The sequence below is a fragment of the Lontra canadensis genome, unplaced genomic scaffold (assembly GCF_010015895.1).
Source record: "Lontra canadensis isolate GAN:19392208 unplaced genomic scaffold, GSC_riverotter_1.0 scaffold94, whole genome shotgun sequence".
In the NCBI taxonomy this organism is placed as follows: domain Eukaryota; kingdom Metazoa; phylum Chordata; class Mammalia; order Carnivora; family Mustelidae; genus Lontra; species Lontra canadensis.
The window spans coordinates 7,697,846-7,819,741 of NW_022631088.1; the positions used below are offsets into that span (position 1 = coordinate 7,697,846).

The following is a 121,896-nucleotide window of genomic DNA, read 5'->3' on the forward strand; positions in this document are numbered from 1 at the left end:
TGTAGAGATTCAGAGACCTGGGCTTCCAGCCAAAACAGGGGGTTCCTGGCTGTGAGCACACGTGTGTGAGTGTGCCACAGGCACATGGGGTGCTCTGGGAACGCTCTGGAGCCCACAGCCACGGCATGGACACATGCAGCTCTGATCAGCTGGGAAGTCACCTCCGCCCCCCGGCGGAGCCTGGCCGTGAGGGCCTGGGCTGGGCACCCCCTGCCGCCCACGCAGGGCACTGCCAGACCCTGTGAAAGCCGAATTCCATTTGGCTCCCCAAGCCCCTGCTTCGGCCTCCCGCCTCGCACCAGAACCCCACTCTAAGGCCAGAAGTGCCCCCAAATCCGAACGCTGTGGCCCACGTTCCCCCACAGCTTCGCCCTGTGCCAGACTGTCTCTCTGCCCTGAGGGCCCCGACCTCGGCCAACTGGCTTCCTCATCTGGGGGGCCTTCCGGAATGCTGTCTCCGGTTGTTGCCCTGGATTGCACAGTCTGCTCCGTCCGTCCGTCTGTCCCTCTGAACCTCAGAACTGCCATATCCAAGGCGGAGCTCAGCACCCTTCCCTGAAACGGCCGGCCGCCGTCTGGGTGAGTGGCCTCAGCCTCCGTGCTGCCTCTTGCGAGAACCCCAGCAGCAGAGCCCCCTTCTCCTCCAGCCCCCACCCCCTGACCCCAGCCCGCGGCCCCTCTGCCTCAGTCTCCCTCCTCTTCCTCAACTCCCCTGCGTGACTTCATCTCTGCCTGCTTCCCTGCTGCCCAGAACACGCACTCTCCCATCTCACGGGGTGCAGGCCTCAAGCCCCACAACCCGTCCTGGCTGTCCCGCTGGCAGCTGTCCTCCGTGTCCCCCTGTAGGGTTCACACGTCCGCCATCGTGTCCTCCCACCCCCACACTGCGTGCTGGGGTCCCCGAGCTATGGGCGGACACCACGCTCCCCCTCCGAGCTGGGGTGCTCTGGGCCCCGGGCAGCCCCACTCACCACTCCTGTTCCCAGAAGGGACCCGCCGCCCCTCCTTGGCCTCTGTGGAGGCCCATCCCCTGGTGGCCAGGAAAGGACCCGACTCAGACAGGAGCCCTGAGCTTCTGGCTCCCCTGTCCGCCCCCCCGCCCCGCCCCGCTTGGGGCCTGAGTTCTGGGTCCCGGCCTCTCCCCTCTGCCAGCTGCACCCATTTTCCACTTCTGCACCTGCCTTCAGAGGCAGTAAACACCGAATCTCTTTCCTCCAAATGCCAGCTCGTCCTTCAGATGCTGAGTCCCCTCCTAACTTCCTCTCTCTCTCCCCTCCCCTGCACCACCAGGCTTTTTGAAAGAAGAATCCACTTTCTCTGCTGCCTGTTCCACCCTTTCCATTCTGCGCTGGACCCGCGGTAGCCCGCCGCCAGACCCCGCCATCTGCAGAATCAGCTCCGGCCGCATGCCCAGGACTGTCTTGTTGCTCTCTCTAGGGGACGTCAGGTGGCCCTTGCCTCCAGGAGCCTCTGGCCGCAGTCAGTTGTCGGCCGTCCCTCCGTTTGTGAAACGCAGGGCCCCCAGCGGCTAGGAGGGCGTCATGCCCTACCTTCTCTCCTGCTTCCTTTGGCTCTCCCTGCTCCGTCTGCCCCTCAACGCCGACATTCTCCCCCGTGGCCTTCTGCTTTTCTCGGGCGGTGTCCTGTGCCCAGGCATCCTGTGCGCACCCGTGTCTTCACCTGCCCCTGCACACGATGACCCCCGCACCCATCTCCACTCACACCTCTCTCCAGACTCCGGGATCGCACGGCCCACTGGGTCCTGGGTGCCCCAGACACCACAGACACAGCACATCCCAAATGGACCTTGCTTCCTGCCCTCGTGCTTCCCGTAGCAGTGAAGGAGACTCAGTGCACAGCCCAGACAGCGGGAATCACCCCGGGCTCTCACCCCCACCACCCTCCCTGCCTGGGGCAGCACCCATGTGAGGCTGTCGGGCCAACCTGGCTGTCCCTGGACAGTCACCTGGGAAGCTCGCCAAACACAGCTTCCTGGGCCCTCCCCTCACTACGGAATCCAAATCTCCAGTGCGAGGGCCTGGGAATCTGAGTTTCTAGAAGGCTCTCCCCACCCCCACGTTGCTGCGATGGCTGGCGTTCTGCAGCTCCGGTTCTTCCCGCAGTGCCTGCCCACATGGGGCGTCAGCTTCCTCCTGCACCTCTGGCCTCATCCCCGTCAGACTGCCCCCAGCCACACGGAGAGACATGTGGGCCCTGCGTACACGCACATCTTGACAGCTCCCGTCTTTCCACACGGGCTCTTCCTGATCCCAAGCCCCCAGATGGGCTCCCAGTGTCAACGCGGGCCAGCCTGACAGACTGCATCTTGGGCACGGTCAGCCCACGCAGTGACCACGGATGCGGTGGGGACCCCCGGTCAAACGTAGGCCCTCGAGACAGGACCCGGATCTTCAGCGGTCACTACCCCTGTGCTGAGCGCGGCTCTGCTCAGAGAGGTGGTGGGCAGGAGACCAAAACAGGAGAAGGAAGGAGGGATGGCAGGGGGCGCAGAGGTTGACGGTGACTCCACCAGCCTGTTTGGAGGCCTGGGCCACGAGCTGTCTCTGCGCAGCAGGGCCCTTGCTGTACGTCCTGAGTCTAGGTCCACAGAAGTGCCTCAGTGGTGTTCCCACTGTCTTTCCGTCAGGGCAGCCCCAGCTGGAGGGCGGACCCCTCCACCTGCCCCTCTTGCCCCATCCCTCTGGTTCTTTTACCACCATCCCCCCCCATCTTCCCCTCTTTGCCCACCGACCGTCCCTGCGGCAAGATCTGTGAGTTACGTGGACGGAGGCCTTATCCACGGCCCTGTGATTATTCTCACGGGCTGTCCCCGTGGTCCTGACTCCCCCCAATGCTGACCGCCAGCCCCTCCCTAGCCCCGGCCTTAAGATGGCAGAAGCCTCGCTGGGGGAGTGGTGTTGGCTGGGGTGGGGGGAGGCTCGCATTAGCTAGGTGGCACCCCTGTTTTGCCCCCCCACTGGAGAGATGCCAGACCCTCAGGGAAGTGAGTTTGATTCTGTAGCAGGCCTCCCCTCTGCCTCCCACACTCAGGGTCAACTACGTAATCTGTGGGTCCTGCTGCAAACTGAAAATGCAGGACATATTGTTGGAAAATGACTAAGGATTGCAAGAGGGAAGAGCAGAGCACAGAAACAACCCCCAGGCCCCTCTGCGCACAGGGGCCTGTGGGACTGCTCGAGGCTCACACCGATAAGGCCAGCCCTGCCCACATCTCCTTCCAGCTGGAGATGGTCTCTCCCCACTCTCTTATCCTCAGCTGCTTTCTAAGACAGATCCTCAGGGCCCCAGGGCAAGAGCCCAGCCCTGGCCCCCTGCAGATGCCCAGAGCAAGGAGCAGCATGAACTCCGGCAGCCCTGTGGGGGTCTCCCCCCCACATGTCCTCTGGCCGCAGAACGCTCGTGTCCATCTCGAATCAGGGCTTATTTACCGAGCCCCCAGGCTGCGTGAGCAGGAGAGGACACGCTGACGAATACCCAGTCTTCGCCCTGTAGGAGCTCACTTTATAGCAGGATGAACACTTGAGCCAGAGCAAAACCAAACACAGACCCAGTGGGTTCAGAGGAAAAGAATCACATTTGATTAGGAAACTGAATATCACAAAAGACAGTGTAAGGATGGACTGTGATGAACGGGCAAGATCTCAGGAACCCCAAGAGGAAAGGGGCATTCCAGGGAGCAGGCACAGCATGGGCAGAGGCTGTGGGGGGCCGGGGCAGGGAAGATGCGTGGCTGATTCTAGAATCCTGAGCTGTGCACTTTGGCTAAGGCAGGGGGATGACGGCACAGTGACAGGGACCGGAAGGAAAACTTGGGGTCAGCCATGGAGGCTCACAGGGCCGCGGTGAAGTGTGTGTGCCCTCTCGCTGAAGAACGGGGCTTTAAGCATGGTGCATACTTAGGAGCAGTGGGAGAAGGAAGGAGAGCCTTGCAGACTGCAGAGCCAGGCTTCTCCTTAGAACAGGCTGCTCCTACCCCGGGTTCCAGCCATCCTCATCACAGTTCCGAGGGGCTGAGGCCTGAGGCCTGAGGCCTGAGCGGTCTCCAGCCTGGTGCACGCCACGGGCCCCCATCCCGCGCCCCCCTGGGTTTGCGGCAGGGCCCAGGCGGGGGTGGGGGGGGGGCGCTGGAGCTTTCCCATCACTCGCTCGCATTGGCCCTGAGCCAGTGTGTGTGTTGGGGTGGGGGTGGGTGCGGAATAGGATCCCGCACTGGGCTGGGGATAAACCGTTGGCTGTGCGCGCCCAGAACACACCACCCAGAGTCGGGACAGGGCGGCTCCCAACGTTGACGGCCCCACCACCCACCGTATTTTAACTTTCTATTATATTTCTTCCCAAACACGCCCCAAAGTAAAGAGAATAGCGCAGTGCTTCCCCATGTCCCCACCGCCCCGCTGTCACCTTTGTCCCCTCCGGGCCAGGGCCCTATCGCCCGACCCTCCCCCAGTGCCCACGCCCAGTTGTGGTAGAGCGAGCAAGGCGCGCGCAGCACGGAGGCCGGGGTGCGGACCGCGGCGGGGGGCAAACGGGCGGGGAGCGGGGCTCGCGGGTAGGGCCTCGGGGGGCGGGGCGGGGGCGGGGCGGGGCGCGGGGCGGGGCGGGGGGCGCCCGCCCAGGGACTCCGGGCGCGCCGGCTGGGCGCCGCGCTCAGTCTCCGCCCCGCAGCCCGGAGCTAGCCCGCCGCGCCGCCGCTGTCAGCGCCCATCCGTCCGCCCGCAGCCCGCAACAGCCCGCAGCCTCGCCATGCCCAACTTCGCCGGCACCTGGAAGATGAGGAGCAGCGAGAATTTCGACGAGCTCCTCAAAGCGCTGGGTGAGCTGGCGCGGTCGGTGGGCGCCTGTGAGGAGGAGCGGCCCCGAGGAGCTCCCCGGGCCCGCGGGGTGGGCTCCGGGACCGGCCCAGGCGGGAGGGCGTCCCCGGGGCGAGGGCGAGGGGAGCGATCCAAGGCCAGCCCCGCAGGAGCGGCGAGTGGAGCCCGGGAGCCGCGCGCCCCGCGGACGTTTGCTGGAGACTTGGCGCCTTCCCCGACGGTTCGGCCTCGTCTCGTGCTGGACCAGCGCGAGGGGAGATCTCTCTGGAGTCCGAGGAGAATCGGGGACTTTAAATTTGGAGAGTCGGTGTGAGGCCAGGCCCCGCCGCGAATCCATCGTGCTGCGGCAGGGAAAGCCGCTTACTGGGCTCAGTTTCTCCTCTGGAAACTCTGGGCGAGGGTTGGGGGGTGAGCGGGTCTGTTTTGAGGTCTCCATCTCTAGGCAGAGGGTTTGGGCAGTGCCGGGCGGACGCCGCGACCGAGCCCGTGGCGCAGCCCTCCTTCCCCGCGCAGGTGTGAACGCCATGCTGCGCAAAGTGGCGGTGGCGGCTGCGTCCAAGCCGCACGTGGAAATCCGCCAGGACGGGGATCAGTTCTACATCAAGACGTCCACTACCGTGCGCACCACCGAGATCAACTTCAAGGTCGGAGAGGGCTTCGAGGAGGAGACCGTGGACGGACGCAAGTGCAGGGTGAGGACCCGGAGGCGGGCGGCGTCCCGGGATCCCCTCTCCGAGCCCTGGACCGCCGCGGCCGGACGCGCCCCTGTGGGCCTTGGCAGCCGGCGGTGCGCTTTCCCTGCAAGGCCGTGCACTGGCGGTTTGCAGAGACAATTCGCGCGAGCGGGGTTCCCCGGCCTCGGGAGAAGGTCCTCCCCAGTCCGCCCCCACCGCACCCAGGCCGCCGCCTCCGCGCTCACAGCTGCGCCTGGAGCGGCGGGGGACCCCGGGCGGCGGCGTCCCGCGCGGGTGCGGGTGCGGGTGCCCGAGGCGGCTGCCGAGCCCCCGGAGGCGGCTGCGGGGCTCGGCAGCCGCCACGTCTCCTGTGGCAGGTGGAGCGGCAGCGCTCGCCTCCCCCGCCGCCCGAGGGCCCCAGGGGATGCCCCGATCCAGTTTCAGCAGTCCTGTGGGCCCGCACCTCTCCCTCCGGCCCTCAGCCTGGTGTCTTGAAGGAAAGGCGGAGTCTTCCCAAAGCGAGGCCGATTCCGGCTGGGGAAATGGACGAAGGGCTGTCTTGGTCTTCAAGGGCAGGAGTTTCCTCTTTGTACCGATATTGGTCCCTGGGATGAACCAGTGGACTGAAGCCAGCCGCTGTACAAGCCCGTTTTCCCTGGGCAAAAATCGCATTCTGTTGAGTAGAAAGAAGGGTCGGGTAATGTGTATTTTGAATGCAGATGGAAAAATCGTGGCTGCTGCTGTCACTTACTTAAAAGGGGACAAAATGTCTCCCTCCTTTTCCCCAGCGTTCAAAACAAAGAAATACTCATAATGTTCTGGAAAGTGAGAAATTGAGTCTCCCCTTTCCTGAGGGGTGACTGTCTGCTCTGTAGGGTGGGGTGCCCTGGGCACAGAGACTCGGCCCCAGGGGTCAACCCACATGGCAATGTTTGGCCCACAGAACTGACACAGCCAGAAAATGATGTCCCAGCTTGGAGCTGGCAGGGTCTGAGCCCGTTGTCACTGCACTGCTTGTAAAAACAAGAGTGGATAGGTGTAGTGAGAGTGACTGGGAGTCTTGGGGAGCAGGCCTGGCCATCGGCAGGGCTCAGGTGGGGACATCCAGCGGCGGCCACTGCCAGAGACCGTGGCTCTGATTAAAAAAAATCAAAGGTTCATGCGACAGCCTGGCAAGTGTCAGCGAGTCTGTGGGCTGGGCACCTGCCCCAGCCCAACGCTGAGCACTGTGCTCTGTGCTCTGTGCCACCTTCCACAGCTTGAAACCGGGGAGGGGGCAGTGTTTTTGTCCCCAGAGCCAGCTGACTCAGGTTTATAAGAGTAGTCTGTGCGCATAGCAAGGAAGGGGTTATCCCCAAATCCGGGAGGAGGAGAGGGCTCCTGTCACCGGCCAGTGTGGTTATAAATATGGCATCTTAGCGGCTCTAGTGTTGTCTTGTTCTGATGGGAAGGTTCTTAATGTCCCAGTTGCTTGAAGGGATAGTTCATTTCGGCATAAATGAATCACCGCGTGCTCTGAATTTTATTCCCGGAAATGTGAAGTATGCCCAGAGCTCTGCTGGTTTGGAGAGAGAGAGAGTGAGTGTGTGTGTGTGTGTGTGTGCACGCGCGTGCGCGTTTGGGAGAGGGTCGGGGGGACACGAGGTCTATTTATTCCCCATAAACCCATGACCAGCCCTCTGAATCTGGACTCCACAGGGCTTCTCAGAGGCTTCTGTGCCCTGCTGACAGGGACCATGTGTTGCTTCTCTCCGCCGCCGTGACTCTCCTGGGCGCACTGTTGTCTCTGCTCCTGCCACCAAGGCTGTAATTAATGTCACTAACGGTTTTCCTGCCTGCAGAGTTTGGCCACTTGGGAGAATGAGAACAAGATCCACTGTGCACAGACTCTGCTCGAAGGGGACGGCCCCAAAACCTACTGGACCCGCGAGCTGGCCAACGACGAGCTCATTCTGGTGAGGTCTGGGCCCCTGAATCAAGCCCACGGTCCCCCGATGATGCCGCCCTCCGTTGGGCGGAGGGCGGGACCCTGCGGGCCCTGCAGTAAAAAGGGAGTGGAGAGCCTGAAGGTGACAGCTGAGGTGGCAGGCAGGCCTTGTTTAATGGTCAGGGGCAGAGCAGGGCTGAGATGGGTGGCAGCGGCCCCACTGTGCGTCCCCATGGTGACCCCGTGACTCTCTCTGAGTCGCCTCCCTTCCCACTGTGCCAGAGCGTGCGGGCTCTGCGAGGCCCCAGGTGTGTTCACTCTGCAGAGGGATTTTCTCCCCCTTCCCTTTCCCCATTTTGCCGCCAGGGCAAGATTTCAGCTTTAGCCTGTCAGCCCAGGAGCCCCAGAGAGCAAACGTTTGCACCCCAGCCTTACCAGCTGCAGTGGCCTTCAGGAGCCAGGCGAGGCCTGCAGCTGCCGAAAAGGCCTGTGTGTCCACGTGTGGGGCTGGGTCCTCCGGGACAGGGAAGGGTGGGCTCTCCCTGCAAGGTACTCAGATTAAAGCATTTTAAACGATCCTGGCCACACAGACTAGACCTGGTGAGGCCAATTTAGAGACCCCCACAGTTTAATCACACCCGGCCTTGTCCTTTAGTTCAGATGTTGGGGGCAGAGAAAGTTGGGGAGGACGGGGAGGGCTCAGTCACTCTTCCTTTGTGTTTCGGAATAGACCAGGCTTTCCCTGCCACAACCCCGCCCTCCTCCCACCCCCCACCCACCAGACACACACAGGCACACATGCACACACGCATATGCATACACACACACACACACGCACACGCACACACACACGCGCGTACGCGCAAGGGGAAAAGCTGTGTGGGTAACCTGGAAATGATGTCCTTTGTTCTCCACGAGGCATATTGTTACCGTCTTCTCTCTAAGACCACCTGCCGGCCCCATCTTAGCTCACGTCCTCCTCCAGCGCTGGGGAAGGAGCCCGCAGGATGGGACGTGGGCCAGCCACACTGCGCGATCTGGGCATGGCCCTTCCCTTCCCAGGCTGTAGGATGAGGGCAGCCACTGGAGTTGGATCCCCCGGTGCGGTGCGGTGCTCTCAGCCCTAAAATTTCACGCTGATCCTGTGGGCAGACCCTGAACGGGGCGGTCTCTCTTACTCCTGCTGAGGCTGCTTGATCCCTCTCTCTCCTCTTGTCCTTCCCGGGCCTGATTCTGAGTCCTGTCTGCTTTCATAGAGAAGGGGCCAGCTTCCTTTGCAACCCGGTGAATGCCAATTCCAGGGAAGGAGTACCTGATGGGGTTGGAGGGGTACTTTGAAGCTGAGACGTGGAATTTAAGAGAAGGAGGAAGAAAAGGCTCCCTGGTACCAGAGTCAGCAAAGCTCTCAGTTCTGGAGCATGGCTGAGAGCTGAGCAGGCTTGGCTTGCTCCGTGAGAAAGTGTGATTTTATTAACCTTGCAATCCCCGAAAGGCCAGAGCACTTTCTGCTGCAAGAACTCCAAGACTTCCGACCCCCTCCCCCCACCTAGCTCCACCCACCAGACAAGCCTCAAAGGGAGTGTTAATTCTTGGCATTTGAGACCTGATATATGGGCTTTTGTTTCGAAGGTCGTTATCATTAATAAATCCCAAACACAGGGGGATGCGTCTCCTCATAACAAGAGGTAGATTATCCTAGTTGAGTTGCAATAAGCTCTCCCAGTGCCCACAGTAAATTGTCTCCTGGGGGCTGTAAGTTCCCTTCTGTGAAAACGGAGTATCTTCCCTCAAACCACTCTGGAACACTCCAGAGTAGCTTTCAAGAATGTTTTGGCACGGGTGCCTGCAGGGAAGGACGTTTCAGATGTGGTTGGAAATGTGATTTCTTCCCGCGCGTCAGGAAGCTACTGGTCATCCTGGGGGTTTGGGGGAGGCCTCAGATACGAGGGTGGTCACAGTGCATGGCAGGGACCCCAACCACACATCCTCTGTGTCCATAGAGCTGAGAGGTCGGCACCCCTAGAGGGGGATCTCCGTGGGAACCCCTGCCCCCCTGCCCTCCTTCTCTAGGCACAGTATCCCCTATAGACAGAAGTGTCCGCAGCAGCTATAACTGTGCCCGTGTCACCACGAGCCCCACTTGGAAGAGAAGCTGTTGATGGGTGCTTCCTTCTTGGTGTCACTCAGGGCTAGTGTTTCCCCCGAGACACACGTTGGAATCAGGTCTTGCCGTGTGCCTCCTGAGAGGCTCTTGGCCAGCCGACAGGTGGGGGCGAGAAGCTGAAGGTCCAGGTCTAGCCGGGCTTTCGGCCTCCCCCAGGGCCTCCAGGCCCGTGGAGAACCTGAGAGCGAGGGGCCCTCCTGTGGAAAAGTGAGCGTTGGCAGACGTGCGCACATCGGGTCTGCAGCCTGGAGGATGTCCGAATGTTGGCTTCGTGTAAGAAACAAACGTACTGCTTTCCCTGTCCCTGCTGCCTGGGAGAGCGGCAGCCACTGCCAGAGACCGTGGCTCTGATAAAAAAGTCAAAGGTTCATGTGACAGCGTGGCAAGTGTCTTTGTCTGTCTGTCTGTCTGTCTGCTATATGGTGGGCCCAAACCATTCCCCGGATGGAGGCTTTTCTTCTGACCCTGATGTGGGAGCACCTCTAAGTAAATGATCTTAACTCTCCCCCAAACTAGCAATCATGAATAACTCATGATTGCTAGTTTGGGGGAGAGTTAAGATCATATAGCAGACAGACAGACAGACAAAGAGCCATAGAACTTTAGCTCGAGCGACCCTTTGAGATCGTCCTGCTGCATTCCAGCCCTGTGTGAAACCGCCTCCCTCCCGCTTGGGGCCACCAAGCAGCCTCCCCCACTGGGGGCCACCAAGTGGGGTCTGGAGGCCGGGCCGCACACTGTCCAGCCTGCCGGTGACTTAAGGATGAGCAGCCGCTCTCTCCCATGCCATCCCCTCTGGCTGGTCAGCGCGTGACCCCAGAGCTCTGGCTGCCCAGGCCCTTTGCTCTGCTGAAGTCATTTGAAGAGACAGAGCCACCTCAGAAACGTCCAGTGGGACATCTCCCCCTTGCAGTTTCATTTTTCAAACCAAGCATTTCTGACGTTGGCATTCATGGGCTCCAGAAACAAAGGAAAATTGCATATAATTCTATACCCCAGTTGCCTCTCTGCCTGTGCGGAGCTTAAAGGAGAAGAGAAGAAAAAGAAAGAAAAAAAAAAAAAAGACCTCAGCAGTTAGCGCGAGCATGTAGCCCAGGGACTTGAAAGTCGGTTAACAAAGGGTCTTTAGCAGGGCAGTAAGTGGCCCTATGAGTGACGTGCTCTAAACACGTTTGCACAGGCGTCTGCTCTGATTGTCTTTCCTTCTCCACAGACGTTCGGCGCCGATGACGTGGTCTGCACCAGAATTTACGTTCGGGAATGAAGGCAGCCGGCGTGCCCCGACTTCGGGGTGGGATGCATGTTCCCCTGAGAAACGGCTAGGTCTGAGCTGCCAGTGCACCCCCCCTTTGCCTCGTACCAACTTTAGGTGACCCTGTTTCCCCTGTGACGGTCTTGTAGTGTCCCCCCAAGGCCTCTGTACCCCCGAGTCCCTGCTGCTCCGTAGTGTGGCATCTGCATGCTTTTGCCCGCCATTAAACTGGTCAGCCACACCGCAAGGCTGTTCCTGTCTTCACGCCGTGTCTTCAGCTGCAGCCTGGGGTTCTGGTGCACATCCCTGGGCTGTGAAGTGGCTTCAGCTTCAGCTGCTGCCTCGGGCCGTGCTTGGAGCATATAGCAGTGGTGCAAGCCGGGCTCCCTCCAGCTGGAAAAGGACCGCAGATCTGGGTGTGTGTGGCCTTCACTGTGCTGTTTTCTAACGGAACTAGTCTGTGTGGTGGTGGCTCCTAACAGGAAAAGAAGGGACGTTCAGAGGTTTCACTGAGGGGAGCCCAGAGTAAAGGGACTACTTACACAGGCACTTATAGGGACAGGATGGAGCGAATCAGTGAAGGCTCAGGTGGCCGTCAGACTAGCAACAGGAGAGCCATTGCTTCCCACACCTGCACACAGAAGGGGCAGAGGGGTCACCAGAGGAGAAGAGCTATGGCCTGGGAGAGAGGCCACCATGCCCAAGCTGGGCAGTACGTGGAGGAAGGTAGCTGCTGTCCACACCATGGCCCCAGGGTACGTGTGGGGGTGGGGGTGGGCGTGGAGGTGGAGTTTGGTTTGGAACTATGGGGTTAAGTATCGTGACCTCCCAGCTTTCGATCTCTGATCGACCTGTGCTGCCCACTGGCCAAGCCCAAGTGGAATGTAGGGGACAGTGAGTCACCATCCCCAGACACAGCCAGGTGCAGAATGGGTCTGAATATATAAGCCGACAATACTCCACCGTTGCCAACTCTCATGTTTTCAAATCAGGAGATTTCACATGAAAATCTGGATTTCTGTTTCCTTAGGAGAAAAACTGGGAAAATCTGGCATATCTGCACCAACATTCCCACAGGGTTAACTGCTGACACTTCTCCCCTCCTTGAAGTGGACCCTGCCACAGCTCTTGCCCCCACTGCTTCCTGGCTTCCTGGGCCCCTCTCCTTGCTCTCCGAGCGGCAGGGGCTCTCCGTAAAGCCGGGCTAGCGTTAGCTGAGCAGCGGTGCGCAGGCACGGCTGAGGCCAGGAGAAGGTGTGAAAGGCAGGTCATGGCACAGGGACAAGGGCAGACTCCATCCACGGGTGCTGGGGACGCCTCACCGTGGGTGGACTGGGCAGGGCCCCAGACATCTTGGCGGACAGGCTTCCGGGCTGCTGCTGCTGCTGCGGGGTCTTCTCCAGATCCCCACACGGGGCACGTGCAGGCTCCTGGTTGGAGGGAGGATGTGAGAGGACCGTCCCCTTTCCTGGCTCCGGGAATTCAGCCATCTCCATCATGTTCGTTAGCACACGTCACACGGGGGCACATGTGTTGCCTTTTTGGGGCAGGGTGGGGCAGGGAGACTCCCCAGCGGACTCGGGCTGGACCCGGGCTGAGCGCAGAGCCAGAGGCGGGCCTCCATCTCCCTGCCCCGGCATCATGGCCTGAGCATAAATCAGAGGGTGGAGGCTTAGGGACTGAGGCACCTGGTCCTCCCTCCTGATCAGCCTTTTCCGGAGACTGCCCGCTCTCACGCCCACGTGGGGCACAGGCCAGCGCAGCTGCATTTGGATGACAGGATGTGCAAGCAGCAGCAGCAGCGGTTCACCTAGAACATCGCCGAGCCCGGTCCTCATTTCCCAGAACAGCAAGGCACCGAGTTTCACGATTGTCTTGAACGAAGGGACACGAGGGCTCCCCGGATGCGGGTCTGGGGTCGGCGGCCACAACGGGCGGCGCAAGCTTTGCGCAGCACACGTAACTGGCACACGTGCAGGGGCGCCCGGCCGCAGGCCCGCGAGCCAGAGCACGAGCTCAGGAGGGCACACTCCGCCCCGCACTCAAAGCCTCCCCGACTCGGCCCCGCAGGCTCCACGGAACACAGAGGGCCGCGTCCGGGGCACACCCTCAGGGGCTAGAAGCCCAAAGGCCGCCGGCCTCAGCGGCGGGGCAGCACGGGGCGAGCCTCGACGACGCCCGGCAGGTGCGGCCCTCCGTTCCGGTGTCCCGCGGGCGGTCCGGGTCACACGACCACCCGGACCCCATCACCGCTGGGGGCGGGGCGCGTCGCTCGGCCAGGGTGCCACGTGACCACGGGGCGGGGTGCGACCTGCCGGCGGAGCCCTGCAGGGGACGGCCAGGGGGGCCCCCGGATGGCAGGGCCTTGGGCGGCTTCCACGCTGAGGGAGGGCAGTAAAACCCGCATGGCTCGGGTGAAGGTTCAGTGCGCGGGGGTCCAGCGACGCCGGTGAGCCCGGCTCTGCCGCCGCCGCGTCGGAACCCGCTCCCGCGTCGGAGCCTGGAAGTGTTCGGCCCTCCCTGGGCCGCCCGGCCCCGGCCCCACCCCCGGCCCCACCCCCGGCCCCACCCCGCCCCAGCCACGCCCCACTCTGGCCACGCCCCGGCCCGGCACCCCCTCGCCTTGGCTCCGTCTCCCCCTGGCCCCGCCTCGCCCTGGCCCCCGCCTCGTCCCGCCCCTCCTCTGGCCTGGACCCGCGCCCCAGGCCCGCCAGCCAGCGCCCCTACCCGGTGCCCGCGCGGCCTCTGCGGTGGGCCTGCGTCGTCGCTCGACACTGGCCAGCTCCTGCCGCTGCCGGCCACCTCGTCTGTGTGGTCCCTGAGGCCAGGCGTGGCCCCCGGGGCGCACGGCCAGTGGGGCGCTCTGTAACACGTGCTGCCCTGCCCGCCTGACCGCTGGAAAGCCGAGCCCAGCCTCCCCGCCGCTGTCCTCCAGGCCAGGCGGACGTGGGAGCGCACACCGACCCCACCAGCCCCTGGGCACGGAGCACGCATGCGCTAGTCCATCTCGAGGCAGGCGGCTGGGCCTTCCTAGCCCCCTCTCCTTGCCCGCCTCCCACAGTAGAGGCCCCAAAAGTCAATGCTGGGCTATAACTAGGGCTGACCATGCCGCCCCGTCTGGCCAGAGACTTACGGGAAAGTCTGCTGTGGGGCTTCTGGGAAACACGTTTTCTTCCCGATGGGAGAGGAGAGCCGAGCAGCTAACTTCTGCTTCCTGCCTCGGAGTGTGGAGTGAGATGGCAATGCCCGGAGCTGCTGCAGCCACCTTATGCCTGTGAGGAAAAGGCCAAGGGAATCTTGGAGGTACCAGTCGCAAGTCCCTGAGATAATACAGTCCCTACCCATCGCTGGGGGTATTGCCTCGTGATTAAAGAAAAAAGCCCTTCTTTGTCGAAGCCAGTTATGCAGTGGCTTCCATACCTGCAAGTAAAAGCACTTGCTGCTAATACACGGAGGTAACAGGAAGGACAGGGGTTCATCTAGCTTGCAGATTTCTGCGAAGTCTTGTCTTCAGGACGACTACCAGCGCAATGTAAACTAGACAATGTGCCGTCTTGCTCCAAGGAGAAAGTAATGTTGAAATATTTAATGCAAGACCCCATTCATATTGTAACATCTTTCTCGACCCCCTGTTGCTTGAACCCCCCTCTCGCCACCATGGCAGCCAGCTTGTAGGACTACACAGCAAGGATGCGATCAGAGACAAGGTGGGGCAACGAGCTTGCAAAGGCAGCGGCACCCCACCCAGCTGACCCCACCCATGGCTTCCCGAGATGTCAGCCCTGGGGAGTGCACTCCGGGCATCTTCCTGCCTTCCTGAAACCTTTACTGTAACTGTTGCCCATTAGTACGGGCAAAGTCCTCAATCCAGGCGGGAATATCCTTGCGTCATTGAGTGAAAACTAGTCTTCACAAAGTCTCCACAGAGTTCCTTACCTGCAGCTCAGGGTGTAACGGACAGCCTTTGGCTATGCACTCTTAAACTGGAGAGACCGCTGTGCTTACCCCAACCCATCAGGGCTCCTCCGCTTTCTTTCTTTCTTTTTTTTTTTTAAAGATTTTATTTATTTATTTGACAGAGACACAGTGAGAGAGGGAACACAAGCAGGGGGAGTAGGAGAGGGAGAAGCAGGCTTTCCGCTGAGCAGGGAGCCCGATGTGTGGCTTGATCCCAGGACCCCAGATCATGACCTGAGCTGAAGGCAGACAATGACTGAGCCACCCAGGTGCCCCAGCCCCTCCACTTTTAAGCAACCCCAGTGTGGGTCCCTCAGGGTCATTGTTTTAGGTGCTTGTTGAGATTGGGGAGTCTCTCTACAGTGCCTGTCTTTTTTTTTTTTTAATTCAGAAAATTTCAAGCGTTCCCCACAGTAGAGAATAGTGTAATCATTCCCTGTACACTCACCTCCCCGCTTCAAAAGCCTTTGACAACTTTGACTTGTTTCATGTACTCTCCCTCTCTCGGATTACTTTGAAGCAAATCCTAGACATTTCAGATTTCACCTATAAATATTTCAGCGTATGTTTCTAAAAGCTGACAGTTACCTTAAAAGCGACTATGATTATCATACCTTAAAGATTAAAAGTAATTCCTAGTACCATCAAGTATCCTGTCAATATTCAAATTCTCCTGATTGTCTCGTAACTTTCTTGGCCTGGCTGCTCAAATCAGGTTCGAAAATGACCATACTTTGCGATTGGCTCATTTTTCTTTTAAGTCTCCCTAGATCTGTAAGTTCCCTTCTACCTCATTTTATTTTTTAGTTATGTTTGTTGGCGAGATTGATTGTTTGTCCTGTAAGGCATCTCACAGTCTGGATTTGGTGATCACATTTCCACACTACTGTTCACTGTGTTTCTTGTAAACTGCTAGTTATGTCTAGAAGCTTGGTCAGAAGCAGGTTTGATTTTTCTGGGAACAACACAGCAGAGGTGGTCTGCTGTGTTCCCTAGAGGATTCGTGAAGTCTGGTTCCTCTCTTTCTATGATGCTAGCAGCCGCTGGTGATTGCTGCCTAGATCCATGGTTTCACTAGAAGTTAAAATGTGGGGATATTCTAATGCTCTCATTTCTTCATCTCTGAGCTGGAATACTTCCAGAAATTGTTACTCCCCCTTGTCTACTGTGCAGTGATCCTGAGACACATTTAAATAAGAAAAGCAGAATAAATATTTGATTCTTTCTTCTATTTACTAGTTTTCAACGTAAGAAGTTGGTTCCCCTGGCATTCTTCAAAGGTAACCAATGCATTCCGGGGTTTTCTTTAAATCTTTTTCTTTTTACAGTGTCACTCTGAATTTGTAGATTGAAACGTATTTGCATTTCCCTTCATTGCAGCTGCTGTCCTTACAGGCAGTAGAGGTGGTCCACCTTTGGCTGGTGAGAGCCCCTTGGGACTCACTCTGAAGACTTTTGCAGGACCCTACTTGTTTTTTAGAACTTCGTTGCCCTTTGTGGGACAAGATGCCCCAAGTTCTGTTGGTATACTTCCGGCTTCAGCCCTGGAACCAGCCACTTGTCCAAGGAGCCCTGCTTCTAGGAGGCAGAATCTAGGGGCCAGGAGAGGGGTCTTTTGACTCCCAGAAACCAGAGTTTAGGACCCAAGAAGCAGGTCACACACAAAAGAGCTACTCTGGGGGCACCTGGGTGGCTCAGGTCATGATCCTGGGGTCCTGGGATCAAGTCCCACACTGGGATCTCTGGTCACGGAGGAGTTTGCTTCTCCCTCTGCCTCTGCCCGCTTGTGCTCTCTCTCTCGCTCTCTCTCTCTCTCTCTCTCTCAAATAAAACCTTTAAAAAACGCACACACACTAAAGAGCTACTCTGTCCTTTGTTCCCTTTGTCTTCTGCCCAAGACAACGTTAACAACATTCAGATGTTACCAACACTGTGGGCGGCTGGCTCTTTTCCCTTTTACTCAGAAATCTGAGCAGTTTCTGACCAGCCCCTCGGTGGCAGGGGACCGGGTGGAGGCAGCAGGCTTGGAAGCCTTTGGGAGCTGCTCAGCACCAAGCTCTGAGGGCAGCTGCTCAAAGAGGCTGTGACTTGATGGACAGGGATCACTTCCAATCAAACTCTGTCCTCATGGGAGGCAGGCTTAGCCTTCCACTGCTTAGTAGGAATGGTGAGCACAACTTCTGGGCAATGAGCAAATTCTCACAAGGGTTCTGCAAACATGGCCTATCGCCCCTCTGACAGCTGGGTGATTTCTCTTTCTGGGAAAGCCACCTACAGGACTTGGAGAAATTTACTTAATGAAAAAAATAGATGACAGCCACGGTTTTATAATCCCTGTGGTTCCACAAGAGAGGGCCACTCATCAATTATGGTGACTGCAGGGGAGGGGGTGAGGGTGCCCTGAAAGTGGGATTGACTGGGTCCTCAGAGCAGTTGCACTCCAGGGAGGTGGGATTTCGGGATACCAGCATAAGACAGCATTCGCTTGAGAAACAATGCGTAGGAAATATTTATGGAGTCGTGAACTCTTGCAAAGAATATAGTGAAAAGCGAAAACTCTGAGAAAGTTTGAGAAAAAAATCCAGTTCTCAGAAACATGTGGAATAGTTAACATTGGGTTTTCCTCTCTTCTCTACTGTTGGGAATAGGGGCGCCTGGGTGGCTCAGTGAGTTAAGCCGCTGCCTTCGGCTCGGGTCATGATCTCAGGGTCCTGGGATCGAGCCCCGCATCGGGCTCTCTGCTCAGCGGGGAGCCTGCTTCCTCCTCTCTCTGCCTGCCTCTCTGCCTACTTGTGATCTGTCTGTCAAATAAATAAATAAAATCTTAAAAAAAAAAAAAGAAAAATATTATCTTTCTCTGACCATCTTTTAAAAAAAATAGACGTGTTGGGGCACCTGAGTGGCTCAGTTGGTTGGACAACTGCGTTCGGCTCAGGTCATGATCCTGGAGTGCCGGGACTCAGTCCTGCATCGGGCTCCCTGCTTAGTGGGAGTCTGCTTCTCCCTCTGACCTTCCCTCTCTTGCGCTCCCTCCCTCTCATTCTCTCCCTCTCAAATAAATAAATAAAATCTTAAAAAAAAATAGACATGTAGCATGACTCAATGCCAAGAGCACATCTGGGAACAGAGTCAGGGAACAGAGTTGTAGACCCTTGACCTGCCCTGAGATCCTGCCTTGTCTGCACCCCTGGGTCCATCTGTGCAATGTAGAGGACAGAGGTTGGACTGGCTGCATGGTCCTCACCAAGGAAAGCACACGGCATCCACCCTCACCGGCAAGGGCGGGGGTGGGGGCGGGTGGTTCCTGCTGACCACGACGAGCACGGAATTTTCTCCAGCCGTTTAACAGAATGAGGTCAGAATGTGCTGGTGCGGAGAGATGCTCAAGCCATGAGACATTTAACAAAAAATGAGTGATGATGATCTTGTTTCGTGGGAAAAAATAAAAAATACACGGTCCACTCTTTCCAGGAAAAACACAAAACCCCAAATGACACACAGCAAACTGTTAACGGCAGTTACCTCTGAGGACGGGCTGTGTTGACTCATTGTTTCTGTATTGTTGGGAGTCGTTTAGAATGGGCATGGATTACTTTCAAAATTTAAAACACATTTTCATTTAAAAAGGGAGAGAGTCAGATCCTCTAGGTTTCGGTTGGAGCCTGTGAATCTGAATTTTGGTGAATGTTTTTGTTCCCCAAGTGATTTTAGACCGACCACCAGAGCCAACGGTCACAAAGTTCTCTTGAGGCTCCAAGGCGATCATTCCACCACGCCCCACCCCGCGTGTATCTGCCTCATTACTCTGGGAACAGGAGGAGAAGGACAAACAGAAGAAAAGGGGCTGGCAAGAGGCAAGTGCAGTGGAAGCAGGAACACCGCTGTGGCATGCATAGCAATCCCGGGGCAGGACGGGCGTTAGTTACCAGGGTCCCTGTCGTGTATGAGGACGCTGAGGTTCAGAGCCCTTAAGTCCCTTGAGTGAATCGCCGGGCTGGTAAATGGCAGAGCCAGGGTCACAGCCCCAGGTGGTCACAGCCCCGAGCCAGTGCACTTTCTGCCTTGTCAGCCATCAGGGACATGAAATAGTTTCCTTATGAGGATCATCAAGGACTGCATTTGTGGTTTAACGGCATTAAGGAGGCTGTCATGGAAAAGGAGGCGGGGAGAAGGCGCACCAGTGAGTTAACAGGCTCACTGTGCTCTAGGTCCCATGCTATGCTCTGTTCACAGCATGACTTTTAATCCCACAGGAAGCCGGCCAGGAAGGTACTGTTTTCACACCCATTCTACAGATGATCAAACTGAGGCTCGGAGAGAAGAAATACTGTGGCCCTGAATGAATCGGAGTTGGTGTTGGCATGGAACCCAGGTTTTCCATCTGAAAAGAAGCAAAGCGCAGGGAAGGGGGAGAAAGGGACAGAGAAGTGGGTGTGTTCCCCAAGTCTCCATGGGGTTCCCGTTTCTCGGGGCTGTCATCACCCTGCATCGCGGGTCCTGGGGGCCCATCCCAGCACAGCCGGGCCGCCAGCCAGCCTCCCTCCTTCCCATAGTGCATTTCCTTTGCCTCCATAGATAGGTATCCAGTTTCACCCAAGGCCCCCAACTCCTGGATCTGGTTTTAATCAGGAGCCCCAGCTGCGCCCAGGAGCAATGGCCTCCGTGAGGCCCGGATGGAGCCCCACCACCTTCTCTTCCCTGGAGAAAGCCGCTTGACTTCTAGCGCTCTTGCCGGGGGTGGTGGGCCTCTGGAGGCACCATTCAAGGCACCTTCCTTTGGGCAAGGTCTCCAGAGGCTGGGCGAGGTGAGACAGAAGACAGCCGCCTCTCTTTAGCGGAGTGGAGGGCACACAGTCCTCTGTGACTGTCCCACTCTTGTACAGTTACAGATCTCCCCCACGTCTCCCTTGCCCCGCCTGGAAGGGCGGCTCAGCCACACCTGTGGTTCTCATGGAGCCTGTCTTGGGCCAGACGAGCTAGACAAGGAGTCACAACTGAAAGCCGTTTGTGACCGTGTCTGAGGCAGAAGCCATCATTCTTGGACACACTTGGAACTTGTGATTTATCCCAGGTGGTTCGTGGAAGAGTAGGGCCTTTGGACTAGGATATGAAGGGTGAGGAGGGGCTCTCCAGGCAGTACAGAAGCAGCGGGCAAAGGAGAGTGTGGCAGACTTTGCAAAGGCCAGCAGTAATCCTGGGGCCATGGCAGCTAAATTTTGTCTGTCTTCTAACTTTTCCTCTCCCCTTCCCACCCACCCTTTTTACTGAACCGATGCTATGTGATTACAGTGAGGCAAACTCCTAGCCCCAACCTGGGGTCAACATCTGATTCAGTCAAAGCCATTCAGAATATCCCATCTTCATGGCCGTGGTGGTTCATTCTGGGAAGGGCATGTGATCCCTGCCGGACAAATCAGACCCCTCTTTGGACTACAGTCCCCGCGTTCAGGGAATAGATGCCCTCTCTTGGCTGCGTTTGCTGGGTCTGAGTGTTAGTTACGCTGAGTATTGTTACTTTGGGGGGATTCAGCCTGAGAATGAAGCCACCATGGAAACACAGTGGAGAAATGAAGAGAGGGAGGTTGCTGGTACTGTTTGATATTCTTAACTCTCTCCTAGAACATTCCGGTTACAAGAATCCGTAGTTTCCCTTTTTGTTTAACCTAGTTTGAGTTTTTATGCCTACGATTAAAAGAACTAACCATTATGGAAAGAATTGCTGGGATTCAAGCCAGTGGACACAGAACCTTCCGTGCTTTGAAAAGCCAAACCAAGAGAGCTCTGGCTGGGGGCCTTGACGGTTTCTAAATCAAGAGCTGGGATGGGGACCAGATGAACTCCACTCACAGCCTTTCCCAGGTGGTGAATCCCTGTGTGCTCGGTACCACCCGGGAGCCACGTGGGGCCAGGCAGCTGGGGCGTGGGCCTCCCCTCCACCCACAGTGGGGCAGAGCCTTCACAGAGGGGCTGGTGTCTGAGCTCGGGGAGGCAGCAGGGCCCCGGCAGTCTGGGGAGGACCCGCAGGGGTCGGCAACCTAGTGAGTTGGCAGGAAGAACGTCTTTGGTGAGCTCCTGGGAAATCTGACGGGATTCATTTCGTGTAATGCAATCCACTCTCACGCCCCCGGGCCTTTGTATGTGCTGATCCCTCAGCCCGGGACACCCTCCCTACGTTGTCCATCTGGCAAACTTCTAGTCTGCCTTTGAAATCCGGCTCCAGGGCTACCCCTTCGGTAACCCTTCTGGGGCGGTTGTAACCCGTGGCGGCAGACTTCCTGCCTCTTCACCTGGGACAAGGTGTACTGATGTCCCCACACCTTGAGTCTGGTTGGTCTTAGGACTCTGACTCTGACTGGTGTGTCTTCTAAGGCTCAGTCATAAAAGGCCATGTGGCACCCGTCTCTGTCCCTCGGGGCACTCATTCTTGAGTCCCTGAGTTGTCGTGTGACACATCTGAGACAGCCACATGGGAGAGCCCCACGGAGCCCATTCCTCAGCCAAACCGGCACGTCCCCAGGCATCACAGAGCAGGGGGGCCCCGCCAAGTCTGGTCCAGGCTGCTGACCCCAGCATCCCCGAGCACACGTGGCTTGTTCTGGAGTGGGAGGTAACTGGAAATCTGTCCTTGACGCCTCTGGCAAACCTCCCAGCTTTTCCTCTGGTTTTCTGCCTTCCCTGGAGTCCCTTGCGTGTGACTGTGGCAGAGCCCTGGCCACGTGGACTGGCCTTATCTTATCGACTAGACGAGGAAGTCCTGGAGAGAGGGGCCCAGGGGCACGTGTCTTCCTCTCCATATTTCCATGCCCGGGTATGGCCCCTATGAGGCATCTGCAGAGGGAGACGGACAGACGTTGGCCAGGGGAAGCCCTCTGGGCACAGGTGACCCTTCAGGCTGGAGGTCACTGTGTGGTCTGACGCAAGGATGATGGAAAATGAAGCCATGGAGGTGAATGCCAGCCTCGAGCTCCTCCTGTCAGCACCAGCCGTGGGCAGCCTCAGCCCCCAGGGCTGGAGAGGGCTGAGCCCCAGTGCAGGCTGAGTGGCCTCTGCCGTGTGGTAGGGACAGACGTGGGCTGGGAGCCCTGCCTGCCACGTTTCCTGAGAGACTCCTCTTAGAGGCAGAGGCACGGGGAGCGCCACTGCGCTGTGGATCTGGTCACCGTGATCCGTGGGGCAGTTCCTGAGTGACAGAACAGAGCCCTGGTGTGGGGGAGCCTGTTGGCCTCTCCCCTGGGGAAACCCCCTCAGAATTCGACTGGGAAAGCCATCCCTGAGCGTGAAGAGCAGGGACCGTTGTCCCAGCTGCACGGGCTGCCCCGAGTTAGGCAGGGAGCTGGTCGGCACCCCTGGGTCTCAGGACAGAAGGGCGCTCAGGCTTTCCTTGGGAGGTGGGTGCTCTTATTTGAGCCCCAAGCAGCCTGTGGGGTTTCAGGAAGATGAGGAAGACGGGGGTCACACCGGAGGCCCACCACCTGCCAGAAGCTTTGTGGCTGCTGACACACTGATTCGGTAGCTCTGAGTGCCTTGTGGCCCATGAATCCCGGGTGCGGACGGTTTCAGCAAGAGACGGGGCGGTCTGATGCGGAGCCCCTAAGGGGAGCAGGGCAGCGAGGGCGGCAGACACCCAGGTCCCTGGGACCCCTCGGACTGACTTACACTTTCTTTGGACCGTCCAGGAGCCCCCAGGGGCAACAAGGCTTTGTTTTCCAAGAGGCGGGGGTCCTTGACCTCCACCACCCGCCGAGCACAGTGTGGAGTGCAGAGTGTGTCTGTGGGGTCGTGGGCACCCGGGCTCTGGGGCTGTGCCCCCCTGCAGGGCAGCAGGCGGCTAGGGCTGAGCTGAACCTCCCCCCTCCACAGTCTCTTAAGTGGCTGCAGATGTGGTGTGAGATCATCCAGCAGGCCAGCTGCTGATGACAGGAAATGTCCCTCCCAGCTCGCTCCCCCCCGCCCCCCCCCAGCCCTCTCAGGATGGGCAGGGGAAGGGGCGCTTTGAAGAGGACACTCATGAAAAATGCATATGGAAAGGCTGCTCTGTCCCCCGGGGGCATCACAGCAGGACTGGGGGGAGATTTTCTGGCAGGATGTTTTCCAGTGGGAGGGTAGAGCAGCCGTGGCCTTTCCAGTGTATCGAGTGTGAACGCCAGGCTAGCATCTTGCTTCCGAGAGCTGGCGTGTGCTCGTGGTGCAGACTGTAAGGCAAACGCCAGGCTAGCATCTTGCTTCCGAGAGCTGGCGTGTGCTCGTGGTGCAGACTGTAAGGCTCCAGGGGCCACCTAACAGGAACCTGGCCTCCCCCCGGCTCTGCAGCTCCTGGAGGCAAACGCTGGACTGCGTCTCTGTGGTCCCCGGGTGACTCTCGGTGCTCGATGAAGACATACTTAACCATGCACGACACCAGCATGGGGGCCCACAGACCTGCCCACCCTGCTCTTCTTTGCACCCCAAGAGACTAACCCCTCCAGCTCCTGTTTCCCAAGCCCTTCCTCATGCAGGCTTCTCCAGCAGGGCGTATGGGGAATGGGTCTGCCAGGGTTCCAGACCCACCGGGACTGCACCCCCCAGCTCTACTAACAGCCTCCGGCATGTGCCCTGACCCGGGGTCCAGCAGCTTCCTGGGCTCGCTCGCGCCCCCGCTGCCTTACCCTCCCTGCTCTTGGCTCCTTGACTCTGCTATCACTTTGTCTAACCCACATCCCGAATTAAATTCCCTTGATCCGAAAAACCTTGAATGGAATCTGCTTTTCTAATCAGACTGATTCCCTCATTCCTAAAGCTCCTGGTAGCTGAAAACTTCCACGGATTCACACACAGAATCTGTTTTTTCACCCAGATTACAGCATGTTGAACATGGTTCCTCATCTCCTCTGTTTACTATGTGCCTCCTAGGGTTGTTATTTCTTGTAGCAGCACGTAGAGAGTCCCCTCTTTCTATAAATAGCTATGTAGGGTTCCTTTTGTTGGACCAGTGCTCTCCAATGGATGTGAGGCTTTGCCCAGCTTCTGCCATTCAGCCTGACCTTGGGGTGGGTGCCGTCGCTCACACTGTCATCCGTGCGGAGGTCTGTCTGCAGGGTGGACATCCAGACATGGAGAGGCTGAAACCCACACCTGTGGCCTGCCCCGCGGAGAAGCCCCCCCGATTTGCGACCCCCCCTCCTGAGAGTCCTGTCCCCTCCCTGGGGTGAATACACCCAGGAGCTGGTCCACATGAGGGTGTCAAGGCCTGGCCCCCTGATCCCAACTCCGGACAACCGGAAAGGGTCCTTTGGCTTCAGGATGGCACGTGGGGACGAGAGGGACCTCTTCCGGGCTGTGTGTCCTCCCTCAGCCCGACCCCGCTGCCCTCCTCTCTCTCCCACTGCATTGATCCCAAAGGCACTGCCCGCTGAGCCCCATCTCAGAGTTGACTTTCCCAAGAGCCCAGCCTGCGAAAGGGCTCCCCGCAGTCTGTGTTTCAACCCCCCACCCCCAGGGGATGTGACCTGTAACTTCTGCCCGTGGGGGAGGTTACTTCAGACGCATGACGGCTTCACGTTTTTATTTCTGAGAATGATGGTCGTAAAAACACACAATAAGATACACCAGATTACAAAAGACATCGATTACATTGAAATATGGTTATCAGCATGGTTTCAGACTGTAACAAGTTTGTCAGCCCATCAGCGGGATCCCGCACGGCGGCTGACAAGCCCCGCAAGCCTGAGTCAGTAGGAGCCGGAGCCCCATCTCAGGCCGTGCTGTGATAGGGAAGCACCGGAGGCTTCTGGTGGGACAGGGACCCACCGGAGTGTGCTGCTGGCGTTCCTAGTGGAAGGAAATGCTCAGTTCATCTACGCGTTCTGGGAAATAAACACGTCCTTGTTTGATATGATCCAAGTGCACAGACCCTGTGAATTCTATCTGCAAATCCCTCTTCAGGGGGCGACCTGCCTTAGTAATTTCGTGGGTGCCCTGGCCTTGTGGGTCCCCTGGCCTCATGGGTCCCTTGGGCTCATGGATCCCCTTGTCCTTGTGGGTTCCCTGGCCTCGTGGGTCCCCTGGCCCCATGTGTCTCCTGGCATCATGGATCCCCTGGCCTCATGGACCCCTTGATCTCATGGGTCCCTTAGTCTCGTGGGTCCCTTGGCTTCATGGGTCCCCTGGCCTTGTGGGTCCCCTGGCCTCGTGGGTGTTCTTGCTGTGAATTTCCAGGTGGGCTCTCCCGCCAGCTGAGGGCAGATTTTAAGCCAAGAGTAAGGTGACATGACCATCAGCCTCTCTGATTTCTGCACCTGACAGGGGGGCGGGGAGTGGGCAGAGCGGACAGACCCTTGGCTACCACTGAGCAGCACAACGGACCCCATGCTTCCTGCTTCAAGCTGGTTTCCAGTTACGCCATAACATGGCACCAAATTGTTTTCCAGATCATTCGCTGGGACTGTCTCTTCCTCCTGCCTCATCTGCTTTTGGCTCTGATGCTTCCTGAAAGGCGGCCGCTTCCCACCCTGGAAGGACAGTCCTGAGTCCAGGCTCAGAGCTAACCCTCCTGCTCAGGTAAAGACAGAGTCCGTTCAGGGCATGTGACCCTTTCCCTCCTCTGAGTGAGAGCTGTGGCTCCTCTGCTCTGAACCTGTAGGGGGGAGGCAGGCATAATTATGCCGGGGGAGGGGAGAGGGGTATGTGCGGAGGGTCTCAGACGTTCGTACTGCCGGAAGAGACAGAACCTTGAGGGCAGGGAGAGGTGGGGAAAGGGTCTGGGCCTCTGGCTCCAGGTGACAGTGGAAACCTCTGCCCTAAAATGGGTGCCCCTCCTGCCCAGGGCCACCTTGCACTGAGAGTAGTCGTGAACAGGACACTCTTCCCTCCAGCCCCATCACCTACTAGCCAGTGACACTAGCTGATCGTTCACGTCTTTTGGCTTCCATTGCGTCGCTTCTAAAACAAGATGATAATACCAGCGTGGCAGTCTCACTGGGTTGTTGTGGGGACTGAATGAGAGCAGGTCCACTGAGCTCGAGTGAGATGAATGCCTAGATGGTGGGGAGGAGATTCAAGGAAGCAGGGCTGCTGTGTACAGATGTCCATGTTGCTCACTGTTCAAAGGAGTCTGGCCTCCCCACATTGCTGTCAGGTGTCCAGCATCTACTCTTAGACTGGGGAGGGCATGCCTTTTGATAGCACGGGAGGTGTCCCTGCCCTCCCTTGCCAACAGGCGGCATTCAGCTGGAGGGAGGGAGATGGACCTCCTGCCTGCTCTCTAGTGGGCTTTTGTAGAGCTCTTGGACTGTAATTATTTAATGGAGAATAAGGAAGTTAGTGCAGGAATCTTAACTTGTTCCTTTGTTATCCGCAGAATGACTTTTTTAAAGACAGTGATGGGTTTGTTTGTTTTTTTTTTTCCCCTTTTTAACAGCGTCCTCCTGGGTAAATGCAGCAGCAGTGCTGGGGCAGAATGTGGGCTGTGGAGAGACATGGCTATGGGGCAGAGAGGGCCCCACACCTGCTCTGGGGGATGCCCACAAGCCTCAAGTCTTTCTCCTGAGCCCTTACTGCAAATAGCACGCTGCTTTCAGACCCCCTGGTGCTGGGGGTCTGCAGGAGTCGTGCAGGCACAGAGAGCAGTCAGCCTTCCCCAGTTATGGGGACGTGCTGGGTGGGGGGCACCGCGAGCTCTCAGCCAGGCGATGCCTTGGAGTCTATGCTTTCTGCACCCAGAAGGGTGTCCTTCAGACTCAGACCCCTGGAGATCTCACCCCCGGCTTCAAGAGAAGCAGAGGCTGGACACAGCCTGCATTACAGGGCAGCTGGGCCATCTCTCGGCTTGGCCTCCAGAGCCAGGAACCCCAGAGCCAGGGGCCAGGCGGGGCCTTCTCCGTCATAGGGGACATGTTGTGGGACAACCCTGTGCCTCGGGCCCTCCCTTCCAAGCAGTCCTGGCTCAGGGCACCGTGTTTGAGGGTACAAGTCCCAAGGCCAAGATAGGTCAGGGTTCACTGTCTTCCCCGTCACTTCAGCAGCCAGCATTTCAACCCCTCAGCTGGATGGCAGGGCCTCCACTAGGCCCCCGTCCCATGGCAGGCATGGGACTGCACGGTCCATGCATGAAACACGCAGCCCCGAGCCCACACATGGCACGTGCACAGGCCTGGGGCTGGCGTGAGTCATAAGCTCCAACTGCTCCTGGATTTGGAGACCTCGCAGGGACACCTGGTCACCTCTCTGTTGGGGAAGGGGCCACTGTCTTTCCTCGGGCCAGGCCTGTCCTCAGCCTCTTGCTCTGGGGCCTGTGAGGGTGGCCTGGGTTGGGCTAAGCCATCCCTGGGCCTCATGCACCACCGGGTTCATTCGGTCCATGCCTGCACATCTCTGTCCCCTCGGTGAGTGTCTGTTGAGCCCCTACTGTCGCCAGGCCCTGTGCTGGGCCAGGCGATGCAGCACAGAAGGAGGAGGGTGTGGTCTGTACTCCAAGGACCCACCGTCCTCTCCTCACTTAGCCACTGAGCTGGCCTTGCTCTGGAAAGCAGGAATTCCACTCTGTGCCAGGCCTGGTCCTGGGGCCGAGACTACCTGCACCCCCGGGAGAGGGCACCCCCCGGGGTGGGGCCGCAGATGCCAGGATGAGGGCCCCTGGAGGACAAAATCACTCCCCACCTGGATGGGCTGGAGGGCTTCTCGGAGCTGAGCCCTGATGGCCGTGGTGTTCCTGTGAGGGCCGTTGCAGGCAAGGAACGGCAGACACATGGTGCTGGAGGCCATCGGTGTGGGGGGGCGGGGGATGTCAGGAGGGTAGACAGAAGAAGGCCGAGGGCCTGAGCAGCCTGTGCACTGGAACAGGGACTTTCCCCTGCAGACTGGGAGGAGCAGAGAGATTGAAGGGGCGCCTGGTCACCATGTCTTCATTCGGGCTGGCCACTCTGCTGATGTGTGGAGGAGGGGGCTGCGGGGGCTGCCGAGGCCCACCCAGGGGACGGGATGACGGGTGCCACAGACCAGGGGAGGCAGGCGGACAGGAGGAGGAGGGAACAGGGTGGGTGGATGTGGTGCCGGAGGCTGGGAGGCCGGCTGGACCATGGGAGGGGCTGCTGGGCAGATGACAGGTATGTCTGAGACATGCGTCTGGGGGCAGGGGTCTCAGGCTGCACCTGGGGAGGGGGCAGGGGTGCTGCTGGCGGACAGGCAGGTGGGACCCCGTGGGTGTCGGTGGACGGTTTGGACGATAGTACAGAAGACGGAGGAATAAAAGGGATCCATTTCAAGAACACAATTCAGTGAGTTTTAGTGAACGTATCAAGTCATGTCGCTGTCGCTGTCGCTGTCTTCCAGTCGGAGAACATTGCACGGGGGCTGCCGACCCCCTGCACGCACCTGTGGCCCCCTCAGAGCCTGCACCCCGAATCCCAGCCCTGCCCGCTGTCCCTCACACCCAACTCCTCCGGGGCCGCATCAGGACTTCCTGCCCAGGGCTCCTCCCTGTGCAAGCCGGGTGTCCTGCGGGGTCCCAGCCCTGCGTCTCCACGAAGCCCTGACAGCCTTTTGCTGCCGCTCTGTGGGGTCGAATGAGTGCGGCTCCGGCGTTCTCTCTGCTGAACGAGGACCCAGGCAGACCTCCACATGTAGGGCCTGATGGAGAGGGACGCGACCTCATTTCTCCCAGAGCAACCTTCTCCCCCAACGATCACGCTGCGGTTTTGAGAGTCCAAATGCCAAGCAGGCTCGCCTTCCTCCAGACCGACGTCTCCCTTCTGCCCTGGGAAATCGGCCTCGCCATCCCGGGATGGCCGGTCCTTCCTTCCGTCTCCCCCGCTCCCCAGCATCTTCTCCCTCATGCAGCAGCCAAAGCGGTGACTTCGTCGTCCCATCACCCTTCCCCCCTCCACCTGCTCCCCTAGATGAACCACTGTGTTCCCTCCAGCCCACAGTCAGGCCGCCTCCCAACTTCCCTGCTCCCGCTCATCCCGACCGTCCCCCCGATCCCGCATTACCTGTTTCACTGACGGGTCAGCGCCCTCCCCTGACCACACCTCAACCAGTTTCTCTCATCTTCTCGCAGCAGAATGTCCCCAGACCTTGTCTACACTGAAGTCCCATTCTGCCCCAGACCCACAGCTGCACGTCGACCAGGTGCTATGACCAGGACCGCAACCACGGAGCTTCGGCAAGAAGGGAGGTCGTGCCCTCACCCTGTTCCAGGCCAAGCTGCCGCTGAAAGGCCCCCAGGCCCCCTCCCCCGCCAGCCACGCTTTGTCCCTGCCCGGACTCTGAAGGGCCGCAGGACCTGCCAGAGGCAGGGACCACATGCCCCCGGTCTGGCCTGGTTTCCTGCACCTGCCCTCCCCCCCGCCCACCGCCCCGAGTCTCCCATCCGTGCTGGGCCCAGGCCATCTCCAGTCTTACGTCGGCGGCTCCAGCATGTTCTGCACACGGATGACCACTCGTCCCAGCTCCAGCCGGCGCTGGTCCTCGTTGGTACCGAAGCAACCTCTCCGACTCGCAGAAATTCCAGCCATGGAGGGAAACGCTGGCATCCTCCGGCCTTCCCAGAGGCAGGAGACAATGTCCCAGCCATGTGTTGGCTTGGAGGGCGGAGCTCCATGTCTGCATGAGTGTCTGACCCGCTCCCTGTGGGGCCACATCGGGCCCTGACCTCCTCCGTATGTCCCGTGGCCCCTGGGCCTGCCGCTGTCCTCTGTCCCCTGGGCGCACACAGCTGCAGTCTTCTCTCCGCGTGGCAGCCAGTGCGCATGGAAACGTGATGCTCCGTGAGACCCGAGCCTTGCAGTGGACTCCTGGTTGCTTAGAACAAAACCCCACCACCTCGCCATGCCCCCCGGCCCCAGCTTCTCCTCAGAATTCCCCTCCCGGGGGTCTTCAGGACCTGCCTCCTGTGGGGACTTGGCTCGTGCCCTCCAGGAAGCCCTCTGGGACCGCCACACCTCTCTGCTCACTTCCTGAAAGCCCTAGTGTGCATGTTTATGCCCCACTGGGACGCGGCCCCTTGAGGACAAGCTCTGCATTCACATCCTGCTTTTTAATTCCCCAGCAACTAGAACTGAGCCTGGCACACAGATGTTTGCTGATTGACTCCCGAAAAGAAAGAAGAAAGAGCAGGTGTATCAGAGAAGGGCAGGGGTTTGGGAGGGCCGGGAGCACTTCCCAGCACAGGCAGAACCGGCCGTGGGCTCTAAGTTAAGAAGAAAGTTCTCAGATGCAGTCCTCCCCATCCATCCACCTCCTGACGGCAGATCTGACCGCTGGGCCCTGGTCCTGTCTGTCGCTCCCCTGCTGTCTGCTGTCCCACCTCGGGCCAGAAACACTGGCCTCCCCTCCCCCGCCCTGTGCCTCCCTCTGTCCCCATGTGTCCCCCCATGTGTCTCTCATCAGACCTTTAGCTTTCGTGCTAACTTCCTTCCCTTCGATGTAAAATCTGCTGTAAATAAAACATTTTATTGTTTAGCTTGGACATTCAATTTCATCGGTCGATAGCACGTGTTTCATTATGCCCAACACCAATGTGTACTTAAAAGTGGAATTCTGGATCACGACCCTGGCTTGCCAGAGTGCTGGAAACTCGGCTGCAGTCCTGGAGGGTCGCTCTGGGTTTTACCTTCCAAGGCGGGGCTGGCACCTGAGGGTTTCCCTCACTCTGTGCCCATCAAACAGGGGACGTCGGAGGCTCTAATCTTCCTCCAGCGGCTTCTCCCTGCATCCAATGCACCGCAGGCAGAAAAACCAAGTCCCGCAGAGGAAGCACCACTCTGCCCCGAGTGTGTGCCCTGGGTGGGGTCCGCAGGCTGCGGAGCTGCCCTGCCCACTGGCTGCCTGCTCCTTCCTTCCCTCCCTGCTCCTGCCTGTACTCTGGACCAATGCTCCTTAAAGGTGAAAGTCTGCACGGGAATCACCTGGGACCTTGTTAAAATGCAAGTTTAATTCAGTAGTTCTGGGGTGGGGCTTTGTTCTTTTTTTCTCCCCCAAAGATTTTATTTATTTTGACAGAGAGAGCACGCATGAGCAGAGGGGCGGGCAGAGGGAGAGGGACAAGCAGACTGGGTCCCAGGGCCCTGGGATCATGACTGGAGCTGGAGGCAGACTGAGCTCCCTCCAGGCACCCCTCTCCGTGGGGCTTTGTTCTAATAGGGCCTCAGGTGATGCTGATTGGCTGGTCCCTAGAACTGCCGCTTCCAGTAGGGGAACCACCAGCAACTTGTGGGCCGTGAAACTAAAATCAATTACAATGAAATGAAATAAAAGAATTTGGTCCTGAGTCACACCAGCCACGTTTCAAGGGCTCCACACCACGTGCGGCCAGGGTCCGGTGCCCCTGGGGACGCGGGCGGGACACAGAACATCTCCATCACAGGGAAGGTGTTGGAAGTCTGAGCCCAGCGCGTGGTGTTACCACCCTCTGCTCGCAGCATGGGTCTCAGGCAGCTAATGCAGAAGCAGGGGTGTGTTCTGTTGGGATGGAGCACTGGCCCTTGCCCCGGAGGCCTGGCCCCCGCTGGAGGAGCCGCTCAGTTAGGACGGTTCGAACAGATGGGGGCGACAAGGGATGGGGGGAGGTGTGTGCAGGGTCGAGGGTGACCCGGCCCCCAGGCCCTTCCTCTCACACATTTCATTGGCTGGTGGGTCTGGAGACTGGACAGCTGACAACCCCTTTGTCTGCTGCTTCCCCTTCTCTGAGGAGGCGCGAGAAGGGAAGTTTCCAGGGAACAGATTCTGCACACATTGGAGCAATAAGGGGGTGAGACCCGGCTCCCACCCCTCCGAGGTTCCTGGCAGCACAAGTGCTCCAGCAGGGAGGAAGGAGGGTGGAGAGATTTTCCAAGAATGCCTTCCATATGCACCCAGAGCTGTCTTTTTTCAGGCAATTCCATGAACCAGGCCCCGGAGCAGTTTCCCAAAGTGCAGTTGGGGAACACATGGCCCGCTGTCTTCATGGGGGAGATGCCCAGAGCCCGGGGCCCAGGATGCGATTGCCTCACCCCCTCAGAGCTCAGGGCCCCACAGGCAGGATGGGGGTTGGGGGGCCCTCAGAGTCCGGCGGGGGCACAGTGCCTCCAGTAGGGCAGTGAGAGCCTGACGGGGCCTGAGAACACGCATCTCCTTCCTTGGACAAGGGCCCTGCTGATGCCTCAGCGACGATTCCTTATGTGTCAGTCCACAGCGAGGCCCAGACGGGAGGGCTGGCCTTTCCGCCCGCCGGCGGGTATGCAGCTGGCGATGTGAGCAGAGCGGGAGCTAGCCGGGGTGGCCCGATTCAGAACCGCCTCTGGCCTCATTGCCAGTGACTCTGAGCAAGTCTCTCCTCTCTGGACCTTGGACGACTCCGCCATCCAAGGAGGGCGACAACCTGACTTTCAGGGTTGTTCAGCAGCTGGTGCCCAGGGAGCATCAGTGCCCCCGTCCAGACTTGTGGGGGGTTGACCGTGCGAGAGGGAGACAGACACTGATGGGAGATGCATGAAAAAGCGTGACATGTCCACGGTGACCGAGGGAATGAGGCTCACTTCAGAGTACGAGAGCCATACAGTGGGCCGACTCCCCGAGGATGTGGGGACCACGCAGAGAGGCTGAGCAGGCGTACGCAGGAGGAGGGAATACCAGGGAGGCTGTGGGAATGAGGCTGCAGAATGGTGTGTGCAAGGGCCCTGGGGCAGCAGAGTACTTGTGTCCATCCGCATGATGTGGGCAGGGCTGGTGAGGCCAAGGCTGGCGAGGCAGAATGGCCAAGTCAGGGGCCCAGGGACGGAGGGGAGAGGAGGGCAGACGCTGCAGGCCACATGACGCCTCTGCCTCCAGGCTCGAGTCCATGGACATGGGACGGTGACTATGGAAATTCCCCTCCGTGTTCCTGGGCGGGTCAGCTGTGCTGTCACGTCTGGGGCTGTGCCCAGAATAAAAGAAGATGGCCTCAAACCCTCCACTTAGAATCCCTCCCGCACGCAGAGCCCATCTACGGGGAATGGAATGTGGACCAGACCCGGCACCCAGGGGTGACCAGGGATGCTGATGGGGGGACGAATCCAGCCTGACCAGAAATGCCGCTTCTCCACAGATGTCCACGAACGTCAGGTCCTTTCTCCTGAGCACACAGTTAGCCTTGGGCAACCGTCGTGGCTTGCTGCCCACTCCTTCCCAACGAGGGTATGCTGCAGGTGGGACTGGGCCGTGAGCAGGGTCTGCATGCCCCAGCTGCTCCCAGGATGCCCTGACCTCACCCACCGTGGCCCAACCCGGGAAGGGAGCCCTCGACTATAGTCCAAGGGGTAGGCCTGTCTTGATCCCTCCCCCAGGGTGGTGATGGGCCTCCCCGGCGTGGCCTGAAGTGGCAGTGGCCGGAGGACGTCGCACCTCAGTGCTGGACGGCTGTTGTCACAGGAATGACCTCAGCCCACGGTCTCATCCTTCATCTCTAACCCAACCACGTGTCGCCGACGAGCCCCCACCAGCAGGGGACTCAGAGACCAGGATTCCCCTGCATCTGGGCCTGGGCTCCCGGGGGGCACATGGAGAATGGCCGGGCTGCGATGAGCGCCCTCCTTGTGCTCAGGGGTCTGTGTGGGCCTCACCAGTGAGGCTCCGGGGCTGGCCGTGACACGGAGAGCAGAGTTCTGATCCAGGCCATTCTGTTCCTCTCCTGGGACCTTGAGCAACATCACTCACCGTGCATAGCTGCAGACTCCTGGTCTGTAAGACGAGCAGCCGCCCTGCCTGCCTCAGGGGTCGTTGAGGGGACTCGAGGAGGGAACGCCCGAGAGGGGCTCCATGGGACACACCCTCAGCCCTCCGCCTGGAGGCAGGGATGGTGGCATCCCCACCCCTTCCCGGGATGCCAGGTCCTGCCCAGGTCGTCCGCCAACAGGATCTGCACACGCTAGACCCAGAGAGCAAGGGGAAGGCTCGCTCGGACCTCATCAGCCCGGACACACCGCAGAGCGACCCCGTCAGCGCCCACGCCACCCTGATGGAGAAGGGGCTGAGCTCAGACCCCTCTCAAAGGGCCCCCAGCTCCCAGAGTCTTCATGCCCTCCCCCCAAATGCCCCCTGCCACCCTCTGCTTCTCCTCTGGGAAGCTGAGAGCCACACCCTCGCTCATCCCCAGGGACTTGGCCGTTGGAGCTCCAAAGCCAAACAAAACCCTCTTTGTTCTCAAGGCTCTGCTGTGTCATCTCTCCCATCAAGTCACTCGGACAGATCTGTTCCCTGGTGGGAAGGAGGGAGGGTCAGGGCACAGAAGCAAACGTCCGGGATGGGGAAACAGTTGAGCCATCACATGTTTCCTCCACACACTGTGTTGTCAGCTTGCGCAGGGTTCAGCCTGGGGCTGGTGCCCGGTCCGGGGAAGAGGGCTGCTCCCCGGTGCCCTGAAGACAGCTGCAGAACCCGCCAGGCCAAAAACAGGAGCGTCGAGAATCCCCACAGGCGTGTGTCAGGGAGCATGTTCTTGGTTTCACCAGTGGGTCCTGCCAACCACTGCCCCCAGGTGCAGCCAGAACCCCGGCCCCCCGCCAAGGGCTGATGCCGGTGCTGAGCGTGCTTCCTGACAGCCAGCCTAATCGAGCTGCTTCTGATCACACAACGGACTTGCCCCCGGCAGAAAGGAAACCAGCTTCCCATGTCCTTCCGGAGCCAGTTTCCATGGCGACCTCCTGCTCCCCCTTGCATTCCAGCCGCGCTGTCCTCCCTACTGGGCCTTGAACAGGCCATGCCTGCAACCACCCCAGGGCCTTTGCACTCACTGTTCCTTCTCTTCACAGAGCCTGTCCCCCTGGACATCCACATCCGCAGGGCTGGCCTCTCCGCCTCCTCTCGGTCTCCGATCATCTCTGCCATACCAGCAGTGAGCTCTTCCCTGGTCCTCCAGTTCTAACGGCTATCCCAGCCCTCCCCACTCTCCTCTCCCTTCCCTGGGTCGTATTTCTCTCAGGCACTTAGCATTGCATGTCCTACTTCTTCTCTTTCCCACTCCACGTGAGCAAGGACTTTTGGTGGCTCACTGCTTTGCAAAGGAAGGATAGCATGAAGAGGCCCTCACAGGGCTCCTGCCTTCTGCCCGTTGTGTGTCCAAAGCAATAAAGCCCCGAGACTGTAAGCGATTTGCCCAAGGCCCCACAGCTAGGAAGAGGAGGGGAGTCTGTTCTGGCTAACTGGTGGCGAACTTGTTCCCTGGGCCATGCTGCTGCTCACACCTTCCCACCGCCTTCCTCACCCGCAGGCTATACCCACATTTCCCTCCTTTCCGGCAGGGGCTTTCTCTGGGAGGACCCCAGCCCCAGGCACCCTCGCTGGGAGTGAGGACCCCCTACCTGCTTGGCTGCCTCTGTCTCATGGGGGCGCTGGGCAAGGTTAGCCTGCACTTGGTCTCTGTGTGCGAGTGAGTCCCCTGTACCCCAGGGCGGGAGCAGCCCCTCCCGTGTGTGCACTCCAGCCCCTGGGAAGGGAGTGGAAGTGGGACCGCTCTCAGCCCTCCCGCCTGCCCCCCAAATGCCCATGTCTACCTGAGAGCTTGGGGGAGGGAGGAGGGGCTTGCTGGCAGAGCTGGCCCAGGTCATAAAGGACTAAAGGACAGAAGAACTGAGTCATGATGGGCGCCGAGCCCTCTGGATTATATTTCTTTAGGGGCAGGATTTGTAGGTGGTAAATCTTTGAAGCCCCCCAGAGACGGCCCCTGCACCTCTTGACAGAGGGAATTTCAAGTTCATTTCTGGTATTGTGAGCAAGCTGGGGACGTGTCCTTCCCGGATCGCCCCCGCCTCGCTGCACAGCCCCCTCCCCGTGGGGGGCTCGGGCCCAAGTCAAATGCTGCACCTCAGAGCCCGGAGGCCGGCAGGTGTTGCAGAGGCTCACCCCTCCCACCCCAGAACTACCCGAGCACCCGCTGGGAGCGCAGAGAGCAGATCGAGAGGGAACCCGCTGGGCCTCCCAGCTTGGATTTCACATAATGAGCCTTTGGAATCTGGGAAGTGATTACAAACCCACTGGAGAGGGACCACCTACAGGTTCTGGAAGCTTTCGCTGCTCTGACTACCTCACCAGGAAGCTGCATGTAAAAAAAAAAAAACAAAAAAAAAACAGCCCAGTTTGTAGTGGAGGGCTTGGGACTCCTGGGGGGGCGGGGGGCGCTAAAGGCAGCCCTGGGGTGAGGGGCTCAGGGACTAGGGGGCCCCAGAATGGCCCTAGCGCAGCCACACGCTCCCCTAGCCCTGAAGCGTGTACTGGGCTGATTCAGGACCTGCTTTAAAATCAGAGGCTGCAGAGACTGGGTTTCATAGGCAAGCTGTCTCTTGCAGAAGGGGCCACGGAGGCAGAGGGAGGGGGATGGGCTACTTGGTGTCACTCAAGCTGGGCGACCAAGAGTTCATCCAGGCCTTGGTCTCAGGCTCCTGTGCTGCTGCTGTCTCTTAGCCCGCCCTGCCATTCCCGCTCAGATTAGAACTGAGTGGGAAATAGACCAGCCTAGAATCCTACCACTTGTTCCTTGTCTGAAGACCCATTGGAAGCCCTGCCCCTGGATGGGTGCTGGGGTCCAGCTGGGGAGACCAGTAAACCCCAAATGCCTCTCACGGTCCTGGGGACTTTACCACCTCCTCTCTCACTCCCTCTCACTCCACTGTGTTCCTTATTTCCCTGTGTCTCAGAGAGGTTAAGTCACTTGCCCGAGGTAACACAGCCAGGGAGCTGTGGGGCTCTGACTTGTACCGAGGCCAGTCTGGCCCCAAGCCCTGGTTCTTCCGGCGTGCTGGGCTCAGCTAAGGCAGGATCGGCCATACAAGCTTAGGGACAAGAGTATTGTGTCTTTAAGGCCAAAGGTTCTTAGTCACAGAAGTGTGGCTCCAAGGCCTCGAGGCCATCCCTCATTGCTGAAACACCTGCTCGCTTCTGCTTGGGCTACAAACACAAGCTTCTCTGGGCAGAAAGGCCCAGCTCGTAAAACAGAAAGCTCCTTGAGTTGGGGCTCTGGTAAGGTCTGAGGGCATGTCCCCTGGTTTGTCAAGGGAGGCAAAGGGGTCAGGGTGGCTGGTGATGAGATGCGGGGCCCAGGCATGTAGAGGGCACTGGCCAGTGGGAGGCTCAAGGGAGTGGGCAGGGATGGCCTCGGAAACCTGCCAGGGTCCAACTGAGCCCTGGGCCAGGGCCAGAAGCCAGTCCTGCTCAAGAAAGCATTACACAACCCCCTCATTAATGGCATCAGTCGATAGGGTCAAACTAATTCATTCCAGCTCTGCGAAGCTCTGGTGGGAGGGGGTGGGAGAGGGCAGGCCCCTGAGTTCCAGGCCCCTGTGTCCATGTTGGCTTAATTAGCTCCGTGGTTCCTGCCTCCTTCGGGGACAGCCTCACATGCCAGGTCCGTGGCAGCTGTCCACTGCCCGAGTGAACCCAAAAGAGGAGGATACTCTGGGTCGTGGGCCTGGCATAGGCCGGTGTGGACTGATGGCTGGGGAACGACAGGGACAGGAATCCGGGGGTGTGAGCAGGGACACGGATACAAAGAACAGTGTTGGGGAGTACCTGGGGGGGCTCAGTGGGTTAAAGCCTCTGCCTTCGGCTCAGGTCATGATCTCAGGGTCCTGGGATTGAGCCCCGCATCAGGCTCTCTGCTCGGCGGGGATCCTGCTTCCCTTCCTCTCTCTCTGCCTGCCTCTCTGCCTGCTTGTGATCTCTGTGTGTCAAATAAATAAATAAAATCTTAAAAGAAAGAAAGAAAGAAAGAAAGAAAGAAAGAAAGAAAGAAAGAGAAAGAAAGAAAGAAAGAAAGAAAGAAAGAAAGAAAGAAAGAAAGAAAGGAAGGAAGGAAGGAACCAGGGCTGGGGGTTCTGTGGCAGGCTCGGGTCAAAGCACCGGGAGCATCCGTCCGTGGGGTAAGGAGGCCAGCGGGTCTGTGGATGTGAAGCCCTTTAAGGTCACCCGTTCAAGACATAGCATAGAGAGCGCGAGGATGTTGTCCGCCGAGCATGGGGAAGACCTGAGGCGCCCTGCGGGCCTGGGATGTGGCAAGAGGGTGGGACTGGAGGCCTCCAGGAGAAGTCACAGAGCTCCAGAGCTCCAACCCAGGTCACGAGAGGACACTGGTTGGCAGCATGAGAACGTCTTAGAAATGCAGATCACCAGGCCCCTTCCTAGGCTGGCAGAAGGAGAAACGCTAGGGCTGAGCGGCTGCCGTCCGTAGCCGCGCACACACCAGCAGTGACCGTGGCGTGCGAGAAAGTCTGAGAGCCGCCGGGCTATCCACGTGTGGTCCAGAAGCCAGCAACCGCAGATCCCTCTGCTGGAAATGCCAGGCCCCAGGCTCCAGGCCACAGACCCGACCACAGGTTAATGAGACCTTGGGGGACGGAGTGTGCCGTCGGGTTTGACAAGGCCCACACCGGAGTTTCAGCCCAGCAGCTCTCCCATCGGTGTGAATGGGTGTGTGGGAGGGACGGAATCAGATGGTGAGGGGGATGCGGCCAGTACCATTCCCGACACAGGCGAGAGTCGTCCTCCCGTCTTCGTGGGCCCCGTCTGCTCCCCAAAAACGTCGTACGCGCACACACGGAATAGTGGCTCTGAAGCTGCGAAGGCACACACTGCCAACACCGTCCAGAAGGCAGAGCGCCAAGGCCACAAGCCAAACGGCCCGGCAGGCGCCATTCACGTTCTGCGGGAGACAGCTGGGCCCCGCGAGCAGGCAGGCTCCGCGAGGTGGGCGCGATTTAAGGAGAAGCGGTGGAGGGCCGCTGCCAGCAAGGGCACGCGGATGGCCCTGAGGGGACAGAGCTGCAGAGGCGGGAGGCCGCACCTGTGGCCGGGCGTCGCAGCTGCCCACGGTGATCCGGGCACGCGTCCCACCCCGGGGAACCAGCAGAGCTGCTGATGAACCGCAGGAGAGGGGCCGCCTCGCACGGCTCTGAATGGCTTTCGGCAGCGACGCCAGCGGGCTGCCCTCCCTGCCCCACGTCCCTGCTGGCTTCTCCGTGCCTGGGATTCTACCAGACCAGCCCTTCCGTCCCCTCTAATGAGAGCTGCTCCTTCGTATTTACGAGGAGGGTTGGTGTGTGCCGGGCTCGGTGCTCCGTACGCGCAGGCACTTTCTCACTGGATCCTCTCCACCGTCCCAGGAGGCAGGCGGCACCGTACTCCAACCCTGCCAGGGTATCCTCCTTACTGACCGCGAAGAGATTTCCTATTCTACAGAAGGGAAAATCAAGACTGGAGGAAGTCAGGTGGCGTTCCAAGGGTAAGGGTGGTGGGGAGAAGAGCTGGGCGTCCCGGCCCCCCGCCCCCAGCCCCACTCCCGCCCTCGGTCCTCGGAGTGCAGCTCTCAGGGACCGTTCAGCTCAGGGACAGCCTGTCATGCAGAACCCCCAGCCACTCCGGAAGAACCATCGGACTCTGCAGGTGAGCAAGACGCCCAGGATTGGTTGTCAGTCCCCTTGCACGGGGTCCACTGCCGGCCTCACGCGGGGACCCCTCCACAGGCAGGAGCTCCCGGTCCTCTGTGGGGGCCACCGTTCTAGAGGGGCACAAGGGAAGAGGGAGAAAGGCAGAGCGGGGCATGCCTCTGTTGTGACTGCAGTCAGCGCAACCACTCTGGCCTGACAATGGCGACTCCCCGCCCTGCCCCCAGGCAAAGCCCTGTCTGCGTTTTCTCTGCAGACTCTGGAGAATGGGGGTCCCACAGACGCCCAAGGACAGGAGCAGCAAGAAGTTACTTCTGCGTCTCTCTCTCCCTGGCCTCGGCAGCCCCTCCCGGGTGAGGGTGCTCGCGGCTCCCCCTTCCTCGTAGCTATGCACTTGGGACCTTTGCAAGCTCTCTGGTCACTCCAAGCAGGACGCGAGCCTTGCATTCGATCACCAGAAGCTGATCCTGCTGTCCCGTGCTGGGAGGTCCAATCGGGGTCCCTCCCTGTGCCCCCGCACCCTCTGCTTCTCACACCACGCTAGGGGCTTCGTGGGCCCACGGTCCTGCCTGCCGATCCTGGCGTTAGCACGGAGCTCGCCCCATGGATGACTCCTCTCCAATGGGACGTGGCTTCCCCGGCCTCTGATGACTGCGCCTACAATCCCTCGTCACGGAGCTACAGCCTGGGACCTGAGGCTCATAAGGTCGAGGGCTGGCTCCACGATTTATGAGCCACGTGGTCCTAGGTGCGTCTCTCTGCCGCTCTGTGGCTGTTTCCCCGTTTGCAGAGTGGGAATAACAGCCATCCGAGCACACAAGGTCACAGCGAGCAGTGAGTAAAACACACGTTCAGTACTCGGGGCCAGCGTCCAGCGGACACCGATGTGGGCCGGCTGTTATCAAACACGTTTCAAAGACTCCAAGACACTTCCTTTGTGAGACACAGCCCTGATCCAGGGATGTTACGATGGCGTTCCACATTCGACTGGGAAAGGGTTCCACAGACAACGATGTTTGGGAAACACCATCCTTTTCCCCGCGGGATGGCTCACAGCGTTGTGCCACCTTCCGAAGCAGCCTCCAGGCCGGTTGCTGCACTCGGCATTTTCTGGGCTTGGGCTTGGAGCCCCCCAGTCGTGGAGTGTATGGACACGGTCTGGGGAATGCCCGTTGGTCCAGCTCTCTCATGCACAGATGGGGAAATCGAGGCCCAGGGAGAGGAGGAGTCTTCCTGGAGTTACCAGCTGGTTAAGTGGCGGAGCCTCCCCCACAAGACCATACCCGTGGCACCGACACCAGGTTCAGGAGGAACCACGGGAGCGCCCCTTCCCCACGGGGTCATCAGCCCCTGGCAGATCCTGGGCCAGGAGTGGAACCAAACCCAGCTCTGTGGTTCCTTGCTGTGTTTTCCTGGCACCTACCTGAAGACTGTGACTCAGGGGCAGGAGGTGAGCAAGGAAGGTCTGAAAGGCCCAGGGCCGGAGGCCGTCCCAAAACAGGCAGATGTTACCTCCTAAGGCTGCCCTGTGAGCAGACCCTGGCTTCTCCCTGGTGGGCTGGCAGCAGACCATCCCCCACCGGCCCCTGCCGCTGGTCAAGCAGTGGGGGGAGGGGGGAGGCCAGAGCTGCCGCCCGGGGCCACCCATGTCCCACCTGCCTTCAGGCAGAGCCTTGTGGGACGGAGGAGGGCCGACCTCCGGTTCACGGTGACTCCAACCCCGAGGCACCCCCACGGGGATGCACGGGCCAGAGTTCAGACCGCACTGATGGCGTCCTCTGGGAAGTTCTGTCATCGCTGCAGTCACTGTGACGAGCGCTTTGTTCTGAGAGCAGTTAGTGCTTCGCGGGCCGAGATGAATTTCTCTGGGGGTCATGAAGCAAGTGGTCAAATTGTAAACCTCAGCGTGATGTCAGCGGTCACTCGTGGCTGTTCTCAGGGACCCAGTGACTCTCAGCCTTTCCCCCGTGAGGCACACGTGACACACGATGCTGGTCTGCGTGCTGGGTCCACCCGCGGTGGGGACAGGCTCTGTCGGGTCGGCGAACGCTGTGGAGACGGGCGGCATCGCGAGCTGGTGCGGACGGGGAAGGCGCTCCCTCGGACAGAGTGCTAGTGGGGTGTGAGTGGGCACAGCCTAGCAGGGCCCAACCTAGCAGCGTCCAGGGAACGGGGACACGGCACTTCCACTGTCCTGCCTGCAGGCCTGCAGTTCCGGCGTTCAGTATGTGCCCGAGAGGTGTTGGGCTCACATGCAGGACACCTCTCCGGGGATGGTCACCAGCGGATGTCGGCCACGCACGACTGGAGACGCAGCTGAGCAGGGGAAAGCCATAGAGTGTGATGGGTCAGAGCGGTGAGGAGTGAACAAAGCTACATGCGCCACTGTGGGGAGATCTCAAAATTGCTGTATGACACAAAGTTACAATCGTCTTTCAGTCAATTTTCAAATAGAGAAACCAGTACCACACACTTACCGTAGAAGCACTTACATTTGTAATGGAAGAATGCAAAGAGCAGAGGTAAAGGATTAGCTTCCCTCTGCACAGCTGTCCCCGAGAAGGGGCACTTGGGGGTGTAGATGGGTCTATAAGGACGAAGGGTGGAGGGAACCCACGTTCTCTGGAAGCCCGCTGTGTCAGCTGCCTCCCTCTCGGCCTCAGCTTCTCCTGAACCCTGACCACCTGCTCTGCCTTGGGCACCTGCCACGGCCACTGACCTCTGCAGGCCGATGTGGCCCCCGGAGACAGACCAGACGCGTGCCCAGAATCGTGGGGTCTCCCATTCTTTCCGGACTCAGTGGAAACACTCTGCCCGGGTCCTGGTGTCTGGCTTCCTCGGTGGCCAGCTGTAACTCAGCGTTTCTCAGCGGGGCTGGTTTTGCCCCCGGGAGGCGTCTGGCAACGTGGAAGACATGGTTGTTGTACACGTGCTGTACGTGGGTGTCACTGGCTTCGAGAGGCTGGAGACCAGGGACCCTGCTCCACAGGCTGGGGCGCCCGGGACAGCACCCTACAATACAGACTCGTGTGGCCTGGTGTCAGCAGGCTCCAAGAGGAGAAAACCAGGCGCAGCTGTGTGACCTCAGGCACATTACTCCACCTCTCTGAGCTCCGGCTCCCTCCTCCGTGAACTGAGCGCAGCCATCGCATGGACTTGGTCGGGTGGTTGTGGGGAATGAATGTGCCGGTTTCGGCCAGCGAATGGTTCGTGGAGAGTGTTGTGTGTCACGGTCGTAGCAGCATCTCTGAGGAAGAGTAACATTGAAAGCCCAGAGTTCAGAGAAGCTGTTCTCAGGCTCCAACGCTTGAATCCTTGCCGGTCCCAAGTGCCTCATGGTACGGGTCACCGTGGACGGCGGGTGGGAAGGGCAGCCTTCCCCGCACTCGGAGCCCTGGGCCCGGGGTGGACTGGACTCACAGTCAGGGTTGGCAGGTGGCCGCCCCACGCAGCTGTGGCTCTCCGCCCCCTGGGGGTGGGGTGGGCTCACGGCAAGGAAGCCTGGATGCCAAGGGAAGAGCCCTGGCGGGGCGGGGGACGGGGTGGCATGTCGGGCGACTGGCCGCTTGGTCAGAGCAGTGTGCTGCCCCTCGCCGGGAGTGAAGGTTATTTAAAGGTCTGATCACAAGAGTTGTCGGCTGGGGTCGTGACCTTGGGGTCACGGGATCGAGCCCGGCCTGGGGCTCCGGGCTGGGTGCTCTGTGCAGAGTCTGCCTGGGTTTCTCCCTCTGCACCCCGCGGTCGTGCCGAATGAATGAAGGACTCGGCTGGGTTGGGCCCTGCTGAAGCATCCCGCACACTCACATTTTCCTTGTCACGCGTGTATGAAAGGGCGTCCACGTCCATCTGACAACTCGTCACAGGGACACAGTGGACGTTCCATGTGACATGAGGGCCTGGAGCCGCGGTTGGTCGGCAGAGTTTCTTCCTTTTTTTTTTTTTTTAAAGATTTTGTTCATTTATTTGACACACGGAGAGAGAGAGATCACAAGTAGGCAGAGAGGCAGGCAGAGAGAGAGGGGGAAGCAGGCTCCCCGCTGAGCAGAGAGCTCGATGCAGGACTCGATCCCAGGACCCTGAGATCATGACCTGAGCTGAAGGCAGCGGCTTAACCCACCGAGCCACCCAGGCGCCCGACAGTGTTTCTTCCTTTCGCATTCGGACGGGAGGTAATGATGCGTCTGGCAACCATCACGTCACCGATGTGGTGAACGTGGGCGATGGTCACACACCATCCACGGAAGAACGTGACCTGCTGGGCAGACTCTGTGGTTCTTGGTCGATATTCTCAGCGGCTCTGGAAGTACACGTGCACGGTTCGAGTTCTGCTAATGCGCAAACTGGCTGAGACTCCAAGGGGATCTGCCTGAGGACAGCAGCTGGTGCGCGGAGCCGGGCCCAGCCCCCGCTTACTCTTTGTGGACTCGAAGCTGTAGGATGCAGCCTCTGTGTCCTGGTTCGGTGGCAGCCTACACCCTCTTCCCCAGGTTAGCAAAGGCACGACGTGGCTGAGCCGGCGGGCCGCCGCCCTGTGCCTTGGAGTCCCCTGCCTGGCCCACTGGCCACGGGGTGAGCACGGCAGATCTGTGAGCAGCATGGAGTGCTGGAGCTGAGCGCCTGCGGGTCTCCCCCGTTCCCTGAGCAGGCAGAACGCATGGGCTGCCGTAGCTCCGGGGGCTCAAGAGGACGGTGGTGTCCTCGAGCTTTGGGCAAGACCCACGCGTTCCCGAGGAGAGCCTCATCTTTGGAATTTTCCGTGTATCCTCTTTATAGTGAAGCTCTGTGCCTGCAGATTCCAGCAAATTGTGGAGCAAAACAGTCGTAATGTTTGCACCAGCGTCTTCGCTGTGCAAGGACGGAAACAAAGCCCAGCCAGAGCCGGGCCGAGGCGGCAGCAAGACCGAGATCCACACGAGGCGTTCCCAGGGCTCCCTGCCCTGCCTGCTGGCCGGAAAGCAGGCTGGCTGGCTGCAGGGGTGACACCTCCTTCTCCCAGCTTTAAAACGCACTCCTCCCCCACCCTGCCTCCTCGGTGGCTGGCAGCCCTGCAGGGTCTGGTTTTCATTCTTGTCCTCCTTCAGGGCCTCTGGCGATGTCCGGCGCCCCGTTTCTCTGAACAAGGATAACCACTTCCACCTGCTCGAGTGACTCGCTCCTGGGACAAGGGGAGCCTCTTGACAGGGCTGGGCTGCCTTGCATGTGTTGAATGGCTGCTTGAAATATGGGCCTCCTCCCCTCCCCCACCTTCCCTCCCTTGCCTCCCCTACCCCCCAGCCAACTGGGGGGGGAGGGGTTGTCTCAGAGCTGTGGGGAGGGAGGGTGGCGGGGTGGTGCTCAGAGCTGGGGGGAGGGTGCTCAGAGCCACGGGGTCGGGGGCTCGGGGCTGGGGGTGTGTGTCTTGGGGTTGGGGCTGGGGTGTGTCTTGGGGTTGGGGGCTGGGGTGTGTTTTGCTTTACCCAAGCGTTGCTTCCCACTCACTCCGATGGGCGATGAAAAGGCTGGGATCTGGGCCTGTCTGTTGTCTCCTGCCCCGTCTCCCCACCCAGGCCATGGAGGGGAGCAACTCCAACCCTCCACGCACAGAGGCCCAGAGAGGGCAAGGGATGTTCTCGGAGTCTTGCAGTGACTGATGGCAGCTGGGGTGCCCCCATGTCTGGAAAGCCCGGGGTGGGGAGTCAGGAGATGAGGGGCTGTGTATGGGCTCCAACGGCCAGGATTTAAACCCAGAGCTGCCCCAGCTCGCTGTCTTCTGCTTCCTTACCCACGGCAACGGGGATCATTACAACCATGTCAGGGGCCATGGGCGCCAGACACAATGATGACGTGAAGCTTGTGCTGTCTCGGGCTTCCACCCAGCACAGACCCGGGGATGAGTGTTGGGGCTTCAGTGGGGAGAGTGTCAGGCCCCCACAAACGCAGAATGCAACTCCTTCTGTCTGAGAGACCTTAAGATTGTCCCATCATTTAAACATCTTAAGTAGAGGCTCCCTGGTCAAAGGTGGACGTTTGAGTCAAACCACCCTGAGTATCCTGTGTAAATTACATTCAAGAAAGCTGCTTTTCTAAAGACGGCCCCGAGATGGGTGAGGTTGGAAACTCCTGTTGACCGATGGGCCTCACTCTGTGTGGGGAAGCTGGAGCGGCAGCACGCTGTGCGGAGGGCAGTTCGGGTGAGAGTCATGAAACTTAGTGATGCAGCTGCCCCTGGGTCGGGCCATTGCCGCAGCAGTGGCCGGAGGTGCACTGGGGCCTCTAAGCGTGGCAGCCACCCTGGGCCGGGAGGGCGGGTCCTGCGCTACAAAACCTGCCATGTGCCCCCGAGGGTGGGGTGTGGGTGAGGTGACCTCATAACCACTTCTGTACCTTGAGGGGAGACTCCCCCAGGCCTGTGGGGGCCGGGGCTCGCAGCCAGTGTGCTCCAGGCTCGGGCTCCGGGTCCGGCTGACCCACATGTCCGTCCCAGCTGTGCCACCGACTAGCTGCGTGGACACAAGTCATGTTGCTTCTTTGAGCTGCCGTTCTCTGGAGTTCACTGCAGAGGAGGCCTTCCACCCTGACGCATTGGTGAGAGGGGCCGTGAGGTCCCAGGAGGCACCCGGCTCCATGTCTGGTGCCTGGCCAGAGAGCATGGCCTGTGAGCAGCAAAGGTTTCCTCTTCTCCCATTTATCTGTGTATCACTCTTCCTGTCTTTGTCCCTTCAGCCCTCACCACTTGTCATAGTGGGTGCCGCACACTGGATGTCACGCCCCCGTGCTGGTAAGAGCAAACCTCAGACCCAGGGGACCGGAGGCATTGCTCCCATCTCCATCGGAAGCTCCTGCCTGCTCGGCCCCCAGCCCTGCCTCCCTCCCTCCCTGCCTCCCAGGGCCTGCGGGGCTGCCTTGATTCTTGCCTTTGGCTCCTGGATTTCCCCCACTTCCCTCCATGGCCCCCAGCCAACCCCCCAGTATGGCTTGGGTTTAACTCACAGCCCTGGTGTTGGCTTCTTTTCCCCAGCTGGGGATGCCCCCCCACCCGCCCTCCCCTGTCGCCTCTGGAGAGGACAGGGTAAATCACTCGCTACCTCCTCTAGGAGTATCAACGGCAATGAGCTTCTAACAAACAAAATGACAAAAGCCCCAAACAAACCCCAACAAAAAACTCTGTTTCCAGAGAATTACAGATGCGCAGAAGGTTGGGAAAACAACACAGAGAGACTGTGTCCCCACCACCCAGCTTCTTCCTAGGGGCTGCTGGGCACCATGGCAGGATACTCCTCCAGTGTGTGACCCTCAGGGCGAGGACCTGGTAGGAAAGGGACGTTTAGAGATTCACACTTGTCCTTGCAAATCTGCTCAATCTGCCCGAAAGGCCTGGTCTTCTCTTCTCCTGGCTCAGTCACGGTCCAGAAAGTGCCCTTCACCGGCCGCGACCCAGGCGAGCTCCAGTCAAGGCAGACTTTACCAGGAAGATCCTGGCTGCGCCCGCGTCCACAGGAAGGCTGGAGAGAAGAGCCAGGCCGAGGACCAGGGCGCCCAGACTCCCGGCCGGCCACTCAGGAGGTTCCCACGGTAAGGACGGGATGCTTGTGCCTTCTCTTCCTGTCTCTCCCCTCGTCTTGCAAGTGTTAGCCCGTTGCCCCGGCAGGACCAGCTCCTCACCCTCTGGCCAGCACACGCGGCCATGCCCCACTGGACGGTCTGTTTCTCGGGGTCAAGCTCTCGGGGTCTGTATAGTTCATAATATTTACTCAGTGTAGGAGACCAAGAAGTATTATGGATAAACAAATTCTGGGGCCAAAGGCAGTTAATTTATTTCACCAAACTCTCTGACAGTCACACAAAACCAGAATGAGGGGGACCTGCCTCTTCTTTTCTGTTTGACTCCTCTTCTTAATGGCAGCGTGAAAGTGGTTGGTGAGTGAATTGAGCTTTTAAAATCACGGACAGAGCTTTTAAGGAGCCCATGAACTTGCAAATAACAGCTACAGAAGGTTTTAATTAGCATGATGTGAAAAAAGTCACTTGACCTCCAGGTGCCCTTCTCTGAAAGGTTGGGTAATGAGCCGCCACCTGCTAGCTCCCTGAGCTGCTGGCTCCTTAACGAGGCGGCAGTGGGTGGTGGCCAAGTGCCGGGAGAACGGGAGGAGGAAGCTGTCCAGATGCAGCTGGTCCTCACCGAGACCGAGACCCGCTTACCTTGACGCCCTCTGGCGACCAGATTCGAGCACTGTTTACGGTGGGTTCCAAGGGACTGGGCCTATGCTAAGACCCCGTGGCTATACCCTTCTCCTGTGGGAGGTGACAGGTGGTCCCTGCCACTCCCTCTGCCCCGGCTTCTGCGGCTGGACTTTGGGGCCAGGCGGTCCTCGGTGGTGACCGTCTGAAAGCCGAGCCCAGTTCTGGGACGTCGGTCACCATCCTAAGATCTCTGACGTACGCACGTAGGAGTTGGCTCATTGTGTTTGCCTCTAGAAAGCAGAGCATGGAGGGGCGAGAGCCAGATGAGCACAGGTTTCAGCTCAACGGACAAGTGGACGTGCCCGTCCATGGTCGGATGGCCACGTGCTGGACAGGTAGACAGGCCCGTGGTTGGGTGGATGTGCCGTGGTCGGGCGGCCATGTGCTGGGCAGGCGTCTTCCCAAGGCAGAGCGCCCTGCCAGCAGAGACAGCAGGTGTTGGTCTGGGTTCTTGGCTTACAGACCCCAGAATCTATCCCATTTAGTCTTCACAGAAAAGAGCTGGTGGTGGCAGACAGGGCTTCGCCTCGGTTCCCCCTCTTCCTCAACGGTCGAGGCTGGGGCGCTGGAGCCCGCTTAGCAGGGCTCAGATGGGCATCCCCCCCGTCGGAGGTGAGGAGGAGCCCGGTCTGCTGATCTTGCAGAAACGCCGGCGTCCAGCCACTACCTTCGTGCGTGTTAGGAAGCAGAGAGCATGGCAGTTGCTGGGGTGGACGGCAGCAGGCCCAGCACGGCTCTGGGCGTAGCTGCGGCTGCATCTTCTGACTATGGTGGCATCCTGATTGTGACACTTGTACCATCATAGAAGCTTCTGGATGGTAGCAGCCTCCGTGTGGTGCTGGAGCTGTGGCAGCTCCCTTGGGTCTTGGGCAGTCATTCCTGCTTCAGCTGGAACCTCCCTGGCTGGTCGGGAGGGGCGCGGAGAGCCTCTCGAATCAGCTCACAGAACCGGGCCACCAGGGGAGCTGAAGGCACGTGACCCCCAGGAGGCTATCCTCGCCGCGTAGCCCCCACTCCATTCCGTTCCAGCAAAACACACGCCCGTTTCTCCACAGAATCCAGTTCTGAGTCAGAGCTTCAGAGCTCAAATCACAGCCAAATCCCGACCTGCCAGGGCATCGTGCGAATGTGGTCATCGTGGGGCAGCTTCTGTGGTCCAGGAAGGTACCACGGGAGCCAGGCCACGGGGTTTACCACAGAATCGCTGACTTTCAGGTCGGGGAGATATGAGAGTGTGGACTAGTTCAGCCTTCAAAGACGGATGAACTTGGCTTGTTCAAGTCAGAGCCCAGATCACAGCTGGTTAGAGGCAAAACCCAGGCGTACTGACTTGTGGGCCTCGACGCCCTGTGGGCCTGACAGACTCCGCCGAAGGAATTCCTGCACTTGCCAGGAGCTCAGACCACACAGCCTGGTGTCCGGAGGTCCCTGATGCTTCCCTGAAAGGAAGTTGTCCTGGGATTTGGAAAACCTCCTTCCTTTGAGTTCAGCTAACCAGGGTTCAAGTCCTAAGTGCGCCACCACGATCTGTGTGGCTTTGGGCGAGTCGTTCACCCTCTCTGAGCTGCAATTTCCTCCTGAGCGAACGTGGGACTCATAATGCCTGCCCAAGGGGTTTTCGTGGGGAGCGTGTCCGCAGGGCTTCGCGCGGAGTGGGCATTCCGCAGGTCATGCCCTGTGTTCCCCCACCCTTCGGCAGACGGCAGGCGGCGATATTTCTGTGCCACACCAAGGTCGTGTTTCCTAAAAGAGCAAGAGGATGTGAGGCTCATGCACGTTTGCTCGGATACCACCCAGAGCTGCGCAGAAGCCCACACACGTCCCAGGGCCCTTCTCGCCGCAGCCGCCTTCCAGCCAGATGCCCCGGATCAGCTAAGTCTGAGCGAGTCCCTCCAGCACGTGGGCTCTATCCGTGAAGAAGCAGGAGGAGGTCCGTTGGGACCTGTTGCAGGAGGCACACAGTGGCCGAGACCGTCCCTGCGGGGTGTGGTCTCCAGCCCACCTGAAGCAGCCCACCGTTCTGAGGCTTCTGGGGGGCAGGAGCTCTGCGTGCTGTGTTCCCCCTTATTCTCTCAAGGGCGACAGGTGGTGGGGCTCCTAGGAAAGCGTTCGGCCACAGGAATCCCTGGGAAGGTGGGGCTTGCCTATGCCCTTCCCTCTCTCTGGGCCTCAGCTGCTTTATCCGACAGGAAGGGCAGAAGCCAGCCCCCCCCCCGCCCAGACTGGGATCCTGAAGCTTCGGGTGGGCTCGCCGCCTACTGAGGAAGACATCCGGTTCTCAGGAGGTGGCCTGCAAAGTTCTCTATGCAGCGGAGCTCCCGTCCTGTCCAAACAAGTCCTAATCCCTGAGGATCTCTGGAACCATACCCAGCAGTGGCTGCCTACATGCGGTGAGGTTCTAAAGTCAGCTGGTCCAGAGCTGGGACCTCGGCTTCTCCGCCATCGTTGCTGGAGGGCCATAGCCCATGGCTGCCCCTGAAGCCATGTGGTCTGTCTCGCCCGAGCTGTCCCTCCAAACCGCCCCCCCCGGGGGTTTCTGGGCACCAAGCACGGCGGGGCGGGCAGAGCCCCCAGCAGGAGCCCACAGGGACCCACGGACGAAGCCCCATGGCTGGCCAGCACCCCGCATCGGGCTGGACCGCACGCCGCGGAGGGTGACCCAGCCTTCGGAGAAACCCTGAGACGGGCCAGCTTCACCTGCCTCTGACCCCTGAGAGCTCGTGAAGACCACAGCCAGCACAGTGTGGTTTCCTGGCAGCCCACCCCCTGTGCTGCTGTCCCCCGCGGGGCCCGCCGGTCCCCACACCCGAATCTGCCCACCTTTGTGTCTTCTTCGCTGGAGGAAACCTCTCTAGTCCTGCCAGCGCACGAGGGGCCGTAGTACCACATCTCTGGACCTCCGGTTCCCAGTCTGTGAAATGGAACTAAGGTTGCTTACCTTCCGTTATTTATCTGTGGTTCAGTTTGAATTGCGTGAAGATCACTAATGGTCACAGCGAAGTGCCTGGCCCCATGCCCGAGCTATCAGGTCAACGCCAGACGTCACGGTGGGCTCAGCATAGATGTCATTTTCCCCTAGAGACTTTCTTGTTCCCCCAGCTGGGCCTCAGTGTTCCTCTGTGCATCAGCGAGCACGGCAGGGGTGTCCACCCCAGTCTGGACCCCGTGAGGCAGAATAAGTCCCATGGGCTTCGCCCGCATAGATGTCCTCTCCTAATCCCAGGACCCTGTGCGAACGGTACAGCAAGGGGGGATTAAGGCTGCAGAAGGAATGAAGGCTGCTAATCGTCCAGCCTTGGGAAAAGGAGATTATCCCGGATTATCCAGCTGGACGGGTAATCACAAATCCCCTTATAAGTGAAAGAGGGGGGTAGGAGAACCAGAGGTTTCAGGGACACCGCCGCCGCCAGGGGTAGGAGAACCAGAGGTTTCAGGGACACCGCCGCCACCATTGTGAGCACTGCAGATGCCCGCAGCACAAGCCGAGGAGTTAGAGCAGCCTGTGCAAACTGGAAAGTCAAGGAAATGATTCTCCCATCTTGCCCCCAGAGAGGAACGCAGCCCCGTGGACACCTCAATTCTAGCCCTGAACCTCACGTCAGAATTCTGACCTCACAGCGATGAGATGATACAACCGTGTTGTCTTTAAGCCACTGGGTTTGTTCCAGTCACTATTGAAAACCAATCCAAGCCTCACGTACATTTGATGGGCACAATAATCTGTCATCGTTCTCACTGTTATTGTCCTAACTTTACGACTGAGGAAACCACAGGTCAGAGAAGTTAGGTAATTTGCCCAAAATTGCACAGCTAGTAAGTGCTATCAGGTCTTTTGATGCAAATTATCAAAAATGAACAAAAGCACAAATTGACTGGAGCTACAAAGGGGTTTATTGGCTCACAGAACTGAAAAAATTTTTTAGTTCTTGTGGAGAACAGGAAAGGTTTGATCCGCAAGCTACAAGGATGACACCAAGGACCCCGTTTTACTCCGTGTCTCCTCTTTGTTTTCCACACTCTTTATTTTCTTCTCAGTTTCCCCACAGTGGACGCCACAGCTCCGGGCCCACCATGGTGGTGGTGAAGTGGCTGCAGTAGCACCAGACATCACCACTTCATTCCCCACAGCTTCTGGAGGAGAAAGGAAAGCTTCTTTTTCTCAGCAAAAGTGTTGCTTCTAATGATGCTCATTTCCAATTCCTGAGCCAAATTCTGAGTCCATTGGTGGACCTGTGCGTGGGGAATGGGGAAGGGTCGAATTGACCAAAGGAGAGTCTTAGTCGTTTGGGCAGAAGAAGCAGAAAATTGTATGAAATGTCCACAGTGCCGGCTGAGAAAGATCCCAACCACAAAGTTTCTGAGTTCAAACGCTACTGCCTCCTGGTAACATTGTTTTCTGGCTCTGTGGACACATCGTCCGAGAGCCTGTGTCCTGCCTGGGCTCAGAGATAAGCCGGGAGCCGTCCTAACTTCCCGTGCATCCCCAGCCCCAGAGCGGGGCCAGGCTGAGGTCGGCCATCAGAGAAACGGGAGCTGTGCTGGGGCTGTTCTTGCCAGGAGACTAGCCGCTCGGCTGCCCTTGCCTCAGGCTTGGTGAGGGAGCTCCCCGACCCCATGCTTCTGAGAAAACAGAAGGACTTCAGCCGGGATAAGAAGTGGCTTGAATTTGAAGGGTGCTTCCTGCAGCCAGAAATTCCTGAACTTGAGCTTCATGGGGCGGCTGCGAGGGTTTCCATGAGAAAAGGTGTCTCGCAAGGAAGAGGTTTGGAGAGCTGTTAGTGGTTACGAATTTCCTTAACACCTAGAGTGAAGTGCACTTTCCTCTTCAGTATTCTGGAAGGCGATAGGTCATAGCTCAACAGTTGTGGAACCAAATTAAAGTGTCCAAGTACCAAGAGTCCAAGAGTCAAGCGTCTATCATGGGATTTTTAAATCCGAGTCGTGTTTTCAGATTCACTGGAGCAGCTTCCCATTTACTGAATTCCTGCAGAAAATTATCTTTTAAAGGATGAACTGTTTCATAATTCGAATCATTTATGTCTAATGTGCCTGTTGTACAAATTTGGGGGTTCTTAGAGGCACGGTCCAGTTTCTCGCACTCCCTCACTCACCCATGCGCACATTCGATGAGACGTTTTGGAGCCGCCGCCACGTGCCGGGCCCTGCGCTGGGAGAGAGGGACGGAGGGTACACACCTGCCCCTCGCATTCAGGGAATGGACAAGACACCAAGAGTGAAAGCCCAGGGAGCCACGTGCTAGGAGGGGGGAGCCCAGGCAGCCAGGAGGGCAAGAAAGACAGAGCCTGAGGCCGGGGAGCAGGAGACCAGAGAGAGCCATGAGTACTTTGCAGAGAGGACCCTCCACCACTCCAAGGCTGGCCAGGTATCAGCTGCTGAGTGTGCCCGGGACCCAGGTTATGGCTAGCTTGTGTCTGGGGAGAACCAGGCAGCCTCTGTTCCACATAGGAACAGTGTTGGGAAGGATGGGGCTTGTGTCAGGAGGTAGGACCGGACAGTAGGGGAGGATCAGGTCCGAAACGGCCTCGGCTGCTGGGCGGGGAAATTCAGATTTTCACCTTGAAGGAAATGGGGTGACTCTGAAGGATTTTAAGCAGACGGGAAGAAGAATATCCTGGGGCCGTAACGGGGGGTCGGGACCGTGGTGAGGGGTGGGCAGGGAGACCCACTAGGAAATGACTACAAAGTTAAACCACATAAAAGTCGGGGGTCTCCCCAGCAGATACTCACTGTCTCATAGTTCTAGAGGCTGGACGGCTGACACCCAGGTGTGGACAGTGCTGCTTTCTTCAGGGGCCAGGAGGGACAACCTGCTCCTGCTCCCGCCTCCACTCCCCTAACTCGTAGCTGTATTACCCCTATCTCGAGTGCTCCCTGTGTGAGGCTCTGTTTCTTCATGTGGCTTCCTTTCCTTTGTGCGTCCACGTTCCTGTTCTCTCTTCTAAGAACTCTGGTCCCGGGATTGGGACCCACCATACTCTGGTATGATCTCCTCTTAGCTAATTATACCCGCAATGACCCTATTTCCACACAAGGTCACATTCTGAGGTACCGGGGGTTAGGACCTCAACACTCGAAATTTGGAGGGATGCAATTTAGCCCATAATTGCCTTTTTTGAAATTTATGTTCTTCTGTCATTTTATTGATGGTAATTCTGAGTTTTCCCCTAGAAAAAAGATCTAACGATTTGAGGAATAGTAGCCTTTCCTATTTCTTTCCTATCTTATCACAGTTCCAAGGACACTGTTCTGTAAGCCTTCACTGACTTTGTAACCACTTGCTGGCAATAGGTAGGGATTTTAGTGAGTTTCTAAAAAAAGTTTAACATGTGCTCTAATCCTAGCAGCTAAACGAAAAGAGTTACCTGCTTCAGGATACAATAGTCCCCTTTGATTTCATACTCCAGGTGGAGGCCAGCGGCGCCTACCTTACCTGTGATCAGACTCAGCCATCTTCCAAGGTGTTCTTGATTTTTTGAAGATACTGCATTTATTGTGAAACTATCAGTAACCAAATAGTGCGCCCCCCCCCCCACCGGGCCAACCGTAGATTGGATGAACAGGGCAGGACTCAGGGCTTAGCGACTAAGAGCCCATCCGGAGAAGATTCAGAAAGGCGTGGGGGCCTCCGTCCCACCCCTCGTACTAAATGAGCCTAGGGCAACCCACAAAGCTATGGATGGGGTAGCAGTTGGACCCCAGAGTCCCACGGACTTGAACTTAACCCCCTATCTGATTTTCGGGAAGACGTGGCTTGGTTACCAAAAGGGAACTAAATGAAGTCAGGTGCCTCCTGGTATGACGCCGTGAAGGGGACACACCATCACTTGTGCGGCATTCCTGCAAAAGCCGCATCATCTAAATTTCATCCCAAGAAACAGTCAGGCAAACCGAAACTTAAGCATACGGTGCAAACAGTGCGCCCGCATTCTTCAAGGCAGTAGGCGCCATAAAGGAAAATGAAAAGCTGAAGGACAGTTCCAGATTACAGGAGACGAAAGACGCCGACGTCTAAGTGCAATGCCTGATTCTGGATTGGATTCTGGATTGTTGAAAGAAGTTTCTAGAAAGGACAATATTGGGACAGTTGGCAAAATTTGAATATATGTTTTAAGTTAGGTAATAGTGCTGTAGCCATGTTAAATTTCCTGAATTTGATCACGACGCTCTGGTTGTGTAAGAGATTTTTCTTGTTCTCGGGAGATACGTGGTGCAATGTTTGGGGCTGAGGCGTTGTAACCTCTGTAATTTACTCTCGAATGTTTCAGGAAGAGCTAGAATAAGAAATAATGAGGATGGGTGACTGCACTCAGCGGTGGTGTACTGTCACTTGAAAGTTGCTGAGACACTAGATCTTAAAACTTCTCATACAAAAAACATAACTATGTGAAGTGACAGACATCTTAATGAACTTTATTGTAGTAATCATTTCCAAATACGCATGTTTTCCCATCATCATGTTGTCCACTTTCAACTTCCACAGTGTTATGGCCAATTACACCTCAAGCCGGAAAACAAACTAATAAATGTCCCCAAATATCGAGGGTCTCATTATGCCGTGTGTAAACAGAGAGAAAGATAAAGCAAATGTGGCAAAATGTCAACACTAAATAAATCAAGGTGGCAGGTATGAGAAAGTGTATTGTAATTTTCTCACAATTTCTGTATCCTTGAATTTTTTCCCGAAATAAAAAGTTTAATTGAAGAAAAAGAGACGGGCCTGCATAGGGCACCCGTCTAAGGGCACTGGAGTATCACAAGGGTGAAAAATCCCAGCAGGAAGGGGACCTGAGACAAATGTATTGTGAGATCATCTCTTGGAAGAATGCGGATGTGGTTGGGGAAAAATGCTGGGACCTAGGCAGAGAGATGGCGTTCACTCCTGTGTGTGGCCTTTGGGGGAAGGTCCTCCTCTGCTCTTCTCATTGAACTTCCTCATCTCTCTTCTAAATAAAAACCAAATGCACATTTTCTAAGTGTTGAAAGGAGAACCAAACGATTAGCCTTTGTTTTTACTCTGGTGTGGCCGGATGGACAACCTTGAACAGGTCATTTCGTTCAGTGGGCAGGCTTTAAATTGGTATCTACTCTGTGCCTGGCGCTGTATTTGATGCTGGGGACAGCATGGGTCCTCCCAGAGCGTGTAGTCTGCTGGTATGTGGCAGACACTGGGGGTTGCCAAACTCACCGATGTTCCCTCGTCTTCCTTGCTAATAAAAACTCCAATTTGGGGGGCACCTGGTGGCTCAGTGGATTAAGCATCTGCCTTTGGCTCAGGTGGTGATCCTGGGGTCCTGGGATGGAGCCCTGCATCGGGCTCTCTGCTCTGCGGGGAGACTTCTCCCTCTGCCTGCTGCTCATGCTTTCTCTCTCTGACAAATAAAATAAATGAAATCTTTAAAAAAATAAACAAGTTCATGGAGCTCTAATTCACCCGTTTTAAAACCTTTTTATTTTGTGATCTTTGTAGATGTAAATGCTGTTGTAAGAAGTAATAGAGAGGCTGAGTACTCTTCACCCAGTCTTCTCCCATGTAACAAAGCACAGTAGCAAAGTAAGGATATGGACATTGATACAATCTTTTCACCTTTCAGACTGCTGCTCTTTTGCCAGGCCCGTGTGTGTGTGTGTGTGTGTGTGTGTGTGTGTGTGTGTGTGTAGTTCTATGTGATTTTACCACTCATGTCACCACGACCACAGTGAAGATACAGACCATTTCCAAAGGTCCGTCGTGCTGCCCTTTTATGATCTCACCCACTTCCCTTCCAGGCTGCGCTCCTCCGCCCTCCCTGAGCCCCTGGCCAGCAGCTCACCTGTTCTCCGTTTCTGTAATTTCCACATTTTCAAGAATGTTGTGTTAATAGAACCGTACTCTATAGAACTTTTTAGGATTGACTTTTTTCCTTCAACTTCCTTCCTGGAGGTCCATCCGGTTGTTGTACTATTAGTTTCTTCCTTTTTATCGCTGAGTCTCCTCCACCCTGAGGTTGGGCCACAGTTTGTTTAACCACATGCTTTTACCACGTTTGCCACTTCACCCACTGAGCCACCCAAGTGGCTAAAGTTCTTCGCTTTTTTTTTTTTTTTAAAGGCAATAATGAGTCCAGCCCCAGGACACATGGTGATTGATCTAAGTTAGTGCTTCTCAGTGGAATCAAGACATTCAGAAAACAGGAGGGTGTTTTTGGTTGTTGCTGTAGTGGGGGAGCACTTTCGGCGGAGTTAACAAACGTCAGGCTGCCTGCACCCCACAGCGCACAGCTACACAGGAAAGAAGCAGACGAGCGCCTGCCGAACAGGCTGCCAGGTATTTGGGTACATAACACACAAATAGAAAAGCAAGAACAGCAGATTTGTTTACAAGTATATGAGCCTAAAACTTAACGCCATTTACAAATAAAAGTAATCTGGGTATGGTTTTAATGTACACTGAATTTCCCAGGTATGCAAATATCGCGTAGAAAGAGGAAAGCTTGTAATTTACTTTGTTTGGCACTTTACCAAGAATTGTTCACTATTTCAGAAAATCAACAGCGACAACGCTTCTACATTGGAGTCATCGATACATTTATTACTCTCCCCCCATGGCCTGTATGATATCACGTATGTGCGCTTATCATATACATGCCTTCATGATATATATTTATGCACTATATACTTCATCCTTATTTTGAAATGTCAAATGTAAATGAAAAAGCATTTAATATTGTGTTCTGTAAAGCCACTGTAAGTAGATGCTAGCATCTGAGACACCAATACATCATGTAGTACAGACATGCCTGTGTCCTATATATTGTAACAGTATTTTCTAATCAGTTACTTTTGTCTTTCCTTTATATTACAGTTAGGGCATCATGTAGATTATTTTATTGTTCTGTGCAAGTTATCGGTGAATTTCATGCCAGGGTAGTAAAGGAGACACTCCAAAATCATACGCCTTGAATGGGAGTTGGGTTTGATGGCGTGGAGAAGGACTGATTTGATTTCTGGTCAAAGAGAGGTCTGGAGAGGATCTTCGGAAGTCATGTTGGTAAAAGGAGAGAGATGCTCTGGGGCGCCCAGCTGGCTCAGGGGTGCGTGGGACTCTTCATCTTGAGGTTGTGAGTTCAAGCCCCAAGTTGGGCATGGAGACTACACTAAGAAACAGTACTAAGAAGAGAGAGGTGGTCTGCACCAGCTCCCCCCTGCTTTGGGAAGTTGTAGGACAACATTATGTTTCTGTATAACGGGGTCATCCTACAACCACGAGGTGACAGGATCCTTGATGGTGTGACCGAACTGCGGCAGCGGCCTGGGGACAGCTCTTGTGGGTTTTGTCACGGGAGATAATTACAGGTCTGTATTGGTTAAGCCACTGCTCCTAGGGTACTCTCCCACACAACTCTCCCATACATCTAACCGGGATGTGCGAAATACCGTAAATCTGCAATTGCAATCAAGTGTAATGAAGTGCATTATTTACAATATAGGATAGGAAAGCATTTTTTTAAAATTAAGATTTTATTTATTTGAGAGAGAGTACGAGCAGGGTAAGAGACAGACGGAGGAGGAGGCTTCTTGCCAAGGAAGGAGCCTGATGGGGGGTGGGAGTGCTCAGTCCCAGGACCTTGAGATCAAGACCTGAGCCAAAGGCAGACACTTAACCTACTGAGCCACCCAGGGGCGCGAGAGGGAAGCGTGTCTTCACTTTCCCAAAGACTCGGGGCTGGGAAAAGTCAGCAAATATTTCCCGTGGGAAACGCTATCCGGACTAGGGCCTGAGGAGGAGCCGGGGTTGGCCGAGAGGGCAGAGGTTATCACAGTGAGCGCGGTGATTCTGCCCAGAGAGGTTCTCCGGGGCACCCAGAGGTGTGAGGCAGCCGACCCCGAAGGACTCGGGGAACCTGTGGGCTTGCTCGTGCAGGGGAACCGAGGGCAAAGCCCGAGTCGCTGGGTGCCGCTGGCTGAGTCTGTTCACCTTGGGGAAGTGAAGGCTGCAGTCCGCGGTGCCCGGCGCCCTCGGCGAGCTCTTCTCACCCCTGCAGCGCCGCGGGAGCAGGCGGTCGGGCTGGACGGGGCGGAGCGCAGACCGGGTCCGCACGGATCCCAGGACGACGCGTGGGTTTCGGGCTCGGACCGCGGGTGCACGGTGCTGCCGCCCGCCGATGCAGGCATCTGGGAAGGACTCGTGGGCCTGCGGGGACTCGGGAGTGTCCTGGGGAGACGCTGCGTCCGGGGTGTCTGTGGACGTGGCGCCGGAGGACACGCACGTCTCCGGGCTCCGGCGCCGCAGGCTGGGGAGCGGCACGAGCGCGGCCGGAGACCCAGGCGGAGCGGGCCGGGGACAGGGCTCGGGGCTCGGGGCGCAGCGCGGAGCCCTGGTGTCTCCGGACACCCCGACGCCGAGCGGCCGGCACAGCAAGCGCAGCCTCCGGGGCGGGAAGGGAAGAACCCGGCCATCGGCCGAGGCCGCGGAAGCTGCCGGGAGGCAAGGCCTGGGAACCGGCTCGGCCCGCGCCCCGGACCCTCGGCGGCTGGGCGGTGGGGGCTCGCGGGGGCCGGGGCTGGGGCGGAGCGACGCGGGGAAGCCGAGCCGAGCGTCCGGGGGTGACTGCCCGGCTCCTCCGGAACTCGCCGCGGGAACACCACCCCCAGCCCGAGCACCGCCCCGACTCCCGAGCGCCCCGCCCACCCCCGAGCACCGCCCCCCTCCCCCGAGCACCGCCCCGCGTCTTTCTTTGTTTCCTCGTCCGGAAATCTCGCGACAGCCGCGCGGCAAATCTCGCGAGCGCAGCCGGCCGGGCGCCGCGGCTCTCGCGGTGTTTGCGCGAGACGGCCCCTTCCTGCTCCCCCGCCGGTCCGCCCGCCTTCCTCCCCTCTCCCCGCCCGGCCTCCCCCGCCTTCCCCCACGGGCCCCCTCCGCGCAGGGATACTATGATCTCCGGCGATGGACGCCCCCGGTGCAGGTCAGTGCCCGCTCGGCGCCGCGCGGCTCGCTCCCCTCCCCGGGGGTCGCTCGGCCGGGGCTGGCGAGCTCGGGCCGCGCTCCCTGGGGGCCCCCCGCTGCCTTCGCCCGGGCCTGGGGCCTGCGCGGGGCCCGCCGCTGCTCGGCAGTCCTGGCGGGGGTCCCGCGGGCTCCTGCTGGGCCCCGCCGCCCGGCCCGAGCCCCTCCCTCTGCTGCTGCCGCGGGCCGGGGTGGGGGCGGTCAAGGCCGGGCTCCGGTCAGCCGGCTCCCGGCGGTGCGTGCGGCGGTGGGTCTCCCCACCCTCCTGACCTCCCTGCCCCTCCTGCTCCCTCTGCCCCTGCTCCCGGTCCTCTGCTCTTCCTGCCCCCTGCCTCCCCTGCTCCCGGTCCCCTGCTTTTCCTGTCCCCCTGTCCCCCCTGCCCCCCTGCTCCCCTGCCCCCTTGCTCCTCCTGCCCCCTGCTCCCGGTCCTTTGCCTCCCGGCCCCCGGCCCCCCCCCCCCGCCCCCTGACTCTCCTGCCGCTCCTGCCCTTCCTACCGCCTGCCTCTCTTGCTCCTCCTGTCCCTCCTGCCCGCCCCCTGCCCCGTGCTCCCCTGCCCCCCCACCCCTGCTTCCCTCCCCCATGCGCTTCCTGCCCCTTGCTCCTCTGTCCCTCTGCTCCCCCTTCCCCCCACCCCCAGCATGAGAGGGAACACTCGTGCTGTCTGAGGGGGCTGTGCTCCTGCCTTCTCCCCCAGGCTCAGGGCGCTGCCCTCACGGAGGGTCTTGCCCACCCACAGCCATGAGTCTGCACAAAAGACCTGATCTGAACGTTCTTCTCCACTCGCCCCCCCCCCCCCCAGGACGTTGGGAGCTGGGGAGCCCTCCAGTGAGACCCCCAGGTTCATGTGACGCAAAACCAGAAAGAGTGTTGCCTTGGCGAGAATCTTGATTTACCCAGATATTTTCTCGTTCATTTCTACCTTCAGTCTAAGACTAGTGGTCTTCCCTGCTAAGTTTTGTGTTTTGGTGTCCTTTTGATTTTGTCCACGTTGTTGAATGCTGTGTAAAAATCTGTCTTTCGGTTATTTTTTAAAAAAATCAATCCTTCTGACAGTTGTCAGGTTTTTGCATTGTTCTGTCTGTACTTAGCATTTTTCAGGACTTGTCTTCCTAAAAGGCCTGTACATCATTTAAATCATTCTTGTTTTTCCTTCCCTGGTATTCTTTGTTACCACATTTCAGGAGTTAATTATCTTACCTGTCTCTGTTTGACAGGAGTCATAATTTGAGCTGTGTTGTCCAATACCATGGTTTCTGGCCATGTGTGATTCAATTTAAATTAATAAAAATTAAATTTTAAAGTTCACTTCCCCCGTGGCTATAGCCACATTTCAAGTGTTCAGTAACCATGTGCGGCCTGTGGCTGTCCTACTGGACAGCGCAGGTAGAGAGCATGTGCAGCACTGCAAAAAATTCTTTTGGACAAAGCGGGTTTCCAGTTATTTTCATTTTAAATTAAAGCACTTTGTAGCTGTTTTTAATGAAAGTGTAATTTTTTTTTTCAGGATATGCTTTTGAATACCTTATTGAAACATTGCATGACAGTTCACGTAAGAAGTTCTTCAATGTACCTAGACTTGGAGGCACCAAGTATGGTAATGTTGCTTAATTTGGGGGGGTTTGTTTAGTTTGTAATAATAAAAATGCATTTGTTAAGCTGAACTGAAGAAATGTTAAATTACTCTCACCATGTTGTAACAGGCAAACCTACAGTAACCTCTTACAATTTAAAAACTCCCCTCAGAACAACTTTTGTTTGAGGGTGCACGTCCATCCCTTTACTTCTCATTTAAAAATGTAAGTTAATTTAGCCATGACTTTTTTCCATGGAGAAACTAGTGCAATTTAAAAACAACAACAAAAAACCCTGCTGATGCTATTCTACACCTCTTACGTGCATGCTTTACCTTTTCAAGAGAACAGAGCCCAGGATTCTTTACCTGTCCTACGTGGGTAGGACTCGTCAGTGGGCCCCCGATCGGAGTGGTGCTCTGGGGCTGGGCATGTTGTGTCCTGGCCTGTGCACCACCTTTGGGCAGCCCTTTCACTGAGATCTCAGGAGAGTGAACTTGGCTCACCTAGGGAACTGGGTGGAAGTCTTGACTTTATTGACAGTTGAGCACCTGAACCAGCCAATGAAGGCAACACCTGTTGGAAGAGTGGTTTTTGTGTGTTTGGATTTTCCGGGAAAACTACTAGGAAAATAAATGCAGAGTCTCTTGCAGTGCGTTTTGGAGGGAGCATTTCTTTTAATCCTTTTCCTTGTACTATTTAATTGAGGTTACTTCTGTGATTTTTCTGTAGATTTTGATGTATTTAAATATTCTAGACTGCCACTAGCAGTTTTTCTTGTACATTGTGAGAAAATTTCAATATTTCGTAGAAGAAAGCTGTCTTAGAAATAGGTTGCTTTTATAAATAAGAGGTTCAGCAGAATGAGAGCAGCCATTTCTACCATGTTTAGGTGCCAGCATTCGTATCAAGAGAGGTTGGTTGTCTCTGTAAGTGCCGCATGTCTTTAATTCACAGGGATTTCATCCTTTTCGCCAACGACGTGTTCCTGTTAGTTTTGAAAAGGGAACACCTCAATTGCTTATACATCAGAAAGATTTTTTATTTCGCTTTACTTCCTTGTAATACCTAGTGATTCTGTCCTGGAAGATTCTTAATACATATTTTATAGCTTAATAAATACTAGAAGAACATATGTGCAGATAGTTTAGAAACTGGGTGTAAGTTCTTTCTGTGGATCATTTGTGGAGATGTGCCCACATGAGGATGGTCTATATTTCTGAAATGCAGAAAATCAGCAGGAAACTTTGAAAAATAATTAAAATGCACTAAGAATGGTTTATGATGTAAAAGCTAAATTTTCTCTGGAAAATAAGTTTTCATAGGCATCTAGAGATAACAGTTTCAGAGTATCCAGGGTTTTTATAACCACGAAAAATACAGTAAAAACACAGCTGTAAATAGAAATGCTTTCAAAGCAGAGATTTGGCTTTTATTTCCCTGGGATTAAAGCCCTGTTTTATTCATGGAGTGGTTATTATGAAAGGCTTATTAATAATTACAAGAGCAATTTCTTAGTAGTTACTTGAGGGAATAAAGTTTGAAAGCAGAACTGACTTGCAGAGAGGAGTAACTGGAGCAGCAGGTTGTTTTGCTTGTTTATCATCAGAGCAGAGCGTGTGTGTCACCTTCTGGAGAGACCACATTGAGTGTCCTCACCGACCTGCGCTCGGGGGGGTGTCCTGCACTCGGGGTGTCGCTTGGGGCTAGGCTTTGGGCCCCTGTACCGGTGCCGGCCGGGTGGGGAGCCCGCCATGGTGTGCTCCCTGCTAGCGGGGGGTGGTGGGGGGAGTGTGCTCCGTCCTCTCCGGCCCCGGGGAGGACAGACAGACGGGATGAGCTCCTGGCAGCCCCCTGCTCGCGTGTCAGGAACGCTTGCAGCACCGGGACCTGAAACCCTTCCGAACGATGACTTTAACAAATGGAGCAGAAATCCAGAGTTGGCAGACTGGGGCTGTGGCGCAACAGGGTCGGCAAGACCAGGAGCCAGGCTTCTTGTTTTCTGTTTTGGTCTCCTGCTTTTGGTGGCAGATCCTGGTCACCTCCAGGCCCTGCCCAAGTTCTAGGCCGCTGGAAGGGGAACAGGGGGGAAGAGCTCCTGAGGGGCCCTGCATCTCCGCGGCCAGAGTGTCTGGAAGACACGGGGTAGCCTTCTGGCATTTCGGGGGGATGGCGCAGAGAGAAGCGCTTGCACAGTTGGGGAACAAACCGGCCTGGACTCCTTCCCTGGGTGCCTCCTCTTCCTCTGTCTGTCTTTCCGTGGGGCACAACACAAATCATTTGATTGCTGCTTTTTTACTGCTGTTTTATCTTTTTGCTTCCCAGGCTTTGCCTCATGGGATGTTTACGGAAGTGGACACGTTGCGCACGTCGATTCCATTTTGGCCTTATATAACTTCACTTACAGCAAACCGCCTTGTTAGGGATCCAGAGCTGCCTGTGTGGCCTTGGAGCGCACTGACTGCGGCCTTGGAGATGTTGAGTAGCTGTTCCTGTGAAAATAGCCCTGTTTCCGAGGGGGGGCAATCATTGTCCCGGAGGGTCAGAGGCTGCTTTCTGTAGGAGTGAGGCCTTGAGCTGCTGGGGACCAGAGGGCTCATAGAGGACAGTCCACACTTGGGGAGTTAGGTGCAGGGCAGGCCTCAAACGGGTGGAAGGGAAGGTGAGGAGGGCGGGGGAGGCCGTGGAGGGCTGCCATCCGGAGGCCTGTTGCGGAGACTAGCTGTCTCTGAGCAGCGGGGCCCCTGTCGTCTGTCCTTCAGCTCCGCCCAGCCACCCCGTCTTCTCCCTCCCTGACCAGGAGAGCCAAGGCTGGGTTTTCCAAATCCTAACTTGCAGCCTCTGAAAAAAAAGTCTTACATTTTTAGAGGTGTTTTTATTGTTTATAAGGAATTAGAGTGGGGTTGAGAATTGCAAAAAGACCCCATTACAGGCAGTGCAGAAATAGTCTCATCGTGTAGGTACAACTATATGTAAATGTGCTACTTTGAACAGAAACGCACGTGATGTGTGTTGGTTCATAACCTTTGCTCGTTTGTGCACTTGCTATCTTGTGACCATCTTTCCGTGTCCTGGAATGCTGGTGTCCCGTGCTGTCTGGAGTCTGCTTGGTTCCTGAGTCAGGGAGCGTGAATTCAGGTAGTGGGATAACTCGACTTCGCGGCAGCCTCTGACGGCCACATGGCCCATGTGGGTGCACCATGGCCTCGTCCGTGTTGACACACTGCTGTTCTGTATGTGTGACCTTGCAATTTCGATGCGGGCTTGTCATTCTGTAGGGGTAGTGGGTTGGCGGTGTGCCCTTCTCCCTGCCCTCATCAACGTTTGTCTTTTCTACTTTTACTGTATACTGTGTGTTCAGTCTTCACCCTTGACATAAGGAACAGAAACTTGGAGAAAAATGTTGCAATTTCCAGACATCCAAAGACGCAGGCAGAAAGCACAGTCAGCGCTCGTGGGGACCAGGGTTTCTAAGCCAGAGGCTGTTCCTTTTGTCACTTGAAGGCTGCCTGGTGTCTGTCCCTTTGCCCTGCAGTCATCTGTCTCTGCAGCCTGCTTACTCATTTTGTGTAAGGCCCAGAGTAGCCACTCTTGGGTATGCTCTTACCATTGTCTTAACCAGCCACTTAAGACTGGTTGTGGCCAGAACTGACTTTTTGCCTATTTCTTTAGCCTAGTTTGGCTGGGCTTGTAATGTGGTCTGTTGCCGGAGCAGTTACCTTGCTAGGAGGGACAGAAGTCTGTGTTTTCTAATCGTGTCTCTGCCCTGGACTCTGGAGGTGGGCTATGAGGTGGGTTAGCAATGAAATAGTTTGCTTGGTGTGTTGACACACAGTGCATACCTTTCCAAGGATTACTTTTACCTAATATGATTCTACTATTCCAGGTATGACCATAGACTCACTGACCCTTCACATTTTGTTCCAAGGTTCTGTTGATTTTATCTCTGCTTTTGTTGATGTTTTCCGTTCTAGATTCGGCCCTTTGGGTGGCCAAGAAGAGACACCCGCTACCTCAAATGAAGTAAGATTGTCATGATGCTGAGCTCCCAGGCTGGTGAAATGTGGCTATATCTCCAGAAAAAGGGCCAGAATTGAGGAAGCTCTGTATTTTCTCTCTCGAGGCTTCAGATTTTCTGTGCCCTCCACTGCACTGTAACCCAGCCTCCTGCCTGCTGACTATACGGGGGCCCTTAATGGCAGCCTCAGCCCCTAGCTTAGCTCTGAACACCTTGCTGGTTAAGTCTGCGTACTTAATGATTGAAAATTCCTGGGAGAGGAATGTGATTGTCCTCGTGTATTTTCCCTCGTGAGGCTGTTGGTCACCAACCTGCCCAGGATTGGCTCTGGCTTCCGTGCTGTAGCCAGGGAGGTAATGGGACACAGAGGACTGTCCGTTCCATGGGTGGCTGTTTGCACAGGCTTCACAGAGGTGCGTCTCCTGGTTAGCAGCTGCTGCCATATGACATGCCCACCAGGAGAGAATGGGGAGAGTGGGTGTTTCTGCACTCTCATCAGTAACGGTGCGATTCTTCTTATCTTCTCTGCCTTTGTCAGTGGGGAAAAAAATCTGAAAGAAGCAGGAATTGGATTTCTGTTTTTCTGCCTTTTTAGATTCTATTTGTGGCAGTATTTTTTTTTTTTTTTTTTTAAACAGGTCAGTTCTTTATTGGAAATCTATCCTATCTGGCTTGGTACTAGTTAGAGACAAATGAAACCTGGACTCTGATCTGATGTGGGCGTGAGTTAATCCTGTGGCCAGATCTGAGGGGGTTACGAGACCTTCTGGAACACTTTGTTAATCTTTTCTCCAGGCTCCTGGCCTTGACCAGGGTTTCTAGGTTCACTCTGTAGCTCCTCCGGCGAGTGTTTGCCCACGGTCCTGGCCCTATCTCTCAGTCTGGACTCCAGAGCTACCCTCCTTGGGGCTTTAGGCAAGTCTCGAGTGTTCATGACTTTTCCCCCTTCCTTCGCTGGTGTGTCTTCCATCCCACTTAGTGTCTCCGGGCCCGGCTGTCAGCCAGTTCACGTTGCTGTCTCCTTTGGGTGATTTCTGCACCTGTTTAAACTTGGAATTTTCACATGTGCAAAATGAACAAAACCCTTTTACATGGTCTGCACATCTTCATAATATTGCTTTATGGTGGGCAGAAAAGATGGTTTTATCTGCCCTTTTTACACATGGGGAAAATGAGTCTAACAATTAAGTAACTAGCCCAGCATCACATTCTCTTGTAAATGAAATTTGGTCTTAGACCCCCCTGTCTTCTGCTTGCAGACCAGGGCTGGATTTCCCTACTCCGCACCATTGTTTCCCAGCTTGAGAGCGGGAGTCAGGTGCTGGCGTGGAGTACTGACCGTGTCCGTGCTGTAACGAGTTCTGTCACTGTCTGCTTGAACAAGGTCCCGCTACCCGTACCTTAACCGTCTCTGTGGTGGAGGAGAATCTCGAACGTCCCACTGATCATGAAGGGGGTGCTTGTGGGCTGTTGGTGGAGGCTGCGTGCCTGTGCTTGCGGGGACCACGGACAGTGCCACCGGGACAAGCCGGCCATCCTGGTGGGGATGGTGGCATGTATGAAGGGTCAGAAGTGGGAGGCTGGTGTTGTAAAATTTTTTCAAACTTATTTTAAGAAGCCAGAAATTTGGGTTTTCATATGAAAAAGTTACGGTTTTTCAATGTTGGAAATTAAACTTAAAATGTTAAAATGCTACAGGACAAGCACGGTCCGTCCGCAGACCAGCAGTGTGATCCCCACACTAGGAGGTGAGCTGTACCGCCTGATCGCAGCGGCAGCCGGTTATCCTTGAATGGGCTGCTCTGCAGTCCCTGAGGCCTGTTGTGCTGTGTCACATAGTAGACCTCAGCGTCTTTTCTCAGAGTCTGAGCCACCTGTGGGATCTTCCGCTAATCAATCACAAGGGTATCATTTGTTACCAGCTCATTTCAGAAGTGTGATAACACAAATTACCTACTTTTGCTAGTCTAAGTTACCCATTTGTCGTGGTTCCCGTGTGTTGTTCGTTACCTGTCCATCTCGTCGTGACACAGAAAATTAAGGTTTGATCTCAGTAGTTGAGACTTAATTAAAATGAACACCTTTTCTGCTTCATCACGGACGGTCTTAAGTGAAGCAGGTATTTTGTGCGAAAACAAGCAGGCGATGAGAACGAGGACAGGTTGGTCCCACTGCCTTGAGCTCTGCTGGGACGCCAGCTGTGCGCCCACTGTTGTTCTGGTGCCATTAGTGCGTGTGTCAAAGTGGTGACAGAGCACATAATGTCTGAGTTGACTTTGCAGGTTCCGGAAAGAATTTTAGGGGCCTTCTGGAGTCCGGGGACCACTGGCATGGGGTAAGCATGGAGGCAGAAGGCAAGCAAGAGGATCTGGGTGAGAAATGCTGTGGTGGATGGGCAAGATTTGGGGGTAGCGCTAGAAGTGGACAGATTCAAAAGATGTGTGAGTGATGTCAAGGACGCTGCCTAGTTGTGATGGCGTGCGCCTCGGGTGGGCGCTGGTGCTGTTTACTGAGCTGGGGGACACCAGAGGAGGCGGTATGTGGGGTGGGCGGGGGATGTCCCAGGGATCCGTTTAGGTACTGGTGAGTACAGCTGTATTCAGAGACTGTGGTTCTGGAGCCCAGAAGACCCAGACTGTAGAGGAGGGTTTTGAGATCATTGGTGCAGAGTCTTTTGAGGCCACAGGAATGATGAAGACTCTTGAGGGGGGCAGTATGGTGAGAAAAGAAGTGAGCTAGCTGTGAAGTCTCAGGAACTCTGATGATTGAGGAGCAGGCAGAGTACTGCAGGGAGGAGGCCCGGCTGGCTCAGTCGGTAGAGCATGTGACTCTTGTTCTCAGGGTTGTGAGTTCAAGGTCCACGTTGGGCATAGAGCTTACTTAAAATATCACAAAAATCAAGATAGGCAAAGGAGTAGAGGCTGGCTAGGAAGCCAAAACAGGGCTGCCAGAAAGTATGAAGGACTGTAAAGTATTAAGGACTCCAGCAAACTGGAGGCAGACGGGCGTAAAGGATCTTGAATTTTCCTCTCCTTGCAAGTTAACAAAGTAGCCTGACTTAGTTTCATAAGTGTGGGCAGTAGCCACGAGACTCTTGGATCAGAGACAGTGGATGGTTTATTACCCACAGCAAAGCAGTACCAGCATTTCTCTTGGTTTCCCAGGCCCACGTTTCTCCTGGTGAGTTTGAAGAGGGCCAGATAATGCGTGTAACATGCACAGTGGTTGTGTTGCAGGAAAGGAGCTCAGATTAAGGGGACTCAGATCTTTCATAATGGACAGTAGGTATGCTTGCCTTTTCTTGAGAAGGAGATGTTATCCGTATCTTCAAGGCCATTCATTGTATTAACTTTGAAGAATATTCTGGAACAAAGGCAGTTCCTGTGCTTGCAAGTCATGCTGAACTATGAGGTGGGAGATGGGGAACATGGTCTTCCCACAGCCCATTTGAAGTGGGGGGCGGTGTGGGAGCTGGGAGGAAGGAGTGTGACAAGGGCCGGAATGGCTGGCTCTCGAACTGTGCTGAGGGGGGTGTCACTGGTGTTTTAAGGCTAGAGATCAGGTTAGTGTGGACAGAAAGGTTACTGTGGAAGTCTGGAGAAATGGACTTCGAGAATAGGGTGATTCTCAGAAAACCTTGTCCAGAGCTTCAGAAAGAAGTCACGGGTGCTGCCTGTCTCACTGGGGCTGGAGGCCACCGCCTGTGGGGAGCCTGGTGGAGGGCTGTGTTGCTGGCCAGAGAGAGGCTGGTGGGCGACTCTGCGTCCTGCCAGGTGCCTGCCAGGTGCCAGCAGCGGGGGGACGCGGAGCCTCTCCCGAGAGGTGGGCATTCGGTAGGGCCACCGCTGCCTTCTCAGATGGGGAAGGAGAGGCTCCCCGGCGGCTGGGCTCGTGGGCGCCGGGGAGGAGCAGGAGGTCAGGCGGTCTGGCGGGAGAGAGGAGCCGCGGTGTGAGGAGCGCAGGGGAAGCAGAGAGAGGCCCCGCTGAGGTCGCTCGGTGCTCACGCTGACCCCGTTGTCTCCGGGCTCGCGGGGTCCTGTTCCTCCCTCCTCCTCCACAGGTCAGCGCCGCAGAAACCACAGTGACTGTCACAGCCGCGGGCCGGCAGCCGACTGAGAGCCTCCCACGCCGCTGTGGGGAGGCGGGTGGGGCAGCCACTCGGGAAGGTGGGTGCGCGCTTGGCTAAGACGCTGCCGGTGACTTTCCGTGTGACCCGGCCAAGGGCAGCGACAGCGCTGACCCGCACGCAGACTCCGGAGGAGTGATGCCAGCGGCGCGGCCCAGGCCTCCACGGGGCGGGGTGGGCAGGATGGGCAGGATGGCGGTGTGCGCTGCGCCGCTCTCCCGCAGAAACAGGGCCTGAGTGCGCGCGGGCCCTCGTCGCGGCGTGGACGCGCTCAGCGCGCTGGGGGAGGGTAGCCCGACGCCCCCGGCCCCCCAGCCGGAGACCGCAGGGCTGGCTTCCCGCGGTGGGGGTGGACGGGAAGCGGCTGCGAGCCCGCGCTCTGGACGCCCCCGGGGGGACGGGCCGCGGTGCGGGGAGAGCGCCCGGAACGCTGCCCCCTCGCAAGTCCCTTGCTGTCCTTAGCGGCCTGGAGGCGGACGGCCGCTGGGTTGGCTCCTCCGTGAAGCGTCTGCCTCCGCCTCGGGTCGTGAGCCCAGGGCCTGGCGTCCAGACCCGCCAGCGAGCGAGCCAGCGAGAGAGAGAGAATGGGCGCGTGCGTGAAGCGGGGGTGGGGGGGCGGTGTGAGGGGCAGGCGGACGCGTGGTGTGAGGCGCGGAGGGACGGTGTGGAGGCCGGCACGTCGCCCTCGCTCCTCGCATTTGGCCGCGGGAGGTTACAGCTGAGTGAGCCACACGTGCGGCCTCGTGCATCTCGGTGACAGACCGGCGGGTTCCCGCCGACGCTCTCGTAGCGTGCGCGTTTGCTCGGGCTTTTGCGTGCGAAACTGAACTTCCAAGTGATAGAGTTAAAGCCCGCGAGACCACTAAGGTGATGACGGAAACAGCAGCCCCGGCCCCCGAAGAAGGCCGCAACTCCCGGCAGAATCGGGTGGTGCGGCCGTTCCTCTGTCCCGCTTCTGCTGACCGCGTGCCGCCTGGACGTCCTTGCCTGCCCCGGGCGGGGACCGCGCTGCGCCTGCTGCACCGGGGACCCCGCGGCCCACAGGCGTGTCTCCTCCCCGCCGGCCTCCCGTCGCGCCCACGCTGGGAGCGCGGTGTCGGAGGCCTTGCCTGAGCGACTGGGGTTGCCCGTGGCCAGCGCTCTCTAGGCTGGGGATGGTTTTCCCTTGGAGTTCGGAAGGCTTCGCTCCGTGGCCGCTTAGCTCCGGGCCAGCCCTCGAGACAGCCGGGCTGTCCTGCGTCCCCGTCTGCGCCTCCGTGTCCCCCCCCCCCCCCCGGGGGCGTGGTCGTCCCTGCGCTGTTGGCCGGAGTCTCTCGAGTCGTGTTTGCCTCTCTCTGTTCTTGTGGGTTTATGGCTTTATTTCTTTACTCTTCTCTCGGTGGATTTCAGGCGCAAGTGGACATAATTGCCAAGTTTGCTGTATTTTGCTAGAAATTTGAATAAATTTTTGTGAAGATCTTTAAACAACAAATATTCCCGTTGTCGTTTTTCCAGAACGGTTAACTACGTAGAAAACCGGTGTGTGTGTTCGCTTCTGTGACAGTGTTTCCTTCCTCAGTATTTCCGAGCGTTTCGTCAAAACATCTCCGCCCCGCGGTTCCCCGCGTCTGGAGGCGGCGGTCGTGGTTCTGACGGAGGGAGGCCGAGAGCTCGCGCGTGCGGGCGGCGCTTCCGGTGCGGGAGACTCACGGCTCGGCTCGGCGCCGGGGGCTCCTGTTGCGGGCGAGAGCACGACTGGGCTGGAGGCCGCTGTCGGGTCGCGCCTGCCGTGCGTGGCGGGTACAGGCATTCAGTGCGGTGTGCCTGGCTGCGTGCTCTTTTGTCTCCTCACCTAGAACTTCGTTCATCTTTAACTTCTGTGAGGTCAACGTCAGTCCCATCCGTAGGGACGGAGTCACGACCCACTTTGTGTTCGTCAGCCGGTTGTCAGCGTCGCTGACCTTCGCTGGCAGCACTTTCACCGGTTCCGGAACCTGCGGATGCGCTTCAGCACACGTGGCTGATGTGTGACGGGACTTTAAAAAGTGTCGCTGCACCTTTATGGTCGCTGCGACAGTTAAAGGCGATTCCCTCCCGTGATGCGGAACGCGGTCCGTGTTCAGACTTCCCTGGCCAGTGGCGACTCCAGCTCCGCGTCCTTGGCGGCCGGCGCGTGCCCCTCACCGCTATCTCGGTGCCGCTCCGGTGTCCACGCAGCCACGCGCGTCGCTCCGGTCGCTCCTTGGCGGGGTCCTCTTCCTGCCGCGCTGGCCCCGTTGGCGGTGGGGGGGGGCGGCTGGCCGCCTCAGCGTCCGGAGGTGCGTGTCTGCGAGGACCCTGCTGGAGGGCTTGGCTCTTCGCGTTCCTCAGAGCAGATGGCGTCTCCCCCTCCCGCGTCTGACGGAGCCGGCCGTTGTGGCGGGCGTCCGCGGGCTCCGTGCGTCGAGTCGGCGTGATCGCGGCTCACTGAACGTTCCAGCGCCGTCCGAGGCCCTTTTCGGCATGTCCCGCATGTGGGAGATGCGAGTGACACCCCCCCTCTTCTGTGTTACCGGCTTCCGCTCCTCTGTGAGGAGGAACTTGCTCTTCGCTCTTTGGGTCCTTGAAATGAGGAAGGACGAGATTAAGGATTGATGTGTTTCCCGCTTTGTGAGTTGTCAGGGTCCTGACTTGCTCGAGGAACTTGCATGGCCGCCACAAGGGTTTTTTCCAGGGTCCTCACGAACTAAGGGCTGTTGCTGTGTTTGATGCGTCAGTGGCTCCGATGCTCACGCGGACCCATCAGCGTTCCCGGCGGGTTCTGACATGGGATGTCCCAGATGAGGGAGGAACTGCGGGAAGAGCTCCGGTGTTTTCCTCCTGGTGGGAAAACAGCAGCTGGAGAGGCGCAGGTGGGGGGTGGGGGGCCTCACTGGTGGATCGTCATCTTCGGGGCCTTTTCACTGAACAGAGCTGGAAACATGTTTTTTTAAAAGGAGAAAATAAATCATGAGTTTGTACCTATGATTCCAATTGAAATGGAGGGTTTTTTTGGTTTGTTTTTAAGTTAGCTACTCTGATTTTACACTTCTATTTCATTACTCTTAAAAGTCCTGGTTTCCGGGGTGCCTGGGTGGCTCAGTGGGTTAAGCCTCTGCCTTTGGCTCAGGTCATGGTCTCAGGGTCCTGAGATGGAGCCCCACATCGGGCTCTCTGCTCCGCAGGGATCCTGCTTCCTCCTCTCTCTCTGCCTGCCTCTCTGCCTATTTGTGATCTCTGTCTGTCAAATAAATAAAATCTTAAAAAAAAAAAAAAATCCTGGTTTCTAGCCACAGTAACACAAGTGCTTTTTGCCTTCCTTCCCTCATGTAGGGCAACTTCAGGCTGCACTCTCTGTGCTAATACCGGAACGTAGTTTTCTTTGTGATACTTTTTATCCTTTTTACGTGTCTTGCTAGGGAGATAACAGCCAAAATGTTATGGGAGTAGATACTGACTTTTCAGTTTGTCCTTTCATTGTTCTTTCTGGAGACAAAGCATATGTTATTCTTTATTTAATATATTTGTAATATATTTAAAAGCTTTTGGTAGTATTTTCAAGTAATATTTTAAAGATAGTAAAATTAAAATATGCATTTAATATATAATTTAAAACTTTATAATTGTTATACCATATGTGTGTTTTTACACTTTTTAAAATGCCTTTTCTTACTGAAATGGTAGGGTGCTGTGAACATTGTTTTGCACTGCGTTTTCTCAGAATGGTACATTCTGGAGATCATTCCTTACTGACATGCAGACATCTTCGTCCCTTTAGACAGCAGCGCCAGGGTCGGCTCTATGGGCCGCCGGGGCTCATGCAGCCGGGCCCACACTGACTCAGTCTCAAATCTGGTGTGGGACTTGGGTGTGATTGAAAACTTGAGGGTCTTGGAGTCTGTGTCTCTGATATACTTAAACGAGGACTCCAGGGTGATTGACAATTAGCATGAAGTGATTTTCACTCCAATAAGCACCCTGATTTAAACTAACCACTTTCGATGGCAATCTTTAAAATTTATTACAGACTTCTATACAGTTTAGGGATGTTTTCATTATTATATTTAATTCGGATTTTCTGTGTCTTCCCTGAATGTTGAGTATTGGTCAGTCTCACGTGCCCATTTCAGAAATGTGCAGTTCTTTCACGAATGTTTAATCTGCTTTTTTAGCACCTTGACTGATATACGGGAAATTGAGATTTAAAGTGAGCCTGGTATTAACATAAACGGTGTTTTCCTCTGTGTTTATTGCAACTGAGTAAACAGAGCATCCCTGTCTTTATCTGAGTTTTTACTGTTGCGATTTTTATAGTATGCAGTTAAGACTATTCCCCTATTAATAGTAATACTGTCTCTGACTCAGATGTTCTGCCTTACTCAATACGGGTCCTGTTGGAAGCTGCTGTGCGGAACTGTGATGGTTTTTTAATGAAAAAGGAAGATGTCATGAACATTTTAGACTGGAAAACCAAACAAAGTAATGTCGAAGTGCCCTTTTTTCCTGCCCGTGTTCTTCTTCAAGATTTTACGTGAGTGGTAGAGTGTTTCCTTCATAAAATTCAGACTCCCTGGTGGTTGGCTCCATTTGTAATTCTGAAGATTAGTCTATAAATTTAAAGAATTGTCCTGAGAAACAAACTGAGGGTTTTAGAGGGGAGGGGGTGGGGGCCGGGTGGGCCGGGTGGTGGGTATTAAGGAGGGCACGGATCGCTTGGAGCATTGGGTGTAATATGCGGACAGTGAATCTTGGAACACTGCATCAGAAACCAGTGACGCGCTGTACGCTTACTAATAGAACGTAACAACAACAGCCCTTTCTAAACTAAAGCAATTCAGTACAAGTGAGGTGCTTGTTTCTTGCACTTTATTGAAAACCTGTTTTTGCCGAACTCTGCCTGCTTGTTGTCTCCAGTGAGTGAGTGGGTTTCTCAGAGTTAGGCAGACCCTTACTGCGCAGCTGCTGTACTGTCCCTCTCCATGTCTCCCCCATCACAGGAGATGCCCGACTCCTCTCTTTCCCTCCTTCCTAATCCAGTCTGTCAGCAGGTGCTGTGGACTCTACCTCTGCGACGTGTCCTGAGCTCACAGACCTCTTAGAGTTTTCCGCCCCCGTCCCGGTGCTGGCCCCGGGCGCCCTCCCGGGACTACCGCTCAGCTGTTAGCGTCTCCAGCCAGTACCCTGCTTGCACTCTTATGGTCTGTGGTTGTCTTCATGGTAGATCATGTGACTTAATTAAAAATGTTAACCAGGGTCCTGTCATTTCCCTGTACGCCGGTGGACGTCCATCACGCTTAGAATAAAACCCAGAGTTAGCTAGATAAATAAGCCTCCCCCTCAGCCCCCCCAAATCTGGTTTGTACGCCACTGCGCTTTCTGGCTGCGCTGCTGTGAGAGCGCTTAAGATAGCATTCAGGGCCTCAGCTTGCCTGCACACTCCTGTGTGTCCGGCGGGGCTGCAGGTGCCTGGAGGCGGGTACATCCAGTCGTGAGCTCGGGGTCCTGAGAAGGCTGTGGGAGGGAGGAGGGATCTCATGAAGTTTAAGACAGGGAAAGAATTCCATAGACAGGTCTCTGGAAGTTTTCTTTTGCCTCTAAAAATCCTCTCTTGTGTTATTTGTGGTACTCAAGTTCTCAGTAGCATTGATGCTGATTCTCATGAAACCAGGATACACAAACTTTGGATAACAAGTGCGTGATCCAACACAAGTGCGAACTAGAAAGGGATACATTTAGATATAAAAGTGAATCAGTGTATATTAATTATTTGAGCAGATGAAAGTACCATTCAGTCCATAATTTTCATTATTTTTTATTTGTCAGTGGAATACCAGCAATGGTGGATTTTGCTGCTATGAGGGAGGCAGTAAAAATTCTTGGAGGTGACCCGAGAAAAGTTCACCCTGCCCGTCCGACGGATCTCACAGTTGACCATTCTTTACAGATCGACTTCAGTAAATGGTGAGTGAGCACAGATCTTTGTGGAGTCAGCTGTACGGGGCAGCCGGCAGCCAGCCCCCTGGTTAGGGGAAAGGGGTTAGAGCCAGTTTGCGCCTGAGTGAAGGCTGTTGCGGTCAGTGCACACTGATCTAGAAAAAGAGCCGGTGAAGTTTATGTAATGATGAGTTTGTTTAATAGAGCCTGAATTTAGAATGGTATTCATGTTTGTAGATTTCTGTTGCATTTTTGGTAAAAATGAGTGAGCCTAGAACCTGCTTTGTGGAGTGAATTCTTGTTCATTATGTTTTGTTTTTTAACCTACGTGTCTTCAAGAGAGAATCTGAAGATAGGAGGGAGCCATGAATGTCTTTTATCGGTGGTAAAAATCACAGTGCTTACTAAAACTCTGTTTTTCCACGTCTTCTATTTAAAAGGTCCCTGTGACCAAGCTCAGACTAGAGAAGACCTAATTCTCCTGTGATCTTTCGCACAGACCAAGACGATTGTCCCAGCCTGCGAGTGCTTTTGCCCTCCAGATTAGTTAGCCCTGTGGCTCTGTGCTGCTTTTAAGTTGTTACATGGGAAAAAACCCACTTGGGTGCTTGCTAAGCGTCATTTAAATTGTCATGGAAGTACATGAAAATTATTTTCTTAGGCATGTAGAATTGTGTTTTCATCTCCGTAAATTTAAGTCACCTATTTCTGGGTTTTTTTTTGTAATCTGAGACTTGCTTTTGAAACCTGAGTTAAATGCTACATTAACGTTTGAACAACATTTTCTTAGTTCCAGATAACATTGCCATGTGTGTGTTTTTTGAGAAGCTAACTTTGTGTCACTTTTAAATGGTCATATTCTGTTTCCTTTTCTGGAATGCTAGTGCAATACAGAATGCTCCGAATCCTGGAGGTGGCGACCTACAGAAAGCAGGAAAGCTCTCTCCGCTCCGAGCGCAGCCCAAGAAGCTTCCCTGTAGAGGCCAGACCACCTGCCGGGGACCGTGCGAGTCCGGAGAGCCGGGCCGAAACTCAGGAAGATTTTCTTCGCAGATTGAGAACACACCCATTCTCTGTCCTTTTCATTTGCAACCAGTGCCTGAGTATGGGATTTTTAAAAAATAACTGACTAGTGCTGGGTTATTTTTCAGTTACAGAGGTCCCACCTTTTCCCGTCCCCTCCTGGTTCCTCTGACGTAGGCTCCTCCCGTCCCCAACCAGGCTGGCCGAGATGCTAGTGTCTGAATCCCACACCGATTTCTGTTCCGTAGGAAGAAATTTCTTCAGATTTTTCTATGATATATTTCATTTTTATGACTAACGTAGGCAGAAAAATGGGATCTTATCTTAAACTCTGAATTTTTTGTTTTAGTGAATCTGTACCATTCACATGTTCTTTATTCATTCACATTGCTATTATGAATTCCCTATTCATAGTTTTAGCTTTTTTCTCCTACTAGAATTCTTGTTTTTTCCAGTTGCATGGAGAGCTTGATGTTAAGAATATTATAACGGTAAAAAGCCTTTTACCATTGCCTGTATGGTGCTATGGGAAGCAGTGAACCTGCCCAGGAAAGAATTCTCTTCTTGGGAGTTGGTAAAATTTGCCAATAGGTAGTTTAAAAAAAAAAAAAATCTATACTTGAATTTTTGTATGCTATAAAGTTTCCAGACTCTGTTATTTTTAAGAATTACGTTGTTTACCCCGCTGTCCGTAGACTGGCAGAATTTTTTTTAAATTTAGTAAGAAAATGACCTACTTCTTCAAATTAAAAAAATGTAACACATGTGAGATTTAGGATAGCTAAGAATAATACCCATGCACATCTTATCCTGAGAGCCCGTGATATATTAATTCATGTGTCTGTAAACTGGTTCTTTCAGATTCTCTGGGGTTGTACAGCTGGGGGCTTGGTATTTCTGGGAGGCCTCCGGTCGTAGTGACCTCATACGCTCTTCTTTTCTGGGAACTCAGTGTAATGTGTGGGTTCCTCAGCATCAGATGAGGACAGTTTTATGTAAGCAGCCCTTGTTCTTGTGCCTAGCTGTCCCGTTGTTAGGTGCGTGTGGACGTTTGAGATGAGCATCCCTTCTTACACAGAAACTAACTTCCTGAAAAGGTCTTACCGATTCAAACACCCTTGAGGTGTTTTTTGGTTGCCTTCTCATGACCGGCAGGGTGTGAAGTGCGAAGATGGTGTATTTTTTTTTTTTTTTTTTTAGATTTTATTTATTTATTTGAAACAGAGAGAGAGAGATCACAAGTATGCAGAGAGGCAGGCATAGAGAAAGAGGAGAAAGCAGGCTCCCCGCTGAGCAGAAAGCCCGATGCGGGCCTCGATCCCAGGACCCTGAGATCATGACCTGAGCCGAAGGCAGAGGCTCAACCCACTGAGCCACCCAGGCACCCAAGATGGTGTATTTTTAATTAAAAATACAATCTGGTATAACATTTCCCCTCAGTTTTGACTCCAGATTCCAAAGAATTTGGATGGGTTGACCTGTGGTCTCTGGCTGTAGGGAGACATTGGGTTTCTGTGGTGCCACAGGGCCTTGGTGCAGCATTGGGTATAGACCCAGACGAGGAATGGATGGGGAGGAAGTGGGCACCAGAGATCATTGCTGAGTTTAAAGTCGGGTTCTGAGCTTGTGAATGAGGGACACTTCGTTGTGGTACAGGCTGCGGGATGTACAGTAATCGGACCAGCTCCCAGAGTCCTTGGGAAAATCTCAGTCGAGATGTGATGGGGCCTCAGGGGATCACTGAGCTGTGAATCAGTCATGTAATCTTTGCGTTTTTAAAAAAAGTTGACGAGTGAACATCTGTAATGGTCTGGACCCTGGAGGACAGGTGCAATTTAAGTTGTATTGATATCCTATCAACACTTGACCACCAGCTGGAAGGAAACAGCTTAAAACTGCTAGAAATAATTCTTTATTTTCATTTTTATTTATTTTTAAAGATTTTATTTCTTTGAGATAGGGAACAACAGGGGGAGGGGCAGAGGGAGAAGCAGCCTCCCTGCTGAGCAGAGCCCCATGTGGGGCTCAGTCCCAGGACCCTGAGATCATGACCTGAGCCGAGGGCAGAAGCTTAACCCATTGAGCCTTGCAGGTGTCCCTAGAGATCATTTTTTAAATGTCCGTTAGATAAGAGTAGCTTCCTAAAAGTGGCATAGTTTACTGCTTGCTAGTGGGTTGTTTTTACCTCTTAGTTTAAATAATGCATGTAAAATGTTTACGACCCATGCAAAGTAAACTGCCACTTACACAACAAATAGAACTTTCCCTCTCAGGTGAGATGAACGGAGTTTTGCTCAGAGCTTTCTGCACGTGCGCAGTGAGGCCGTAACACCGCACACCAGGTGTGCAGGCGCTGACGCACTCACTGCTGCCCTCCTCCTCCTCCTCGCAGAGGGGCCCCGAGGACGGCTGCTGTGTTACTGAGGGTTGCAGTCGGCTCGCACAGCAACGCAGGGCAGTACGGTTTGGGGGCCGGGGAAGGCAGAGCCCTGGAAGTAGCTGCCATGTGTGCTGCTAAGAGCAGAGCTTCCTTGTTGGAAGGAAACCACCGATGCTGAGAAGTCTAGTAAACTGCTGTTCTGAGAATTTTTAAGACGCGTTTGTGTGCCTAAGAACAAATACTTAGAAACAAGACAAGCCTTTTCTGTGATCCATATGTTTAATGCCGGATCTTCTTCCTTTTAGACCTGAAACAGTGTTAAAAAACCAAGAAGTAGAATTTGGCAGAAATCGGGAGAGACTTCAATTTTTCAAGGTACACGTGATTTGGGGGGAATTTTTATATTTTTATATTTTTTGTATTTTATATTGAAATTCACAGAATATTGATGTGTGATATTTATGTCCTTTAAGTTAATGGGTTTTTTTTTTTAAGATTTTATTTGATTTATTTGACAGAGCGAGCAAAAGCAGGGAGAGAGAGAGAGAAGGAGAAGCAGACTCCCCACTGAGTAGTGAACCTGATGTGGGGCTCGATCCCAGGAGCTTGGGATCGTGACCAGAGCTGAAGGCAGACGCTTAACGACTGAGCCACCCAGGCGCCCCTAAATGAGTAGTTTTTAAATGCTTTGTGGGAGTAGGACCTTTTCTTCCTTCAGATAAAATCTCGGAAACCCCAGTATATAAAACAGAATGAAAGCAGGTGGCTATAGTTTGAGGTGTGGGGAGGCTTTGTGCTTGTCCCCCACTCCGTCTGAGAGTCCTTGGGGCACGGTTGAAAACCACCGTTTATCTGGACTAGTCGAACATTTCCCTTTGACTTAATTTAGCTTTAATCTGCACGATGAGTGTATGTAGGGTCAGCGTCTGCGTTTGTCTTCATGTGTCTACTGTAAACTTGGACCATATTGAACGTTGGTAAAATGTTTTTAGTGTCAGTATTTACTCATATATTGACTGTGAGCACAAATTGAGACACTAACACTTGTATTTTTTAAATTTAAACACGATATAGTGGAGTTCAAGAGTTTTTAAGAACGTGGCTGTGATCCCTCCTGGAACTGGAATGGCCCATCAGGTCAACTTAGAGTATTTGTCGAGAGTGGTGTTTGAGGAAGACGACCTCCTCTTCCCAGACAGCGTGGTCGGCACAGATTCTCATATAACCATGGTGAACGGCTTGGGGATTCTGGGCTGGGGTAAGTAATCCACTCAGTACGTTTAATTCGCGGGGGAGATGGTGTCAGGAACAGTGTGCAGGAGCGTAGGTAGCCGGTCTTTACAGGCTCTTTGAGGCCGTTTCCTCACCTGCAATAGCGGTGACAGAACGACTCTGGACCCGAGGATGTGTGGACAGTGTGCCCTGCGCAGCACTGCCGTCGCGGAGTGGCCGCGGTGGACGATGTGGTAACTCCCTGGTCCGAGTCCCGCGGGGCTTCTCCTGGCCTTCCTGAGGACTCCAGATCCTTACAGCTACTGCCTCTGGCCGCTCCCACGCACGCCTAGTGGGATGTGCGTTCCTGCCTCCTGGCCCGGCCCGGGCTGTTCCCTCGGGCAGAATGTGCTGGGTCTCTTACACAGCGTCCAGAATGCTGACTTCTTTGGTCTCCGTCGTCAGACGGAGCTTCCTGAGGTTCGCAGATGCTGGGTTCTGTTCTGTGTGTGGAGCAGAGGCCAGACGCCAGATGCTGGTCCGGAGACCAGCATCACAGATGCCACATGTTCCCTGCCTTTAATAGAACGTTGACACCAGTTTGCTTCAGCCCTGTGAGTGGAGTCTTTCTTTTGGGGAGACTGGGTACACGACCACAGTCCAGAGTCCCAGAGGCTCTGAAGGGCTGCGTGAGGCAGGCAGGCACCCAGGGCGTCCGAGAGCAGACGTTACAGCGAGAACACCCGCACTCTTCCGCATGCTGCGCTCACCGTCTTCTGTATCACTGCAGGGGTCGGAGGCATTGAGACCGAAGCGGTCATGCTGGGTCTGCCCGTTTCTCTTACTCTGCCGGAGGTGGTTGGGTGCGAGTTGATCGGCTCATCAAACCCTTTCGTCACGTCCATAGATGTCGTGCTTGGCATCACAAAGGTAATTGCGCCAACCGTGTGACGTGGCGGACATTACGTGTGGGGCCCTGCGAGGGCAGGGTTGGGCTCTGTGCTGCCTCCTCCATGCTCTGGCCGTTGTGGCCCTGGCCTCATAGTGATCGTCATAGGAGCAGCCGCAAACACAGAACCCTTCCTTGGCGCTACTAAGAACAGAAATGCCGGCTGTGCCTCTTTCATTCCTCGCTACAAGCCTGGAAGGGTGCTACTGTGGCCGTCCCCATTTCAGTTCTGAGAAAACAGAGACACCCTCAGGTTGAATGACTTGGCAGAGGGTCACCGGGCTGAGCCATGAGTGCTGGAACAGGACGCATCCGGGCTCCCAGCCATCAGGCTTGTTGGCCGCGTGGGTTAGAGAATCCTGTTGAGGAGAAGTAATTGCATCTCTCTAATACCTAACCGAATCATTTGCCCTTTAGAAACTATTTCTCTCCTGGAGAACACGGACTGTAGAAGTGTGCCACTGTCGAGACTGCCCGTTGACTGTTTTAACACTTCTAAAGGATAATAGAAAAACTTAACCTGAACTTTTAAAATATTGGTACATGCTGTTTAACACATGTACTTGGAGTTTCCTAGTGAACAGTAATTCGTAAGTCTCCATTCTAAATTTCTGGTTTTCAGTTACTTTAATGATTAAGTCAATTTTATTAAATAAACGAGTGTGGGAGCTGTCCCACATACAGCGCCAGCTTGGATCCTGGAGTCTGCACTTTTCTGGTTAGGTTATTGGTCTGAAGGCTTTCAGGATTCTCCGCAGGGAAAGAAAGGGTCCAGCTGCCCTGCAGACATTTCGCACAGAGCCTTCTGCCCTGAGAACGTGGTGGCACCGTGCAGAAGTCATGGGTGCAGTGTATGGGACTGAAAGATAAGTTAAGTTGACAATTGCAGGATTATTCCTAAAGGAAAATGAGTATCTCAGAATGCTTTTGGAGAAATCTGTACCTTCCTTTGGGTAACTTGAGAAGTAATGCCACTTTTTAGACTTCTCTGGCTATGTTTTTTTGTAACAAGATTACATGTCAAGTTTTTTTTTTTTTTTTTTAAGATTTTATTTATTTATTTGACAGGGATCACAAGTAGGCAGAGAGGCAGGCAGAGGGAGAGGAGGGAAGCAGGCTCCCCGCGGAGCAGAGAGCCCGATGTGGGGCTCGATCCCAGGACCCTGGGATCATGACCTGAGCCCAAGGCAGAGGCTTAACCCACTGAGCCACCCAGGCACCCCTACAAGTCTATTTTTAAATTTTGGTGTGTTGATATAGAACTTAAGTCTATCACGTATGTTCACATTTATTGTTTTCTTTCCTGAGATTCTGTTCTATTCACGATCCTTACAGGATTAATCCCATATTATTTTTCTGAATGCGTATTGTGGCACCTCCTGAATTTGTTGAAACAGTCTTTCGCTGAGTGTGTCTCATGTGCCCTGCTCTGGTCCTCAGAGCGACAACCATGAACATAGAGAAACCTCTTAGCCTTTTATACAAGCGCGGCTTAAATGGCCCCTCACCCCTCTGCACTGTCAGGGCTGAATGGGACTCTTGGGTTGAACGTGGCTTCGCTCCAGGTTACCTCGCTAGGTATCTCCTGCCCCAGGCTGAGCCGTGTGTCATTAGGCGAGCCGCTGTTGGGGTTACTCGGTAATGACTCAGAAACGTGACTTTACGAGGACGTGTGAGAGCCTGTCAACATGAAGTTTACCCAGAACGAATGATGCTGTAAACACTTGGAGCAGGGTTGGAATTCGAAGAATTTTTGTAGCCAGTATGTATTTTATTTAAATGCAGTTTCATCAGCCTGTTAGTGTTCTTTATATCTAAGGGGCCATCAGCGGTTAGTGCTGTTCCACGCCCAGAAAGAGGAAGGGCTGCCCGCTGACACACACATTGTTGTGTCTGACGTCTCCTCGATTTCAGAGACATTCGCGTGTGGATCTAGCCATTTCCAGCCCTTAGGCGCTTTGTCCCCTGCCCAGCGGTGACAGTGGGTCAGTCTTCTGTGGATCGTTTATCTTAAAATACCTGCAAACCCAGAGGGAGTTGACGTTTGATAAGAACAAGAGACGCTCTTTTATGCAGTGTCACTGGTAGGGGTTAAAAACTAGGTCTTGTGCTTTTCCGAGAATCCACGCCAGTCTTACTAACTTTGTGTGCGTTTCTGTGTTTCCCTTTATTTAGCACCTCAGGCAAGTAGGAGTGGCTGGAAAGTTTGTTGAGTTTTTTGGAAGTGGAGTTTCGCAGTTATCTATAGTGGATCGGACCACAATAGCAAACATGTGTCCAGAATATGGTGCTATCCTCAGCTTTTTCCCTGTTGACAATGTGACATTAAGACATTTAGAACACACAGGTAAGAAGATGAAAGATCAGTAGAGTAAATGTGTTTGCACGTGCAGTGTGTCTGTTTGAAATTTTTCCTAATAAACAACTACCCATGCGTGGTATTTAATATTCAGGAAATTACCTTATCTTGAAATAGTGGCTTTCAAATAAACTGCCTCAGATTTCTTTAAAGAGTGTTGTGCCCTCAAAACCCTGCCCCTCCCGTGTGACCCATCAAGAGGGAGGAGTCCCGCCCCCAGTCAGGGCCTCCCTTCTTGCAGGGAGGACGGCTGTCGCAGCCTTTGCAGCAGAGGGAGCTGCGGGTTGGCCGGAGGCGGGCGAGTGCATCCTCACGTGCTCACGGCGTCCCTGTAACGGGAGCAGAGGAGCCATCAGACAGAAGTGTCTGGGGACCGTGCTCTGTCTGAAGAGTAACACAGTTTTGCGAAAAGTGGCGTAGGGTTCCAGGGTCCATATCTTTTTTGTAGCCTGGTGGGCAGGAGGTTGGACCTTCCTGTAATGACGGCTCAGTGTAGAAAGTAGCCGCAAGCCCCAGACGCGCTCCTGTACCCCTCGCACTGCCCGCTTCCCTTTGGCGAGCGACTAGTCTCAGAGCCGAGCTGGGCCGAGCTGCTAGTCTCTGATTGTAAGTGCATTTGGGGGATGGAGTCCAGTAGTCTTCATTTGGGGGCAGGTTTTATTAGTTAAAGGGTCATATGGCAAAATGGACCGTTGGTCACTGGGAATGTTGGTAGGAACAGTTCTCAAGTGCGGAGCTTCCTTTCAAGGGGATTTGGTTGGTTGAACATTGAGGGAGAGATGGCAGAGGTGCCTCCCCCCTTGCATGTCACTCTGGCTTGTGTATTAGTGACCTCTCCCTGTGACAGACTTCCCTGAAACTTCATGGCTTACAACAGCAGTGACCACCTGTGGCTGCATGGTGTCCGCGGCCTCAACCGTGAGACCTGGCGCTAGGCCACAGCGTCCTGTAGGTCGCTCACCCGTCGGTGGATGCTTAGCTGGGACTGGCCGCCACGTCTGCATGTGTCCTTTCTTACTCAGTGGCTTCTCCAGGGCGGGGTGACCTGGGAGAGCCAGCGCCAGCCCGACGGCCAGGGGTCCGATAGCTGAGGTCCACGGGGCCGCTTCTGCCCCTTGACAGAGGGATGTCATTGTCACACTGTAAGCACATACAGCTCGGGTGTATACCGTTAGGTCATTTGCTGGAGAATACCATCTCCCACCTCTGTGTATTCCCGTGAGGCTTGCAGAGAGCAGCTGCCCGTTGCTAACATCTAGGTTCTTTACCCTCCTGGAAGGTCTCGTTAGGCCTCTGATTTTCTGCTCATGAGACTTCTTAAGCTTCATTCATGTTCTCGTTTTGACTTTTATATTCACATTGGAAAGTAATGAGTGTCCTTCGTGGTGGGTGATAATTATATTCAACGTTAGTGATTTATGTTCTGCGAACTATAGGTTTCTTGAATTTTATGGAACTGACTCAGTATTTCTCAACTTGACTCTGATTAACTTTTAAAGGGGGGCTACAAGTTTTCATGACGGGCAGAATTTTTACTGCTCTGGAGAGTAATATCAGCGATTTGTAAAGAACATATTCTGAATACTTAGTGCGCAGTGTCTGTTTCTTACTCATTGGAATTCGGCACCCTTACCCTCACAGAGTTCAAAATTTCTTACAGTATTTTTGTCCTTGTTAATTCTTTCTAGGTTTTGACAAGGCCAAACTCGAGTCGATGGAAACATACCTTAAAGCTGTGAAACTGTTTCGACATGACCAGGATAGTTCAGGAGAACCCGCGTACTCCCAGGTGTGTGTGAAAGAGCTCCCTCGTGGCCCGGCCACCTGGGCGTGGACGCCAGCTCGGGCCTGCATCTCCGCCGACGCCCCGCCGCGACCTCCTCCCCCGTTTGCTCAGCTCTGAAGTGGGAGGCTGTTCTGAAGGGCGGACATACGTTAGATGCAAGGCATTAGAGTGGTTTTGGGCACGCAGAAAGTGCTCAGTGAATGTCATTATCATCTAACCAGTTAGTGTTACGTGTGACTCTGCTGAGGTTTTATTAATTCAGTTCTCGTAGATTTCTGTTAGTGAATTTTACAACATTTTATTGTCTCAGTTTTTAATATTCAAAACACAAAGTTGACTCTTACTCTCTCCCTGATCTTTTTCTGCTTTGTGATAAGAGCACCGGGATGTGCCTGTCTGTTCTGGGGGCACCTGCATCTGGTTAGCGTCTGCGTGTCGCAGAGATGTGTCGTAAAAGGAAATTACGGTTATGTAAGATACTCTGTGATCTAGGCCAGTATTTACCTGTTGTAAATTTGTATTGGAGTAAGTAAAGTTCACTTTCAGGGAAGTTTGAATTTTCGTGATCTTCCTTTTCTAGGAGTGTGTCAAGTATCTCCAGCCACTGGGTATTGTCAAAGGTCTGGTTAACTGTTAGCTGTTTTCTTGGGGGGAGTCATTCTCTGCCCCAGCTGTCTGTCCTCACAGTGTGCGTCCCTGCCTGAACTGTATTTCTGGGCTCACTTGCCTCTCCTCCCTCCAGGAAGGCAAGGAGGATCCCGGGGGAGGAGCTGGTTGTGGTCTGTAGCTTCTGCCCCTGGAGCCGTGCCCGGCCCGCAGCACACAGGACGGGCAGACAAGCGAGGCCGCACGGGTATAGTGCAGACCAGTGTAGCGCCCGCAGGACCGGAGTCCGTGTAGCCTTCGGGCACATCTCTAACTTGACTCATCGTTTTCTGGTCCCTCCCAGCTCTTTATTTTAGTGCTTTGTCCACTTTGTAAAGATGGGGAAAGAAGAAAAATGAAAACTCTCACATTGTATAATAAGAAGGAATAAATCTGCTTATTAAAGGCCTGACCAGATTAAAGAAGTAAAACTGGAACCTACCAGGACGTTGATTCCAAGACACACTTGTTAAGATGCAAAGACAGGGCTTGACGGATCCGTAAAGTGAAGCGGCAGCCTGGGGGGCATCGCAGCCAGGGCCGGAGTCGACAGGACTGAACCATGGGGAAGCCTGTGGTGGGGAGAAACTTCATCTGAACTGTTTATACCCACATAAAACGGACCGAGGAAAATGGTGGAAATGCCCGAAGAAATGCACAGAAACCTAGCTGGGAGGTTGGATTTTAAGATGGTTTTTTTAAAACCAAGGAATAAAAAGCCCAGGCCTTGCTGGACACTGGCCAGCTAGACACATTGGAACCAGGAAGAGAAGGGTCCTTCTGCTGTGTCCCTCCAGCACCCTGTGTAGCCAGACTTAGAGCCACACACGCGGAAGAAGGAGCAGGGTTTCCTGAACCCACCTTAGTTGTCACAGACGAGGGAGGGGTGACTTTGGAGCACAGGGGCAGTAGACGGACAGCTGTCACAGGCATCTGCTTTATCAGCAGGCATCTGTGACAACAGAGAGAAGAAATCAGGGGAACAAAATGCTCTGTAGACTGTATGGCTGGTGTTCGGGCAGTTTGCATGCTGATCTGCTCCTCTCAAATTGGCGAATGTTTGTATGTTTTGTTTCACAGATTAATTGAGATTGTTTCAAAGTCTGTTTCCGGGGGTGTAGATCACCGTTACAACAAGTGTGGGTGTATTTATTCTGCTTCAGGACGTAGTGCCAGATTACAGTCTGTACCTAACAAATTCTCATTGTCTTCTCTGCCTTCTCATTTCCTAGGTGATCCGGATTTGTCTGAATTCAGTAGTTGCATCTGTCAGTGGTCCGAAGAGACCTCAGGATAGAGTTGCTGTGACGGACATGAAACGTGATTTCCAAGCTTGCTTGAATGAAAAGGCAGGTTACTGCACCACCACCTTTGTCAGTAATTACTGTGTGGAGTGATAGAAGACCAAGTACTTCTTGTGCTGGGGGGCAGATGGCGAGTACTTTTTGTGCCGAGGGACAGAGGGCGAGTACTTCTTGTGCTGAGTGATAAGGGGCAAGTAATTCTTGTGCCAGGTGGCAGAGGGGCAGTACTTCTTGTGCTGAGTGGCGGAGGCCAGCACGGGCCTAGACTCAGGCTGCTGCTGTGTTCTCGCATGTGGGGCGCACCCCATCAGCCCCCGCACCCCTTCCTGTCTGAAGCCGGGCAGTCGTTTGGCGCTGTCCCCAGGCCGCTGGGAGGGTCAGATGTGCGTCATGCCTGGAGTCACAGTCGCCCAGTTTCAGGCGCTTGGTCGCTGCACATGGTCGCAGCTCTCTGGCGTGGTTGCGGAGGGGTCTGCTAGGCTGCCCTGTGGTCAACGTCTGACCGCCCTCCCCCCCACCCCGATGAAGAGCGAGCTCTGCCCTCACGCCCATACGGCTGCTGAATGTACCTGAACAACGCGCGGCCTCTTTGACTTTCAGGGTCTGTGCTTTCCGAGAATCAGGGCTAAGATTGGAACACTTGCTCTCTTGAAAACTGGGATCTGCGCTCTTTCCAGAGCCTGTCTCTGGAGTTTGTTTGCTGTTGCTGCTGCCGTCCTGTTGTGCAGGAGTGAAGCAGCGTGATGAGCGCAGCGCTCCCGGCTCGCTCCCTGCCCCCTGCCTTCCGCACCCAGTCCCCTCCCCGCCCCCAGAGCAGGGCCAGGATTGTGCCCTCTGTTGAGTCTCGATCCATAGGATCGAACAGACAGCCGCAGAGTCCGTAAGATCTGGGTCCTGGGGAGTTCGGAACACCAGCAGGCTTGTGTCGCGACCTGGGGGGGAGGGCGGTTCCTGCGCCAGCCGACTTACAGTGACCGTGTGTCACGACCTTCAGCACCGCTCACGCGTAGGCAGAACTCCCGAGTCTGTTTCTCTGCACGTACCCAGAATGTCCGTATTTGTGTGCGTGTTTGTGTAGGTGGGATTTAAAGGCTTCCAGATTGCAGCGGAGAAGCAGAAGGATAACGTCTCTATTCGTTACGAAGGAAGTGAGTACACCCTGTCTCACGGCTCTGTGGTCATGGCCGCGGTCACCAGCTGCACCAACAACTGTAACCCGTCCGTCATGCTCGCCGCAGGTAGGCTGTCCCTTGCGGCCGTTCCTTCCCCGTCCTGAGTGACTTTGTATGCGCCTGCCACACTCCCCTTATTTCTTGGCTCGTGCGTGGAGAGTGGGGTCTGTGCTTGATATTGAGAGACATGCTGAGAGTTTAATTGGGTCTCAAGGAGCCGAGTTTGATTGACGTTACTTGTTTTCATTCCACAGAAGGTAAATATTTCAGTTTACGCATCCGTCCGTTTTAGGTTATCTGCTTCCGTAAATCGAGAAGTAGTTACTTAGCAGCCCTCTTGATGGCTGAGCCCAGCAGTGCACTAGAGCCCACCGAGAACACAAGGACAGAAGGGTTGAGACAGGGCTGTGTTGTGCGGACGTGACACCGTCCATCGTATAAGGTCCCGTGTGCCGTGTGGAATTGCCGTTAGGATGGTGCTGGAAGGGTAGTGACACGCACTGTGCGTGTGCGGACTAGCAACACGGCCCCGTTCGCTATGGCGCGAGGCCGTGACGGCAGGCTGCGCCGACTTCTCAATGTAAAGGCTAGTGTGTCAGTGTAATCCTGTGTGTGTTTTAAATGAAACACATCCGCAGAGTAAAATGGACAAAATAGTGAGTGTGAAGTGACGCGTTTGGGCTTCATCCCTTGCACGCGTTGGAGACTGAGCTCCCAGCGCCACCCTAACACATCCCTGTTGACCACGCAGGTCTCCTGGCTAAGAAAGCCGTGGACGCCGGCCTGCAGGTTAAACCGTATATAAGGACGAGTCTGTCTCCAGGCAGCGGGATGGTCACACATTACCTCAGCTCCAGTGGCGTGTTACCGTACCTCAGTAAGCTCGGGTAAGTGGGGGTGCTGCTGTGGTGCGCGCTGGGACTCAGCGGTGATGGAAGCTCCCGTCGGAGGCTTTCCCGCACAAGGAGAAGGCAGGAAAAGTTGGCTTTGTTGTACTCGTCGCCTCTCCATGGCCACGCGGCCTGAGGCCTCAGCCCTCCCCAGCTGCAGCCGTTGGCTGGGCGGATCCGAGGAGCAGGGCAGCGTGTTGGTCCTGGGAGGTCGAGGGGTGGCCTCCCGTGTACGGATGCACAGACAGATGTGACGACAGATGCACAGAGGAGAGGCTCCGGGCAGTGGTGATTCCGGAGTTGTGGAGGCCAGTCGCCAGCAGGATCAAAATGTGACAGGCTGTGCCATTAACGGATTAGAGTGTCTTAATCGACACTGTGAGGTTACCGGGTTTGTCAAACATGGGTTCAGTTGACCCCAAACTTTGTAGAAACGGACTTTCCCATTTTTCACGGACTCAGAAGAAATAGCAGATGCGGGCTGCGCATCCTGGAACCTGTTCACCTTGGCTCCGTTGCAAGCCTGATGACTTACAGAACCTGTTCTTGCCTTTAGCAGAGTGGCTGCAAGTAATTTTGAGAGTCATGCCTGTAATTTCTTAGTTCTGCTGTCTGGGGACTCCTGTCCGGGGCTTCCTCTGGGGTTTTGCTGGTCGGGAACGGAGAGGTCTGCTCGCATTGGCAGCCCCAGCCGCAGGCCCCCTCTGAGGCCTTGGTGCCACTGTCACTGTCGCGTTAAACCCTGGGGGAAGCACCGTGTCCATAAAGGTCGTCTTGGCTGTGTTTGGGGAGCTGTCCTGTGCCGCCTGCAGGTTTTGTGTGTCGGGTTTAGGCGACCACGCCCCCCTCAGCGATGCCCTGTCAGAGTTCTTGTGCTGAGTCCCGACGACACCCCTGATGCCCAGCCAGGCAGACCGATGGGGGTTAACCCGCGCGTCCCGTGCGCGCTCAGGCAGCTCGTCCCAGGGATGGCAGCGAAAGACCAGGCCGGCCCTTCCCTGACAAGCATTACGACGTTCTGCTCGATCACACGTGTTTTTCCAAATGCAGATTCGAAATTGTTGGCTACGGATGCTCAACGTGTGTGGGGAACACAGCGCCCTTGTCGGAAGCAGTTCTCAGTGCAGTCAAGCAGGTAAAGACGTGCGCGTCTGCAGGATGTCTAAACGGATTTTCTTAACCGTGTATTCTGTTGCTAAATGTGGGCACATTCATATTTCTGTAGTCCTTGCTCCTCTTGGGAAGAGTAGATCTTAAAACGATTGGAAGAATCATTTTTAGATCCTTGAAATAATCCCTGAATAAGATAGTGAACTAATTTGTTCACGGGGTTTGGTGGTTCTGTGTCTAATAACCGGTGGTCTGCTTTTCCGCTATCTTGCCCTCAGGTGTGGGATATCTGAGGCTGCGTGTATATGATTATCCAAATTCGTACCGTTTCTTGAATGTATATTTGTGTTTTGTTTTTTTTTTTTTTTCAGGGTGATTTGGTTACTTGTGGAGTTTTATCCGGAAACAAGAATTTTGAAGGTCGTCTCTGTGATTGTGTTCGTGCCAATTACCTTGCCTCCCCACCCTTGGTGGTGGCTTACGCCATAGCGGGCACGGTGGACATAGACTTCCAGACGGAGCCTTTAGGTATCTTTCTGTCCTTACACAGGCAAACCTACATATGCTCTGCACTCCAGAACTTGTTGTATTTCTGAAATGCTTCTTAGACCGTCTATTCTTTGAATTATTTCAGGAAACCTTATCCTTTAGTTATTCATCTCTGGATTCATATGAAGAATATAGATGTACAAGGGCTTTGTTTTTTTAGCTGCTTATGCCTGCCGCAGTCTGGTGTTGGTTTACTTGGTTTCTGGGACAGGTTTTTGAAAAGATGTGAATACCTTCAGGGAATTTTTTTTTTTTTTTTTTTTTTAAGATTTTATTTATCTGGGGGAGAGAGCACCAGTAGGGCCAGAGGCAGGGGGACAAGCAGACTCCCCATTGAGCGGGGAGCCCAATGCAGGGCTCCATCCCAGGACTGCACGATCATGATCTGAGCCGAAGGCAGAGGCTTAATGCACTGAGCCACCCAGGGGCCCCTGGAAGGAATTACTTTTTATACTAACTTTGATGTCACAATGTTCTCTCCAGGCACTGACGCTACTGGCAAGAGTGTTTACCTGCAGGACATCTGGCCCACCAGAGAGGAGGTCCAGCAGACGGAGGAAGAGCGCGTTACACCGTCCATGTTTAAAGCACTGAAAGAGAAAATGGAGGTAAGTGGCTCACTTGTTTCTGAGGTACTTTAATAAAGGGCACTGTTGATCTCTTGTGTCTTTCTGAACTTAATAAAAATTAAAATCACATTATTTTGATACAGTGTATAATAAATGATAATCATGTTGTATTTGGGATCTGTAATAATCTAGGAGACTAGCTTAGAGTATTTAAAACCAATCTTAGGAGCACCTGGGTGGTTCAGCTGGTAAAACGTCTGCCTTCAGCTCAGGTCATGATCCTCGGGGTCCTGGGATCGAGTCCCGCATCAGGCTCTCTGCTTGGTGGGAATCTGCTTCTCCCGCTGCCCCTCCCCCTGCTTGTGCTCTCTCGCTCACTCCTTCGCTCAGATACAATCTTTAGGGGGAAAAAATGACCTTGATGACTTACTAGAAATATGTAGCAAGTATCCTGAATGCGGGCAGAATTCATAGAAATAGCCCTTGTTTGTTATTCCCATTGAGATGGTTGAAAGTCCAGAAGTAAGAGCGAGCATGGTGTGACCCTCCTGCCCCTGTCTCCCTGCCTTACCTCCCCAGAGGCCATCAGGCACGTCCCTTGCTCACGAATCTTTCCAGAGAGGTTTCTGTGCACCTATGAGCAAATACATTTATTCGCAGTTTCTGAAACAAAACTGAGAACATAGTATGAGGGTAGCAGAGGTGTTCACTGAGCAAGTGTTTGTTGAGCGCCTGCTACGTGTGGGGCGCTCTGCTCCATGTTTTGGGATATCTCCGTGAACAAAAACCAAACCCTGATGGGGAGAGGCGGGCAGTGAGCTGTAGACAGAATTGTGATGTAAATTACACAACACGCTGAGATGTGGTAGGTGCTGTGGAGAAGACAGAGCAGGTCGAGAGAGCCGATGACCACAGTCTGAGGAGGGAGATTTACGGAGGCTGTCGGAAGCAGGATGTGCATTGAGCCCGGTTTTGCAGGAGGTAAAGAAGTTTCCGTACATCTGGACCAGAGCAGGGCTTTCCGGGCAGAGCGAACGTATGAGGGCCTCACGCAGGGACCCTTGATGAGGGCACCGGGGTGGCTGGCGCACGGGGAGTGGGGGCCGTGCCGGGAGCCAGTGTTGGGGAGACGTGGGGATTGACGTCCCAGAGGTGGTTTAGGCCGTGAGTACATGGAGTCCTGAAGGCAGGGACAGGGAGCCTCCTCGAGGCCGCACACCGAGGCGTGCTAGGCTCCGTCTCCACGTGGAGGGGGTGTTGGGGGAAGCCTGGGCAGGAAGGACGGGAGCAGGGGTGCCCAACCCGTGTGGTCGGTCGTGTGTGGGAGTCTTCGTCTCAGGGTCGTGAGTTTCAGCCCCATGCTGAGTGTGGAATCTATTTAAAATAAAATTTGAAAAATTAAATTCAGATAAAAGAAGGACACACAGAGTCGGGCCAGTTGGTTTGAGCCGTTCTGTGTGCGAGGTGGCTGTGGCGTGGACTGTGGGTCTTGGGGACGGTGTGGAGCCGGGGTGAGACTCGGCGTGGAGTGTGAGGGAGGACCGTGTGGGGGCGCACACACTGACCTCAGCAGACGGTTTTCTCTCAGCCCCGCTCCTGAAAGTGAGCAGTGCGGCCCACAGCACGACCTCTTTGTAGCCACGTGGGTTGCTCTTCTAAACCCTTGACCCTTTCGTTGGATTTTTAAAAGTCTTTTATGCTCAGTTTATATTAAAACTTAATCTCAGTATATTCATGAAAATCTAGTGTGCTGATTGGATGAGCAAATCTTGATTTATTTTGTCCCAACAATGTCCTAGTGTTCTAGAATGCGCTGTCTTCCTTTCCCAGTGAAGAAGGCCTGTTTCTGGGTCCTTCTAATGTGAGGACTTTTTAATTAATTCCCTTGAACATTTTCACAAGCCTCTTTTTTCTGACTCCATTTTATCTTTTCTTTTGTTCATCAAACCCACGTTCACAGATGGGAAACAAGCGTTGGAATTCCCTGGAGGCACCGGACTCAGTGCTATTTCCTTGGGACTTGAAGTCCACGTACATCAGATGTCCTTCATTTTTTGATAAGCTTGTAAGTGTGGTTTCCCTCTTTGATCTTTTCGAGGTTGTTAGGAACTAAAAAAACTTCAGGAAGGGTGAAAGCCTTTCACGGTTTCTACTTTGTAGACCAAAGAGCCAGGTGCCCTGCAGCCCATTGAAAACGCGCATGTCCTCCTGTTCCTGGGGGACGCGGTCACCACGGACCACATATCGCCTGCGGGGAGCATCGCCAGGAGCAGCGCCGCTGCCAAGTACTTGACGAACAGAGGGTAGGTGCACGGGGCCCCGGTCACGCTCCCTGCGCAGTAAACTGTTTGACCCTTGAGCAGCATGGATGTGAACGGCTTGGACCCCCCTACGCTCAGATTTGTTCTGATAAACACGATCTAGGGCTGTAAGTGTATTTTTTCTTCTTGGGACGTTCTCAGCATTTTCTTTCTCTGGCTGACTTGTCAGAATAGAGGAGGTCACGCGTAGGACACAGAACGGGTTAGCCGCCTGGAAGTTCTGGGGAAGCATTCTGGTCAGCACGAGGGTATTTGGTTCTGGGGGTCCGAAGTTCTACCCAGATTGTCGACGCTGTGCCGGGCTGGCACCGTAGCCTTCGGCTGTACGGGCTGCCGCCACAGGGGAGGTCTGGTCACTGCTGCATCTGCCGTACGCAGTGACTAGGGTACCCGTAGTACCTGCTTTTGCCTGTAACTTTAGAAATGGAAATTGCTGTTTTAAATTGAGCCCTTCATAGATCGGAAACAAGATTTTTCTTTTCTTTTTCAATGCAACTGTATTGAAAAGTTAGCTTTGTTTGACCTACCCAGTGAAGCCTGATGGCTCCTGCTGTCGTGGGAGGGCAGAATTTAAATGTGTGTTTTGTGGACTACAGCGTGCGTGTGAGACCAAGCTTGGTCTGTGTCCATCAGAAGACCATGAATTTCCGCCCATTGAGCCTAAAACTTAGAACATGATGTAAACATGATTGATGTGGGAGTTAGAACTCCAAACCTAGAAAGCTCTGACCTCGTGCCTGCGTGATTGGTAGTGTGGAGTTGCTCTGTTACAGAGCTGCGTGGACAGCAGAGACGGACTCGGGGGCCGTTTTCCAAGTGACCCCTTTCCACCGAGATCGCTCAGGGCCCAGAGGCGTGGTCGCACGTGTGACAGTGCCGCCAGGCTCTGCTCACGGTCGCATCAGTGCTATTGTGGAATTCATGTTTGAACTTTTTCTCTGGTTAACAGTAGTCTGGTATGAATTTAAAACCCTTTTTGGTAGAAGTTGCTAATAGCAATTCCTTGTCTTATAACTCGATGAGAATAAATCTGTCACACACGGGGCTTTTATTTGTAGTGGTGAGAAAGAAACTCTGGTCATGGTTTTCATCGTGGTCGTAACCGTGACCTAGCACCCACCAGAAACCGTCCCCGCGCTTCTCAGGCGGGTAACTGCCGTACGGGTTCTGACGTGTGAGGACGGATCTCTCAGTTCTCATCAGTCAGGATGTGTTTCGGGTCCTTAAAACCCCTCTTCAGGCTTGCCCTGAAGTAAGCCGCTTAAACATACAGGTTTAGAGAACTTACTGCCTTTGTGGAAAAGACCAAAGTAGAGACTGGTCAGCGTTGGTTCCTGATTGTCGCTTGTGCTCGCTTGTTGGGCCCTCAGAGGTCGCGTGTGTTGTGACCAGGCCAGCGGTGATGAGTACCCTCCCACCCAGGTTACGGTGTCAGCCGCCGTTCCTGGCGCTGGGACTCCTGTGGGCCAAGTCACCTCGCGCCGCGCTTTCATGGTCGTGCTGACTGAAAGAAATCGAAGGAGGGTCCTGGTGTTGCATAGGGTTTTGGTAAAAGCCAAGGGGCACAATGTGAATTTCTGGAAAGGGGTGGAAACTCTTCCCTTTATGCTGTTTCGACTGAGGAAAGGTTGCCTAGGGGCGCTCTGTCCTCAGACATCAGGGAAGCCTGTACAGACAACCAGTGCTTCTTGGAGGAATGATTGATCCCATTATTGATAGGCTGTCTGATGGGAAGAAATTCTGATTTTTTTTTTTTCCCCTATCTAGGTAGTATTTTTTGAGTTCGTAGGTTTTAGAGAAATATGTTCCCTGAGTTTGCTTCAGAATTGTCTCCTGGGGGTGATTCCAGGATAAACAGGAAGCTGGGCATTCACTGTTTTCTCCACGTTTGTATGTGTGTGGAATTTTCTGTTACAAAGAGAGTACTTTTGAGTGAGTTTTAGGGTCCAGTACCATGTGGAGGTTTTCCATGTGATGAAACGAGCTTCACGACTTCCTCGCAGCCTTACTCCTCGCGAGTTCAACTCCTACGGGGCCCGCAGAGGCAACGACGCCGTGATGACAAGAGGCACGTTCGCGAATATCAAGCTGTTCAATAAGTTCCTTGGGAAACCAGCTCCCAAAACAGTTCATTTCCCGTCGGGACAGACGGTAAGTCTGCGCACAGAGCGTTTGGGCAGTCGCTGCCTGGACCCGGGTTTGTGCTGAAGACGCTCCTGTTTGCTTTCACTCCACAGCTTGACGTGTTTGAGGCGGCCGAGCTGTACCAGAAGGAAGGCGTCCCCCTGATCATCTTGGCAGGGAAGAAATACGGTTCTGGAAATTCCAGGGACTGGGCTGCCAAAGGGCCGCGTCTGCTGGTAGTGATGCTTCAACTTTATCTTCTTAAAATTGATGTTTAAGTGTTTCCTTTTGTCAGGAACAGTCGGTCAGAGTTTATGTTGCTTGTTTGGATTTTTATGCTGAATTGGAACTCATATTGGTGGGTGTTTTGTTTAGGGGATCACGGATGATATTTTGTACTGATGCAGTTGCGTTCTAGTACTCCGGTTAGATTTGGTCCCACTTGAAGAAATCCGTACCGTGGAGGGAAAGGAGGCCCCAGTCTTAAATGGACCCTCTGGAATGCTGATTCCGCTGCCCACTGAGAGTTTTCCTTGCCCCTGTCCCCGCCCTTCACTTTCTCTTTTGGGGGTTCACGGACTCAGAGGTGGGCCGAGATGGAGGTAATGGTTCCTGGCCACCCGCTGGGAAGGCACATCTCGCACCTGCATCCTTGCTGGAGTGGGGGCAGGTGCTGCTGGGGAGGGTCGTCAGGACCCACGCTGTGTGCTCTCTGCCTGCGCTCGCTCAGGAGTGCTCGGACGGAGCGGGCGGTCAGCACCCCTCCAGGCTGTGGTGATCGGGCACACTCCGCGCTCCCTGAGTCTCTGGTCTCCCCCTAGAACTGAGTGCTCAGAGGACCTGCAGGAACAAGCCAGATTCTCTTGTCCTCTGAGGTAGCAATTATCTCCAGAATATTAATTACAGGTACAGCTTCCCTTTTTTCTCGAATTTTGTCTAAAACAGACAAGTAGGAGGCTTTGGTCCTAAGTCGTCTGTCTAGTTAGACATTGAAGCACTGCTGCAAGCTGGGGGTGTCGGCTGGGTTTTGTCTGTCGATGGGCCTTATGTGGTCGAGCGGACGGGAACCCTCCTGTCCCGACTGGGAGCGCCCCACGTGTCCGTGTCTGCACGAACTTCCCACGACGCAGACCTGCACTTTCTGCTCGTTTCCGATGATGCCCTCCCCCGCCGCCTCCCCTGTGCCTGGCACCCCCGCGGTCCAGGGCACCCGTTCTGTCCATTCACGTCGGGCCATGGCGCTCCCAGGGCCGAGGGCTGACTGCTGGGTGCTAACAGCGTGCCCCTCTCTTTCCGTACAGAGTGCGGATGCACACGCGGTACTTGAGCAGGTGCACGGTCTGTGTGGCATTAAAACGGCGGGGTGGGCAGCAGGGGATGTGGCTGGAGGAGAACGTCTGGGAAAGGCTCCGCAGGAGGACGTAGGGACAGTCGAGAAACGTGGGTCTGGAGCTTCTCTGGCTTGTTTTCTCCAGAGAACAAGGATCTGCTGATGCTCTGGTGTCACTCTCTACGTTCACTTGATGGTTTCTGTCGTTGGGTGTCTGCTCAGGGTCGCTTAGCTTCCCAATCTGTGCAGAACCCACGTCTCCTATTTCCTCCGCTGCTGCGGGACGCACCTCTCTGTCTGTGTTCCTGTGGCAGGGCAGGGGAGAGGGCTGCTACGCGTGTGTGGGTCTGCCAGGATCCCAGACCCTCCTGAGCCCTGTTGGAGCCAGGCTGCCACGCCCCATGGGGGGCTTTTACCCGGCTGGCGTTGCTGGCCTCAGCCCTGCAGGGCGCAGGGGCGGGTAGAAGCAGCTGGGGAGCTGCCTGAAAACACAGAGAAGTCATCCGTAGTACCCTGATACGGCACGGACCATATGCTCTTAGGTTAAGAAGTTTTATAGAAGGGGCCACAAGTAGAATTTTTTACCTTGAAAATGGTCCGAAAAGGCAACTTTGAAGAGCTGACTGGAAGAAATAAAATGCACATTTGTTACAGGGTGTGAAAGCTGTTTTGGCTGAAAGTTACGAAAAAATTCACAAAGATCATTTGATTGGAATTGGCATAGCGCCATTGCAGTTCCTTCCGGGAGAGAATGCAGATTCCTTGGGCCTCTCTGGCAGAGAAACGTTTTCTCTAGCATTTCCCGAAGAGCTGTCTCCTGGAGTTACGTTAACTATGAAGGTATCTCTCGGATTCTCGTCTGTGGGTGTGTCCCGTGTACTCAGCCGGGTGTAAACCGAGGAGAAAGGGTGCTCGTCAGCGGCACCCCTGCGCAAATTAGTGCACGTGCGCTGTGGCTTAATTCCCGTGAAGCCGTATTAATGCAGCTGGGAGCCTGAGGAAACGCAGAGCACGCTCGACACTCGGTCCCGGGAGCAAGACGACACGTGGGCTCCCTGCTCGCGCGGCCGCGGCCTTTCCCTGGCTGCCCGCTGCTTCCGGCCTGATGGGATTTGAATGCAGCCCGCACACGTTTGCAGGGGAGGCCTGGGAGGAGCGCAGGGTAGGGTAGCCGATGTCCACACACTGACCAGTTGGTACAAAGTGGACATGGGCACTGGGTGGAACTTCTCTACCTGGTCAGAGTCTGCCGCGCTTGGCTGAGTGTCGTAGGTGATGCGGGACTTGTCATTTAGAAATGGGGAGGAAGGGGCGTCCGGCTCTTGATCTCCACTCAGGTCGTGATCTCAGGGTCGTGAGCTCAAGCCCTGCGTTGGGCTCTGCGCTGGGGGTGGAGGCTGGTCGAGAGGTAGCGGTGCTTAGATATGGCGGGAGGAGGGCCTCGCAGAGTCTGGCAGGTGGTGGCATGGGGCTTGGAGACAGAGGCTCTGAACATGGGGGACTCGAGATGCTCCTGCTCACGTGAGATGTTTCTGTTTGTTTCAAGACGAGCACTGGGAAAGTATTCAGCGTGATTGCTTCGTTTGACAGTGACGTGGAGGTGGTGTTATACAAACACGGAGGACTATTAAACTTTGTGGCACGAAAATTCTCATAGTCTCTACTCCACACGGACACCCTTTCAGAACTGGTAACTGCGAGTAAAGCCTTTCGTGCTGGACCCGGGGCTCCCCGCCTGCCGCTGCAGACGGTCCCGTGCGCTCACCGATCTCACCACGGGTGTAAATGGTTATGAATCAACGTAGGGACTGAAATGAAATCTTTCTGATTTTAAATAATATACGAATGGTGCTATTAACCATGCTCAAATCAACGTGTGAGGTGTGCTGTGGGAGAGGCCTCTAAGTACGGGGGCATTTTATCAGACCATTTTGTAAATAAAGACAGAATTTGAACTTGTGTTGAAGATTCTTACATGAATAACCTTCCTGAAGTTGTTTAGTTTTGCACCTGTAAACTGTGTACTACTGTTTGTTGGTTTAAGACTAGCAGGTTGGAATCGAGAAGCCGGATCAGACTCTAAAATTGTGGCAGTTGGAATCTGATTTACAAATGGACTTTCAGACCTGAGCTGGACATGGTCAGCATTCACAGTTTATAATAGAAGCTGGGGTGATCCTAGTGGCCGTCTAACTGCGGGGGCTCAGCACTCCCCCAGACACAGTCCTTGTGTCCCGTTGGGCCCAGGTCTCTCCACACGTGGACACGGGGCTTGGATGTGTGAACACACATGTCCCATCGTGTTCAGTAATTAGCTCCCGTCAGCCTCAGTTGGTGTTCTGGCAGTGGGATTCGATCATTTTGCTCAATTGATGTGATAATGTTGCTTCCTATAACCTATTATTTTAGGTATCATTAACCAAAATTCCACTCTTTTCTAGTTGCTAAAGAGAACTGAATCATTAAATGCTACAATGATTTCCTCTAGACTTTTAAATCACCCACCCTAAATTATGTGGTTGCTGCTCAACTCGAAGCATTTTTTAAATGTTAGTTATTTCTTAATTATTTAAAATTGGTTTTCTGTCACTTTGAATCCTTATTTTACCTGGGATGCATGATTCTATTAATTACGGTTTTGTTTTAACCAAAGCTATCAGGATAAAACACTGAGATTGTTGCTGTCCGGAAAGCTACTTTCTCCACACACATGTCCGCTCACCGCAGCAAGTGTTCTGTCAACAAGATGTTTGGCAAATGTTAAGAAAAAGGTTGGGAAATTAATTCCAGAAGGTCCCATGCCTTTTTTTAAATTAAGAAATTAAACTTAGCAGCCAAAAGGTTAGTTACAGAAATTTTCGTCCATGTGGAGAGCTTCCTCTGACCCAGCCGGTCTGCGGCAGCTTGGCCAGCCCACGTCACACCGGAGGGAGGACTGTGCTGCTGGATCGTGGCCAGAACCGCCGGCGCCGGGGGTGTGGACCGCTGAGCGCTCCGCACAGAAGCGCACACATGGGCTCTGTCTTCTGGAAGTCGTCTGCAAGTCTGTGTTCAGACAATCACGTGGACTGGAGTCTGAGAACATGATTTCCCTTCTTTCAAATTGTTTGGACTCTTTTCTGTGGTACTTTCACGCTGTGTTTTTGATGTGTTGTTACGCCTGTGTATCTGTCCTGCATATGTTTAATTCACATGAAAACATGAATTAGAGGAGTCGCGAGTCGAATGGTAACATCCCTGTTGCATGCTTGGCAGAGGTGGTGGCTCCAGACCGTCTGCCTGGGGACACGTCTGTGTCATCCGTGGTTGTGGGTGTCGGTTCCAAACAGCCAGGCCAGGAGGCTGGGCCAGTGTGGCCCCTGTCCCTGGTCCAGCACCAGGACATGCCGGCCTCTGGCTCCTGCACAACGGAGACAGTGGAGCAGAGAGCTTGGCCACGGCTGGCGTCAGAGAAGGAGTCCGGGTGTGCGCCCTAGTGGGTGCCGTCCACTCCCGCCTCGGGCCGAGCGCTCTGTGTGCAGAGAGGTAACATCTCTGGCTTTCATTTCATTGACTGTCCGGGTCATTGGGTGTTGAAAAAGATGCACAGTACTGTGGAAAGGAAGTATGGTAGGCACACGAGTGAAGCAAGTGAGTTTTGCAGTTCAGGTGTAACCTCAGAGGTGTTACCACCGGTAGCATTCTTCTCATCTTAAGAAAATGATGCCGCCTGCTGCGGCTATGTCTGCTGCCTTCAGCATCGCTGTCCCTGCACAAGGAGACGACTGGGGCTTCCGTCCCCCTGTGGAGTTGCAGCATTACAGCTGAGAGTGTCCATGGCGACAGTAGTGGTCAGTTTCTGACTGCGGGGGCATCCCCATCGCCATGGCTGTTCACAGGAGGAGCGCATCCGCCTTCTTGGTGGCGGGTGACAGGAGGTGGAGATGCGATGGGACTGACAGTTGTATGTGGTGGTAGTAAAAGACACCTGTCTTTGCCTTTAGGTGTAGGAGAGGTGCTCAGATACTGGATGTTGACTTGGAGGAACAAAGGCGGGAGCAGGCGGACTTGGGCTTTTTCCCCTGAAGTGTGATAGTGCCGATGTTTCTATCAATTTTACAAATAATATATGACTGCGAAACCATGTATCTCAAGTAACTATAAATCATTGTCTATTATTTAAAGCCAACAAAACAGTGTAACAGTTTTAAGTTCAATAATGTTAAGTATTGTATAAAAATATATTGGAGGCAAAGTTCAGTTGATGACAATTGTGTATATGTTATTGATGCTGTAAATTATTTTTAATAAAGAAAATTGTATTATCACATATCTCTTGCTATAAAATACTTTGTGGTGGATTGAAAATAAAACACCGTAACTTAAAAAGAGATAGGACGGCATCCAGAAATTTCTCTTCAAGGACACTTATGCAAGTGTTGAGAGGTTAGTCATTCTCGACATGACTGCCAGAAAGAGCCGTGGTCATCCCTGTTCCCCTTGCTAGTCTGGGGCCAGTGGGAATGGAAACCAGGGTGATTGTGGGCCCTTCATCCCAGGTGGGGCAGTCCCGTTGGAAGGGTGAGCAAAGTCGAACTCCATGCAAGCGGTGTCCCAGCAGGTTCTCAGGTCCGTGGAATCCCATTTGACAGTTGAAAAGACTACTGTCTCACCCAAAGGAGGATCCCTGGTCCAGACACTAGCCAGCTGGGCTGTCTTTTCCTGAACATTCTTTAGATGGGGACGGACTTCTGAGCCAGGCATTCCTGTCCTTAGCTGCGTTTGGACGGTTAAATAGACTTCACGTCGTGCCGGAAATGTCACTTCTACAGTTACCTCCTTGTCGTGGTTCCCCCTCATTTGTGAGTCTGGAAGCACCCTGGTGCACCCACACATTGCATTCCGGTTCAGTGAGGGAGCTGGTCCTTCCACAGCTGCGCTGCACGTAACGTCCGTTCCACGGTCTCCGTGTGCGGGCGATGTACATTCCAGTCAGTCTCGGACTGAACTGGCCTCGTGCTGCCAGCTGTGTGTTACAGGAGGAAGTGGCTTTTTCTTGAGGAGGCAGGATGGAGACGCTGTGTTTTCCTGAGTCTCTTAACGTTGGGATCAGCTGCCGCCTCCTTCCACCGGCCGCTCGTTAGTTGGCCAGAGCTGGCAGTCGGGCCGGGGGCCTCCATTCTGGAGCGGTGTTGTGTGATCGAGCAGGAGCTGCCCTTTGTACCACACTTAACAGCAACCTGAGCGAGCAGTGAAAGTTTGCGAAAATTTGGTGTTCATGGGGGCACCTGGCTGGCTCAGTCAGAATAGGAGGCGCCTGGGTTGCAGGGTCGTGAGTTCACATCCCGCATTCAGGGTAGAGATTAATTAATCAACTTGAAGAAAATCTGCTATTCATAAACCAAGGCTGGTACAGTATTAAGAATTTTCTGAAGATTGCAGTTTCGTGTTCTGTGAAGTGTGTGTTCCGGAGGCTCATGCTGGCGGGGCCAGGAGAACACCGGCGTCTGGAAGTAGCATCCGTCCTGACGTGCGGCTCCAGCTCTCACTTGAGGCTAGTTTGGGGTTTTAGTTATGAAAGACGTGGGCCGCAGCCCATTTGTTTTGATCTGATGTGAGTTGTCTGATCCATTTTCCAAAACACCAGACTAAAAAAGCTTGTGTTTAGTGTGATTTTGAAATTGAAACAGCTCGTACACCTGTCCGGTCCCCACAGAATTTGCATGTATGGTGACAATGACGTTGTCACTGAGTTTTGAGCCTTCTAAGCCGCTGCAGGAGTTGCAGGAGCGAGCAGACGGGGCTCCCGTGTGGCAGGCGAGCTCACCGGCTCAGCTGCAAGGGGTCCGGCTCCTTTTCCTACAGGGGTGTGTCACTGAGCTCTGAGAGCCAGCTCTGTGTCCCAGGTGGCCAGGTGGGGACGGAAAACAACTCTTAACCCCACAGTGGTGTGATCTTTTTTACCAGATTGGTGCTTTTTTCATTAGGATATCCAGTATTGGCGTTTTGAGGAAAGACATAATTCAGCGTGTGCTACAAGCCTTAGAAAAGTTCATTCTCATGGACTCAGTCCTGTGACTGAGCAGTGTCTCATAAGGACATAATTAGAAAGCACAAAAGATGTATGTGTGAGGATATTATTGAAGACCGAGCTGAGCATTTCAAATGAAAGGCTGGCTCAGTCCTAGAAGCACGGTATTCCCCTGGGGAGGGGGGCTGTGGGTGGGGACAGGGTGCACGGGCTGTAGCCCCCTCACCTGTGCCTCCTTGTTTTCCTGCCTCTCCGGTCTCCAGCCCCTCTAAGTTCCAGCTTCACACCAGGGGTAGAGATTACTTAAAAATGAAAGGGCAGGTTACGGAACAGTCTGTGTGAAGAAGGCACTGTGGGCGGAAAGGGGTGCCATAGACCTCCTAACCCTGCCTCTTCATCTCAGCATTTCCAGGCTCCGTCTACGTCCCACCCGCTCTCAGCCAGAGAAGAGCAGGAAGCAGAGAAACCCACCCTGGAGGGAAGTCAGGAGCCCTACGGGCCACAGTAAGCTGAAGCCCTTAAGAGGCCAGTAGGAGTCAGATTTGGGTTGTGGGAAATGGGAATGAAATTTGCTCTTGACACCCTGAAGGGATTTCCAGACAAGAAAACCCCCAGGACCTGAAAATACAGCCCTGCTCCTCAGAGATGAGAGTCGAGAGAACTAAGCTGACTGGACCAGGAGGCCAGGTTGACAGGGGCTTGGGGAACCTCCAGGTGTCGGGGGTGGGGGTGATGTGGGGGGGGGGCGCGTGCTGTACCCGCGGCGGGGGAGGGGGTTCCTGTACCTGCAGGGGGAGGGGCTGCTGTACCCGCGACGGGGGGGGGGGGGGGGGCTTGTACCTGCGGGGGGGGGGGAATGCTGTACCCGCGGGGGGTCGTGTTCCTGCAGGGGGACGGAGGGGCCTCGACAGAACCACGGACACCGCGTCGTGGGTCAGCTCCGGCCCGCCGGGAAGTCCTGCCTGGCCCCCCGACCCCGGGGACCCCCGCCCGGCGCGCACCCGGCGGTCTCCTGCAGCGGAGGGCCCCCCGGCCGCCCTGGCGCCCCCGGCCCCCGGGTGCTGCTCGGCCCGCGGGCCTGGGAGCGAGGGGCCGCTCGGAGCCGCAGCCCAGGCCGAGCCGGGGGTGGGGTGGCCAGGTGCGGCGGGGGCGTGTGGGCCCAGCCTCTTCGGGCCTCGCGGGCGAAGGCGGCCCCGGGGACCAAGCTCCAGCGGCAGCGGGAGGTGCTGAACCCGGGGGAAGCCGCGGGCGGAGCCGCGGCGGGGACTGCACCCAGCTGCGGGTGCCCTTCTGGAGCGGGCGGGGCGGGTTCGCGAAGAGCCAATCAGAAACAAGAAGCGCAATTACGTGGAGATAGCGGATTCTGAGTGGAGGGACCACAGAGCGGGGCGGGGCGGGGCTGCGGAAAGCCAATCAGGAGCCGATCCTGCGGGCCGGGGCGGGTCGGCCGCGGCCCAGCCTCGCCCCCCAGTACTGTACGCTGATTGGCGGCGTGGGTTAGCGAGAGGCCAATCAGAAGTCGAGGTTCGCGGGCTCTAGCTGGCTGGGGCCGCGGCAGGACCGAGAGCCGCTGGAGAGCCGTGTCGCCTGGGCATCACGAGTCGCTGCGGGTGAGCCGGCAGGGGAGAGCGGGGACCGCCCCGACAGCACTGTGGGTGCACCGGGGGGCCTGTGGTGCGACTCTCCCGCAGTGGCCTGGGGACCGGGCGGAGGGGAGGCCGTGGGTGGGGACGGGGTCCGGGCCTCAGCCCCCTGACCCGTGCGCCCCGGCCCCCGACTCTCCCGTGGATACTGGGCGGAGGGGCGGCCGTGGGTTGGGACGCGGTCCCGGGGCTGCAGCCCCCTGACCCATGAGCCCCCACCTCCTTATTTTCCTGCCTCTGGGGTCCTGGAGCACCCCATTCCCCCCCCCACCCCGTGCTCCAGCAGGAGGACCTCCAGAGCCCCCAGCCGCCCACTGTGGGGCCCTGGGCTGGGCACAGGGGTCACCGATGTTCCCTGGGCATGACCCCTCTCTGCACCCGGCGAGGTCAGAGCAGGGGCATCTCGGGAGAAGGGCACTGTGCAGGGCGTCCTGAGTCGAGTCTAACCAGACTTTGTCCATTTGGCCCTGAGCGGGGAGAACCCAGAAGAACTAACTGCGTTTCCACCAGGCTATCTCCACACAGTGCAGGGTTGAAAGTCCAGACCCCTGGGTGTGGGACAAAGTGTGTGGTATTCACCGGCCGCGTGTGGGGTTGGAGAACGTCTGCTCCCTGGATGCTTTCTCAGTCGCTTGGTAAAGCCCTCCGGCCTCAAGTGTAGCCCGACCTCCTCCGGAATTTGGATTCTCTTCCTTGTCCCTCCACACACCGCAGACATCAGGGCACACACCACTGATGAACGTGTCTCTTTCCTTGTGCTCATTGACTTTGAGGAGCTGACGGTCAGTGCCGTTAGTGTCATCATTTGAGTCCTTGTGTACAAAGAAAGGCAATTTTCAGCTCGGAAAGAAAGAACCGTAGAAGCATAGGAAGTCAGAGCTGCCAGGGACTCTCAGGGTGGACCTGTCCAACCCCCACTTAGCAGAGATGTGACCAGTGCGCCCCTTCCTAGGCTCAGCCGTGCTGCTGGGATTAATGATGCTTTGTTTCTCGCAGCAGAGCGACTTTCTGCCCTCGGGGTTTTTTATTGTGGTAAAACACACTGGATCTGCTCAGCTCCTTTTTGTACCAGATCGTCTTTTGATGGCGAGAGCTGCCAACACTGCTTCCTCTCCTTCAGCGGTGCCAGCCCCGTTGGACGAAGGTCTGGGAACATTTTCTAGGCTGGAAGGGAGACAGCTAGGTTCTTTTTATCTTTAAGGGTTTGTAATTCATATCAAATTCAGAATTACTCTGACATCCTTAATGCTTTAGGAGTTGAAAAACTGTGAATCCAATTCATGTTGGGTTTAAACCTTTCAAGTATTTTGAACTTCAAGTATTCTTACTACTGGCCTTATATCAGTTTATAAATCTCCAGAAGGAATGTTAAAATTTTCTGTGAAGTATTAAAGTCCAAATACAGTGTGATAGGATATGTTGGTTCCCACAAGTTTCAGGTGCAAGGATTATGTTTTGAAACCCCATTCAGGCTTTGTCACAACATCTTAGTGAACAAGCCTAGAAAGCAAATACTCTGGTCAGAAAGTAAACATGGAAAGTGATTGGCAAGAACGCAGTGACTATGACAGGTGGTAGAAACTGGCCCGTGGCAGGAGCGGCTGGCTGCAGGCTTCCGGGGGGAGAGAAGTCACTTTGGAAAGAGGATCTATAGGAAGACAGGGAGGGGGTGGAGAATGGCATTTTAGGCTAGTATTCTTTTTTTTTTTTTTTTTTAAGATTTTATTTATTTGACCCGGAGAGAGAGTACAAGCAGGGGAGTGGTGGGCAGAAGGAGAAGCAGGCTCTGCTGAGCAAGGAGCCCGATTTGGGACTTGATCCCAGGACCCCAGGATCATGGCTTGAGCTGTGCACCCAGAAGTCCCTAGGCTAAAATTCTTGTCATCACTTGAGTCATCAGGCATAGACTTGGGGCTGTGGCGGGGAGGGTGTCCTATGGGAGAGCCCTAGTGTGCCTCTCTGAATTTTATCCCCGTCTCCTCACTGGAGTGAGGTGAGCTCTGGCTTTCATAGATCTGAAGTGATTAGACTTTCATGGGCATAGTGTGATCTGGGGAGCTCTGAGAAGGTCCTAAGACCCCACCCACCCTTAGCCCCTTGTCCTTGCCAGTCTCTCACAGGGACTTTTTTTTTTTTAAGTTTAAATTTACAAGGAGTAAGATCCACAGATCTTATCCTTAAGTTTCAAGTTTGGACAGATGTACGTATCTGTGTAAACCAGGCATCATTGAGATCTAGACATGGCCCTCCAGAGAGCCCTCCGGAAGCGACAGTTGTTCCAGTTTCTGTAGATGAAAGCTCGCTCTTCTTGAGATGCTTCTTGTATGATGCCATCTCTTGAACCGCCATCAGAATCATGCCCTGAAACACAGCCCACCCGCAGATGTTACTCGTTACCTACAGCTTAGTATGAAGGGGGCGTTGGAAGAAAGCTATTTTGGAAAAAGAGGGAAGTGAGGGTGCATGGAACTCAAACATTTGGTTCCTGAAGACTGTTCAGAAGCCCTTCCCTGTGGTATCTGTGTCACGTAGATGCTTTTGAGGGATGCCAAGTGTGTGCAGTTTTTTTTAAAAGGTATTATTTATTTATTAGACAGAGAGAGATCACAAGTAGGCATAGAGACAGGCAGAGAGAGAGGAGGAAGCAGGATCCCTGTGGAGCAGAGAGCCCGATGCGGGGCTTGATCCCTGGACCCTGAGATCGCGACCTGAGCTGAAGGCAGAGGCCTTAACCCACTGAGCCACCCAGGCGCCCCATAGTGTTTTTTTTTAAGTAAGCTCCATGCCCAATGTGGAGCTCAACATGGGGCTCCAGCTCACGACTGTGAGATCAAGATGTAAGCTGAGATCAAGAGTCAGACATGTAACTGACGGAGCCACTCAGGCACCCCTAGATTTTATTTTTAAGTAATCACTCTACCCAGCATGGGGATCAAACTTATAACCCTGAGATCAGGAGTCACATGCTGTACGCCCTGAGCCAGCTGGGCAGCCTTGTGGAACTGCCCATCATGTTTACTTCCAGCCCTTATTCTGCTTGGCTGTAGAAAAGTGATTCTTTGCAACGTAAAGGTCAACTGAGTTCAGTGTTAATTCATACACTTCAGGGGTGTGCTTAGTTCAGGGCTCTTTGGTGTTCTCAGTTTAGTACTTACTGCCTTGTGACTTGATGTTCTGAGCAGCTTCTGAGTGTCGGACTGGGAGGGTGTTTGTGACCGTGAGCTGACGTGCCTCGTGTCCCGGAGTGCCCTGGGGCATCTGCTTGTGTCCTCCAGGGCTCACACCGTGCCTCGCACACCAGCCCATGCTTCTGGATTGAAAGTGTGTATGGTGAGCTGGACGGTGAGGTTATGATTCAGCGGAACTGGTGGGCAGCAGAGTAAGATCCCTGGATCTGAACTTATGTTTTAGCCCCAAGCTGTCCCCTCTGTCAAAGGGACAATACCATAGGTCCGGGGTCTCCACATTGGGCATGGAGCTTACTTAAAAAAAAACACTATGGGGTGCCTGGGTGGCTCAGTGGGTTAAGGCCTCTGCCTTCAGCTCAGGTCGCGATCTCAGGGTCCAGGGATCAAGCCCCGCATCGGGCTCTCTGCTCCACAGGGATCCTGCTTCCTCCTCTCTCTCTGCCTGTCTCTATGCCTACTGTCTCAGCAAAGTGCTCCTCCTGTCGCGACCTCAGTCTCCCCGGGAAGACAGCTGCTGGGGGGAGTGGGCCAGGAATGGGACTAGGGCGTGCCAGGGGCTTTCCTACCTCCTGTTTGTGAGGTGAGTTTGAAAGTAATCTATGATGCAAGAATATTTATTCACCTGCCCAAACACCTCTTTCTTTATCCCATTTACGAATTTAATTTTTCAGCTTTATGAGTGAAAATTAATGAAATGTATAGAATCAGGAGCAAGCAGCATCATGATGGGTCTGTCTTAAGAAAAATCACTTAAGGCGTGCCTGGGTGGCTCAGTGGGTTAAAGCCTCTGCCTTCGGCTCAGGTCATGATCCCAGTGTCCTGGGATCGAGCCCCACATCGGGCTCTCTGCTCTGCGGGGAGCCTGCTTCCTCCTCTCTCTCTCTCTGCCTGCCTCTCTGCCTACTTGTGATCTCTGTCTGTCAAATAAATAAATAAAATCTTTAGAAAAAAAAAAGAAAAATCATTTAAGTAAATGTGTTCATTGTGTGTCCTCTTCCTAGTTGGTTTGTTTTCCCGAGACGTAATGTCACACGGAGACGATCAGCAATCCCAGGCTCTTGCCAAGCCTACTTTCAGTGACGTACAAGCCTCTGCATTAGTGCAATCGGTATTTGGGTTAAAAGTTTCCAAGATCCGGCCACTTCCCAGCTATGATGACCAAAACTTTCATGTGTGCATTTCGAGTGCCAAAGACACCGCAGATGAGCCAACGGAGTACGTCCTTAAGATAAGCAACACCGAGTCGAGCAGGAGCCCAGAGCTGATTGAAGTGCAGAGCCACGTCAGCATGTTCCTGAGAGCTGCCGGCTTCCCCACGGCCTCTGTGCATCCGACTGCAGGAGGCCACCTCAGCTCTCTCGTGTCCGTAGGTAAGAGCCCGCCAGCTCGCCGTCACCGCGTCCACGTACGTTACCGCATTTGAGCTACAAGTAGAAACACTGGGAACGGGCTGATGGCTCCCACTGTAGGCGTGGGGGACGTGCGGCCTCCCCAGAGTGGAGATGGGGGAGCTCTGATTCACAGGATCTGCTGTAACTCTTCCCCTCAGAAAGGACTTGACGGGGGCACCTGGGGGCTCAAGTCGTGATCCCAGGGTCTTGATCTCGGGGTCACGGATGACCTGGGGCACCCCGCTTCCCAGTCTTGCGCGTCCTCTGAATCCGGGGCCACCGAGCCGTCGTGTGTGCGTGGCTGGCTCTGGAACCCTCGGGTCTGTCCGTCCGTCCTTTGGACCCCGTGAAGCCCGTGTGTTGCTCTTGTCCTGTGACGTCTGTGGTTCTCCTGGTCGTAATGACCGAGCAGGACAGCCCCGGCCATCTCCCTGAGACGTGACGGCATGTGCTTGCGTCCATGCAGATGGCGGCTCTGGAGTCGCAGGCTACCTGCTGAGGCTGCTGTCCTACCTCCCGGGGACGCCTGTGGCCGAGATCCCCAGCAGCCCCCAGCTGCTGTACGAGGTCGGGAGGCTCGCCGGCAGACTGGATGAGACCCTGCAGGTAGGACGTGGGGCTTTGCTCTCTTCTGGGACCTGTGTATTTGTTGAGTTGTGGTCTGTTTCAGTTAACAAACCCGGGGCCGGACTCCCCTTCTCCTCCCGGTGCCTCCTGTGGGCTGTTAGGAAGGGACTAGGGCCGCTGCTATGGGCATTTCTTGACTGCGAGGCCTCTTTCCGCCCAGCCCTGCGCCTCGCGGGAGTGTGGGCAGGATTGCCTGCGTTTCCAGGCGGTCCCTACGCTCTTGGTGCTGCTCCCGGAAGACCGTCTGCATTTGCAGAGTGAGCCCCACACTGTCCGGCCAGCGAGCGAGCCACGGCGGGAGCCGGAGGCCTGGGTGGACGTGTGTCCACGTGGTGGTGGAGACGGTACTGCGGACGACGAGTGTGCCCTGCAGCCGCCCACAGCATGTGTGTACGTGCCCCTTGGCCGTGCCCAGCTCCGGGAGAAGAGGACGGGCTCCCCGTCCCAGAGGAATGTGCTGGGGCGGGGCGACACGCACGCTAAGAGGTGGTCTGCGCCATGTGGTCTGCATGAGGAAAACACCTCCAGGACCCCGCTGCGTCCTGCTCATGCCACAGGCCACGCGCCTCTGTGGCCGCGCCACCCCCGCTGCTGCCGTGACTGTTCTCGCTCACCACAGTCGCCTCCCTGTGGTCAGGCTCCTTCCCCAATTTACTCTTTGTGCCGATTCAGAGTTACTTTCTACAGTTACAAATCCAACCACAGACCCTGTCAGTGGCTTCTCGCTACTTCGACGTGGAGGCCAAGGTCCCCGTGTGAGGCCCCGCGTGCCCTGTCCTGCCTGAGTCCCCACAGGGCCTCCGTCCGTCCGTCCTTCCTTCTCCCCATCACTCTTGTGGATCCCCGACGGGCCACTCTGTCTCACATGTCTTCGCGTGTGTCTTCGCACGTGCCACTTTCTGAGCTACCGGCCCCTTTCCCCGTGCAGCCAGACTCCCACGCAGCCTTCAGCACGTGGCTTGGGCGTCGCCCTCTGGGAAATGCCCCCTGGACCCCTCCCTTCCGTGCTGCGCATAAACGATCCCTCCCTCCTCTTGCGACTTCTGAACTCGGACCTCCTGTTGCTGGCCTCGCCGAGCAGCGTCCCGGCTACCTATGCCACGTAACAGACCATCCCCAAACTGAGCCTTCAGACGTGGATTTATTTCTCGTGTCTCTGTGGGTCGTGGTGTGGATGGGGCCACGCGTGCAGCCGCACTCGGTGGGGTGCTCGGCCGGGGGCGCTGTGGTTCTCCCCCACGGGGGCTCTCGTCCCCCAGGATGGCCCCGCATCCTCACCATGAGGCAGCTGGTTGCCGAGAGAACAAGACGGGGACAAAAGTGGAGACAGACGCTGGTCAGATTATGAGATACATTGTCGTATACGACATGAAAGGGTTTAGGGAACTTGGAGGGTTTTTATTTTTATTTCCCGGGTGGTTTTTAGTTTAAATTAATTTAATTAAGGCATGGCGTATTATTGGCTTCAGAAGTAGAGGTCAGGGATTCATCAGTCGCATGTGACAGCCGTGCTCGTCACCTCACGTGCCCTTGCCTGGAGGGTCTTCAAACGGGCACAGATCGCGACGCTGCGGCACTCCGTGGACCAGTGCGGCGGACAGGCTGGCAGAGAGCCGGCGTGGGCAGAGCGCGTCTAGGAAGCGAAGGAATCATCAGAGAGAAGCTGACTGAGGGCCGGAACCCATGAAAGCTTCAAGATACATGTTGGAGACGGAGCCAGCAGGATTTGGTGATTGATTTAATGTTCCGGGATGGGACACGGAGGGGCTGAGGAAGACGTGGGCTCTAACATGTGTGCTGGGACCCGGCGCCGTGCACAGGATGGCAGTCACCCCCGATGTCGGTCACAGGGGAGCCCCGTGCCGCGGGGGAAGCTCGCCAGCCTCCGTGGACCTCACACCGTGCCCCCTCGTGGCGCCCGGGGTCAGCCCGTCCACGGTGTCCTTCCCTGTGGCTGCTGCTTTAGAAGAGTCACCAGAGCCTTAGCGGGAGCTCAGTGAGAGAAGGGCCGGGGCACCCCAGCTGGGAGACGGAGGAGGTTCCTATGCCCCCTGTCCCAGAGCCCCTGGGGCCGAGCAGGAGACTTCCTGTGTGCCTTCTGTCCCCGTGTGCCACGCAGGCGCATCTGGTAGGCCGAGGAGGTGAGGTCTTGCTGGTTTTCTCCTCTGACAGTCTGTGTCCCTCCTCTGGGATGTTTGCATTTAACCTAGTCATGCCGTGGCCCCCGACCTCTGGCTCAGATACCCAGGAGCCGGAGCTGTGACACTCACGTTCGGCAAACCTGTACCGGGTGCCCGTTAGGTGTGACGTCTTTATTCATTTTATTCTTTCCGGTCTTCATTCGTCAAACAACCGCGTGGCTGGTGTTGACACTCAGGTTTTACTGCAAAGGAAACATCTGCAATATTAAGCAGAAGAGCCTGTTGAGACCCTGCCGTGTCGGACCTTGGGGCCGGGTCCTGTCCCGTACCTCCTGCTGGAGCCCGGGCCCTCTCCCATGGGGTGTGTGGCTGGCAGTGCCCTGTTTTAGGAGCCGGCCCAGAGCCCTCCCCGGGTGGACCATGGCTCCGTCTATTGTGCTCTTTACAACGGAAAGGAAGAAGAATGCCCGGTAAACTTTCCAGTGGTTCCGAACAGGGTCAGCGTTCTTTCTCTCCCGTACCTTGTCCATTCGTACCTGCAGTCCTGTCCCCCAGGGACACAGCTTCTAGCAGCGTTGTCATGCCGAACATTCCTGTGACCTGGGGTGGCCCTTGGCATGTCATGCTATCAGGAGGGTCAGACCGTGTCCCGTGAGGATGACTGGGCACTGGCAAGCTTGACTCTGTCAGGAGGACACTCTGGGGGACAGGACCGCCATCTGGGACTGTGTGGTGGCCGGTCAGGTGGGAGGCGGCCCCGACGTCATCACTGGAACCAGGGCCTGGGACACGGTACAGAGACAGCTCGGCTCAGCGACAGGAAGACCGCAGAGCCGGTCAGGCATGAAAAGTCGCCCCCATGAGAGGTGCTCTGACCGAGGCTACTTAGCAAGTCCGTGGTGGTGACAGTGGAGCCTGGGGGGTCCAAACTCCAGGCCTCGAGAGTGGATGGCAAAATCCACTAAGAGGAATGTTTTTAAAGAAGTAGAATAAAATCCAAAACCCAGCATACGTCCCACGGGCTGGTCCACATGCTGCCGACAGAGGCTTGTCTCCTGGTCTGTCCTGCGACACGGCTGTCTCGCTTGAGAAGTCTCGCCCCACGGACGGAAGGGCCCTCAGTGCCCCTCAGCCCGCGAGTAGTGACTTCCCTCGTTATCCTGGACTCAGTTTCCCCTTCTGTGTCGTGATGGGCAGAGCTGTTTCAAACTCCATATAGAGTGGCCCAAGGCTAAAGGCCTTGGCAATTCTAGAATTTTCTATCCCGGGAACATTCATTTATTCGGCAACTGTCGCTGGAGCAGCGTGTTCTGTGAGCCGGGCACCGTGGTAGGTGCGGGAATGTGGAGCAAGCCGACGGAGCAACCCAGGGCGTGGCCCGCGCAGGAGCTCCTGTTCCTGTGAGGCTGGAGAGTAAGGCCAGAGGGTGAGCTCCGGAGAGCGGTAGCCGTGCGTGCTGCGGGCTCACGGGGAAGAGATCAGCGCGGGGAGGGGCAGGAAGGGCCGGAGGGGGCTGATGTTTCGGGTGCGGTGGCCGGGGGCCTCCCACAGAAGGAGCTGGTGGACGTTCACGGCCTGGCTGTGTGTCCAGGGGAGCCGCGAATGCAGAGGCCATGGGGTGGAGGTGTGCGGGCGCGGTCCTGCCCCCCGGGAGGCCGCTGTGGCTGCAGGAGAGTCTGCGAACATAGTAGAAGGTGAGGTCAGACAGGTCACGGGGGGGCTGGCCGTCGGGGTCAGCAGACTTCTTTCTCCCTGCCTCCAGCTCCCGCTGGGGGCTCCAGGAAGTCCCCCTCAGCTACGAGCGAGATGGGGACGTGCCCTCAGAACGACGACTCCTGGTCAGGTGTGCCCGTGTGGGGGGGGTTAACGGAGCGTGTCGGTGAGCGCGGGGGCGCCGCGGGCCCCTCGGACCGAGCCTGAGAGGGCGGTCTCTCGCCCACCCAGCTGTCCCTCGTGGCCGCTCTACCTGTCCAGACTCTCAGGGCTCCTTGTCTTCGGTTTAGAAATTCCATCACCCAAAGTTAAGTCATCTTCGTCGGGAGAACTTCATTTGGAATCTGAAAAACGTCCCTCTTCTGGAGAAGTACCTGGATGCCTTGGGCCAGAGCCAAAACCGGGAGATTGTCATACAGGTCATCCAGCTGTTCAAGGACGAAATCCTGACCAAACTACGTCACTTCCGAGAGTGTGAGTACCCCCGATAGGGGAAGTATTTTCCTTGCTGTTTACACTGGCACATTTAGAGCATCAGAAGAGCGTGGACATACGACTCGGTTTCACCAAGTCTCAAAATGGGGCCGAGCTTGCTCCTCGTGCTTTAAAGAATGGTACTTCTACTTCCCTTAAAATTGCCACATTTGAGATCCTCTCCAGACCTGACGTGATCGCACCTTCCCCTCCCTACTGAATTCGCACTCACTACATACGTGTTCATAAATGAGGTGCCATGACGTTCTGCATGTTTTCCACTGTTAGATGGGATCAGATGGTCTTACTGTTCTGCAACCTACTTTTCTCGGTCCAGATTAATCATTTCATATGGGTTCTAGCTCATTTCGCCCATTGTTGCACTAAGTAGTATCCCATACTACTCAGGTATGCGCCACCATTTATTTCAATGTACTGTGCTATTTTCAGTCTCTTCTCTTGTCGATAGAATTTTAGGTTGTTTTTTCTTTGTTGTTGTTGTTCTGTTGTGGGGTTCCGGTGAGCACACTAGTGTGTACCTCCTTATGGATGTGGGCGACAGTTTCTCCAGGTGGAAGCAGCCTTTGACGGGGCACGAAGCACAGGTCAGAGGACCAGGCAGGAAGGGCGCTTACAGCAAGCCTGATGAAGGCAGTAGCCTCCCTCCTGCCTCTGCTTTCAGTAGGGCCCAGCTCTGGCTGCCGTCACAAAGTATGGAGATGAGGTGGGGGGCTTCCCATGGTTCTGGAGGCTGGAAATGCGAGGTCCAGATGCCAGCGTGTTCTGTTTCTTTCCCAGGCCCCAGCCACCTTCTCTCCGCATCCACACGTGGTGGACAGAGAGCGCTGCGCTCTCCCGTCGGTGTCTCTTCTTAGAAGGGCACTAATCCCACCACGAGGGCCCCACCCTCATGGTGCATCTAAACCCCATTACCGCCCAAAGACCCCCAGCTCCAAACACCACCACGCTGGTCGGCGGGCTTCAACATGTCGGCCGTGGGGAGCCATCACAACTCCATCTGTAGTGTTTACTTCGTGTAAACGTAATGCAAGGCGGTAGCATAAAAATAGAGTTGACTTCCCCCATCAGATCTGCACCCCCTGCTCATCTTCACCTCATGAAAATGGTATCTGCCATTCACCTCGCTGATCTCACCGAAAACCTGGGAGTTGGCAGCCTTGACTGTTCTCTGTCACATGCTTCACACGCGCTCGAATTCTCCTGGTTCCAGTTTCACTTTCCCGCCTTTACTGCTCCGCCGGTCCTCGCTACCCTCACTTCTCGTCTGCATTACGGGGTGCGCGGCCCCGCATGTGCTGAGGTAGGACTGCTGGGCCATAGGACAGGTCTACGTGCCGCGTGACAAGACGCTGGCACACGGCTTTCCGGAGAGCCTGCGTGCCTGTGCACTGCTGTCAGCAGAGGCTGCGCATGTCCGCTGCTCCCCACCTGTGGTGTCCTCACAGTCTGACCCCCTCCAGTCCCGTAGGAAACAGCGATTCCTTCGGTTTTGCTCTGCCGCTCCCCATGTATTGGCCGTTTGGATAAACTCTTTCGTGAAGTACCTCGTCAAGTCTTTGGTCAGTCTTCCAGCTGGGATTTCCTTCTCAGTGATTTTAGAGGTTCCAGATAGTTCCTGGACACAGCTCCTTCGCTGGTTATATGTGTTGCAAATATTTTGTTCCATTCTGCCTTTTCACTCTTTTTATGATGTGTTTTGATCAACGGTCCTGAATTTCTTGGTTTCAAGTGTATCTGTCTTCTGCTCCTTGGTTAGTGTTTTGTGCCTTGGGTCGACATTTTCCCCTACCTTGTGGTCCCGAAGATATTCTCCTGCATTATCTTACTAAAGCGTTACAGTTTTTCCCTTTCATTACACGTCTATAAACTGTCTGAAATTTACGTATGGTGTAAATTTTTCTTGTGGTTGGTAACTTTTTCACCAGCATTTATTAAAAACCCATCTTTTCTCGCTTGGCTTTGCAGTACCATCTCCACTATAAACCAAATGCCTGGGGCTCTCAGTGTTGTCCCCCTGTTACCCTTGCCCATCTCTGCTCCTGCACCACACTGTGTGTCAGCTTGGCAAGGTTATGCTGCAGCGACAAGTGGCCCGTAAGGTACTGTGCACTGCGGTAGCAGAGCTACTTCTGACTCCAGCGGCCTGTCCCGCGTGGACTGTCTTGGATTCTGCTCTGTGGACTCTCACGCTGGGACCGAGATGCGTGGGACGGATCTCGTGTAGCCGGGGAAGGGGAAGCTGGACACGGTACGCGTCCTTGCATCTCTGCCCTGAAGTGATGTCACTTCTGTTCAGTTCGAAGGGCCAGAAAGCCCCCTGGCCATACACAACTTCTTGAGGAGCAGAGAAGTACAGCCCAGCATGTTCCTGGAGGGAATGTAGCTGGACTATTTGTGGGCGTTTCTAAAGATTACCACACTATCTTAATTTTTTTAATTTTTAAGGTCTTGTAGCAGGTAGAACATGGCCTCCCACCTTCTTGTTCTCTTGTAAGAGGGTCTTGACTATTTTGGGTTCTTTTTACTTTAAGTATGTATCAATTTTGGAGTCAGTGTGTCATATTTTTACAAATTTTTGTTAAGATTTTGGTTAGGTTTGGATGGAATCTCTATATAAATTTGGAGGAAAGAGGTAGGATAGCTTATTTACACTTATGTTACACTTAGAAGATGGAGGAATCTAATCATGGACATTGGCCCGTCTCTGCACTCACAGAGATCTGTAGAAGATGGTTCTTAGTTACCCTTCTGGTGTGGATTTCTCCTGTAGCTGCACTGTGGGCGGGGAGCACGGGTCCCGTCGGCGCTGCCCAGGAGAGCTTCTTCACTGGTGGAAGTGCTCTGTGTCTGTGTGGTCCGTTGCAGTAGCTTCTAGCCACCATGGAGCACCTGCAGTGGGACTCGTGCCACTAAGGAACCAGAGCCTCATTTTATTTAATCTGAATGATTGTGAATGACATCACATGGCCGACGACTACCATATGGGACAGAGCAGCTTTACGTGACTTCAGGACTCCCAAATTTGTTAAGATTTATTCGATGAAGCAGCATTTGGTAAATTTAAAAAATGGTCCATGTGTGCTGAAAAAGAAAGTGTGTTCTGTGGTTGTTGGGTACAGTTATGTATATGTTAGTCGGTCAAGCTCGTCGCCCTGTTGTCTAAATTCTCTACTGATATTTTTGTCTGTGTGTTCTAACAATTATTAACAAGTGTATTTTAAGTCTCTTGCTGTGATTGTGGATTTCCTGTACTTTTTGTGTATCTCTGTCAAAATGTGCTTTGTATATTTTCAGGCAACGTGCACATAAAATTAGGATTCTTACCTTACTAGCGAACTGAAGCTTTCGTCCATACAGTTTCTCTCTTTACTATTTGTTTCCTTTGCCTCAGTGTCCACTCCCTGGGATACCGTACAGTTGTGCAATCCTGTCCTGTACTCTCGCCTCTGTCTGTCTGTTCCAGTTCTTTCTTTTCTTCTACTCCTCTTCTTTTGATGTCATCGTTTTTGAGGTCATTCTTTTCGTGACTGTATTTCTTTCTGTCCAGAAATTTGGGAGCTGTATGCTGTCATATGTGACCCCGACTTATCAAAGTGTAATGTGATCCCAGACAACATAGGGACCTAAAGATACCTTGAGTGCATTTATGTCTGCCCTGGCTTATAAGCCACTGATTTGGTAAATGTGGTGAACTTCAGATCCCTACTTGGGGCCTCCAGAAGACAACGCTACTGTTGTTTCATAGTCAGGTTTGTTTACATTTACTTGTGTGTTGGTTTCCTCTCCTCCAGCCTCAAGCTTCCTGCCTGGCCTCATTTTGTTCCCGCCTAGAACATATTCCCTAGCATGTTCTCCAGTCCGGTTCTCTAACGGTGAACTCTCTGATGTCATCTGTCTGAAAATGCTTTTGTTTTCTCTTCATCCTTGAAGGATATTTTCACAGCCTATAGGACTCTAGGTTTTGGGCTTTTGGGATTTTAGGTTCCACTCTCTCCTAGCTTCTCCATTCCTGCTGAGAGGTCAGCTGTCGGTCTGCAGCCTTTGAAGACCACCTGCCTTTTTCCCTTTGGGGTTCTTGTAGGATGTTCTCTTTTTCTTAAATGATTTTTTTTCTTAATATGCTTGGGTTTCTCAAACCTGTATGTGGATATTGTCTTTCATCAGTTGTGGGAGCTTCTTGCCCAGCCCCATTTTCTTTCCTCCTTTTGGGCTCCCATTAAGTTCATGTTCAGTCTTCTCACTGAGTATCCTCTGTGTCCCTTCTCGTGTGTGTGTGTGTGTGTGTGTGTGTGTGTGTGTGTGTTTTGTATTTTTCTGTGCCATGCTGCATTTTAGATATTTCTCTACCATGTCCTCTAGTTTATTGATTCTTTCTTAAGTTATGTCTTGTCTGTTATAGCCACCCACTGCATTCTTCTCTCATTATGTTTTCCAGTTTTAGAAGTTCTTTTTTTTTTAAGATTTTTATTCTTTATTTGACAGACAGAGATCACAAATAGGCAGAGAGAGAGGGGTGGGGGGAAGCAGGCTCCATGCTGAGCAGAGAGCCCAATGTGGGGCTTGATCCCAGGACCCCGAGATCATGACCTGAGCTGAAGGCAGAGGCTTTAACCCACTGAGCCACTCAGGCACCCCTAGAAGTTCTTTTTTAATTAAAAATTGTTTTACATTATTTTTTGTTCCCATATAGTTACCATACAGTGTCACATTAGTTCAGCTGTACAATACAGTGATCCACCATTTCCACATATGACTCAGCGCTCATCACCGTAAGTGCACTCGTCAGCCCCTGTCACCTGCCTCCTAGAAGTTCTTCTGGTTATTTTTCTAGAGTCACTACCTTGTGTCCAGAGAACATACTATATATCAGCACGCAAGGAAATCAGGCACCATGAGCAATAGCCAAAAGAAGCTCATTTGAGGGGCCTCCAGCCGGCTGAGTCCATAGAACACGCGACTCTTGATCTCAGGGTGGTGAGTTCAAGCCCCATGTTGGGTGTAGAGAGGACTTAAAAAACAAAAAATCTTAAAAAAAGAAACTAACTCAAAACTAAACCGAAGACTGTGGTACCAGAATGACTGCTCTGTTCTCCTGCCTCTCTGGACCCGGCCATGTGAGTAGTGGGGTGCGAGCAGACTTGTCATCCTTTCGTGAGTTCGTCATGTCATGTCAGGGCCTTTCACGTCCTGTGGTGAGCCTTCTCCTGCACCCAGCAGGCAGCACGTCCACTTCCTGTCCCCCTAAGGGGTAAAGCACATTGCCGACCTGGAACACCGTCCACGGACCTGAGGCTGCGTTCCTGCTCACTGCATTTCTGTTCTGTGTTTTAGAATATAAGTTGATCTTGTTCCTGAGGTTGGCTCTATCTTTATTTTCTTTTCTTATTTTCGTCATTACTATGTATATTACACACAGGAGGCTTATCAGAGAACGAACTCACTCTGCCATCCTGATCAGAATGCCTTCTCTTTCTTTAATTCTCAAATTCAACAACTTTTGTCATTTTCTCCCCAGGCATTGAATAGCTCTATCATTTTTTGATAGGCCAGTGGACAAGGGATAGAAGCAATAAAATGCTTGCGTAAGTACAGATTGCATGCTCGAAGTAACATAACTCAGTGGTTCTAAAATCCCATTTGATTGCATAAGATGCACCGTTCCTTCACCTCTGAGGAGGAAGAAACCTTGCCAATGAGAGTGTGACACAGCATCCGTTGTATCATGCGTCCCAGTTTCACAGATGTGTAGTTTAGAATCTGTGGTTTCCAAAAATGTTCATTGTTTCTGCATGTCACCCACTGGGCCAAATTACTTAAGCATGAGTTATGTGATCCCAAGTCACCTAGAAGAAATCAGCATCGTACTCAGGAGTGGATGTTACTTTCTATCACACACTTACCGGAAAGTACGTGACTCACTGCTTCATGCTCCTGGACGTCCCTGTGTCTCCCTAATCCTTAGCCAGGGTTTTAAATCAGAATTTCTCAGACTGTTCCTGAGAAAAAACAAGTGTGGTTTTTCCCCAGCGCCTGTTGCGTGGTCCTGCTGTTCATGACTGGATCACATCCTGCACCACACACGACCTACCGTGGGAGTCCGGTAACACCAAGCTGGTCTGTACTCTTAATGACATGCACGATCACACTCTTAGATGACAAATTGCTGTAAACACTCTCAGTCTTTTCTAAACATGCTCAATGTCTGTTTTTATCTCATACATGCTAGTAAGAGTTTGTGGACCATCAGTGACCACAGACCCCCACTTCGAGTGGTACTGACTTGAGATCAGTGTCTAATCTAGTAATCAAAGGACTGGGAGAACTCACAATTATTTGTCATCAGACTTCTTTTTTTTAGAAATCCTAGGTTAAAATAAAGACACATCTGGCCCATTCTAGGACTCTTGGCTTTTTCTTATTTTTTTTTCCTTTTAAAAAAATTTATTTTTTATTTTAAGCCCTCTCTACATCCAACACGGGGCTTGAATTCACAACCCCAAGATCAAGAGTTGTACACTCCACTGACGAGTCAGCCAGTCTCCGTTAGGACCCTTTGTTTCGTGCGATAATGTGAAAATACGTATATTCCTTTTGAACACTCTCCATTCATTCTGCCAGCAGTCAGAACCACGTGTTTGCAGCGGCCAGCCCGCATCCTCTAGCCTCGTACTGATAGAAGCAAAGCAAATACAACCACTAAAATTAACTGCCTTTTTTTCCCTTTCAGAGAAAATTCTTTTATTTCAGGCAAAATAGGGTTTGACTCTACCTCTGGACTGCTCATCACAGCTGAGTGGCGGTGCCCCAGGAACAGGAAACGGGCAGAGAAGGAGCTGGGGAATTTCATGTTTGCCCGTGGCTTGATTTTTCTCCTTGTAGGTGTCAATCATGGAGATCTTAATGACCATAATATTTTAGTGGAGCCCAGCAAGTCAGCCTTTGGCGATGCCGTGTACCACGTGTCTGGCATTCTGGACTTTGGTGACATGAGCTACGGCTACTACGTGTTCGAAGTGGCCATCACCATCATGTACATGATGATTGAGAGCAAGAGTCCGCTGCACGTGGGAGGTCACGTCCTTGCAGGCTTTGAGAGCGTCATCCCGCTGACGCCCGTGGAGAGGAGTGCCTTGTTTCTGCTCGTGTGTGGGCGCTTTTGCCAGTCCCTGGTCATCGCAGCACACTCTTGCCAGCTACACCCAGAGAACAAGGACTATCTCATGATTACTGCGAAAACCGGCTGGAAGCGCTTGCAAGAGATGCTTGACATGGGCCAGAAGGCTGTGGAGGAAATCTGGTTTGAAACTGCCAGGTCCTATGACTCGGGGGTCTCCATGTGACTCAGGGAACCTTCACGTGAGCTCTGATCGTGGAAAACCCAAGGGGACCAAATCAAATTCCATGAAAGTTTTTCCTGCTCGGTGAGAAATGAGCTCACGGAATAGACCAATGCCTATGGAACCACGAAGGCCTTCCAGCAATCTCAGGACCGCTACTTACATGTATGTAAGTGCCCACAGCAGGTGCGTCCCTCTGGGGTCCAGCTTGCCTTGTGGGTAGAACATGCAGAAGGGTGGTTTTGAGTCAGATCATCTCTCAAGGACTATCCAGCCCTGAGCTCAGTGACTGTGCTAAACTTTAAAAGGAACACACGTGTATGGATAGATTCATGTATTTTAAATAATTGGGTGTAACACAGGGACCGGGTTAACATAGCTCCAATTCCGTGAAGCCTCTTCCCATCCCCCCGCTTCGCTGAAACCCCGCTGTGCTCTGTCTTTGTTGTGGCACATCACTTGGTATCGTGGATTATGGCCGTCACGTGGGAGTTCTTGGAGGGCAGAGACTATGTTGAACTATTTTTTGTCTCTTGTCCCTTTTTTAATACAGCGCTTTCCTCGTGGTTTCAAAAGGTATTTGCAAAATG

At 54.7% G+C, this 121,896-nt stretch overlaps 3 protein-coding genes across 6 annotated transcripts; all 3 read left to right on the forward strand.

Annotated features, from left to right (window-relative positions):
• The first annotated feature begins 4,753 nt into the window (after positions 1-4,753).
• Positions 4,754-11,090, forward strand: CRABP1 (cellular retinoic acid binding protein 1). The gene is made up of 4 exons (XM_032836841.1): positions 4,754-4,834; positions 5,346-5,524; positions 7,348-7,461; positions 10,811-11,090. The coding sequence occupies exons 1-4, from the start codon at positions 4,765-4,767 to the stop codon at positions 10,859-10,861; spliced, it is 414 nt and encodes a 137-aa protein (XP_032692732.1). The 5' UTR covers positions 4,754-4,764; the 3' UTR covers positions 10,862-11,090.
• A 48,131-nt stretch (positions 11,091-59,221) lies between these two features.
• IREB2 (iron responsive element binding protein 2) lies at positions 59,222-98,721 on the forward strand. Of its 2 annotated transcripts, XM_032836768.1 has the most exons (22): positions 59,222-59,351; positions 60,897-60,986; positions 73,470-73,635; positions 74,928-75,065; positions 75,923-76,141; positions 78,747-78,816; positions 79,516-79,699; positions 80,444-80,583; positions 82,778-82,949; positions 84,650-84,750; positions 86,625-86,741; positions 87,775-87,934; positions 88,620-88,755; positions 89,809-89,893; positions 90,240-90,396; positions 90,901-91,025; positions 92,947-93,051; positions 93,147-93,289; positions 95,311-95,458; positions 95,545-95,667; positions 97,416-97,601; positions 98,308-98,721. In XM_032836768.1, exons 1-22 carry the CDS (start codon positions 59,333-59,335, stop codon positions 98,416-98,418), a joined length of 2,895 nt encoding a protein of 964 aa, XP_032692659.1. In that variant the 5' UTR covers positions 59,222-59,332; the 3' UTR covers positions 98,419-98,721. The 2 variants fall into 2 exon arrangements, 1 of the variants encoding a protein (XP_032692659.1); XR_004380210.1 differs by lacking the exons at positions 82,778-82,949; positions 87,775-87,934; positions 88,620-88,755; ... (7 more) ...; positions 97,416-97,601; positions 98,308-98,721 and having other exon boundaries at positions 86,625-86,731.
• An 8,082-nt stretch (positions 98,722-106,803) lies between these two features.
• On the forward strand, positions 106,804-121,404 carry HYKK (hydroxylysine kinase). 3 transcript variants are annotated; one of them, XM_032836879.1, is made up of 5 exons: positions 106,804-106,821; positions 108,604-108,972; positions 109,460-109,599; positions 113,765-113,948; positions 120,697-120,828. In XM_032836879.1, coding segments are annotated over exons 2-5 (672 nt in total). In that variant the 5' UTR covers positions 106,804-106,821; positions 108,604-108,626; the 3' UTR covers positions 120,699-120,828. The 3 variants fall into 3 exon arrangements, with proteins under 3 accessions (XP_032692770.1, XP_032692768.1, XP_032692769.1); XM_032836877.1 differs by having other exon boundaries at positions 106,806-106,821; positions 120,717-121,404; XM_032836878.1 differs by lacking the exons at positions 106,804-106,821; positions 120,697-120,828 and adding an exon at positions 120,849-121,404.
• The last annotated feature ends 492 nt before the right edge of the window (positions 121,405-121,896 follow it).

Excerpts from the sequence above, each read along its gene's own strand:
- CRABP1 (XM_032836841.1), top strand. The coding sequence starts at position 4,765 with ATGCCCAACTTCGCCGGCACCTGGAAGATGAGGAGCAGCGAGAATTTC. Across the intron at positions 5,525-7,347 it reads TGGACGGACGCAAGTGCAGG|AGTTTGGCCACTTGGGAGAA; the intron begins GTGAGGACCCGG and ends TCCTGCCTGCAG. Across the intron at positions 7,462-10,810 it reads CCAACGACGAGCTCATTCTG|ACGTTCGGCGCCGATGACGT; the intron begins GTGAGGTCTGGG and ends CCTTCTCCACAG.
- IREB2 (XM_032836768.1), top strand. Across the intron at positions 78,817-79,515 it reads AGAGACTTCAATTTTTCAAG|TGGAGTTCAAGAGTTTTTAA; the intron begins GTACACGTGATT and ends AACACGATATAG. Across the intron at positions 90,397-90,900 it reads CTTCCAGACGGAGCCTTTAG|GCACTGACGCTACTGGCAAG; the intron begins GTATCTTTCTGT and ends TGTTCTCTCCAG.
- HYKK (XM_032836877.1), top strand. The coding sequence starts at position 108,627 with ATGTCACACGGAGACGATCAGCAATCCCAGGCTCTTGCCAAGCCTACT. Across the intron at positions 109,600-113,764 it reads GACTGGATGAGACCCTGCAG|AAATTCCATCACCCAAAGTT; the intron begins GTAGGACGTGGG and ends TCTTCGGTTTAG. Across the intron at positions 113,949-120,716 it reads ACTACGTCACTTCCGAGAGT|GCAAAATAGGGTTTGACTCT; the intron begins GTGAGTACCCCC and ends CTTTTATTTCAG.